At 39.7% G+C, this 144,179-nt stretch overlaps 1 long non-coding RNA gene across 1 annotated transcript; it reads right to left on the bottom strand.

Annotated features, from left to right (window-relative positions):
- Positions 1-52,660: 52,660 nt before the first annotated feature.
- Positions 52,661-131,434, bottom strand: LOC138924679 (uncharacterized). The gene is made up of 3 exons (XR_011439738.1): positions 131,235-131,434; positions 105,850-105,955; positions 52,661-52,843 (listed from the first exon to the last, which is right to left on the bottom strand). It is a non-coding gene; the product is annotated as an uncharacterized lncRNA (long non-coding RNA).
- Positions 131,435-144,179: the final 12,745 nt, after the last annotated feature.

The following is a 144,179-nucleotide window of genomic DNA, read 5'->3' as shown; positions in this document are numbered from 1 at the left end:
GAAGGTTTGGCATCTTATATTTTCCTCATTCATGTAGTGGGAAGAAATGTGCAATCACAAAATAAAGTCCACAAGAAATTTCGTATTTCTTCATTTGAAAAAAGTCAACACAAAACTTGGAAGAAACCAAAGTGTTCTTCAGTATGTGAATGAATAAATAAACTATGGGACATCCAGACAATGGAATATTACTCAGTGCTAAAAAGAAATGAATTATCAAATCACGAAAACACATGGAGGAACCGGAAATACATGTTACTAAGTGAAAGAAGCCAATCTGAAAAGTCTGCATACTGTGTGATTCCAACTGTATGACATTTTAGAAAAGGCAAAACCACGGAGACAGTAAAAAGATCAGTGGTTCCCAGGGATTGAGGGTAGGGGGAGGGATGAGTAGGTGGATCACAGAGAATTTTTAGGGCAATGAAAAGTCTCCGTATGATACTATAATGGTGAATACATATTATTATACATTTGTCCAAACACATAGAATGTACAACACCAAGAGTGAACCCTAATGTAAACAACCACATCTCTCCTACCTCTCCCTTTCTCAGGGATGGTGACAAGATTGGGTGAAGTGGGGTCTGTGAAAGCACCATCTTGACTATACAACGCTGGACAGCAGAGGAGCCACAGCTCTGGGGAAGGTGCCATGTGGGGGCCTGACATTGTCCCTAACTAGGGTTTTTCCTCAACATCTAATATACGGGTGTTTCCTTGGGTTGAACACCAGATGAATTAGTTGTGTTCATCTGTGTTTAGGGATTGTGTTGTCCAAAAATACAAACGTTTACATCTTAGAATCACTTTCAGTGAGATGAGATGCTCTCCCGATGAAAGCATCTGAGAACTGAGTCAAACAATGAATGGTGTGGTCCTGCTTCAAATCTTTTGCTCTCCATGGCATGTCTGCGTGAAAGGGATGAGTCAGAGATGTTGCCTGTGCTGCTTAAATGATTCCTTCCCGACCTTTCCTTCTCTCTGTATTTTTCTCTTTTCTTTTTTTCTGTATAATCAAATTCAAGTTTAATCTGGTTATGATGTGACTGGCTACATCAGAGAGAATCACAAGATTTGAAATCAAAAGTCTTGGATTTAGGTTCCAGGTCTGCCCCTTACATGCTGTGCGATCTCAGCAAATCACTTAACTTTTCTCAGTGTCCTTTTTCTCAGTTGTAAACTTTGGGCTAACAGTTGCTGATCTCATGGTGCTCTTGAAAGACGGAAGTGATGTCACGTGTCTGGAAGCACGTTGTGAATGTGAGTTGTAATGACAAGAATTAGCCATTGTGGCTGATTGTGATTTTTATGATTTTTTTGACGTGTCTTTGGTACGTTGTGGCCACTGTTCAACCAAGTTTGTTAGACAGTCTTGTGTCCCTTACCCAGGAATGTTATGGCCGTCGAAAACAAGTTAGCTTTTCAGTTCCTGGAAAGGCCTTTTCTAAAGTAATTAAAGTTCATGTTTTGAGTTTCTTGTACTGATTGGGGACCCTGTTAGGAGCAGGGTTTAGTGGCCTCTTTAAAACTCTCCTGGGAAAATAGGCCTCTGCTGGGCTCCCTGACCTGAGGAAGAGGGGCTTTGATGGGGACCCGGGCCAAAGGGGTTTCCGGGACACCTGGGCTGCGAGGCTCCAGAGCAGGGCTTCAGAATGGAGACAGGGCCAGCAGCTTCCATCTGTGGAGGCCCTTCTCCTCTTTGATTTCTTCTCTTCCCCGTTAGCCCATGAGGCTGCTGTCATAGGACAGGCTCGAGCTGCTTCCAACTGGGTCCCGGTGAATTGGAGGGACCCTTCCCTCCAATGGCTGGGGTTGGATAGACACAGAATTTATCATCCACACCTGGGCGTGCACGAGCAGGGGCTCATTAATAATTACGCCAGGATTGCCTTAGGCAAGCCAAGGCAGAGAGTCACCCTCCCTAGGAGTACAGTTTGGGGAATGTCTTTCTCTTGGTGCTCTCTTCTTCAACATCCTTTTTCTGTTCATCTTTCCACAGAGTGGTGAAGCTTCAAGAGCCAGCATCAGAGGGTGGACCTAGTGGAAGAGGCCACAGAAGTCTCCCAGCCTGGGTTTTTGGTCCAGGCGCATCAAGGTTAGGTGTTTCACGTAAGGCCTGTGGCTGGTACCCAGAGCATCAGCAGTGAACAATTGACTGAGCTTGTTTTCTGTCTTCCTCAGGGGCCCACCTGGAGGTAGAGGCTGGCTGTGCTAGGATGGGTGTCAGAGGTCCTCATGTCCTTCCCATCTATCACGAGTTCTGCTGGGGACCCAAAACGAATGATAATTTATATGAGCTAACGTTTATCGAACACTTGTGATGCAAGTTTGCTAAGCATTTTACATGGATTATCTTGTTTAATTCATGCAACTGTTCCTCGAGGGAAGTTATTATTGTGTCCATTTTGCAGATGAGGAAGCTGAGGTTAGAGAAGTTGCAAAGCCCACACAGCTAGCAAGCGGCAGATCTGGATTTGAATTTGGCCCCTGGCTCTAGAACAAGCTCTAGAACACTGTCAGTCATAGGCCCCACCCTGAAGGAGCTCACTGCCCCGTAGAGACAGCGACCCATTAAGCAACTCTGCTGTGAAAAGCACTGTAATATAGACGTATTCATGCTGGAATAGGAGACAGAACAGGGAGCAGGTCCCCTTGCTGAGGAGCTGAGAAACCTACATACACGTGACATTTTTAGCCCCCTCCCCATCTCTGTATTTTTGGCTTCCACCTAGCTCCCTAAGAAGCTTGCATTCTCTCACTGTCTTCTTTAACCTGACAGTGTAATTAGGCTTCTGTGACTCCTCTCACCTCTCCATCAAGGTGGGGACTGCTGGGGACTTGGGTGTGTTTTCTTCTGCTGCTGGGTGCCTGGAAATACGCTGAGGCTGAGGTAACCCCAAAAAGCCAAGTGAAAGGAGATATTTATGAAGACTTTTGGGTATTCTGTGTGAAAATATTTTCACACATTTCACTAGGGGTGCCTTCCCAACTAATTTCCACTGAAACTCAGGGCTGGAAATATATTTTAAATGCTTGACCATTCTCCTAGGCTTAAATAAATGAGACATCAAACAACAGCAAAAATAGACACTTGCTACCAAAATGAGTCAACTAACAAAAGATTTACATAGTTTTTTTTTTTTTTTCCTGAGGAAGATTGACCCTGAGTGAACATCTGCTGCCAATTGACCTCTTTTTATATGTGAGCTACCACCACAGCATGGCCACTGACAGACAAATGGTGTAGGTCCACGCCTAGGAACCTGGCCCAGGCCACCGAAATGTAGTGCACCAAACTTAACCATTAGGCCACTGGGGCTGGCCCTTGTTTTGCTTTTTAAAGTAAGAGATGGGTTAGATCAGTGGAAGACAACTGATACTTTAAATCAAAGCCTGTTACCTAAGTACTTGTTAAAAATTCAGATATCTACACCCAATTTAGGACCTATTAAATAAGAATTTTGGGGGAGTGGAATGCCGGAATCCATATTTTTAAAAAATTTCAGGTGATTTCTTTTTAATGACAACTAAAGTTTGAGAGCCACTACTTTAAATTAATTAATTAACTAACTCCAGCCATTCAATATTTAATAAACCCTTTAATCTGCCATTCACTGCATGAGTTATAAAGACATGGCCCCTCCACCTCAAGGACTTACATTTCAGCTAGTGATATGTTGGGAAGGTTTATGGAGAAGTCAATTTGTTTAACCACCCTGGGAATCCTGGAATCTCATGGCTGACTCTGGAGTATGAGGATCTATAATGAGGACCTAGTATATAAACTCCCTGGAAGAAATGCTGGAGAGGAGCTGTTCTGACTGTCACTTTGTGAAACACTGGGAGTATCCTCTCATAACAGGGTCAGAAGTAAATCCTGAATTCTAGAAGGAATGGGCAGGACAGCCAGGGAACTCATCCAGGGAACTCATCCAGGAAGCCCAGCCTGCTCTACTGGGCCCTGGGCTGGGGTTGGCCGGGAGAGGTATTTGGTGCTGCCTAGCAAGTGTCTCATAGTTTGGTGCCAGGTGCCAGGGGAATTTATAAATACATGAAAGAGTGGCCTGGTCTTTTGTGGAGATTCTGGCTGGGTGAGAACCTTACCCAACCGTGGTGAGAGCAGCAGCTGCCATAGGAGCCATGGGAAGCCACGGAGGCCTTTGATTTGCATGTGTCCACAGGCGTTGGTTCAGTTCAATGAGCTGATAAAATTGATTTTCTCACAGCATTGACTGGGTGTCCTACTGAATCGCTGAGGTGATTGACTGGTTCAGCTTGCAGATACAGCCACAAACTTCAAAGACTCCATCACATTCTAAAAAATGAATTTTAGAAATGCGTTCTTTTTTTTCCCTTTATCAGGTTTCGACTCATCTAAGAAAGTTGCAAGTTTGCTAAGAAATAGGTAAAAATCTCTTATGCAGTGGCGTGGCAAACACCTGGCATAGGTAACAGGTAACTCAGTTGAACTTGACCCTGCTTCAACTTTGAGAAGAGTGTGAGCGATCACGAAAGAAGTGAGAAGTAATCTACTTTGTGTTCAGTAGATTAGCAGGTTTTTTCTCTTCTATCTGCTGTAACTACCCTCACATTTTGTGAGTCATCGTGCTATTCACTGAAGGTTGGGACCACATTGTGAAGCCCCCTCTATGCTAATCAAGAGGACAGCTTTTCCATAAAACACCACTTTTGCCTGAATTGCCAGAAACCATTTGCAATTTTCTGTGGAAAACAAATATACTCTGCTTTCAAGTAGGCTACGCATGGTGAGAACTCTCAAATGATATTAGTACCACTCATAAAGCATTAGTGAAATCCCTGTCATTAGGAAATGTTATTTTATATAAAAAAGTTGATAATAGGACACAAAGATGCTAATATGATTAGGTGATGAGCTGATAATGGGAATTTTTTTTCATATCAGTGATTTTCATTCGTCGCCAGCAAAGCTGATCTCCCTAATATGATATGATATTACACTAAAACCCAGGCAGAGAGTCAGCAGTGAAATTTATGATGCAAAAGAAAAGTCAATAGCATTATAAATCTTAGAAACTGATTATATTTCAGCTGTCAATGTTCTTGGCTGGAAAATCTTCTTTAATTCCCGTGTCTTAGTTCTATTTACTTTAGTGATACTGAGCAAGGAAATGAAATAGATTTAAATCTTTATCTTAAGGATAACTTTAATGAGTGACAGTCAATTCCACATGGCCTGGTGGACACAGATCTGCCACCTTTGCCTGGCTAAACTCCCATCCAATTAAGTGTACATTTAAATGCAAGTAGTTGTCAGGGTGTAGTGAGTGGAATTTAATTCTATGAGATATAAACCTAGTTTTCTCTGATATAATGGTTTTAAGTAATAAATGGTTGCCTGAAGGTGTAGGACAATCATTTGAGTATCATCAAAGGTTTAATGGCAGGTTTATATCACCTACTGGAGAAGGTAGGTTCATCTTTTCAATGAAAATAGAGCCTGGCCAATGAGAATTTTTGAAAACGGATCTCCCTGGGTGAAGAGAGGTGGCAAAAAGCAATGAGATTCAGTTGAATCACTCAATCATCCAACCACAATCTCTTGAGTTTAAATAAAAAATATATATATATTCCCATCAAAGTTGCGACTAGATGGCTGCTGTGAATATCAGTGTTTTGGAGAAATTCTGAAAGGAACCTGGCAGTCCTAGCAAGCTGTTTCTTTTTTGGTGGCACCAACTGAATGTGAAATGCATCACCAGGAATGTTAAATGATGGCTCTTCCTTCTGGCTTGTAAATTAAGAAAGGGTGAGCATATAAAAGTTGCTTTCAACAGGATACCAAATACTGTAATAAAATGCGAGAGTCTTAGTGTGAGTCCAATTTCAGTGGCTAATGAATGCATTGTCTATAAATCTGTTGTTCAACGTTATTAATACATAGCACCAAATGTGGGAATGATGAATGAATGTGGGTAGCTTGGTGAATTTGCAGGTATAGTCCAAGACCTGGGAGAAATACCATTACTGAAAAAGCCTTACGCATTGAAGTTCTAATACATGATAAGATCTACCACAGTGTGGAATGAAGAGGTAGGCAGATCCTTCTAGCAGCCTTTAAAAAAAGCTTTATACTGGGGACACCAGGAGAGCTTTGTCAGAACCTTACTTCACCCATGACATGCCAGAGCCATGTCACCCAGAGAGAAGCCCTGTCCATTGAACCTTCATAAATATTTTCACCCTTCGAGTTCCCTAAAGACTTTATAAAGCAGATTCCATGACTCCTCTCATGTGCATAACTCCTGTCGGCTTCAGAATGTGAGGGAAAAACCTCGTGCATTAAGTTTTCTGGACCATTTAGTGTAGCATGAGACAGTCACTTGCATAGTTTAGGGTTAGAGAGCTCACTTCTTTCTTTTCAATAAAATATTTGAATTTAGCAAAATTTCCGCTTTAAAATGTGCACCGAGCTCTTGGTTTACCATGAACTTGGCTGGGCTAAACTTGGACTTGATTGACCTAGGCTTGGGTCAGAAGCCACAAAGTGCAGTCTTCTGCTCCAGGTAGGGAAGGGTTGCTTGGAACAGGCAGTAAGGGGAACATCTTACAGGATGCCAGTAGAATTCTTTCTTTGAACTTCCAATATTTCTGCAATTGACCTTTGGCTTCCACCCAGTTTGGCTCCTGCCTCTCAGTTACTTAATGTACCCTGTTACCCTAACCATACAGACTGGGTTCAGAAGTTCTTTTGGTTCCTGGTCATCTGCTCTGTGTTGGCCTGCAGCCTCTCATGCTCCTGCTTTCCTCGGCTTGGGGCCTAATCTGCCCGCTAGACACTCAGATACTGCTTTAATTCATTATGCACAAGAGCCCACTTCAGCCTCTTGGTCAGTCTTGTCCCAAGACATGTGGCAAGTGGGCCAGAACTAACTCACCACGAGGCTAGCCCTGTGAGTTGTTTGACTGATAGGATGAGGTAGAAATGGCTCTGGGTGGTTTCCCAGGTCATCAGAAGCCTTGCTGCTTCCATCTGGCTCTTTGTAATGATCCCTCTTTTGGGTGCTACCTTTTGCAGCCCAGCCACCAAACTGTAAGAAGCCTAATCTATGTGGAGATTCCACATGTAGGTGTTTTGGTTGACAACTTCAGCAGAGCTCCCAGCCAAGAGCCAATGACAGGCAGCCATGTAAGAAAGCCATCTTAGACACTCCAGCTCAGTCAAGTCTCCAGAAGACTGCAGCCATCCCGCGCTCCAGCTCCCACCACGCAGAGCAGGGGAACCACCAGCCAACCCACAGAATGATGAGAGAGAATAAATTGTGTTTTAAGCCTCTATGTATTGGGGTGATTTGTTAGATAATAATAGATAATTGGAACACACATCCTTTGTGATAATATGCTTTATGTATTCTGCACACGGTGAATGATTGTTCTCATGTTGATTCAAGGATCCATGGCAACAGATCCGAGGCCCTCTATTTGGGACCAGAGAAGAGGTTCATGGGAAGTTTCTTATAGTGACATCCCATGCGTATTGGCTATCTCTAAATTTGTCCTGGCCCCAGACAGTATTCTTTTTTTAAAAAAATTATTTTATTGAGATCTGTTGGTTTATAGCATTGTGTAATTTCAGGCATATGTTGTTATATATCAGTTTGTGTATAGACTGCATCGTGCTTGCTGCCAGTAGTTTAGTTTTTATTCATCACCATACATATGTGCCCCTTTACCCCTTTCACCTGCCTCTCTACCCCCTTCCCCTCTGGTAACCACCAGTCTGTTCTCTTTATCCCTGTGTTTGTTTGTTTTCCATATATGAGTGAAATCTGGTGTCCTAGATGGTATTCTTAACTATCTCATGGGGAAGGAAAATTCCTGTGAGGTATTGTGGAAATTTGAATTAACATACACACACATGCACATGCGCACACACACACAGTGTTTAGATGTTCTCAAATGAACACTGTGTATCTGGGGGACATTTGAAAGAAGCAGCCATTTGGTTTTCTCTCTTCCAAAGATGAGAAACAGGCTAAATGATGCATCAGTAAGTGCCTTCTGCAGGCAGTCTTAATAGCCCCAGTTTATGCGCCTATAATTTTAACATGAGTTTTTCAGAAGGCAACAAACAAAGAACAGAATGCAACCATTTTATGATATTATTAAAATAGTGCATATAATTGTTGTCTAGTAATCAGAATATTTTAAAAGATACTTGATTATAATGAGTGCTATGTTTTAAATGTTTCTCTTCTCTCAACGTTGGTTCACTTATATAGAAAGTTGAATAATTATTCTTTTAAAAACATGGTCAAAACCTTTAAGCTTTGGTCATATCTTTTGGTCATAATGACAGCTCCTACCTTTTGAACATCCATGTGCCCTACATCATGGGGAATAGTTACACAACTTTGCGAGGTATTATTACCATCCCCTTTATAGATGGGGAGACTGAGGCTTAGAGAATCTTAAACACTTGCCCAGCTCAGTTAATAAATGTAGATCTGGGACTTGAACAGTCTCTGATTCCAAAGTCATATACCTATGCTGTCTTATGAAGATTACATCTCCTATTGCTTTTCTAAAAAAGCTTATGATTCAAAAGGCAATTTGTGGTAAAGAGCCAGACTGGAATTGAGGTTTTAAAAGCACTGCCTGCCCTTTCAGGTATAAAACATTTTGTTAGAAGCAATAACAGCATAATTACAGCAAATGGCTCCACCTTCACTGTCGCCACTGCACACGGGTCTAGGTTACAAGTTCGAAATTTCACTGATTATTGGTGCGTAATTGACTTCATGTAGATGATAAATGTATTACTGATTGATTATCATGACTTGGTCATATTTGAAATGTCAAAGTAGAAAATTGAATTGTCATATTATCGCATGTTCTCATTCAAGCACCAGATAAATATTACAAATGATGATTTTCCACTGAGTACTATATAAAGAATTTATGGAATATTAATAATACTGTTATCCACAACCTTCATGCTTGGTGGATGACCCCAAACTGAAATCATGTTTGACTTTTGAGGAATAAACCTTAGGAGTGATCTGCTTTAACCTACTTCTCTGCTGCCTGCGGTTTGATAGCGTAACTGTTCCTGAGGACAACGCTTGCCTCCCTTGGGAAGAAGTGGACCTTTATGATCTGCTCGACAATGCTTTTCTGTCTCATCATTTTGCTACCCACCAGCTTTATGCTGGTCAAGGTATCCTCTGGGGTGAAATCAGATCTTTGCAGAGAATCAAGTAGTTGCTATGAGTCAGTCTAGGCTCAGTCCCCAATTCTAAACATGGTGAAGATCCTGACGCCTTTAGAAAATGCTGCCGCAAACCATCTGTAGAAGCCGAGTGTTCGCTGTGAGCCTTCCCACTTCTTAACAGGTCTGGCCTCCCCGCTTTCACTGGGGCACTAAGGCCCCCCTTTCCACAGGTCACTTAAGGAGAAGAGTCTGGGAGAAATCCCTCAAGATAATAGGCTTTGGCAACAGATCTCAGCCTGTGGGACTCAAATCTCTGCTTCCGGCCCTTGAAATTATTAAAGGGATCTTCAAATTCCCCGGGACACCAAGTATTGTCTGTAGACTGAATAAACCACATGATTTAACTACTCTTTAGATATTTGTAGAATGCAGATACCACTGTACTTAATAAAATGCAAGTTATTTTAAGATAATACTGAATTTATGTTACCTTTCAACAATATGCATTTTCTTAACAGATTCTAAAATAATAATGTAATAGAGGATGCATGGATTTTTTTCTCTCAAAGTTTCTGGAGTCATTGACTGAGCTAAGGAACCATTTGTTCAATCATCGTTGCTCTGGAGAGATAGAAGGGCGGCTAGAAGACACTTCCTGCTCACTGAACCCTTTTAGTTGATGAGGCAGTTGAGGAAAACATATGTTCCAGTGTTTTTATGATTTCTTTGGTCAAACTGAATGTAGATGCTCCCTAATGGCTCCAGATCTGCTCCAGGACTCAGTTGAATCGTTCTTTCAGATACTGTCATCTTTAGGTCTCAAAGGTGTCAAGCCTAAATATTTTTCAAATCGCTATTTCATTTTACGTGCTATACATCATAAGTGTTCAATAAATGTTTATTAATATTGATGAAGAAGCCGCTTTACTCTACATGCACCTGTTATCAAATCATCATTACTAACCACATTCATATTTAGGGTGGGATCTCAAGTGAATGGAGTATCCTTGGGTTATAAAGAAAGGGAAATCAATGCTTCATAAATGTTATTGGAAATGTGTCTATTCTGCTTCTCCTTGTTATTCAGAAAAGAAACAAAATATATTCTAATTTGAATTAGCCACCTGGCTTTTAGAAGTGGCTTCTTACAGAGCTTGACTTAAATTCTGGTATCCATTTTTCTTTCTTATAGATCTGTGTGTGAATTGAAAATGCCAAAAGGGTATGAATACCCTTTTGCTTGTAAATATGCAGTAAATGTGAACCCCAGGAAATATGTGATTTGCGAGCCACCATGTTCTCTCTTTCTCTGTGTTCTGTAGCTCCTGTTTCTTCAGTTATTAGCACCAAAGTTTAACTAGTTCCATAGTCAAGCCACATTATGGATAACCCAGCTTTGATTGGCTAACCTAAGAGCCCAATAGACATTTATAATCTTGTTTTTATGAAGAGCGTCAAACTGCTGTCTTGGTTACTAAACTTGCTTGAAGCTTGTGTAACTCTTGCCAGACTCCAAGTGCCCCCTGGGTCAGCCGGTAATCAGTACGTAAGTTTCATGCAGGGTAGTGCAGACCAGTGCCCTCAAATGTTAGTGAGCATCAGAATCCCCAGTGACCCTGTTAAAATGGAGAGCTGAGCCCCACTCTCCTAGATCATAATTTGTTGGATTAGGGGTGTGGCATAGGAAGCTATGTTTTAACTGGCTACCCTGGGTGATGTCAGTGCCCGTATTGTGGTGTAAAGGGCTGCAGGTGTGACAGGGAAGATGGGAACTGGTGCTTTGGATCATGATTAGAATTCAGAGAGAAGGGAAAGCATTCAAGAGTGGGGGCTAGTGTGGGTGGAAGTAGGGAGGAGAACGTGAGTTGGCGGTCATAAAAGCACAGTTAGGAGTGTGGGTGCTGAAGTCTGACAGATCTGGTTCTGAGACCCCCTGCTCCACCACTGGCAACCTTTTAGACTTGGACGAGTTACTTCACCTCTCTGATACTTGGTTTTCTCATCTCTAAAATGGGTTAATAATGGCATCTATCTACAAGGGTTGATGTGAAGATTAAATAAGAAAATGCACTTAATGTGCTCGGCATATATGAGGGCCTTAATAAACGTTAGCTTTTATTATGCATACATAAGAAAAGTTGTATTTAATTTTCCTTTTTCTCCCTGTAGTCGTAGAATTGATATTTTAAGAATTTCCTTTTTTTGTTGTTCTGATAGTCGCTAAGTCACATGGAGAAGTAGGAAGTATCCAGAGTTTGGTGAAACTCAACAGAATTCTTTGGGAAGGTCATAGAGTACATATTCTCCTGGAAACATAAGATATTACCTGAAAGTGTCCAGTTTTAGGTATTTCGTAAAGAAAGCCAAGGCATAGCTGAGGGAAGGCATGGGACCATCAGCAGGACTCCGAGTTCTGGCTTTGCCACTTGCCTGCTGTAGAATTTTGGGTCACTTAGTCAGGACCCCTCCCTGTGCCTCAGTTTCCTCATTAGTAAGTTGAGAGGATTCTAAGAGCTTGTCTGTGTGGAGCTGTACGTGCTTTTGGGTTGAGTGGGGTACAGATGTGTGTGTAGTGGAGTGGCTCTGGGGCAGAATTGCCTGCGCCTGCATCACTTCTCCGTTACTAACTGTGCAACTATGGGCCACTTACGCCACCTTTTTCTCCCGCAGTTTCTTCATCTATAAAATGGGGATAATTTTTATTGTCAGACCTACTTCAATGGATTATTATGAGTATATAAGCAATGAATACATGTCAATTATTAATTCTTTATTAAAATGGAGCATCTACATTTTCAAGCCTTGTTCTAAACACCACAGATACAGCAGTGAAGAAAAGAGACGAGGTCCTGGCTGCCATGCTGTTCACACACCAGAGGACTGTTGTTTCCTTTTGTCATCTCATTTAATTCTCACAACACACAGATGCAGTGACCATTCTTATCCTCACTTTCCAGATGGGGACACTGAGCCTTGTTAAGTTAAGAAACTTGTCCAAAGTCATACAACTGTGAAGTGATAGAGCTAGGACTCACACCCAGGTCTGGAGAATCAAAAGATTTCATTATTGGGGCTGGCCTGGTGGCGCAGCATTTAAATTTGCATACTCCACTTTGGTGGCCCTAGGTTCACCGGTTTGGATCCCACTTGTGGACCTACACACTCCTTATCGAGCCGTGCTGTGGCAGGCGTCCCACATAGAAAGTGGAGGAAGAAAGGCATGGATGTTAGCTCAGGGCCACTCTTCCTCAGAAAGAGAGGTGGATTGGCAGCAGATGTTAGCTGAGGGCTAATCTTCCCCCTCCCAAAAGAAAAAACATTTCATTATTCTTCAGCCTGAATCTTTTTTTTCTGAGTGAGGCTCTCCTCATTGTCTCCCCACACATCTATTACACTGTTAAGAGCTTAATGCATGCCAGTGAATTGCTCCTAGAGCGCTGTCTCAGTTCATCTCCACCACAACCCCACAAGGCGTGTGTCACCATCTTCACCTGAAGGTAATTTGCTGAAGGTCACATGTCTAGTAAGTGGCAATGACTCTTCTGAAGCACATACTCTTCACCTCTATGTTTTACTGTCTCATTAACCTTCACACTCTCTACTATTGTTCATTCAACCCCCCACCCCACCTAACCTTAATGCCTCCCATTCTTTTCAAACGCTATTTTTTCTGTGATCTGTGCTGATCTGTCTTGGCTGTGATCCCCTCACGGTGGCACTTATTTCCTCTACTGGACCTCCTATTATTCTCTAATTGTCTCATCCATATGTATGTCTTTCTAAGAGACTAAGTTCCTTGAAGAAAGGGTCTATGACATCCCCCAACGGTATAGTTTTATGTCAGACATAGAGTGGTAATTATTTGTTAAATTTAATGTAATATGTATGTGTATTAGTTTGCTGTGGCTGCCATGGAATACTACAGATGGCATGGCTTAAACAACAGAAATTTATTTTCTCATGGTTCTGGAGGCTAAAAGTCAAAGATCAAGGTGTCAACAGGTTTGATTTCTTCTGCGGTCTCACTCCTTGGCATGTAGATGGCCGCCTTCTCACTGTCCTCACAGTCTTTCCTCTGTGTTAGCGCATCCCTGCTGTCTCTCTGTGTGTCCAGATTTCCTCTTCTTATAAGGACACCAGTCACAGTGAATTAGGGCCCACCTTAATGGTCTGATTTTAACTCAAACACTTCTTTAAAGGCCCTGTCTCCAAATCCCATCACATTCTGAGGTACTAGGCGTTAGGGCCTGAACATTTGAATTTGAGGGGACACAATTCAGCCCATAATGGCATATATCTTTAACGTAACTCACAAGGGTACCAAATGTGAAATACGGATAGAAAATTTAGAATTTCTATAAATGAATGATCTCTTATCATGTATGAGATCTCATATCATATGAGATAAATATCTCAATGCGTGAGAGATACATTAAGGATATCTCATATGATCCATTGATATCCTCAATGTATCTCTCAGGGAAATTTAATGAAAATTAATTTCAGAATTTACTGGGCTGATTGCAATAATTTCCATGTGTCCAACAGGTAAGCTAACATAGCTATGTGGCCTGCCTAATCAGTCCATTTGAGATTTTGAAATAACACTTATTTTAAATAATTAGCACATATATCATCGATCAACAAGGCCTAACCACCCACCCCCATCTACTCCCTTTCTCCAGGTGTCACATCAGCAGGTGGGAATCAAGTTAGTAATTTGTGATGGAAACTGAATGTAGTCAATTACACAATTTTGAGCTGTTCAAATTTAATTCCATTAAATTATATCATGAAACGTGTCCATCATGAAGTATTGAGAAGAAGATGGAAAGAAGTGTGAATAAAGGTCTTTCACTGGGAAATGCTATTATGAGAGAGGTTATAAGAATATGGTCTTTTGATTCTCCAGACATGGGTGTGAGTCCTAGCTCTATCACTTAGTAGTTGTATGACTTTGGACAAGTTTCTTAACTTAACAAAGGCTCAGTGTCCTCACCTGGAAAGTGAGGACAAGAATGGTCACTGCATCCATGTGTTGTGAGAATTGAATGAGATGACGAAAGGAAACAACAGTCCTCTGGTGTGTGAACAGCATGGGAGCCAGGACCTCGTCTCTTTTCATCATTGCTTTATCCCTGGTGTTTAGAACAAGGCTAGAAAATGGAGATGTTACATTTTAATAAATATTTATTTTCATAAGGAAATAAATATTTATTGAATGAATTAATGACTAGATGAATTAGTAAGACAAAAGAAAGAATTCCCACAGAGCAATAGTCATAATTTCAATGGATGAAGGCAGTGGTTCTCAAGTCTGGCTGCATATTAGAATCACTTGGGGAGCTTTAGAAAAATACTGATGCCTGAGCCCCACACCCAGACAACCTGATTTCCTGGTTTGCATTTGGCCTTTAGCATTGGGATTCTTTTTCCATAATAAGTATCATCTTCTAATATACTATTTAATCAGTACATATACTATATAATCTTATGGTGTGTACAATATACTAAACATAATAATGTAATAAGTTGTGCATTTATTGTTTATAGTCTGTCTTCTCCCTGTAGTATGAAAGCTTCATGAGTGTAGAGATTTTTTATCTTTTGTTTCTTGATGTATTCTAAGTGCCTAGGACATATTTGACATAATAGTAGGTGTTCAGTAATAAACAAACAAATGAATGACCAACGGACATTATCCAAATAATTTGGAGGTAGCTGAAGCTTATTTTTTTTTAAGTTAACAGATTTTGTTGCTCAAAAGGAGATACAAGTTTGATCAGTTGGTGGTAGGTGGTGGATTGGAGGGGCTATAATCAGAACTGTGGGTTCTGGAGAAGGGATCCCACAAATTCTGGACTGAGTCTTTGGCAGGAGTCAGACAATGGAATGCCCAGAGAAGTCTGGAAGAAATTCCAGAGCAGGAGTACTTGTGCTTTGCTTCCTGGGTGAAGCCTAAGAAAACAGAAGGCCTTTTGGATCCAGTACACCCTGCGCCAACTGGGTCCTCAGTAGATTAAAACTGGCTGAGTGGTTTACTTAAGCAGAAAAGAGTTGAGAGCCCACAACCATCAAGTTTCCTTATCCTACAGTAGTGTGTAAGAGTAGAGAGAGTTTTCTGTGTCCTTAAGAGGGGTGCAGAAGTGGCTCAGAGTGGTCGGGAGACCTGAGAGGCCTTGACATCCACACAAGAAGGATGCAGGTGACTAGTATGGCCCTGGTGCCCAAAGAGCAGAGTGGAGTCTGCAGGGTCCAGGGGCAGCTGCATTGTGGTTAATGCTTGAAGAGTAAAAAAAAAAAGCCAGATATATTAGTAGTGGACATAGCATATGACCAAGGAAGATGGAGATGGGGAAAAGATGCTATCTACCAAAGAAACACAGAGGCTACTGGAGGCCCCATGATTGAAATAATCTCTGGGCCAAAAAAAGAGTTAAAAGGAGAGAGCGAGAACTCTGAATTGATTGAATTTTCCAGAAAGTGACTAGACAAAGTTTTTCTGCTTCAGTTGAAATGGAGATTTGAGAGCTAAGGTAGGTTGAGTTATGGGAAAACAATTTTTTAAACGTTCTATTTTTGTACATCTGAGTTTATGACTGCAAAATTTCTACCCATACAGTAACTATCTTATTGCTTTCTATCATTTTCATGCACTTGACTCATGTTTGAGTTTGGTTGATGGCTGGACATCAAGTGGTCTCCATAGCCCCATCATTACCAAGAGAATGCCCACGAGGCTGACGTGCATGGATGGCTGATATGGCCCAACTCTGAAAATTCCTGCCAATATCTGGCCATGTGAGCTTCTTGGGTCTTGGGCAGATCTCACCCTTGCATGCAGTAGCCTCCAGATAGCAGCTTGTTGGGGATTCTCCAGGTTGTGTCTCAATTTCCCAATTTACTGAGTCTGTTTGATTTATGTGGCCAGCTCTTCCTCAAACTCCAGGATGGCTTTGGAGGCTGCAGACAGATTCAGGGAACTGGACCGGAGTCCAAAGATGATTCAGGAAGGAGAGTGAGTCGATCTCTCATGCAAACACAGATCTGACCTGAAAATCTTTTAGTTGTTACAAGGTTCAACTCCTCAGACTGGCATTTAAGAACCTATACACACTATTCTCCAAACATTCCCTCAAGTGCACATGAAAAAAAATTATTTTATTTTCTGTGAGGACCAGGCTCTTTCAGCTGTTCCAGCTGTCTTTTCCATCTGCTCCTTTGATTGCCTGATGGTCCCTGCTTCACCTGTCCACTCCTATCTGCCCTTCAAGTCTCAGGCGCAGTGTCACCTCCTTTTCGAAAACTTTCCTAACTTCCCTGGACAGTTAATCACTCACTCCTTCGAGCTCCCACAGAATTTGGTACGTACTTTCTCTAAAGCATTTTTCACATTGTTTTCTATTTATTTTTGAACCTTTTCTTCCACTAGTCTGTGAGTTATTCAAGGGGAAGGATCGATTGTGTATCTAATTTATTTTGGATTATTCTCAGTGTACCATGCATTTTCCTACACAAGTTTGTGTGTGTGTGTGTGTGTGTGTGTGTGTGTGTGTAGAATCCCCTAGGAATCACATAACCTTGGAGTCTTTCTATGGAATATGATATGATCAGATCTGGTACATTTTGAATTGTTCTGAGCACATCCCATTCCCACCTAAGTCCCATCAAGAAAGTCTTGGTCCTTGAGAACTTAGATGTGTTGCTCATAAAGTGTGGTTCCCAGGCCAGCAGCATCAGCATCACCTGGGAACTTGTTAGAAATGCAGATTCTAACAAATTTGGTACTGAAGGAATGTACCTTAACATGTAGGACGTATAGGACAAGCCCATAGCTAACAGCATACTCAATGGTGAAAGATTGAAAGCTTTTCCTCTAAGATTAGGAATAAGCAAAGGATGCCTGCTTCCCCCGCTTCTAATCAGCATAGTACTGGAAGTCCTAACCAGAGCATTTAGGCAAGAAAAAGAAGTAAAAAGCATCCAAATTGGAAAGTAAGAAGTAAAATTGTCTCTGTTTGCAGATGACATGATATTATATGTAGAAAACCCTAAAGAATCCACTGAAAACTGTTAGAACTAATAAATGAATTCAGCAAATTTGCAGGACACAAAATCAATATACAAAATTAGATGTGCTTCTATACACTAACAATGAACTATCTGAAGAAGAAATAAAGAAAACAAACCCATTGACAATAGCGTCAACACAATAAAATACTTAGGAATGAATTTAACAGGAATGTGAAAGATCTGTACCCTGAAAACTGTAAGACATTGATGAAATTGAAGAAGATGCAAATAAATGAAAAGATATCTTATGTTCACGGATTGAAAGAATTAAAATTGTTAAAATATCCATAAGACCTAAAACCATCTATAGATTCAATGCAATCCCTGTCAAATTACAATGATATTTTTTACAGAAATAGAAAAAAATTCCATAATTTGTATGGAATCACCAAAGACCCCAAACAGCCAAAGCAATCTTGAGAAAGAAGAACAAAGCTGGAGGCATTACATTTTCTGATTTAAACTATACTACAAGGTAATTGTAATAAAAACAGTAAGGTGCTGGCATAAAAATAGACATAGACCAAAGGAACAGAATCTAGAGCCTACAAATAAACCCATGCATATACAGTCAACTAATATTTGACAAACGAGCCAAGAACACTCAATGGGGGAAATATCTCTTCAATAAGTGGTGCTGGGAAAACTGGATGTTCACACACAAAAGGATTAAACTGGATCCCTATTTTACATCATTCACAAAAATTAACTTGAAATGGGCTAAAGACTTAAATGTCACACCTGAAACAATAAAATTCCTAGAAGAAAATACAGGAATAAATCTCCTGGATATTGGTGGCAATGATTTTCTGAATAAGACACCAAAAGCAGAAACAGCAAAAGCAAAAATAGACAAGTGGGATTCCATCAAATGAAAGAGCTGCTGCACACCAAAAGAAAGGATCAACAAAATGCAAAGGCAACCTACAGGATGGAAGGAAATATTTGCAAATCATATATCTGATAAGGGGTTAATACGCAAAATACATAAGGAACTCATACACCTCAATAGCAAAAAACCAAATAATCTTATTTAAAAATGGGCAAAAGATCTAAATAAACATATTTCCAAAGAAGATATACAAATGACCAACAGGTACATGAAAAGGTGTTCAACTTCACTAATTATCAGGGAAGCGCAAATCAAAACCACAATGAGATATCAGTTCATATCTGTTAGAATGGCTATAATTGAAAAGACAAGAGATAACAAACGTTGTTGAGGATGTGGAGAAAAGAGAACCCTTGCGCAGTGTTGGTGAGAATGTAAATTGGTGCAGCCACCATGGAAAACAATATGGATGTTCCTCAAAAAATTAAAAATAGAACTACTATATTATCCAGCAATCCTACATCTGGATATATATCTGAAGGAAATGAAATCACTATCTTGAAGTGATTATATATATATCTCTCTGAAGGAAATGAATCACTATCTTGCACATCCATGTTCATTGCAGCATTATTCATAATAGCTAAGTCATGGAAACAACCTGAGTGTCTGTCAATGGATGAATGGATATAGAAAATGAATAGATTTAGAAAACGTGTGTATATATATACACAGGAATATTATTCAGCTGTATAAAGGAATGAAATCCTACTATTTGCGATGATATGGGTAGACCTTGAGGGGATTGTGCTAGGTGAAATACGTCAGACAGAGAAAGATAAATACTATGATCTCATTTATGTGTGGAATCTAAAAAACCCCCTGAATTTCTAGAAACAGAGAGTAGATTGGTGGTGGCTGGGTTTGGGGGGAGGAGTTGGGGGAAATGGGTGATGTTGGTAAAAGGGTACAAACTGCCAGTTAATAGGTGAATAAGTTCTGGGGACATAGTGTACAGCATGGTGACTATAGTTAACAATACTATATTGTATATTTGAAAGTTGCTAAGAGAGTAGATCTTAAAAGTTCTCATCACACACACATACACACACAGACACACAAAGGCAACTATGTGAGGTGATAGATGTGTTAACTAACCTTATCGTGGTAATCATTTTGCAATATAATGTGTGTATCAACAACTATGTGAGGTGATAGATGTGTTAACTAACCTTATCGTGGTAATCATTTTGCAACATAATGTGTGTATCAAATCATCATGTTGTATACCTTAAACTTACACAATGTTATATGTCAATTATATCTTAATAAAGCTGGGGAGGGGGGAAGAAATGCAGATTCTCATGCCCCCCCACAGACTTACTGAATCAGGAACTTTAGGGTGGGGCCCAGGGACCTGTGTTTTCATGTGCTCTCCAGGGGATTCTGTGCATGTCAACCACTGCCTAAGACCCACTCTAGGTGTCTCTGTAGTTACCAAGGCAGGGAATTGGGAATTGGCAGGGAGTGGGGAAGGCAGAGGCGGGTGGAGGAGGGGCCATAACGCCACAGTACCTTTTGCTAAGACTGGGGCTGTAGTCAAATCCCCAGGGGATAAGATGAGTCACTCCTCTGTCCCCTACCTGTTGCTATCCTGACAGATGTTTACATCTGAGTGCTTTTGCTAAAATTAGAGCCCTTTTAGGAGGAAATAGAGAGCTGTACCTTCTCACCATGGACAAAATCATCCTGCTGCTTTGATGGATAAAGTGAGATCGACATTCCATGAGAACTGGCAGGCTTCGGGGTGTTCTCTGTTGTCAAGGCAGCGCCTGCGGAAGAGTCTGCAGGGGACAGTGGAGCAGCTCCGCCACCCCAAGGATATACGCTATGGCACTCTTGACAGGCAGAAAGACAGGGGAGTGAACCTTTTAGTATTTTATAATCATTTGGAGGAAATTATGTTTTATTTATGTTCATTTTTGAATGTATTTGAATTTTTATTACAGATATTTTTTAAAGATGCAAGCATCGGAGGCAATCCTGGGGGAACATGCACCTCAAAAGAATGAGGTGGGGGCCAAGCTGATTGGCTGAGGGGGTTAAAATTATTCATATTTTAAAGAGCAGTCTGAAGCTGGCTTTCAAAGGGACCAAATCTGAATGAAACCAGTGACAGTGAAGTACCTGGTTTTAAAGGGAAGATTTAGTATAAGTGAATCATCGTGCCACCTAAGTGAAATGGAGAGGAGTTCAGAGTGAGAAAACAGAAGGAAGAATTAGGGATGAATCTCAATTTAATGGGCTGAGTAATTGTGTGGACCACATCACTGGCTACTTTTTCAGTTCCCCTTCTCCAGTATAATTGAGCCTGCAGTTGTGTCCATTTATCGTCCCCGGAACTCAGCTCAGTGGGACTAACTTTTTCAGCTGCCTTCATTTCCGATGTTGATCGTCAGAGCTACCTCCCCAGCAGATTGGCACCAATCAATGAAGTGGGCCAGAATGACCGTACTGCGTGTGTTACAAGGAGACGCATTTCATGTGGAGATATGACTGGTGTTCCACTCCTACTTGAATAGCAAAGGACTTTGATGCTGTTGGAACTAAAGAGAAAATGGACCTTCTAATTTAAAAGTTCTTATTTTGTGATTTTGCCTCTCTGAACAGAGGTGTTCGCTCAGTTTTTGCAAGAATGTTGAATTTAAGGACATAGTTTTCTTTTTCTATGATGGTAGGAAGTTAGTCACGGGGAAAATATATTCTCGATAAATGAGGAAGGGAAAATGGAGAGAAGGAGCATTTCTTCTCCAATGTACCACTAAAACAGGACATAGGAAAATATTTTAGGGTAAAAAGATGCAGGCCAATGCTGGATGATGGGACTGTCTTTATATATCTGATTTCATAGTTCTCACTATTATGTGATAATGCAACAAAACATTGGTCCTGGAACGGAACAGCGCCTTTGGAATGGGAAAGCAAGAGTCAAATAAGAACATTTTTGTTAATTAAAACTATAAATTAAAAGGTTTTAAAAAGGCATTTTGATTAACAATATTCATTGTCATTTATTGATGATTACCATGTAGTACCATGACCAGGACTTGGTGTTTATTCATGGGTTAATTCAACTGATATTTATTGAGTCACTAATATGTACTAGGCACTAGTGTGAGCTATGATGGCTAACAATCCAGACCTGTGTGTATAATTCACACAACTTGTCAAAGCAAGTGTCTGCTGACTATAGTTCACAGCTGAGGAAACTAAAGCTCAGGGACTTAGAGGTTTTCAACTCTGCTACGCTGGAGTCATCTGGATGGCTCTGCATTTGAAAAATCCTGATATCTGGGCTCTATCCTGGATCAATTAAACCAGAATTGCTAAATAGGGGCTGGGGACCAGTATTTTCTTTTAAAGTTCCCTTGGGGTTCTGATGTGCACCTGGGGCTTAGAAACACTGCTGCAAGGTCACACTGGACTGGCTTGGGACAGCAGTCTAAGCCACAAAGTCAGGTGAATGTAGAACATTAACAATGGCTAAAACTCAGCATCTGTGCCATGGTGTCAAATTTTAGAAAGCCAGTTGTTATCAGCAGCCGTATTCTCCAAGGGGCTCATCATTTCTCAACACAATCTCTGCTTTAGGCCTCTCGGTTTCTTGAAAAGTCCTGTCAAGGTTCCCAGTTTGAAGACAAATATGTGATGCTCTAAAGGCTTTCTACTTAATAGACTACTACCCACCATGTAGCACGTGTGCTTTGTAATTTCACTTAAGAGGTTTGTTATATATATTCTAGAAATAGGAGTGGCAGAGATAGTGGAGAGAGAGAGAGAAGGCACCGCTGAAGCCTCCGCCAGTCCTCTCAGAGGATAGCAAGTTATCGCTTTGTTTTCAAATAATGCAGTTGGTAATAAGTTTTTGGATGTGTGTGAGCTGTAAATCGTTCTGAAAATTGAACTGAAGATACAATATCGTAAATCTCTTCCTTGGTGGTGGAATATTTATGGGGAGAGCAATATAATCAGTTATGTGGGTATGCTATGTCTGACATCTGACTGAACAGCACCCTGTACCGAGGACCTATCGCCCATTAGAAGACTCCTCCTGGTGAGCTCTCATGTGTAAATTGGAGGGCTATCTTAAATGGGAATATTTGGATGATCCCTTAATAAAATCAATCTGGAATGCATTACTGCAGCAGGTGGGGATGTTCAGGGCAGCACGGTGCCCGGAAGGGCAAGGAGATGCAGGCTGCACTTTGCCTTCCTGAGGCAGCCTCCTCTCCTGGTTGCTGTGTAATTTGGTTCCCTAAATCAATGCTTGTTTATTCTAGAAACTCACAATCCTACGAAAATGCACATTTCATTAGATTTGTTTTGAAACTCATTATCATCACTATAAATACCTCTATGTGGAAAGTAATGAAATAAAACCAAAAGAAGTAGTGAAATCATGGCACGCTGTGAGAAGTGAAGAATCAAGCCATCAGTATACAACATTGCCACGATTTTTCTTTTGAGTAATTATGATAATTATTTGAAAGAAAAAACCCTATAATCACTATTTAATGGTTGTCAGACTTTGTTTTTTTTGGTTTGTAGTGAAACCCTTTTTTCAAACAAAATCTGGTCTGCAGCGCCATTGTATAAAACAGGGCAAGGCTGAAGTCGAGGAAGTGACTCAGATCTTTGCCTACTTGGCCTCTAGTATCCTCTCCTTCCAGGACCGCTGCTGTACCTCCACCACCCTACACTTGTACCAATCACAGTTCTAGCATTCTGGACCTAGTCCAACTCTCTCCATTCACAGATGAGGAAACCAAGGCCAGGAAAAACCATCTGGCAGAGAAAGGACAGGGCCAAGGATTCTTGTATCCATTCTTGTGCTGCTTCCATTAAGCCATGTTGTCTGTTGACACACAAGAATGTGGCCACTTTGGGTGAAATAACTCATTATCAAGAGAATGTGATTGATTTCACCCCCTTCAAGTCATTTGTTAAATTTCACCTTCACTTTCTTAACAAACTTTACCCTGATCACTCCATTAAAAATTACAATTCTCTCTCTGGCTCTCTCTACTCCGTACAATGTTCTATCTTTTTTTCAAGGCACTTAGCACCTGCTTATATGTGATATCACTTATTTGTTTTTATTTACTCTCTGACCCTGATGCCCGCCTCACCCTCTGTATGCCTTCCACTGGAATGTAAGCCTCCCGAGAGCAGGGGATTCTTTGGGAGGGGGAGGGGGTCTATTTTATTCACTGACGTATCCCCAGTATCTAGAACAGTGTCTGGCATGTAGAGGATGCTCAATACACACTTGCTGAATGAATAAATCTTATGAAGACTGATTATAGATTAATGAGATTTTCTCCATAAATTACCCATGACCATCTCACTAGTGACTATGTAGGATCAGTTTTTATTGGGGAATAGAAAAGGCTCAGCAAATCTAATCAGCTCAACCATGTTCTCCCTCCAAGGGAAAGGCAATGGCCCCATTACCTAGACAATCAACATCCTCTAGGGAAGCCGTGTAAGTTTTGCTCTCAGTAGCATCCACCTATTGGGAAGATGAAAACGTATGATAGGACTAGGCCAGGGGTGCTTAATTCAGGGTGTCCATGAACTTGGATTCGGAAAAGATGACATCTTTATTTTCATTAGCCTCTAGCTAAAACTTAGCATTTTCCTCAACTCTAAATGTAGGCAACAAACCCCAAGAGATTTCGTCAGCAATAGAAATTACAGATTTTTTTCATTTCACATTATTGTTGCAGATATATCAAAATAATATTTTCATTTATTGCCACTTCAAAATTATGATAGTTAGTACACTTGTCTTTAGATTTTATTATTTAATGCATTAATAAAGAATCAGGGGCCAGCCTGGGGGTGTAGTGGTTAAGTTCGCGTGCTCTGCTTTCATGGCCTGGGGTTCACAGGTTCGGATCCTGGGCATGGACCTACACACCGCTCATCAAGCCATGCTGTGGCAGGGGCCCACACACAAAATAGAGGAACATGGGCATGGATGTTAGCTCAGGGCCAATCTTCCTCAACAACAACAACAACAACAAAGAATCATATTATTATTTCACTAATTTGTTAAAAATATTTGATAGCTATATTTCAAAGTATTTTGCCTCCTTTGTAATATCATGTTTTATTTTATGCTTTCAAAACCATTATTCTAAAAAGGAGTTCAGGCTTCTCCAAATTGCCAAGGAAGTCCATGGCATCGTCTGTGCTGGGAAAGAGTGCAGTGGGAAGTCTCTGCTGCTGAGTGGATCCAAAGAACCAGCCAAGACCAGACTCACAACAAAGAGGGCCAGAATCCTGCTCCTCTGTAGGGAGTGCTCTGTAGGAACCAAGTCTGGTCTCTGTAAGCTCAGTCCCACCAACCCAATACAATTCTACAGTAATTAGGATGTCCACCCCTCAAGAGGTGGATCTTAAATTTATCAGTTAAGTGAAGCCTTCCCTGGCCACCGTGAAATTTCAACAACCCTCCTCCCATACATACTTCCCAATCCTCTGTTCTGCTTAGTTCTTACTGATACTTATCATACTATATATTTGAATTGTTTCGATTATTCTCTCTCTCTACACTAGAATATAGGCTCTGCTCCATGAGAGCAGGGAATTTTATTTTATTCACACTTTGTCTTCTGTGCCTAAAATAATCCTGGGCACACAGACACTCAATAAACATTGATTGAATCAACGAGTGCATCTTGTTGCGCTTATCTTGGAATATGTGTGTGTTTGTTGGGGATTCTAGGTACCTCTTGGCTTTCTAACTGGCCAGTCTTCCTAATATTACCCTGCTGTGTTTAACAGATTGCGTGATCAGGTGAGTGCTTTTGTTTTTGCAGTGACATCAAGTTCCCTCACTGGACTGGATACCTGGCCTGAATCATAGACCCCTGGGCTGGAGCCTTAATTCTTATTAACCCTAGTCAAAACTGACAAATATGGCGCATCTGAGCCACCACTCCTGCACTCATGGCAGACATAACTAATTGATTGCAACACATTTTTTGCTGGGCTCAGGGTAGTTTCACAGTCCTAACATACTGGTCAGGCAACTACTATTCTTTTGGAGTTGCACACAGGTTTCACCCTTTGGTCTACTCTTGAACTGAATCCTACTTCTTGTGCCCTCCAGCTACTCTCTGTGATGCTGTTTAAACTCACTCCTAGAATGATGTACCACTTGCCACAGTCCCTGTCTCCCTCATCAGGTCCAATTCATTCATTCAACAGACTCTGCCGTAGGAAATTCGGTCTATCAGTGAACAATATAGATACAATTACCTGCCCTTGTATTCTTGTGTGGGGAGAGGAGTGTTGAGTAATAAATATAACAAAATTAAATTATGTAGTATTTTAGAATAGGAAAAATTTTATGGAAGAAACCTAGAGCAAAATTTAGGGTGAGAGTTAGACTTTTTGTTCACCCTGAAGGGGGTCAGCCGGATGGTTTTGTTTGGCCCTATCGCTGGTTGGTCCTGCCTTCCTCTCCTTGTTTTATTTGCCTAGTGCTTAATCCCATTCTGGTGTGGGGACAAGTTGGTGGGGCTATGACACACATTGTAGATGTTCCAAGGAGAGGCAGGGCAAAGCAGGTCAGGGCTCAGCACTGCTGCGGGGAGCTCAGAAAGTAGCTTCTGACATGATATATATGTTTGGGAAAAGGAAGTAGAAGGAAAGCTGAAAACATGCTAAAGACAAACTTTATTCTTGCTGCCATTTCTCCTAGGGCTAGTTCCAGCAAAATCTGTTTAAAAATTTAAAGTCTAACAAACCTTTATTCTTTTCCATCTTCCCCACTAAAAAATGGGCTTCCTACCTGAGGCTATCCAAATTAAAATTGATTAAAATTAAATAAAATTAGAAGTTCATTTTCTCAGTCTCACTAGCCACCTGTCAAGTACTCAGTACCTACCTGTGCTGGCCGTGTACCATATTGGACAGTGCAGTTACAGAACACGTCCATCACACAGAACGTTCTGCTGGACAGCATTACTCTGGATTGTGAGTGTGGCTGGGTCCCTCGCTGAGTAACTGAACACAAGCAGTGCAAAGGCCTGAGGTTAATAGGAAGTGGGCTTAGAACCAGGATTGAGCTTCAGGAGGATAAGGAGGCAGGAGCCTGGAAATGAAGTTACCAAAGATTAAAGAGCCAAGAAACAAAATCAGGTCAACTGGGTGGGCTGTCAGAGTAATAAGCATGAGCACGTCTAGCAATGAGCAGGGATAGAATCCAGCTGGCTGGCCAGGGGTGTCTGTGCAAGATCTGCCGGGAACACACGAGTGGGTAGACATTTAATGACTTCCTGGTTACTATTCTTCTGCTCCTAAAGAGCTGAAGCTTCTTGCACTTCTTCTATGCTCATCTTCCTCCTTCTAGGCATCCAGCCTTCCAAGTCAGACATTTTGGAATGATCTTTGACTCTTTCTGAACTCTTGACCCCTCACACCCACATAATCAATGTTTCCTTAGTCTCACTCCTGTTGCTTCCACCTGAGTGCTTTACTTTTCTCTTCTTTGGACTATTATAAAAACCTCTTAAAATCGTCTTACTAGCACTAACCTTTTCACTTTCCAGTCTTTCTGATGCACTACTATAAAATCAGACTTCTTAAACCATAGCTTTGATCCTTATATGCTGGACGCCAAACTTCAGTGGCCTCTCCTGCCTCCAAAATCAAGTCCCCAGTCTTTGCCCTGTCATTTAAGACATTCTGTGAAATGCTCCAATCTATCTTTTCAACATTTTCTCTTCTTACCCACAAACTTGTGCCCTATTCTATAGCCAAATGGAACTAATGGTGACTCCTAAACCTGCCTTGCCGTTTCCTATCTTGATTTCCTCACACTGTTCTTTCCACTTGGGACACCTTTCCCCACCCTTTCAATTTCACCTTCAATCACCCAGCTTTGCTTAAAGGCTCATCTTAAATTCCTCCCCTACTGAATCATTTCCTAATTTCCCCCCATGTTAAATGTTCTCCATTTTCTCCTTCAGATTCACTCTCCACCCTTCTCCACTCTGCTCTGTGCCTAGGAGGCTGACCTGTATGGATTGTGTTATTTGCTCTCTGGCTTCCAATTGGGTTTGGCCAACAGGACAAAATGAGAGGGCAAGAGAGAGAGGTCAGGGTATTTATTTCCCTGGCTCCCTTCTTGTGCGCTGCAGGTGGCAGAGACTGCACTCCTTACTGAAGGTGGCAGCTCCTGTCAGTGGCCCCTCTCTACAGCTTCCGCCCTTTCAGGTCCTTTCAGGTCTAGGGGTGGTAACAGTGCTCTGATATCGCTAACCCCGCAGTGCTTGACCATTTTTGTTTGTTTCTTTTAACTTATCCCATACCTTTGTAAGTAGTTATTTCATGAAATGCTTCTCAATTATTCCTTTTGGATATTCCATCCGTTTCCTACCAATGTCCTGACTGGCATACCCCAAACTAGAATTACTACAATTGTAGAAAAACTACAATTACTCTCTCTTTTAAATCTCTTCTCTTTTAGGGCACTTCCTGTAGTCTTCCCCATTAGACTAAAAGTACCTATTGAGCACTTATCATCTATCAGCCACTATTCTGGATGCTGGAAATACAGTGATCGGCAACAGACAAAGTCCTGGCCACCTTGAACTAGAATAATAGAACTAGAATTTAATAACTGTTTATCATGTGGCAGGCACTTTTTAAAGTCCTTTACATGTAGTAAGTCATTTAATCTACACAACAACCTTCTGATATATTTTACAAATGAGGAAATAGAACCTCAGAGAGATTAAGTAATTTGCCTGAGGTCACACAGCCAGGAAATGGCAGAGCTGGGATTCTAACCCAGGTGGTCTGACTCCACAGCTCATGCTCTCAACTACCTCACTATATTGTCTCTTCCTAGTTTAGTGTCCTTTACAATAACTAGCACTTAGTCAACACTCAGCACATATTTATTGAACTGATTTGAGTAGACAGCCCCTTTAGGAAAGGGAGACACCAACGGGATTATACTTCCGATAGGTTCAACAAAATTTTGATATAGCTTTCAAGAATAATTTTATTTATATTATTTTCAAGTGTTTATCTACACTAGCAGGTGGTAAGAAACAGATTCTTTTCCCCATTACACCGAGCTAAATAGTTGGTCACATGGCTGCATCTTCATTGCGAACAAAATTGTGTGCTCTAACCCTGGGGAGGAGACAGCCTCTCTGGTGACACAGCAATGCTCAATGGATACTATTTACAGCAAATGTTTAGTTACAACAGAATAGCACCCAACTTGTAATCATTAATAGGAACCCGTGTAAGAGTTCACCGCGGCTGTGACTTCTACTGGTGAATCATTCTGTTTGAAATATAATGTACTCAAAAAGCAGCAAAAACTGTAGTTAGAAATCACTGTAATGGCTTTCATGAAAGCTATCGCTAATTTAGGGCCCAATTAAACTAGAAATCCAATTATTGCTGAATAACATAATTGCAAGAAAGTAACTTGAATTGCACGTATGTCAGTAATTAAGGAGGAAGTTTTAATAACAAAATCTGTCTGAACCATTACAAGGAGGGACCAAAGAGCATGAGGATTTGCTTTCTTTCTCCTCCAGGGTGAGTCAGAGCAAGGAATGCCCCAGCCGTCGGGTGCCGGCAGTCAGCTCTGAATCTTGCAAACATGGTGTGCTTTTTATAGCCTAGCTCACGAGGTCCTGGTAAGGTAAATGCAGGGTTTATGAGCAGGGTAAGGCTGATATCTTAATTCATGTCCTATGAACATCAAATACATTGTTAGCCCTGAAAAATTAAATATCAGGCGGTGCTATTTGTTAAATACTTGAGATGCTATAGAAAGCAGTTGGCAAGTATAAATGTCAAATGCTGTAGCTTTACAGTTCAAACTCAGATTTTGACCTTGTGGTTAATTTCACTGCACTGATTCTGTTGCTTGCAACGGAGTGGCCAGGCTGCTGGGGTATGTGCTTGGAGAGCCACAGACTGGGCACACCCAGTGTGTCTGCTATTAAGAGTACTGCCCTGGGTGAGGCAGGGTTTGGCTTGTTGCCCAGCAAAGGTCTGGTGCATTTCTCTTTATATCCATGGTCTGCAGAGGGCGCTAGCAGCATCTCTGACAGAGCCCCAGGTAAGTGATTTCATTTCACTGCAGAGAATATCACGCGGTGTGAACTTCTGAAATACAGCAGGGCTGCAATTCTCGAATTGTGTGCACCAGATCACCTGAGGGCTTTTAAATCGCAGATGCTGGGCCCCACTCTAGAGTTTCTGAGTCAGTAGGTCTGGGGTGGGACCTGAGAATCTGCATTTCTACAAGGTTCCCAGGTGATGCTGAGGTTGCTGGTCTGGGGACCACATTGAGACCCACTGTGGTAGGGTACATGTGTCAGTCGGGTTCTATAGGGAGGAGATGGAGTTAGGAGTGTGGAAGGTTTATTGGGGAGTGAGACCTGTAAAAGGAAAGAGTAGAATGAGAAGTAGGCACAGGGTGCAGTCAGACTTGATACACATCTCAGTGTTTCAGCCCACTGAGCCAAGGTTGCCTAGAGGCGCCCCCTGTTGGGCAGAAATGGCACGGCCTTGTACCACACAGTCATGCTGAGTCATTGGCTGCAGCCATCCCCAGAAGAGCCTGACGTTCACAGGAAAGCTGAGACCTGATGGAGTAAACAGCTGGAGTCTGTCAGCTGACCATGCTTTTGACATCTGGGCAATGAGTCCTTTCTTGAAGGCGTGTCTGAGCAGTGCATCTCTGAGTCTACCACAGATACATGCATTCTCTGTGTACAGAGAAAGTGAGGTGACCTTGGTCATGAGGCTTGCAGGGAATTCAGCAGCAGTGGCCAGTAGGGAAGAGAGGGTGCTAGGAGCTGGCAGGACCAGCGTGAGGCAGATTGAGCAAAAAAGGAAAAGCCTTGATCCCCCATGATAGGTTTTCATCCCTGGCTGCACAGTAGAATCAAGTGGGGAGCTTTGAAAAATACTGGTGCCCAGGCCCCCAAGATTCTGCCTTAATTCAAAGGGGTCATGAACTTGCATCACCGTAATCTTCTTGCAGGTCAAGTCTACTGGGTAGGGCTGGCAAAAGCAGTGCAGCAGTGGGTAATAAAGTCATGGAGGACAGCCCATTCGGGAAAGGCAGAGTGGCTGGCAAGGACTAGGAAGTGGTGAGAGGCCTCACTTATCAGATTGGGGTTCAGGGTATGGCACCAGCTCCAGTGGGTGTCAGGAGTGGAAACTAGACAAACAAGGTAAAGCATAAGAGGAGTAGTAATAACAGGCACCGTTTCTTGACGTCCTATGTACCAGTGGCTTTATTTAATTCCTTTTTTTTTTTTTTTTGGCCCAAAGTAGGCTATTCTTACCGATTTTGGCTCATGCTGGGACCATTACAGAGGGCAAGGTGCACCCAGTGAATGAAATGCTGGAATCTCAGAAGCAGGCAAGAAATCCTACTCCCTTAGCACTGGGATCTGTGAAGGATCATTTCATCTAGCAGGAAACAAAGGGCAACAGAGGAAAAATCAGGTTGGCTCAGGAGGAATACAATAAAGTCCTGATCAAGTAGAAAGACAGTCTCACAACTGCCTAGACTGTACTCCTTGGACTCCTGCCTTGCTGTCCGTGTCTCCCCATGTAGGATCTGTGCCTGCTGCTCGCTCAGCCTTGTACTGTGCTTGTGCCCCCATCCCCACCACAGTGAGCACAGCCTGGGGCAGGCTGGGCCCCTCTTGTCCCAAATTTCTATAGAGTTTTGTTTTAGTTTGTGACCACAAGGAAAAACGGGACTAAGTCTGAACGTGCCTGAGCCTTCCTCCACTATCAGAAATTGGAGAATAGTCCCTAGAAGGCAGGGGCTAATGTCCATGGTCTGGTTCAGCCTCTTCTCAGGGCAGGTAAGAAGCTGGGAAAGGAAAGACCTAAGACAACCCTAAGAGGAGGTGGGGGTAGGGGACCAGGAAGGGAGAAACGTTACCATGGGAACCAGTGGATGGGGGGGGGGGGTCCTTCAAAAAGCCTCCCCACACATCCCCCTTCCATGAAGAGCCCAGACTCAGTTTTAGGGAGTGGGGTCTCTCACAGTTAAGCTCTGGCCTAAAAACACCTGAGGCAGGCAGTATGGCTCTATTAGAGTAGACTGGGCCTACGTACAGGCCTAGGGAGAGGCTGAGACTTAGATGGGTAATAAACTTTACCGACTATGCTGCTTGGAGTTGCATGCAATGCTCCAGAAGCTCCACACAACCTGACCCCCTTCCATCCCCCCTGCCTGAAGCCTTCTGGAACTTTCTATCTACCTCCAGGTTCTGAGGCCCCAGGGCATGTTCTTGGCTGTGATTATCACCAAGAGAAAACAAACTTGAGAGGTTCACGTCAAGGAGCCCATGCGAAAGGTCCCAGCTATTACAGACCACTAGTGCTTTTACAAACAAAAACCAAAAGAATCCCAACCTCTTGTGATAGAAATTTTGACAGAGTCTTGCCCCAGGGACACTCCGTTATGCCCCAACTCCTTGGTTTTGAATCACTACCTTCTGTACATTTTATAAGCCTCACTTCCAGTAGTTTGTATTTCAAAAAGAACAGACTTTCCCTCGTTTTCCAAATATGAAACATAATAACATCAATTTTTTTTTTTCCTGAGGAATATTGGCCTGAGCTAACATCTGTGCCCGTCTTCCTTCACGTTCTATATGGGTCACTGCCACAGCATGGCTGATGAGTGGTACAGGTCCATGCCTGGGATCCAAACCTGTGAACCTGGGCTGCTGAAGTGGAATATGCTGAACTTAACCGCAAAACCATGGGCCAGCCCCAAATATATTTTTTTAAAGTCCATGTGCCCCTCCCCCTAGATCATGGCTCACTGAGCCCAACAAGTCTGAACAATGGTCAGCTCAAATCTTGACTATTGAATTGTATGGTTGCTGCAAAGTCATTACTAAGTGCTTGTCCCTGACCTCCAAGGCTAGAGAACTGAATGGTTTCCCAGAGACTACATTGAACTAGCTGTAGGTTTATCCCAATTTATAAAAGGATTTCACACAAAGGTTGAGTGCAGGAATTGGTATTAATATACCAAAGCACCTCTGGCTTTGATTAGACCCTAGACTTAGCCCCTCACCCTTGTGGTAGACCTCTTGCAAAGGGTTTCCTATCCCACAGCTTTACACTCGCCCCAGTGCATAAATGCTCAAGTACCTACAATCTCACAACAAAGCCACTCCCCATGTGCAGTGACTCAGGGTTGAGAGAGCTGACTACTACAGCTCTAGCAAGCGATGACCAACTGCCTACCACAAAAATAAAGAAAAGAAAAGCCTCAGCGAGCTCTGAATAAGCTACGGAGTTTCCACTATGTGCCTCCTGTCCTTCAGTAGTCCCATCTACTCCAAACTCCCCAAACTCCCCACAGCCTCAAGCAGCGGTGTTTCAAAGGCTTGGCTTCTGGATCCTACAAAAGCACTGCAACCTAAATAGGAGGATGGGCCACACTCAAATGACTCAAACTCCCAGTCTGTTGCTCTATTTCTGAGAGGGGATGGTCTACACAGTTAGCAATGGGGCTGGCTGGTAAAGGGATGATCGGATGGTAGGCACACTGTGCTAAGGATGAATCTGGCCCTACTAGCATAATGTTTTAATCACTCAGCCCATTAGCACTATGGATAATAAAGTGTGACAGACCTCAAGAGTGCAAATGATTTGCTCCTCTGCTGTCATGCCCACAGAGTACCTTCTCCAAGGTCATACATTAGATAAGTATGGGCACAGGAACATTCATTCCTTACTCAATGACCATGCTCTCTCACTCCCACATGCCACCAACAGAAGTGGGAATGGGGTCTGACTCTGACCAAGGAAGAATTGTTACCAGACCAAACATGAGTCCCCTTCTTGGGAGTTAAACTACACCAGAAGTAGTTGTCACACAAAGCAGACATTTTATTTGTGGCATGCAGCAAAGAAAATGGAGACCATAGAGAATAATTTCACAAAGCAATGGCTCCCCCAGCACTGGGACGTGGGTACCTTTATTTGGGAGAGGGAATGACTATTCAAAGGGGAAGTTTCATCATCACATGTAGAAGTGGGCATAAGCTTGGACACGTGGTTTGAAATCATGCTTTTACACACATCACAGGATCTAAAAGTGGCTGCTTTGCCCCTCCCAGAGGAGGAGAATTCCAAACATTAAGGAGGGCAGGTTATTTTAGTACAACTCTGCCTGTCTGTGCAGGTGTCAGTCTTGTGGCTGTGGTCTGGGACAGTGTGGTCCTGTTCAGAGTGGTTGGATCCAGGTCAGTTGTTGCTTAGAGCTTCTTCCTGGAACATAGCTGAAACCACATAAGCTCAAGACTCCAAAAGTCGTTAGAGAAAGAAACATCTGCACCCTTCAGGAAGACAAAAGAATTATGTTGAACACAAAAGGTTACAGTTTAAGCAAGACAAGAGAAGCAGGTTAGAGTCCATGGCTGGTGACAGAATGGCAAGGCTTCCACATATCACATTCTTATGCTACATCACATGTCATCTGTGGCTTAGGTGTCACAGAAAGACGAGGCTCGTATAAACCCAGAATTTTTCCTTTGGCAGCCAACAATTGGTCACATTGCATGTTTCAAGGTTACAGAGGATCCCCTCAGTACAAATGTGGGGCCGTAGCAGACAATTCTCGCTCAGAGCTTTAAAGCCAGAGCCAAGTGTTCCATAAGTCGATAAAACCAGGAAGGCAACCTCTGGAAGCGGGCACCCAAAGGACTCCAGAAAAACCTTTCATTCTCTGGCTTTCTGGACTTTTCATCCTGGGGCCTCTTTCTTGGGCAGCGAAAAGCCTCCCCTTCTGGACTGCAGGAGAGGGATGTGCAGGTCCATGGCTAAGATGGGCGGGTGGGAAGACGAGGGGGAGAACAGTTCCTTTACCCCCCAGCAGAGGTAGGCTATGGAATGCAGAGGATTCAAGAACACAGGAAATGCTATTTTCTTGGGGCTGGCTAAGGGCTGCTTCCCTTCCCTCCTCCCTCCAATTAAAAACGAAAGCCCATGATGATGGAGATCGGGAGAAAGAAGACTTAAGTTGTGTCTCCGGGCTTGTCCTAGCAGAAGCCCTTCCTGGCCCGGTCCTCCCGCTGCTCGTGAAGGGCCTCACCCTGGGCTCTCCGGCACCATCCTTGCTCTGGCTGCTTCTGTAGCGCGCCTGGCAGAAGGCATCAAAGTCGAACACTGTGTAGTTGGCGTCGGGCGTGGCCTCACCACGGCCAGGGTCAGACGTGCGCTGCAGGGTGGCCCTGCCCATCATCACCAACGCCTGAGATCGCACGTGAAGGGCCTGGCAGCCTCGGGGCTCCAGGAGTTGCGGTGCGGACGGCCGAGGAAACTCTGCCAACGTAGACCACCTGGGTTTGCGCCTGCGTGAGTGAGACGGGCAGCTGAGCAGCTCAGAGGGCGCCTGCGTGAATGAGAGACGACGCTGAGCGGCTCACAGGGCGCCTGCGTGGGAGAGAGGAGACTCAGAGACGCTTACAGCGCGCCTGCGTGGGCGAGAGGGGCCACGGAACCTCTCACAGGGTGCCTGCGTGGATGAGAGGAGCCTGCCAGCCGCTCACCTGGCACCTGTGTGGGCGAGAGGGGCAGTCCAGCTTCTCACAGGGCGCCTGTGCGAAGTACTGCCTTGCCGAGGAGTAAGTCCTGGCTCGTAGCCCCAGGCGCCCTCCGCGATTTTGAGGAGCATCCCAGCCTGCCACAACTTCCGCAGTAATAGCCCGGGCCCCTATTTAGTTCTTTAAATAGCTCTACGAGGAAGGTAATATCTTCAGATTTTACCGAGAACGAAACTGCAGCTCTGAGAATTTATGTAAGTTACCGAAGGTCATAGGTCGTGGCGCTGCAACTTCAGCTCCGTGATCCGAAGCCTGGGCCCATCCTGTGGATGCGGGAAATGGGCGAAGGGAGGGGCTGTGGCTCTGGGAACTTTGAGTAGCAAGACTGTTTCTAGAAGGATCTGGTGAAACAGAGGCTTCTGGCGTTCTACGTGTTTCTGTCAGGAGTGGCTGAAGACGTGGACAAGGCTGAGTTTTCAGGTAAGGGGCCTTCCTCCGTGTCTCTGCTGAGTGGGTGGGGACAGCAGGAGCCAAGAGTCACAGCCATTGCCCTAAAAACCACCATCCTAAAATGGGAGTGAAACGTTTAGTCTTAAGTATAAAGAGGGACGATCCTTGTATTTAGTTTCCTGTGGCTGCTGTAAAAAATTACTGAAAACGGGGTGGCTTAAAATGAAAAATTTATTCTCTCAGGTTCTAGAGGGCAGAAGCCTGAAATGAATGCGTGTGTAGGGCCATACTGCCTCTGGAGGCTGGGGGAGCATCCTTTGCCGCTTCCGCTGCTGCTGGCTGTGGACGTTCCTGGCTTCCTTGGCTTGTGACCACGCCACTCTGATCTCTGTCTCTGTCTTCACGTCTCCTCCTCTGCTGTGTGTTTTCTCCTCTTGTGTCTCTTCCAAGAACACTTGTCGTTGGATTTAGGGCCCACCTGGGACATCCAGAATGAGCTTGTCTCAAAATTGTTAATTTAATGACATCTGCAAAGACTTTTTCCAAATAAGGTCGTTCACAGGTTCTGGGGATTTGGACATCTTTTTGAAGGCCACACCCACCCTGCTACGATCCTCAAATATATGCTTCCTGGGAAATCAAGGGTAAAAGACATTTAGAAAAAACAAGTTTAGTTTATCAATGGATGAGATACTTTCTAAAAAGTTGTAACAAAATAGTTTACTATTGCCTCTGAAGCCCAGATTTTACAAATAATGTTTCTTTCTTTTTTATTTTTGAGGAAGAGTGGCCCTGAGCTAACATCTGCCGCCAATCCTCCTCTTTTTGCTGAGGGAGAGTGGCCCTGAGATAACATCTGTGCCCATCTTCGTCTACTTTATATGTGGGATGCCTGCCACAGAATGACTTGATGAGCAGGGCATAGGTCTGCACCTGTGATTGGAACCAGTGAACCAGGGCCACAAAAGCAGAGCACATGAACTTAACCACTATGCTGCTGGGCTGGCCCCAACAAATAATGGTTTTGGTAAATGCTTTCAAAGATGGCCACCAACACTTCCTCCTGACAATTCCTCCCTTTCCTGGTGGGAGTGTGTGTATGTCAAGAGGTGGAGTCTGTTTCCCTCCCCTTGCACCTGGCCTGGCCTTGGGATTTGCTTTGACCAATGTAATGCTGTGGAGGTGACCTTCTGGACTTTGAGCCCTGGCCTGAAGCTCTCCGAAAACTTCTGCTTCACCCCTTGGGACCCAGCTGCTTTGTAAAGAAGCTTGGGCCAGACAGCCAAGAATGTGAAGAGAGAGAGAGACCCAGCCAGCCCCTGGCTATTCCGGCAGCAGCTGTATGAGTGAAGGCATTTTGGGCTTTCCACTTTCTGATTGAGCTCTCAGATGAATGTAGCCGCAAAAGTGACCCAGCCAGTACCACGTGGAGCAGGAGAACCCTCCATCTGAGCCCAGACAAGGTACAGAACTGATGGAAATAACAAATTGTCCCTTTGAGCCAGTAAATTCTGGGGCCCTTTTGTAACAATAGATGACAAAAACAATGCAGTAAATTGTGTCATTCAGAATTTCAAAAAAAGTTGTTACGTGGGCTAAGGAAAATGATAAAAGACGCTGTATCAACAGAAAAGTGTTTTCATATTGGGAATGAAAGTCGTCTTTAGTGTTTTGCCTTGTTTGTTGACCAGGATCTGAAAACAAAGTATGCTAAGGACACGGAGAACGTGAAGCTGTGCAGGAGAAAGCGGCGCATGTTCTTGCTTTTTGGGAAATAGAGCTTACAGGGAAGATAATTCAGACAAACTGACACTGAGTTCTGGTTTTGTTACTAATATGCTGCATCACCTTGGGAAAGTCATGCATTCTTTCTGAGCCCCGCATAGGAACATTTGTGTGGCTGATGAGAACTCTTACTAATTGTTCAGCCCCTGATATATGCCAGGCCTGCAGTAGGTGCCATCTTGCATGCGACTGTTTATTTTCCTAACAGCGCTACAGGGCATATTGTCTTCATTTTCAGATCAGGAAGCTTTGGCTTCAGTAGGGTTAGTAGCCTGCCCTGGGCTGCTTGAGGCTTGTGGGGAGAAGGGAGGGTAAGCAGGTACTCAAACCCAGGCAACTAACTCCAAATGTGTGCTTTTTCGTATGTTGGTATGCCAGTGGGCTCACTTCTCCCCTTTTGGTTTGAGGCAGGTATCAGCCCCGCCTTTTGAGCAGGTCCTAGTGGGTGTTCACCCTTCGCTGGGGCACCTGGGCAGGGTTCATGAGCATCTGTAACACCATCACAGAATTTATTCTTGCTCTGCAACTTTTCCATGCATGTCTTTCTCCTCCAGGCTTCATTTCTCTGCCTCGCTCTCTCTCACCTTGATCAGTAGCTAACTGCTAGTGATTTTTATTCTTTGCCATATTTCTTTTATCTCTCACCTCCTCCCCTTTCTGTGTTTATCCTAGTTTGGCTTGGCACCATCTTTTGTAAGAAGCTCCTTATCTGCCTCACCTTCAGTGTCTCCATCAGCCCGTTCATCCTTCACACAGCCACCAGAGTTATCTTCCTGCGCACAAGTTGGAGAATGTCATTTGCTTTATCAGAAACTTGAACGGCTTTTTATTCCCTATAGAATAAAGAAAAAAATTAAAAAAAATTTTTAATATGTGAATAACATGTACTTATGGCTAATGGTAGTTATATTTACTAACTGAAACAAAACAAAACAAAACACAGCATACAGACTCTTCTACTCTGTTTGGCCCAGAAGTGTCTGAACCTCTCTACCTGGGATGAAAGAGAGCAGTTGTTTACCTCCCACACAGTGTAGCCAAGGCCAGCTACAAGAGTTTGCTCATGTTATTGTCCATCCGTGAGAGGTGAACTCCAGCTCGTGGAGATTTCTATGAAGCATTTCAATTTTTTTGAAAGAAAATATTAATGGAACACTTGCTTTATGCATTATTATTATTGTTGTTGTTATTATTGCCGCCACTCTTGACAATGAGAGTGCGCAAGAAACGGTTGCTCCCTTATCTTCACTATAGAGGGAATGGCCCATCCCTGCCTTGTTCTTGCCCCTTTTGTCTTTGATGTACACATTTAAACTTACTTTTCAATAAGACTAGGTTTCAGCTAGAATTCACTTCTAACAAATGATGAAAGTCATTTGGAAAAGATCCAGTAGAGGAAGTTTCATCAACCTGGTCCTTTCTAGAACTTCCCAATAGAGAAGCACCAAGTTAATCAGAGCTATCCTTGCTCAAACCTTCCCTGGAGCAGGGGTGCCCGTTTGGATTTCAGTGGACTTTCATGTTGGACAAGAGCCCCTCCTGTGAGCAAAAAGAAAACAGTTGCTGTTAATATCCAAAAAATGAAATCTAAGTGGGTGTTGCCAAGAAAATGTATCAACAATGCAAGTGATTTTGATTGTTCAGCTTACAAAGAGAACCTGCTTGGAAGCCTTACCCTTCCACTTGTAGTCACTTGTAGGTCACTTGTAGGTCACAGGTGAGAGTGATTGGGAGGGGAAGAAAGACCTGTGAACAGGGATGGGAAAGCAGGAACGTGAATTCTCGAGTAGCTTTGTGTTCAGAAGCAGTAGCTGCTAAAGGAACAGAATTTTCTCATGTTTTATAATCTATTCCAGATTTTCCCCAGACTTTTCAATACCAAGGACCCTTTTAGTAATTGACACCTCCCTCGTGTACCCAGTTTTTAAAATATTTTGTCTACAAAATGATTTTACTATGTAATGACTAATACAGATGTGTATATATATATATATTTTTTTTTAATTAGTCAAACAACCACAACACATGGTTGTCAGGCAGAATGTCTAATGAAGTGGAGAACTGATATGATTCCAGCCAAACACAAACTTTTTGTTGTTGTTGGCTTGTGTGGATGTATTGTTTGATTTTCATTGGACCTTCAGAAATGTAAAAATACTTAAGGGGCTCCCTTTGCACCTTCCCAGGTTGCTAGGAGGCTAGGAAATCCTAGAATTTATAGGAGGTTATTTTATAATCTTTCTAGATAGGAAGTAATCATCCTGAGATATTAAAAAGTGTTAAGTGTACAGTTTTGGGCATTACAAAGTTATGTGATGGACTTCTGCTGAATGTTGGTCTAAGACACACCAAAGATAACTGAATTATGAGCACTTCAAATTAATCTGTGCCGACCTGTCAGGAGGAATTTATGATTTCATTTTTAGAAATAGGATAAAGAAATGAAATAAAGTCTAATTCTAGTGTGTAAATTAGGGAAATCAACCTTTTCCAGTATGGTCCTGAATAAACTGCTTTCTCTTTGACATGCTCAAGAGCATGGTCTTCCCTTTAATTCACATCATGAAATAATTGCCCTGGTGGAAGTCAGAAACATGCAATGTAATATATTAGTTTTACTCAATGATTCTTGAGAGGTGATACCTCAATTAACAAATCCTCAGGGAAAGAGGCAGTGTTGAAAAAAATATGCTCCAATCTCATCTTCATAAATCAAGCCAGGCAGAACTGCCTCTAGGCATTGGCAAGACAAAAACAACCCCTGAGAAGAGTGGCTCTCAGCTCGGCCCAGATAGAGGCAAAGAGGGCCATTCTTTGGTGAATTTATACATTATTTCCACGTTCTCTGTTTCTCCACCTTCCATTTTTCTGCTCCCTCTTAGCAGACAGCCCCTTCTCTGACTTAAGTAATCCCACACCCACTTTTTCCTTCTCCTCCATCAGAAACTGGTTTTGTAACAATTATGTTTGTCGATTAACCCACAGAATGTTAATTTAATGTGAATGAATTTTAATGGATGTGGTAAATCAACCAGGCCTTTGAATTCAAACCTTTTACGAGCTTTGAGAATACTGGCACTTGGAACGGCTCGCCATGGTGCCCCCAGCCCCTGACTCAGTACCTGGCAGGCAAATAGCAAACTGCTGTTGAATGAATAATGAAATCCTGGTTCCCTCTCACTTGAAGGAATTCAAGCTGAAGGGCTGAGAGAGGGGGAGGCTTAGAGGAGTGGGTGAACGGCAGTCCCAGGGGCCGTCTGAGGATGAACCCGGCACTTCCTCCAAGGTGTCTGATGGGGATGTCAGAAGCAGGTGGGTTTCTTCTCCTTCCTCCCACACCCCAGCCTTTTTTGTCTCTGGTGGAAACAAGGAGGGGCCGTGGCTCCTAGGTGCTGGCACTTCCTTTGGTGGTTACTTTGCTTCAGTTGGTACCACTCCATCATTTGCTGGGCCCAGGGTGAAATGAAAACAAGGGGCCCCTGTTCAAAATGTATTGAGAATCTCATGTGAATGAAAATGGCAATGAAATACCATTTCACGCTAGGATTGCTATAATAAAAAAGATGGACAGTAACAAATATTGGCGAGGCTGTGGGGAGATTGGAACCCTTGAACACTGCTGGTGGGAATGTAAAATGATGCTAAAACTTTGCAGAACAGTCTGGCAGTTCCTCAAAAGGTTAAACATAGGATTACCGTATGATCCAGCAATTCCACTCCTGGGTGTATACCCGAGAGAATTGAAAGCACACGTGCACATAAAAACTTGTACACGAGTGTTCATGGCAGCATTATTCATAATAGCCAAACAGTATCAACAACCTAAATGTGCATCAACTGATGAGTGGATAAAGAAAATGTTATATATCCATACAATGCAATATTATTCAGCAATAAAAAGAAATGAAGTCCTGATACATGTTACAATATGGATGGATCTTGAAAACATGCTAAGTGAAAGAAGCGAGACACAGAGGCCACGTATTGTATGATTCCATTTTTATGAAATGTCCAAAATATGCAAATCCATAGAGACGGAAAGTAGATTAGTGATGGTTAGGGTGGAAGGGAAGGGAGAATGGGGAGGGACTGCTAATGGGTGCGGGTGTTTATTTGGGGTGATGAAAAAGTTCTGGAACTTCATAGTGGTGATGGTCCCCAACCTTGTGAAGATACTAAAAATACTGAATTGTACACTTTAAAAAGGTAATTTTATGCTATGTGAATTAAATCTCAATGAAAAAACTATTAAGAATTTCAAGACAGCAAGAGCAGAACATGAAACCGAGTGAAGAGTCCTTCTGAGTGCAGGGCCTGGGCAACTGCACAGGTGCACACCCAGGAAGCTGACCCCACCTTCAGTCTCTTAAGCCCTCTCACCCTTTGCCTCCTCTCTTCCTAACTCATGTGTATTTTCTCCCATATTTAATGCTATTAGATGTGGTATATAAACCAGTTGAGGGTAGAGTGACCAACCATCTTGGTTTGCCGGGGACTGAGGGGTTTCGCAGGTTGTGGAACCTTTAGTGCTAAAACTGGAAAAGTCCTGGACAAATTCAGATGAGCAGGTCAGCTTAGTGGTCAGTGAACAAACAGTATTTACACTGTCATTCCTCCTAATTGAAATCCTGAAGCACATCTTCAGGCCTCTTATTTATCTTTTCTTTCCTTTTTTTTTTTTGCTGAAGAAGATTTGCCCTGAGCTAACATCTGTTGCCAATTTTCCTCTTTTTTTGTTTTGCTTGAGGAAGATTAGCCCTGAGCTAACAGCTGTGCTAATGTCTCTTCTATTTTGTGTATGGGTCACTGCCACAGCATGGCATGATGAGTAGTGTAGGTCCCTGCCTGGGATCCGAACCTGTGAACCCAGGCCGCTGAAGCAGAGCATGCCAAACTTAGCTACTACACCACGGGGCCGGCCCCCAGGCCTCTTATTTCTATCAGTGATGATGGCAGTGCAGTGTTGAGCATTGGTTTCAATAATCCAATAATCACTTAGGTGGTTGGTAGAAGTGCAGAATCTCAGGTCCCTCCCAGGCCTACTGAATCAGAACCTGCATTGTAACAAGATCCCCAGCTAACTTACATGTACATCAAAGATGTGGAAGACAGAAAATGACTGAGCAGACAGGAGCTCTGGGCTCTGGTTCTGGATTTGCCACTAGCTGGCTGTGCAACCTTGGGCAAGTTGCTTAAGCTCTCTGGGCCTCAGTGTCTTCACTCATGAAATATGGGAGTTGGATTCTTAAAGCTAGTGGTTAACAGACATAGAAATATTTGTTAAATCTGTAGCATCTGGATTTGAACAACCCACATCTAACTGACTCTAAAATCAGACAGCTCTGCTTTGGTCATTTACTACCTGGTTAACTTTGGTTAAGTGTGTTTCAGTTTCCTTATGTGGAGTTGTGTGGAGAATAAGTGACATAAATAGCATTAACAAAGGACCTGCTTCAGGGTACACCCTTATTAAATGATAGCTATTATTTTTTGTATTATTAGAGTCTGAGGTTCTGATGAGAGCATGCCATTAGAATACATCCTCATTAGTAGAGTTGGAGCTGGATGTCTTTTAGTAACTGCAAGAGTCTTTGTGTCTGATAGTGAAGAACATGTGTAATCTTAGTGTTGGGTGGGAGAATGTATTTAACTCCAGATTTCTTATTTAGATTGTTTCGGCTTGAAGGTTGCCTAAAAATCCAGTGTACATCCACCTAACACATCGCTCTTGTATCTTAGGATAGAGTTGTCACTTACAAAGATGAAAAAATCGGGAAAAATGTCTGCAAACAGTGTGCATCAATATGGTTTCCATGGTTAAGCAAGCTAAGCTTTGATCTTTGAGAAATAATGGTGACAGAAATTCAGAGCTTGAGGTTTGCTCTGCAGGCTGGATTTTACCAGTTGACAGGGGCACGTGGCAGGTTTGAGTTTCCAAAGTCTTTGTTGGATATTTTCTGTTGTTCTTTCGTCCCGGCATTCCATCAGATTTACATATTGGAGGTATAATTAGCCATAGACTGATTGCAAAGAATCAGCCATAATTTAAAAATATGAATTAACATAAAATGGCAAGCATTAAAAGTTAATGTTAACTTGATGCTCATTTATTTTTGCATCCAAATGAGCCTTATTAAGTTACTCAGTCCATCTAAACATCAGGATTTTTCTCATATGCTAAATTGTGATAGCAATTTCTTATATGCTAAACTCTGATAAAACGATTTTGAATGACGCAGGCCCAGTCTGCTGTTGATACTATATTTTCGGTTTCTTCTGTCATGTGGTTAACCAGCACCACTATTCAATTTGGCGTATTAAAGCTTAGAATCTAAATATGGACTTTATGTTTCTACAGGGCTTTCTAATGGAAGTTCTATTTTGGCTGTCAGTACCCTGTGGTTTCCTTCACTGTCGGCACAGTCAGTGTCTGTGGGCAGGTGGATGGAGTGCAGATGGGGATGGAGTGTATGGAAATGTAGCAGGCCTGTGAGACGTGGGCTTAAATAAGCAAATCAAGCCAATTGGCTTAGAATTATGATGGTTGGCTTTCTAATGCATATTCAGAGAGGGCTGAAAAAAATGTATGAAATTTAATTGTACCATAAAGCTGTCACAAGTAAATATATACTGAATATCAAGTAGGGTAACACTTCTTCTGGAGAGTTAATCTGTGAAAGTTAAAAAAAAAAATTAAAGAATATTATAGTTGAATATATAACAGGAAGAAATAGATGGTGCTAGGGAACAGTTTGTGGAACAAGAAAAGAACTCAAATTTAATAGGTGAAACATTTGATATTTCATAGGTATTAGCAATTTCTCCATTGAATGTGTAGAACAAATTTGGGAAAAAGAGTTTAAAAATGTGAGATTATTTTAACATTTCCTAATCCAAAGTTTTAAGAAAATGTATCAACATTATTTAGATAACCATTAATATTGTGATGTTATATGCATTAGCATTAATGAATATTTTGCTCCTTTGTATTGAAAACCAATGTTTCTATAAACCAGACTGAAAATGAGTGAAAATACCTGATACTTGGTCTAGCAGACATTGCTCCTCAAACTTGAATGTGGATATGAATCATCTGGGGGGAGGGATCTTCTTAAAATGCAGATTTTTTTTTCATTTTTTATTGAGGTAAAATTCACATAACATAAAATTAATCTCTGACCATTTTAAAGTGTACAGTTCAGTGGCATTTAGTACATTCACAATGTTGTGCAACCATCACATCCATCTAGTTCCAAGACATTTTCATCATCAAGGAATCCCCACGCCCATCAAGTAGTCACTCCCCATTCCTCTGTCTCCCTCAGACCCTGGCACTCTAGGTAACCTGCTTTCTGCCTCCATGGATTTACCTAGTCTTCATGTTTCAAATAATTGGAGTCGTACAACATGTGACTTTTGTGTGTGGCTTCTTTCACCAAAGAGCAGATTTTGATGCAGAAGGTTTGGGGGCAGAGCCTGAGCTTCTGCATTTCTAATAGGCTCCCAGATGATGTTGATGCTGCTGGTGTAAGGATGGCTCTTGGATGGGGCTGGGCTCCTAGGTGGAGGGGCTGCAACCTCGTGAGAAACAGGGCAGGCCAGAGCCTTGATGGGCTGACTTCAACAGGATAACCAGACTACTGAACCACCAATGGAATCAAATGAACTTGCTGGCTTATTTATGCTCAGAGATATTGAGGATCTCCAACAGATCTTTCCACAGAGTGTGTAAGACTTCAGAACATGTGCACTGCCATTTATGCTTTATTTTGTTAAATTATTTTTGCCATCTACATCAGGGGTTGGCAAACTGTGGCTTGGGGACCAAATGTAGCCCACTGTCTGTTTTTGTGTAGCCTGCAAGCTAAGAATGGCTTTTATTGTAAAAGATGGCTGAAGAATAATATTTTGTGGCATGTGGATGTTATATGAAATTCAGATTTCAGTCTCTATAAATAAAGTTTTATTGGAACACAGCCATGCTCATTTGTTTATGTATTGTCCATGGCTGCTTTCATGCTGTAATAGCAGAGATGACAGAGACCATATGGCCCACAAAGCCAAACATATTTATTGTCTGGTCCTTTATAGACAAATTTTGCCAGCCCCTGATTTATAGGATTACTTCAGGCTGCAGTTACAGAATACAGACATCAAGATAACCTATAAAGTCCTTGTGAAGGGAAAGGCATGTGATATTAGACATACAAAGCAGAAATTAAACATTGACAGGAACAGTCAGCTCCCAGAGATGAGTTTTACAAAGCAGTTTTTAAGAAAGTTCTAATTTTCTGGTGAAAACAGCTAAAAATCAGACTTCTCCTGAGCAAGCATTAGAACCTTTTCTATTTCTTTCTTTTTTTTTTTTAAAGCCATTCTTGGCCATCTTTTTTGAGCCTCCTCACATTTCCATGGCTGTAAAGCTGTATGTGAAAATGTCAAGTGCTTTTTAAGAATGGATTTTACACTTGCCATTTTCAAGTGCAGTGGATTTACACTTCAAAAAGTCAGACACGACTTCATAATTGAATTGCACCTGATCTTTTCAAGTGCTGGGCATTGGAACTTGGAGTCAAGGACAAGCTCAGAACTGGACTGAGTTTTTAGAGGTTTAATCTATCCTGAATTCAAGTCCTCAAAACGGATAACAAATGACATATGGAGGTGAAATGCAGGCAAGAAGGAGATACTTTTGAGTTCTAGCCCAAGTTGTTGATGGAGGTTCACAATGTTAATTTTCCTGGATTATTTTTTGACGTTTAAAAAATAATGGGCCGGATGAGCTAGGATTTATGGTATACCTACATTTGACTGGTAGAGCCACTAGGGCAGTCTCTAAGGAAATGAGGGATTTAGGGCTTTTCTCAAGTTTTCATGCCTTGAAGATAAATGGACTAGAGGCTACCATTACTAAAAGCCCAAGGCTGCCCCAAGAAAGGTTCAGTTGACTACCCAGGATCAACCACTCAGAGATAGATATAGGCACATCTAAACTTTCTCAAAGACGTAATCTTTGCGGCTCTTTTGAAAAAATGGAGTGTATCTAAACCCTAGTGTTCTAAGAACCAGTTTTCTTTTAATGGAATAAATCAGAAAACTAAATGAAACATGTTTTTCTCTGAATCTGTAAAAAGCAGTTGGGCAAATATTTTGGCAAAATTTCTGCTCTTTGCATCAAGGAAGTGCACTGATTTGTCTTTGAGTGCTTATTTGCTTTTCATATAGTAAAGGAGAAAAAGATTGTGTTTGAATCTTTCTAAGACAAAGTTACAGGTAAAGTATGAAAATAATATATATAAATGGACCCTGAAGACATACATCAGGACGGCTGTGCATCTTTGTAAAATCTGAATGTACCATGCATTTATTCCTTCTGTTGGGCCTGGTGAATGGTGTTTGAGATTCGAAAGAAACAGAGAAAGACGCCCAGAGCATGTAGTGTCACCACAAATGGAAAATTAAAGTTCCGCCAGCATGTTCTCCTCTCTTCTTCTTTCTCTGAATGTTCCTTGTGTAGACTTAGCCGAACTGCAAGGTCTGAGGGCACCGTCCTCCACAGGACCGTCCTCCCTCCTGACACCAACTGCAAGTCCAAGGGGTTCTCAAAATCACCCTCTAGTTCCGTAAGTCACGGAAAGACCCACAAGAATTCACTGAAACCAACTGTGTGCATAGTTATGGTTATTACAGGGAAAGGATACAGGTTAAAGTCAGCTAGAGGAAGAGACACATAGGGCAGAGTCTGGGAGTGATCCAGACCTGAAGCTTCTGTTGTCTTCAGGACACATTGCCCCCCCGGTATCAATGCATGACAGTGCGCACAGAGTACTGTCAACCAGAGAAGCTCACCTGAGCTTTGGTGTCCAAAGGTTTTACTGGGGCTTCGTTCATAGGCATGATTTATCAACTGCCCATGTAGTAGAACTCAGTCACCAGGTCAACTGATGTCATGAGACCCAAAGCTCCCACGCTAAATAACATGGTTGGTCTTTCTGGTGTGGCCGGCCCCAAACTTAAGACTGTCAGGTGTGGCCAGCCTCTGCCCTAAACAAAGATACTCCTATCAGGTATGACAGTAATGACCTCCTAAAAACCAGGGGCAAAGGCTGATTTCTCTTTGAGTAAAGCACATTTTTTACTACACACTTCTAAAAGGAATTTTTTTTTTGAGCCAGTCATGTCAAACGATTGCCAGTCTTTGGGTTCTTGCTCTCCTGTACTTCCTTAAGCACTTTGTTTTGCACTTGAGATTAGTGAGTGAATGGAGAAGAATTAAGGACCTTATGTCATTTGCTAAGTCCCTCATCCATATCCCAAAGACAAGAATTTTTATTTATTTATAGACTAGTAAGACCTTGTATTCTAGGTAGACAGTTTCAAAGACAAAACAAATCTCTAAAAAATGTAGAGATTGTTGTTCTAAATACATTAGGATTATGTGTTCAATAGAAAATATGAATTAAACTTTTATCCTTTTTATTGCTTAAAACTTTTTGAGACTAGCTTTATTGTTTCTGAAACAGTAAAACATGCTTATTGTAAAAGCTTCCAACCATATAGGAAAATGAAAAAGAATAAAAGAAAACTCATTAAACATTTTATTACTCAGAGATAATCAATATTAATCATTTTGTTTGCTGCTTAGAAATTTTTGTTATTTTTACTTGCTTTCTTGTCTGTCTTCTCCACTAGACCATGAGCTTTATGAGGGCAGGGACCAAATCTTTTTTTGTTTACCATTCAATCACTAGCTAATTATAGCATGGCATCTGGCACAGTCCTCAAAGATTTGCTTAATGAATGATTGGTGAAGATGCATCTAACCACGTTGGTCTCATATATATATATGGACAAACAGAATGTAAGATCCGTGGAGTCAGAGCCTTTTGTTTGTTTTGCTTCACTTGTGTATCCGAGTTGTCCACAACAGAGGTCAGCAAACTAACAGCCAGGAGCCAAATCCATTCAGCAGCCTAGTTTTTGTAAATAAAGTTTTGTTGGAACACAGCCGCACCCTTTTATTTCCATATTGCCTATGGCTGCTTTCGTGCTACAGTGGCACAGTCAAGCATCTGGGGCGGGGAACAAATGACCTGCAAAGCCTGAAATATTTACAATGTGGACCTTTATGGAAAGAGTTCACCGACCTCTGCTATAGAACGATGCCTGTTACTTAGTATGTGTTTGATAGGTATTTGTTATATGAATAAATTTCATGTGAATTCTATGTACTGCACAAAATTTTTCTTATTAAACAATATTTCAAGTATCCTATTATTTTAAGTAGTTGTGTTAAATTTCATTTGCATACCATAATATATTTGACTAATGAAATTTTATTGGACATTCAGGATATTTCCTCTTTTATTTTTTATTTTTTGCTGTTGTAAACTGAAACACAGTGAACTTGTATCTTCTTCTATGTGTGCGACTATATCAGGGTAAATTTATAGAAGGGAGATTTCTAGGTCAAAGGATAGTCATATTTTTACATTTCTGATATATTTTGGCAGAGTGTCTCCAGAAAGGTAGTATCGATTTACTCTCTTAATAACAGTACTTTTTCCAATATCTGTACTGACACCTGACATTAAGACTAGGATTTTTACCGAGGCGAGACATAAACATGAAAAAAAAAAAAAGTCAGATGGCAATCAGGTTACTTCCAAGCTGCTTTTGGTAATAAAACTGACTTGTCCTGCCACAATGATGGGAGATATGAATGGTTTTTACTTGCCAAATTAGAAGCATGGTGGTGCCGTTGATTACATTTACATTTACCACTAATTCCCTGAGCTCCTGAACACAGGGGAAAAATCATTATGATAATGAAGGCAGCTATTTTTAAACAAATGTATGCATGTACATTTTGGAAATAGAAATGTTATATTCTTCTTTGGAGAGTGAAAAATGCTTACATATCATTCATTTGTTCAAGGCAAAACTTAATATCCACAGTATAATGTAATTTTTTTTAAAGGCTCATTTCACCTTTGGAAAAGAAGAATGAGGTGGCAGTCCAATTTCTGGGTTCTTTGATGGCAGGCTAAAGGTGTGCACTGACAGTGATGTATTTGGAAATTACTGATTCAAGAGTTCACAAAGACGGGGGCTGGGATGCCTGCTGCCATCCTGCCTTTCACCACCAAGAGCTTGCTCGTTAGTCTTGTTTGGAGGTATATAAAATGCCTAGCTACAGGGGGGTGGAGTGAGAGGGGAAGGGTGGTGGGGCCGTTCTGTCCTCATCAGCTTTTTTGAAAAGCCAGCTGGAAACTGAACTCGAGCTCCATTAGCAGTGCTCCATGAGGGCACGGCAGGTTAAGTTCCTAGACCTGAATGCTAAGCTTCTTATGTTTTAAACCTTCTGTCAAGAAGATTACTGACCTTCCCTTTGATGCAATGCAAAAGTTAGCAGGTTGAGTAGTAAAATTTCAGACCTCTTAGCACAGATGAAACTAGTTATTCAGAAGGAAGAAAAGCTTGCCTGTGTGCCGAACTGAGAAAATGGATAGCTTCATTGTGCAGCAAAGGGTGCTCTTTCACTCCTGTTTAATGACTAAAGCTGCAGATGCAAATAGCAAAATGGCATGTAATAGAATTTAGGTAGCTGTGAAACAGGTAGAGTGCTGTGAAGAAGTCAAAGGGAAGGGAAGCATAATGCCTTGCTGCGTGGCCTCGGTACATGGCTTTACGCACTCAGCCTTTCTGTCCGCCACTGGATGGACTCAGCACAAGATGAAATGGAGGACTGGAAATTAACTGGTGAATAAGTTGATGAAGAAATACTAATGAAGAAGTACAAACAAGACTCATCGGAACCAGAAATCTTTTTGTGCCATTGCCACAGCTCAAAAGCCCCTGATAGATGCCAGTGCTCCAGCTTTTGTGAGGTGAATGCCTGAGATGCTTTGTAAGAGAGTTGCTATCTCCCTGGGAAACTACGAATAATGTACAGGAAAGACCATCTTCCTTGTTTAGACTTTGAAGCTGACTTTTCTTAGTTTTGCTGTGCAGATATTTCAATCAGCTCACCTATTAAAGGAGGAGAAAATAATGGTTTAAAAAAATAAAACTGACTATACCTCTATTGATAACCTCCTGAATTCAGGAGACAATTGTCACTACGTCTGCTTTGTAGATGGGACATCACTGTGGTTTTACTTATGGTTGTCTGTGCAATAGAACATGAGAATGTATTTTAGCAATCATCTGGAAATTTTGTTAATGGAAATAGAAAGTATTCTCAAACATATCTCACGTGTGCAACCAAATACAAACCCCAAATTAAGCTGGATAATTGCCATCTTTGTTTCCAGCTTCCTCCCAGTTTCTCTTACAAATTACAATCGACAACTAGAAGTTAACCAGAAGAGAAAATCCATATGATTGCTGATTAGGTCACTCAGGAAAAGGGAATATTTATTTGTTAAACGACTTCCAAAGATTATTTGCTGAGAGACAGCTGCTAAACTGGAACTCCTAAATCAGGACTATTGATTGTAACTCTTAGGTTCAGTCCATTAGAAACAAGTCCGCATTATAAACTAGTGGAGTATTATTTTAGTTACAGAACAGATGGTGGATATATGAGAATATCTCATTTTAATGAGATGCAGGTCCTAGGCAATTATTCAGTTTGTTGTTAATTCCTCAAATAATTGATCATGGCCAATATACCTGAAAGTGGCAAAAAGTCAAGTTAATTATTCTATAGGTCTTTTATTGTGATTGATTTTTTTTTGTAACATCTGCCTTTTTCAGTTTCTGGTTCTTCCAGATTAAAATTGTGGTGACCCAATTCTTTGACTAGAATACTTTTACCTCGGTGCATGCATTTATGTAGCAGAGAATATTCAAAATTACTTTCAAAGGAAAATTTTGTTCCTGTCCCCAGATGCTCCCTTAGCTCACCACCAAGTGGAGGTGAAATCACCTCTCTGTGCTTGTCAGGCTTTTCAATTTTCACCTAAGAATGTTAACTCTATTCCTAGTTCAACTGTCTGCTCAAGTGCTCAAGTATGAGGATCTGTGCTGAATTGACTGTAAAATAGCCATACTTTAGTTATTTTTTGAAGAGTGCGACTTTAAACTCACTGCTTTATGCATCGTCTCTCAAACGCTCAGCTGAGATCAGTGATATTTGCTGAGGGTTGTGTGAAGGCTATGTAGTTTAGACATACCTCTAGCTAACCTAAACATACTCCTGGATTAAGCCAGGCCAGCATAAACCTGTGTACTTGGACTGATTAATGTTGGCCCCTTGCATATTTGCTTTTTACTGACTTGATATGAGAACTGTAGTATCACCAGGATGGCCAACTGTCCCAATTTATCCTAGACAATCCTGATTTTAGAATTGAAAGTACCGTGTCCCAGGATACTTCCTAGTCCTGGACAAACGTGGACACTTGGTCACTCTACCAACCAGTCAAACACATCCCCATGAAACTCATCTGTGCATCTAATGTAAGGCTGTGAAGATTTTTATATAAACTCTCAGGAGGTATTTCTAAAGTTTTCCTGAGCAACTGTGTATTTAACCAAACATGTTAAGGTTACTGTGAATTGCAGAATAGATGAGTTTACTTTCTTTTGCATTGGTAAAAAAGAGCCAAATTTATGGCCTGGCTGAGGGGTTCATTTTTGTATTAGCCACATGCCTGGCTCCATTTTATGTCCTTGGTGTCTTTATTTTTTATTTCCTTATCCTTTCTCTGCCACCTCTAATATGTTAACGTGTATTTACATATTCATGAAAACTGCCTTTGATGCTTTTTGTTAAAGAGGAGGCATAAATAAAAATTGCTCTGTTTCACCACAAAACTAATGTTGTAGGTCAAATTTTCCAAGAAGCAGACTCTGATAAGGAAATTTATTATGGGAGTGCTCTCAGGATCCATACAGTGGAGAGAAGGGAAGGAAGCAAGACCAAAGACAGAGAAGTTGGACTACATCACAGTCATAACAACGGTCCAGCCAGCCCCAGGGGAGCTCCTGAGCTTGGATGGCCCTGCAGGGTTGATGTGGGTTTTGGCAAGAAGTCTGGCCCTTAGCCTCCCTCCACCTTTGATGAGTTATGGAATGTGGTCTGCCTCTGGGAAGAGGTATGACCTTGGGTGAGGGGTTCTCTTCAGCTGAGGGCAAATCTCAGAGAGGTCTGACAGTGAGGGCTGTCAGGCAGTCGCAGTTCCAGCAGCTCAGACCATGAGTCCTCCAACATTGTACCCTGTACAACTAGCATTTCCAGTCCTCCGCAGCGACCCCTTTGACTGAATGGCTGTGTGGAGTCGTAGAAGGAACAGGGAAGTCTTGGCTTTTTTCCGTAAAATAAGGATACCTTCATTGCAGAGTTTTTGTGGAGATTAATCAGATCATATATATATATATATATATATATATAAAACACTTACACAGACTGTGCCATGTAGTAGATAATTAATAAATGGTAACCATTATCCTTTCTCTCTCGCTGTCTTTCCACAGGAGTCTATTGAATCAATGTATGCCAAATGGATCATTTTACTCAATGATTTGACTGTGCATGAAGGTAGTTATAGCAAAATTTCAGGTTAAGAAGAACAAAATAAAACAAAAGTAATTTGGAGCATGCACATCCTAATACTAGTTACAGCGTAACAGACTTTAACAAATTAATAGTAAAATAAAAATGACAAAAAATATTCTAGGTAGATTATTTGAAAGTCTCTATTATGAGATTTCCTGCGAGCCTCTTGAGTCTTTAGGATGAGGAATGAGGAGAAGCTTGAGGAGCAGGTGTCCAAAACTGGCTGGGCAGCTTTCATACCTTCCGGGTTGTAACTGGATTCCTTCCATTTTGAGCATTCCTATGACCCACTTTTTTGTCAGGCACTGTGAAAGCAAGAGACCAAAAATAGATGAGCAGAAGATGAGACTGGGAATGATTAAACAAAAGGAAAGAACTTAAGTTGAGATAGTCTTAAAGCTAAAAAATTTAAAATAAAGATAAGGTAATTATCACTAGTGATACATTTTAGAATAAAATATTTTTAAAGGGCCAAGTGTAAAAAGTTTAAAGGGAAACTAAACCCATGAGGTTAATAACCAATAAAATAATGCTGAGTTAAAAATAAGTAAAAAACGAAATTAAAAAAAGGAGAAATTAAAAATAGAGCACAAAAGTTTGGAAATTCTTTTTAACAGCAACTACAGATATAATATGGCATAAATGTATGACCAGAAGTGTTACTTTATAAATCTCAAGTCAAAGATGTATAAATTAAGACCCAAAATAAGCTAATTTTAAGACCATAAAGAAGTTATTTCTTATATATATATAAATATATTCATATATATAAATATGTTCAATTTATTAAAAAATTTCAAACTGAATGTATTAAATAATTTCAAATTGAATGTCTGGTTCTTTAAGGAGTCATTTGGTACCATTTATCTAGAATGTGAATGTACCTAGAAAATGGGAAGGAAGAGTAGCTGAATCGTGGCAGAATAACGTTATGTTCAGTTCCCTTAAAAGATGTTTAGGAGCTGAAAAGGCAGTCAGAAAATATAAAACTTCTCTATCACTGTTACCCTCCCCCTCCGCCCAATCCCCATGTGCACAGAGATTCAGAAAAGCAGAAATTTGTGATCCTAAAGAAGTGTTTAAATATTTTGTGCAGATTATTCGTTAGTCATTTGGGTTGCTTGTTAAAGGCACTTATTCTTGGATTTGTCTCCAATCTACCAAATTAGAATTGCTGAAGTTTGGGCCTGGGAATATGCATTTCAACAAATGTGACAGGTAATGCTGATGTCCGCTCAAGTTTGAGAGCCACTAGTTCAAATGACAGGACTAATCGCCCTAGACTGGGGAGGTGAGAACTCCTGGTGACACAGTGTGTCACACAGAGCCGCTGAGAGGTAGGGAAAAGGTCTTTAACGCTTTATTTGACAAATCAGCTGTCTCCTAGCTGAAATTGACATAGAAAAGAGAAAATCATATAAGGGATGCTTATTAAATTTGTAGACAACTCAGTAGAAAGAAGGGTTAACATGATAGATGATAGCATTAAAACTCAAAAGGGTCTTGACAGGCTGTGAAATAGGATTGAAATTAAGACGTTGAAATGTAACAGGGATAAATGTAAAATCCCCTATTTGGGTTGACAAAAAAAACCTTATTGCACAAGGTCAAGATGGAAGAAAGCAACTTAGTAAGAATTCCTAAGTGAGGACCCGGGAGATTTTGTTGACTCTCACCATGATAGGAGTGACCAGAGTGAAGAGGCTGTATCAAAGCTAAGACAAAATGAGGCTGGAGTACTAGAGAGGGGCCGAGTGGGGAGAAGCAGTCTGGAGTTTCTCCATGCTGGTCAGCTTGTGCTTCTTCCTGAATGACACATTGCAAGAAGAACATTGATGAACCAGAGCTCAACTAGAGGAAGCAGTAAGGATGAGAGCGTCTCATAATTATGCTAAATGAAGGACGACTGAGGTTTAACTTAGAAAAGGCACGTTTTTCAAATATTGGAAGTTAACTATCATTTGCAATAGGGAATAAAGAATAGATGAGACAGTGAGATCTTCAGGAAACTAAAGGCTGGGGTGTAGAAGGATCGAGTAGAACCAAATAGGGCAGCGAGTTCTAGGAGAACGAGGACTGAAAAAACGAGATTTGGTTTAGTTCATAGAAAGTCAGTTCAGTTGAATGGTAGATGCAGAAGATTGATTGGAGATTAGAGAGGGGCTGGATGGTGAATACATTGTAGGCCATCTTTGTAGACAACGAATTCTGGAATTTTGGAAGAGAAAAAAGGGGAAGAAATTGGATGAGTTTCTAGAAAAGGCACTAGAATGAATTGTAATTTTGTTAAGGATAGGGAAGTCCTGTGAGTATTTGATGGGGTGACTGGATCTAGGTTTGCAGATTTAGGTCTGTTGTCCGAGTGTATCTCCCTTTCACTCTCAGAAGTATTCTGGTTGGATGATAAATATCATGGTATTGTGGTATTTGAAGGCTGAGGGAAGTGAGCCACTGGAGAGAGCATGAGATTGAAGATTTGGTAGTGAACATACATAATGAGGGAGCAAGTCCTGCCAGGTCCTGGCTGGCCAGCAACAGGCCTGGGCTGGCCAGGGGGCCGGGCTGGGAATGCAGTTGGATAGGGGAGCTCTGGCAGGTGCCGTGAATCCAATGGCTGGAGGCCAAGTCCAGAACTCAGCTGGAACCAGCAGGGCTCTGGCACGCTCTGGCAGTGATGAAGACTTCTGCATTTTAATAGAGGATTCTCAAGAAGAGAAAGCGTCAGGGCTCCAGTGGATGGGCGTGAGCTTCTCTTTGCAGACCTTTCAAAGGCTGGCTTCTCAAAATCCATTTGTTTTCAAAGACATGCTACCAGAAGCTCTATTCTGGGGTTTCTCTCTCCTGAGTGGAATGGGAAAGATCTTGCTTCATTAGCAATAGGCAAAAAGTAGAAACCTCTTAAACCAGAGTGAGCTGTGTAAGTCTAAACCTGAAAACTGTGATAAATATACCATCAATGAGAGCTGCAGACGTTGGTAGTTTTCTGTGAGCGCACATTTAATAGGACCTGTGGATTTGCATGTCCTATAGAATCCCCGCTTACAACAGGCAGACTTAATGCCCTGGGCTTTTCAAGTGCAGGGGAACCCTGGACTGCCAGCCATTCTTTTAACTGTTCCTTTCTTAGCCTCTTTGGGGCTATATTTCTTTCTCCAGCGTGAAGGATAGATGCAATGTTACAGCCTCGTCTGTGGTTAAGAGCTTAGGCATTGCAGTCAGAGAAACTCGGCTGGAAGCTCATTTCCACTACTTGCCATTTGTTGTTTGCTTTGGGCAAAATGACTTCATGTATCTGAGCCTCATCTGTTCCCAATCTTCCTCTTTTTGCTTGAGGAAGATTGTTGCTGAGCTAACATCTGTGCCAATCTTCCTTTATTTTATGTGGGATGCCACCACAGCATGGCTTGACGAGCAGTGCTAGGTCCGCACCTGGGATGCTCACCTTCGAACCCTGGGCTGCCAAAGGGGAGCATGTGAACTTAACCACTATGCTCCAGGACTGGCCCATCATTTTTTTTTGAGAGAGAGTTATGAGTTCAAATTTGGTGGCAAATTTAATCTATGCTGCATGTCAGGATTGCAGATAAGCTAAAAATGATTAAGCTCTTCAATGTTGGAATTAGCAAATTTTCACTGTTTTGTTCTACTCTTCTTAGGGTTGAAGGGATGCATTAGCTGTTAATCAGCATTGACAGCTTTAGAAAAGACTGCCTTTTTTTTTTTTTTAAAGATTTTATTTTTTCCTTTTTCTCCCCAAAGGCCCCTGGTACATAGTTGTATATTCTTTGTTGTGGGTCCTTCTAGTTGTGGCATGTGGGACGCCGCCTCAGAATGGTTTGATGAGCAGTGCCATGTCCGCACCCAGGATTCGAACCAATGAAACACTGGGCCGCCTGCAGCGGAGTGCGTGAACTTAACCACTCGGCCACGGGGCCAGCCCCCCCTTTTCTTTTTTTTTGAGGAGGATAAGCCCTGAGCTAACATCTGCTGCCAATCCTCCTCTTTTTGCTGAGGAAGACTGGCCCTGAGCTAACATCTATGCCCATCTTCCTCTACTTTACACATGGGACACCTACCACAGCATGGCTTGCCAAGCGGTGCCATGTCCACACCCAGGATCTGAACTGGCGAACCCCAGGCTGCCGAAGCAGAACGTGCACACCTAACTGCTGTGCCACCAGGCTGGCCCCAAGACTGCCTTTTCTTCTCTTGTTCTGTCCCTTTCTCCCTCCCTCCTTTCTTTCCTTCTTTCCTTCCTTTCTCCCTCAAACATTTATTTGGCTTCTATTGTGTGCAGCTAAGGGTTGGAATGTACAGATCAATGTGCTTTTATATTTCTGTGTATAGCCATGTACCTTTCCAACTAGCCTGATTTCTTTTTCTCCATGGGCTTAGTTTGTAGAATAATTTATATAACTGATTAAAACAAGCCTAGATAGTTTGTGACCCATTTTTGCTAGAAGTTTTTCTCTCCCTCATCTAGTACTATGATGATTAAGATAGTTTACAGTAGCCTGGCTAATGATTTTCAGATTTGATTCTCAGGGAATTATAAGCATGAGGTTCTCAGACACGCTTAGAATCACTGAGTCTAAGTTCTCTCATCTTCAAAATGATGGTATTAACATTTTACTGAAATATGTGCATTGAAATGTACTTTGTAATTCTTGGTTGATGGCTTTTTAAGGCCAAAACTTTAGCCTATGTAATTCTTTTTTTTTTTTTTTTTTTTTTTTTTTTAAATTTTATTTTTTCCTTTTTCTCCCCAAAGCCCCCCGGCACATAGTTGTGTATTCTTCGTTGTGGGTTCTTCTAGTTGTGGCATGTGGGACGCTGCCTCAGCGTGGTCCGACGAGCAGTGCCATGTCTGCGCCCAGGATTCGAACTAACGAAACACTGGGCCACCTGCAGCGGAGCGCGCAAACTTAACCACTCGGCCACGGGGCCAGCCCCAGCCTATGTAATTCTTAAAAGCAAAGTATGACTAACTTGATAATAAAGATTTCTAGGCCATCATTGACATTCCCTTATTAATGGCAATGCTGGTAGTAATACCAGAAGAAATAAATGAAAAAAGACTGATATCTATAACGGCATAGTAATTAACATGTCACTAGTGGTCCTTTGGCATTATGGTTTGAGGTAGTAATGAAAATGTCATCTCAAGTTATTCTATCATTTATTAAGAAGTAGTAAATGAAGTCCTCAAAACACGTTAAGATCAATAGGTGTTCTTTGGGCCATTGGCTGCAGGGTCATTTTAGCTTCAGTTTGGTGCAGAAGCCAGCTTGTCAGTATCTTTCCTATTCCTGCCACACACTGTTACATGTGCATATTGTGCATTTTGAATGATAGCATGGTTGATTCTAGGGTGCTTTACTCATAAATTGTGCGATGTACTTAACTGTTGAGTCTGCGTTCTAAAACGTAAAAATGAAAGTGATGATACCCTTCTCTGTGTGGTTTTGAGGATTAAATGTGATAAAGCACAGAAATACTTGACACAAAACATTGGTAACATTTATTAAGTACCGGCTGCATGCTTTTTACATATGCTATTTTTATTCCTCATTTAACTCTGCTTGATGGATACTCTCTTTCCATTTTATAGATGAGAAATCAGAAAGGTTAAGTGACTTGTTAATGTTACGTGGTTAGTAAACTGCTGAGGTGGGCTTCAAATCTGGGTCTACGGTCTCCACAGCGTGGGCTTTTATCATGTTGCCTCCCACATGGTAGGTTTTCAACAAACCGTAGCTCTTCTGCTTCTTCCATGAAGGTTTTTGACAGAGGGTCTGAAAGAAATAATTTCTTCTTCTTAAGTTTGTATGGGTATGACTTTCAGTCAATGTTGTTTAAGCCACCCCGTCTGTAATGTTTTGTTATAGTAGCCCAAGTAGACTAAGACAGATATCACCTTCCTTCTGCTTCAAGAACTTCATTAAACACTTTTACAGAGTAGGTATGCAGGCAGTGGTTTCTCTCAGGTTTTATTTATTTGAGAAAGTCTTTGTTTCTCCTTCATTTTGAAAGGTACTCTTGCTGGGAATAGAATTCTGGTTGGCAGTTTTTGTCTTCCAGCATTTTAAAGATGTCACTCCCTTGTCTTCTGGTTCACATGGGTTCTGATGAGAAGTCTACTGTAATTTTGTCCTTGTTCCTTTATATATAATGTGTCTTCTTTCTCTACCTTCAGGATCTTCACTTTTCTTTTCAGCAGTTTGAAATATAATATGCTTCTGAGTAGTACATAATGGAAATAGAAGCCTTATCTTCCTTATATATGGCAAGAGTGTTCCACCAAGAAGTTCCCCTTTTGTTTGACACATGTTGGTCCTTTGCTTCTAGTGCTCTTCCTAACCTCTAGTCCTCATCAAATCCTGTTCAGATATTAGGAACTAGCTCACATCCTGTCTTCATGAGGGCTTCATGGCAGATAGGTATCATCCTGTACTTTCTTGACCTCCAAGCTCTCTCTTCTTTGGCCTAGACACATTTTAGACTAAACCCAGTCTCTCTCCTGTGAAACGATTTCAGAATGCTTCACCATCACAACTTCCCTTTGAACATGCTCTGTTTACTTCTGAATATCAGCCCATTATTTAAGCAGGCTGGGTTTTTTTTTTGTGCATTGTCAAGTAAATCCCTTCAAGTCTTTCTTCAATTAATATGACTGATTTCTTTAACTCATATGATTATTTTAATTAGATTGCTTTCCTTTTTAAATGGATAACTCTAAAGGTGAAGGAAGGAAGGCAGGTATTGGCCTACCGAGAAGGACCTCATGCTTGGTTTTATGCTCTACTGTTGCCATCTTGAAATTCTTGGTAACAGTGAACAAAGGGCCCCCCACTTTCATTTTGCATTGTATGGCCCTGAAAATTATGTAGTTGGGTCCTGGCTTTGGGATTAACATCTCAGTTGGGAATTTGGATAGCCAGAAGGTGTTATGAGGACACTAAGTGCCTTGAGCAGAGAGGAAACAGAGTACAGGGAGGCAAAGCCATCCCTGAGGCAGCAATTCCAAAGTGTTCTTCACGGCGTTTCATTTATGTGTAACGTGTGAAAAGGCATTAGTGGTCAAATTTCAGAAATGTGTTAAGGAAAGTTAAACAGGTTACCTTAGGATAGAACTTCTCAGTCCTTAATTTGGGAAGCAGAATTGTGACTAATCCAAATAGGATTCCATCTGCAGCATTTCTGAAACTCATTTAACTGTGGCTGCTGGCCTATAGGAACAAGTGTTCTTGGGGCCGTAGTTTTGGAACACAGCTTGACAGATGGGGATAATAGTTACAGGCTTCCGGCGCAAGGATGCCTACTCCTACCAGTAGCTTTGGGAACTAGGCTGTGAATTGTTTAGTAGAAGGAATAGAATGAGCCATTGCTCTCTAGTGATGGACCAAAGGCATTGAAAATATGGGAGAGCCTGGGGTTGGCTTTATCCCCATTCATATCCCCAAATACCTCCTGGGTCATGTCTTTCCTTTCTTTCCTCTTTACAAAGCCCTTCAACTTGCTTTTTAGTCAGTTTTTACCTTGATGAAAGATGACTGTTAAATCGTATATATAAATCTGCTATGTGCATGTCTCCACTGGAAACTTTGGAGGGATAGTCTCTAAGGGACATAAAAAAAGGAGGAGACTTGGCCCCTGTACTGTAGATGCACAAAAACATTTATTACTAAATGAATAAAAGCAGTAATCAGAGTCTGGATCCTTTCCTCTTTGGGGATCCCTGTGCGCAGCATACTCTGCATATCCTGTTATAGCAGCCCTGGCTGGGAACCATAGAAATGGCATCGTAAGTGATCCCATATTAGCCTCTAATGTAACCATCAGCCTTACTCTATAAATCAGCTGGAAAATGAGCCTGCACTTAAGAAGCTTGTGCCTAGCACACAGGAGACCACTAAGAAGTGTGTAGTGAAAGGGGGAGGAGTGGCTGGGGAACACACAATGGGAGCTGTTAGAAGTTGGCACGAGTTAGTGAGTGATTGCCCGTGAGTCGTTATTATGTGCCCATTGCTTGCAGAGTATATTTAGTATCTAATAATGGCATGGTTTTGAGCCATGGTTCTCAATTCTGCCTCAATCATATATGAAAATGAAAAAAATAATAAGATAAAATTCCCCCACCTTTCTGAGATTCTGATTCAGTTGGTATGAGTTGGGCCCAAGAATCTGAGTTTTCAGCAGATTTTTCTGGTGATTCTGCTGCAGAAGGTCAAGAATTACTAAATGTTGAAAAACACTGATATAGGATTAGGGTGTAAACTTTAAACAAAAAGCATTAAAAATGTACTTCAAAGTCACAGTGTCTAGCCTAAGAAATAGCAGACGTTAATGTAATCTGAATAAAATCTTTGCAGTCCAGTTTTTCTTCTCCTTCTTAAAGAATATTTTTAGTGATAAAAGAACCTCTCACACTCCTTCTGGCGGTGAGCTCTTGTGCTAATATTCTTTGAATTATAATTTTATTTCATGATCATTGTAATTTTTGAAAACTTTTTATTGTATTTTTGGATGAAAAGTTATAAAATAGAGAATACTATTAATGCTCTGTAAGGCTCCAATTGTAATGAAAAAGACTAAGTATGCATGTCTATCATTAAAAAGTTGTGCCCTTCATGGAATGTCTCAGCAATTACAATGAAATTTTTCTAACCAGTGAGTTTTCACAATTCAGTTTTGTGTCATCCCAAAGAAATTTTCTAGTATTTTATTATAAAAACAACTGATTTTACAAAGAACAACCATTTACCCGTTGCCTAGATTCTACCATTAACATTTTGCTCTGTTTTTTTTTTAACACATGTCTATTTAGTTATTTGTCCTCTTCTCATCCCTTAATCAATCTTAAATTTTGACACATTCCCAAGAAAACTGCAGATATCAGTACATGGTCTGCAATATTTGCTTATAGTTATTTTTTTTGCTATAGAACTTACATACAAAGAAATGCACACATCTTAAGTATGTATTTATTGAGTTTTGACAAATGCAGACCCCTGTCAAGATATAGAACATTGCCACCATCTCAGGCTGTTCCCTCTTGCCCTTTCCTGGGCAATCCCCCCTTTTGCTTATTCCAGGATTTCCTATAAGTGGAATCATATAGTATGCAGTGTTCTCCTTCCAGTTAGTATAATGTTTCAGACTCATCCATACTGTTGCATGTATTAGTAATTGGTTCCTTTATATTGCTGAGTTATGTTCCATTTTACGAAAATACTACAGTTTATCCATTTTCCTATTGATGCATATCTGGGCCATTTCCGGTTTTTGGCTATTATGAATAAAACTGCTCTGTAAATTCTTGTTCAAGTCTTTCTGTAAACATAGGCTTTATTCCTTTTGCGTGAAAACCTTGGAGTAAAATTGCTGGCTCATAGGGTATGAGAGTTCTTTTTACTCTATATCCTTGACAACATTTGGTGTTGACAGGTTTAAAAATTTTGACAATTCAGGTTGGTGTGTAGAATGCTTCTTTATGATTTTAATTTGCATTTCTCTGAAGACTGATGATGCACTCTTTTCCATGCACTAGTTGATAATTCATATATTTTCTCTTTTGAATGTTCAAATCTATTGCCCATTTTTTTATTGAGTCCTCTTTTTATTATTGAGTTTTAGGAGTTATTTACATATCCTGCATATCAGTACTTTGTCAAATATTTTGAAAACATGTCCTACCAGTCTGTGGCTTACCTATTCCATACAATTTAAAAAATTTACGTATTAAATAAGAAAGTTAAAAAAAAGACAAAGTTCAGATTCTATAAGAAGGCAAAAACATGCTGATTGGTGGCTGGTGGAGCATGAGGTTGACATCTGTAGGGAGAGGTAGGCACTGAAGCGGGGAGCAGGGAAGATTGTAACTGGGAAATGGAGCTGAAATTTTAGAGGGCTCCCTATGTATCAGTTGACATACATATCTGAAGTAAATTTCTCAATGTTTCTGTGAAGTCGGTCATATTCCTAAAATCAAAGTTCTAAGAGTTTAGTAAGTGGTCCAGTCTATTTCGTTGCAGGTTGAGTTCCGTGGCTCTCAAGAGGGTCTGTCTGAATCTTCTCTTAGTCCATCAGCTTTTCTTCAAATGAAGAAAACATTTTTTAATATAATTTAAAAGTTGCTTATGATCTGTGGTAGGGTTTATTTTGATTAAAAAGTTGTGCTAATATTTTACCACCAGGTGAAAAAGGATGAGTGTAATGAAAAAATCAATGTGTTTAAAGTACAGAGAAAAATATGTATATAATATATGTTTTAAGATTCCATTTATTTTAAATTGAATCTTTCCTCCAAATACTTAATATAAAAATCATGTATTATAACTTTTAAATCCATACATATGAGTTCTAAACTGCGGACTTAAAGTAAACTTTTAAAATAGATATTTATGGGGCTGGCCCCGTGGAAAAGTGGTTAAGTTCCCGCACTCAGCTGCGGCGGCCCAGGGTTTCACCGGTTTGGATCCTGGGCACGGACATGGCACTGCTCATCAGGCCACGCTGAGGTGGCATCCCACCTGCCACAACTAGAAGGACCCACAACTAAAAATATGCAACTATGTACCGGGGGGCTTTGGAGAAAAAAAGGGGGAAAAAAAAGATATTTAAATCAGTATTATTAGGAAAATAATATATGTCCACCACATAAAGCATTTCTTATGAATTTAATACAAAGATAATTAAAAAGTTACTTATGAGTTAAATTTCTTTTTCCTCCCCCCAAATCTTCCAGTAAAGTGGACACTCCAGGAAGAAACTCCGTATTCATTTACACTATGGCTGTGTGCCCTGGAGGTACATGTGCCCTTATCGGAAAAGCACAAGATGGAAAAGGATTCAGGATTGTGTTCATTTTATTGGGTTTTTTATTCAGCAAAATTCATTGTACTTTTACTATCAAATCATTACATTGTACACTAATGATGTAATCATGAACGTTTTATTATGTGTCTACTACATTTCATTCCCTGTGCTAAACTTTTACATGCGTTATTTCATTTTATCCTTCTGCAAACAATATGCATTATTTCGTTTTACTCCCCCTTTACATATGAGGACGCTGAGGTCTGACGAAGTGAAGTAGCTTGTTCATAGTCACACAGTTTTGCAAGTGGAGGAATGAGGATTCCAACCCAGGCAGCCTGACTTTAAGCCCACACTCTGGATTGTTAGTGGACAGAGAACCAATCATCTCATTTCATTATTCCAAACATTATAGTGATATTTGTTAACTTAGGAGGAGTGAAAGCAAGTAACGTGTTAGACAGAGGAAACACTTGATTTTGTAATTTCCAGTGATTCTTTTTTTCTTTTTTAAGATTGGCACCTGAGCTAACAACTTGCCAACCTTTTTTTTTTTTTTTTTCTCCCCAAATTCCCTCAGTCGATAGTGGTATATTTTTAGTTGTGGGTCCTAGTTGTGGCATGTGGGATGCCGCCTCAACATGTCCTGGTGTCTGGTGCCGTGTCTGCGCCCAGGATCCAAACTGGTGAAACCCTGGGCGGCCGAAGCAGAGTGCGTGAACCCAACCACTTGGACACGGGGCCGGCCCCTCCAGTGGTTCTTTTAAACAGGCTTCTTTTCTCAAACCCCAAGTTTTCCCTCCATTCCACACCATAAGACCCATTGGAGACTCAGACTGGCCTGTGTCTGGCTGGCTGTTCTGTGAGTTGGAAGGCTGTGCGATCCAATGCTTAGAGGGTAACTAATTACCAGTGTCCTGTCTCACAACTCACTACTGAGAAGAGTGACCAAGAGTACAGGTTCTGGGATTTATGACTTGGGGATGGTGGTAAAGCCTTCCTAAAAAGAGTTGCCCTTTTTATTGCAAGGTTTTTCTTCCATTTAGATCTGACTGAAGATGCTCCTGTGAGAAATATTTGTAACTTAATAGTCAATATTTATTTGTTTTAATCATTTATAGCCATGTTTTAAAAGGCATTGTCAAGTAAAGATGGATATCTACTTTGGTTAACATCAAGATTTATTCTTCTAGGAAGCTTCAGATATATTGATTAGAATGAGACTGTGATACTTGATTCATCTTAATACTTTAAAAACTTGTGCTTAAAAACTTACGAAAGTTCCCTGTTGAATACTGCATTAGATCGATGTGTCTCCATTTGACTTTCTAGACTTCTGGTGCTACTATCCAGACTTTCCCCCATCACACACCCAAATAAACTTTATTATACTTGGACCATCTCCTCACTTTCCAATAAGACACTCATTCTTTCCTGCCTCCTTGCTCATGTTGGTCCCCTCAACTCATTCTCTAGACTCCTTCAGGATAAGCCATTTCAACTCTAGTCCCAACTCCTCTTTGAACCCTTCCCTGGTACTATAATGGTTAAGAAGGCAAACCCTGGATTTAGAGACACTTGTGTTCAAAACCTAGCTTAACTGTTGACTGGCGATTTATTTTACTTTCCTTAGTTTATTTTTCACCTATAAAGTGAGAATAATAGTAATGTAGTGGATAGACTTAAAAGGTGGCTCTCATGATCCCTGCTGCTGGTGTCCACACCCATGTGTAATTCCCTCCCTCTGAGCATGAGCAGGATCTGTTAACTAACCAATGGAATACAAAGATTACAGAATATACGATTACATACACGTGTTGCACATGACTGGAACATCTGTCTTGCTAGGAAATGCTCTTACTTGCTGGCTTTGAAGAAGCAAGCTGCCATGTTGTGAGTTGCCATATGGAGAGGGCCATGTGGCAAGGAACTGAGAGTGGCTGACAGCCAATGAGAAACTGAGGCCTTTAGTCCAACAGCCTGCAAGGAACTGAGTGTTGCCAATAGTCATGTCATCTTGGAGGCTGATTCTTCCCTTGTCAAGCCTCAGGTGAAAACCCGGTCCTGGGCCACACTTGGATTGCAGAGGACCTTGCTAAGCCATGCTGGGACTCCTGAACGAAAACTGTGAGATAGTATATGTGTGTTGTTTTAGGCTGCTAAGTTTGTGGTAATATTGTTATACAGCAATAGATAACTAATACAGGTGATATCTTAAGTCTCTGCCCCTATTTCCTGGCACACAGCTGTTAAAACTCTTGGAGTCTCCTAAGTTGTGTATGCTAATGAGGTGACTGGTGGCTCAGGGCTCCTGGGTAGCTTCAGGATGGGGGCTGATTGTCACAGGAACCAATGGTGTGATTAGAGAGTTGGAACCTTTAGCCTCACTCCCTGACCGCTGAGGAGGGGAGAAAGGGAGGTGGTTGAGTTAATCACCAATGGCCAATATTTATTCAGTCATGCCTAAGTGTGAAGCCTCCATAAAATTCCTAAACAGTGGGGTTCAGTGAGCTTCTAAGTTGGTGAAAACATCCATGTACTGGGAGGGTGGTGCATCTCAACTCCACGGAGAAGACAGAAGCTTCTGCACTCAGGACCCTTCTGGACCTCACCCTATGTATTTCTTCATCTGTCTGTTCATCTGTATCCTTTATTATATCCTTTATAGTAAACTAGTGAACATAAGTAAGTATTTCCCTCCACTCTGTGAGCTATTTAGGAAATTATAGAACCCAAGGAGGGGGTTGTGGGAAGCCCAATTGATAGCTGGTTGGTTAGATGCCACTGGCATCATGGTGGCAGTCTTATGGGACTGAGCCTTTAACTTGTGGGATCTGATGCTCACTCCAGGTAGACAGTGTCAGAACTGTATTGGATTATAGGTTACTCCGCTGGTGTCTAGGAATTGGTCATTGTGGGAAAACTCTAAACATTTGGTGACCAGAAGTATGAGTGTTGTATGTAGAGAGAAGGAAAACATAGAGATTTTCCTTACACTATCTCATATGATTATTGTGGGAACTAAATGAATTAGTGCTTGTCAAGGCTTAGTATAGTCCTTGGTGCACAATAGATACTCAAAATTTAAAAGCTTCCTCTGCCTTCCACCCTCTGCCTTCCAGTTCTCAATGATCTACCAATAGTTAAATCCCTGTAGAACTTACTAGTTTTGGAAGAAACATTTAAGTTTATTTAGTCTCACATTCCAGCTGGTATTTACATTCCTCTATACATTTCCTTTTTGTCTGGTCTCTGCTTAAATAACTCCAGTGACAGGCAGCTCACTCTTGAGCTTTCCCTTTTATAAAACTCATGGCCCTGGCATCATTTGCTAATCAGAACACAGACAGACACTCTAAATCCTGCAAGATAAGCAGACGTATGTCCCGATCATTTGAAACATCAGCCCTTCTCGAACCTATCTGTTGGAGCTTTATTACGAAAGAGGTTATTCAAATAGCCAGTGAGCATATAAAAAGGTATTCAACATCACTGGTCATTAGGAAATTGCAAATTAAACTTACAGTACCTTACCAGTATAGCTACAATTAAAAGACTAACAATACCCAATGTTGGCAAGTGTGTAGGGCTCTGGTGGGTGTGTAATTTGGCACTACCACTTGAAAAATGTAGTATCTGCCAAAGCTAAACAGATACCTACTCAGCAATTCCACTCTTTGGTATATGCCTAACAGAAATGTGTGCTCATGTCCACCAAAAGACATGTATAAGAATGTTTATAGCAGCTTTATTCATATTAGTCCAAACTGGAAAAAAATTCCAAATGTCCATCAAAGGAGAATAGATAAATAAACTATGATATATTCACACAATGGAATACTATACTGCGTTGAAAAATGACAAACTACTGTTACATACAACATGGATGAATCTCACAGATGTAATGTTAAGTGAAAGAAGCCAGACATCAAAGAGTAGACTAATCTATGACTTCATTTATATGAAGTTAAAAAACAGGCAAAACGGGCTGGCTCAGTGGTGTAGCTGTTAAATTTGCATATTCTGCTTTGGTGGCCCAGGGCCTGCCGGTTCAGATCCCAGGTGCAGACCTACACACTGCTTATCAAGCCATGCCGGGTCAGGCATCCCACATATAAAGTAGAGGAAGATGGGCACGGATGTTAGCTCAGGGTCAGTCTTCCTCAGCAAAAAGAGAAGGATTGGCAGCAGATGTTAGCTCAGCATTAATCTTCCTTAAAAAAATAAATAAATAAGTAAATAAAATAAAATGGTCTTGATGGGATAAAAAATAAAAAAACCCCAGGCAAAACAAATCTGTTGTAGGAATCAGAATGATGATTACCTTTGGGGAAGAATTGATTGGGGGAGCATTCTGGGGTGCTGGAAATTTCTATATCTTGTTCTGTGTGAGTAGTTACTTGGGTGTATACTATCTAAGTGAAAAATTCACTGAGCTGTATGCCGTTAAAATTTGTGTGCTTTACAGTAAGTTATACTTCAGTAAAAATGTTTATAAAAAGTGTTCGGTGCTAAGCATCTGGATTTTTCCACCCACCAATCTAGGGAATAGCAGATTATCATTAAAGGAAGGCTAGATAACTCTGCAAAATAAGTGAGCTAATTTTCAGTAGACGGATCTTTAACTTTTATATTATGGTCTCTTGTATGTCTCTGATTGGCTTGGGCATATTATCTTTTCTACACTGTTGACAAGTTAGAGACCATGGGCAAAATATTTGTATAGCCCAAAGCACCTAGCAAAGAGCAGGACACGTATATGTGCTCGATAAAGGTTTCTTGAGAGACACTAAGGAAAGGCAAATGTGGCTTGTCTTTCCAACATTCTGTTGCTCAACAGTTATCTCATGGTATACAGGAGTCTTTCTCTCTGAAAGCACTTGTCTTTTTTGGCATGATTTTTCCTTAAAATTAATTTAATATGAATTGAGATTCTATTTATTTAGTCTCCAAACATCCCTGCCTGACCATCATACTGTTCATTTAAATGTCACCTGAGACGTTGGCGATAATAGATAAACTCAGATTCCTTTCAAGGCAGCTTGGAATATTTTTCTTGGCACCTTCTCAGAAACAAATGAAGGTAGAACAAAAACAAATCAAGACACAAGAGAGAACTGGAGTCAGTTGTCAGGTTAAGATCCCATATCGGTTTATTCCTATACACTGTGGGCTCTTTGTTTTGATTCTTCAGACACGGCCTTAATCCTGGAGGCATAACTGTCACACAAGGAGCACAAGGATGAGGGTGACTGATAGAAGCTGCTAGTCCCACTCTGCTCCCTTAGCTAACATCCCAACTGGGATTTGAACCTCTATCCTCACTGAGAATCTTTTTCTTTAACAGGGAAAAGAAAACAGTATCATTCTTGTAGATAGGTTAAAATCCCCCAGGGACTCCTTCAGGATACTGTGAGCCTCTGAGTATCTATTTCTGTGCAATCTTCCGGTACAACAGGAGTATCTGATGGATCAAGGGACTTTCTTTTCAACTGGGCAGTAAGTGGGGACGAGGGCAGAAACCCTTCCTGGGCTCCTAAGGGATGGAATTCCTTTTCTTGCTCTTCCTGTTGGCTTTCTAATTCTCTGATTTACTGCCAGTGTCGATACAGATGCCTCTAGTGCCTGATGTCACTGTTCCATTAGCATGTTTTGCACATTTTATTGCTAAGCAACAATTAGCAGTGTGAATCCTGCCTTCTGTGATTTCAATTTGGGCTTCACACATGAAATTTTGCTTTCATCTTTGCAACACGGCAACAGTGTTCACTGTTCAGCTAAAGCTGTTTTAGGAGAATCTGAGAGAAAAAATTGAGGAGCTAACAGCAGCTATTTGGCCATTCAGTAGTACAGTTGTAAAATGTTGTTGATGAAAAAAACCCCTTCTTTAATTAGCTACCCGATAATTTGTAAGTAATACTAAAGGTTGGAGATAAACTCAAAGCAATTCACTTTGGCCTTAAGGGGGCCCTGATAAGGGTGGAATAATTATGAAAATCCTGAAAGAGAGCAAACCAAAGGTCCACAGGAAAGGGAAAGAATCTTTGGCCAAAAAAATTTCTCAGGTAGTAATGAGAGGGGGTGCTTTCCTTCCAACCTCAATACCATGCAGAATAATTTTCATTGAATTAATGAGATATTATGAAAATTTAATGGGAACAATATCTCTAGGAGATGAAGTAAGTAAAAGAGTGGAGCAAACAGGGAGAAAAAAGCCCACTAAATGAAATATAAACTGGTTCTCCATCTGTAAGAGGAGAAAATGACCGTGTTTCAGCCTAAGAATCACTTTTATGAAAATACAGTTCCTTATGAAATACTCTTGTTAGAAACATAAAATTATCAACATTTAAGAATTTAGTAAGGAGAAAGAAGCATGCTTATTTTTCTACATATATAAGAATAATGTTTCAGAAATTCTACTGAGTAACCATATTCACTCTCTCCCACTGGAAGAAGAGAGGAGGCTGTGATTAAATCATTTAGGGAAAATAGGATCTAGACATGTTACTCTTTTCATAATGACGGGTCTAATTTCTAGTCTCTTCTTAGGAAGAAGAGAGAATATTGTCTTTTCGTTCTCTCTTACAGCTCTCTGGAAAACACAAAAAATGTTTTAAGTGGAACAAGAATTTATAGGGGATTAAAATTCTGGAGTTAAGAAGTATTGGTCATGGAGAGCCAGATTCCCTCACAATGTAAAACTCTTTGGCTAAAAACTCTTTGACTTTAAAGATGATTAATTCACAAATTCACGTTTGGTTCCACTTTGAACAGTGGTTGCTTAAATGTTTAACTTTGGCTTTATTGAACAAAATCTGCCTTTCTTTAGCTTCACTTGCATTCAGTTTGACAAACGTTTATCTTGTAGTCTCCATGCATTTATCCAGATAAATGAAAGCTTTCGTGTCCTCAAAGAAAACAGTTTAATGGGCAAGACAGATACGTAAATAGATAAAGTCATGCGTCACGTCAAGGATAGAGAATGGCACTGGTGCTATGATGGTACAAGAGGAGCTTCCTTAGCTCATTTTGAGGGCAGAAGGTCAAGGAAGGATTCCTGGCGGTCATGGTATTTGAACTCCCTCGTTTTTATATGAAACTGAAACTAATGAATCTATGGATGGCTCCTGGAACTGTTAGCATGGATTACTCTGGAGGAGAGGCATTGAAGGGAGGGAAGAAGGATGAACAGGGACTACCATGATTTATTCTAGGTCCTTCTATATTTTTAGAATATGTTACAGTGAGAATATATTTGTGCATAATAAGAAGCACACAGAGAAATTTTCAAAAGAGAGAATTTTCTCTTCCTTAGAATGGCCCTTCGAATATTTGAAGATGGTATCTCCTGCTCCAGGCTCAAACATAGCTCCCGGGATTGAATGGCATAAATAAGTGAAATGCCTCGCAAAGTGCTTGTTATAGGACTTAAACAAATGTTTGCTTCAACTCTCTTTTCTCTGTCCCCTTCTGCCACCAGAAGGGGACCATCCTCATCTTTCTCTTTGGGTCATCCTTTTGATTTTTATGGCTCCTTTTAAAATGTGACATCCAGGATTGAACCTATTTCTTCAAGGTGTTGATGGAACAGATTTGATCATTGAAAACTTATAGTGATATAATCAGCTGAATAGAACTAAATGTAAGAGTTCTAATGATGACAATTGTATTTATTTGGGTAAGCTAAAGTTGTGGAAACAGAAAGATCCTGAAAATTAATAAGTTAAAGAACAAAGAAACTTATTTCTCTTTCATGTAATAATCAGAGGTGAACATTCTAGGTTGGTAATCATCTTTTTGGTTGAAGCTGAGTAGCAGCCATATATGAGTTCTAGATAGGGAGAAAGGAAAGGACAGCAAGGAGAAGGCAGACCCATCGTGGGCTCAGAAGTTGCACACATCACTTCCAGTTAGGTTCCTTTGGCAAGAAAGTCGTATGACTGCACCCACTACAAGAAAGGCTGGGAAATGTAGTCTGTTAGACAGCCATGTGACTTGCTACAATTCAATTACACTGGAGGAAGGGAAGAATGGATTTTATTAGACAGCTAACACTTTCTGCCATACATCTCAAAACTGCATTAGCCTTCCTTAAAAAAACTCACATTTATTAGTTCACATTGAGTTTATAATAATTAAATTTTCACTAAGAAGATTTTTTTTTGGTCTTGCGTTTCTCTGGTATGGTTTTTATTCCCTCAAAAGTTATTATGTGCTTAATTTTACATAAAAATGTTACATCAATTTTTATCATTTCAAATTAGCTCCTGATTCTTATAAAAATATGTATTTCTGCATTGAATTCATTCTTATGTATCCTTCTTTCTCACTTAACATTATTTCATGTAGACGTTTTCTTCTAATTTTACAGCTTATATAGTTGCTGTTAATGACACATAATAGTACTCTGTTATCTTTATGGTTGCATATTTCTAGCTATTAGTTTGTTTTTATATTTTCCCAGGTTCTTTCCTCCAATTCAAGCAAATAACCTGATCTCCTCTTGTTACCCCAGGGGAGGTATATGTCAAGACTGAAAGTAGAAGCAATGTATGTAGACTTCTGGACTTAGTTTCCAAAAGCGTAAGCCCATAGTGGAACTTAGAATGTTTATTGAGGTGGTTTTAGGGCCAAGGAGATTTGCTAAGGAGAAAAAGAAAGTGCCCCTGAGAGTAGCATTACTGAGACCAAAAAGGCCAGAGGATGAGAGAGAGCAGGAGAAAGAAGTCTATGGGTCCCTGAGTAGTGGGGATCCAGTCCTGCTTCCTGGCTGCGAGCCAGGGAGGTGGAAAGCAGGGAGAGCTTAGGCATAGGGTTCCCAGTCTTCGCAAAGACCCTGATGGCCCAAGAATGCCAGGGAGCAGCAGGGCCCCTGGGTCCATGCAGCCTGTGCTGATGAATGACTGGGGGTGGGTGGGGCCCCTCTATGCCCCATGCCTTGCCATTGTATAAGATTCCTGGACCTTTCTGGGGTAGTTAAGAATCTTCAGGAATGACTGAGATTAAAATTTCTTCCTACTGGGCAGATTTAGGTCTCAAAGTCAGAAGTTAAACTGAGTTATAGAAAATAAATAGACATTTCCTACCAAACATGTAGGTTTGGTGACTGACATTCATATCTGCTACAAAAGTGTGGTTTGTGTAATCATTCCTCAGCTGTGTCCAGGCTTTTTTTTCATAAGCTAACAAGAAAATGAGACCACCACTCTAAACTTATATTATTGAGTTTCAGAACTTAAGTTCAGACTTTATATTAAATCCTGCTAAATTTATAATCTTATTGGTTTTGTGTCATTATTTCCATTTATTAGAATAGTTTTTTTTTAGGAGGGTATAATAGTTTACAACATTGTGAAATTTCAATTGTACATTATTTATCTGTCACCATATAAAGTGCTCCCCTTTACCCTTTGTGCCCATCTCCCAGCCCCCTTCTCCCTGGTAACCACCAAACTGTTCTCTTTGCCTGTGTGTTTGTTTATTTTTCACATGTGAGTGAAATCATAGGGTGTTTGTTTTTCTCTGTCTGGCTTATTTCACTTAACATAATACCCTCAAGGTCCACCCATGTTGGTGCAAATGGGATGATTTTGTCTTTTTTATGGCTGAATAGTATTCTGTTGTATATGTATACACCACATCTTTATCCAATCATCAGTTGATGGGCACTTGGGTTGCTTCCACATCTCGGCTATTGTGAATAATGCTGCAGTGAACATAGGGGTGCATTAAATCTCTTTGAATTTTTCATTTCAAGTTCTTTGGATAAATACCCAGTAGTGGGATAGCTGGGTCTTATGGTATTTCTATTTTTAGTTTTTTGAGAAATCTCCATACTGTTTTCCATAGTGGCTGCACCAGTTTGCGTTCCCACCAGCAGTGGATGAAGGTTCACTTTTCTCCACAACCTCTCCAACATTTGTTGTTTTTTGTCTTGGTGATATAGCCATTCTAACGGGTGTAAGGTGATATCTTAGTGTAGTTTTGGTTTGCATTTCCCTGATAATAATTAGTGATGTTGAATATCTTTTAATGTGTCTATTGGCCATCTGTATATCTTCTTTGGAGAAATGTCTGTTCATATCCTCTGCCCATTTTTTGATTGGGTTGTTTTTTTGTTGTCCAGTTGTGTGAGTTCCTTATATATTATGGAGATTAAACCCTTCTCGGATATATGATTTGCAAATGTTTTCTCCCACTTGGTGGGTTTTTTTTGTTTTGATCCTGGTTTCCTTTGCTTTTCAGAAGCTCTTTAGTGTGATGAAGTCCCACTTGTTTATTTTTTCTTTTGTTTCCCTTGTCCAAGAAGACATCATATTTTAAAAGATCCTTTTGAGATCAGTATCAAAGAGTGTACTACCTAGATTTTCTTCCAGAAGTTTTATGATTTCAGATTTTGGCTTCAAGTCTTTGATCCATTTTGAGTTTATTTTTGTGTATGGCATAAGATAATGCTCTACCTTCATTATTTTGCATGTGGCTGTCCAGTTTTCCCAATACCATTTATTAAAGAGACTATCTTTTCTCCATTTTATGTTCTTAGCACCTTTGTTGAAGATTAGCTGTCCGTAGATGTGTGGTTTTATTTCTGGGCTTTCAGTTATGTTCTGTTGATCTGTATGTGTGTTTTTGTACCAGTACCATGCTGTTTTGATTATTATAGCTTTGTGTAGTACACTTTGAAGTCAGGGATTATCATGCCTTCAGCTTTGTTCTTTTTTCTCAGGATTGCTTTAGCTATTCGGAGTCTTTGGTTGCCCCATATGAATCTTAGGATTCTTTGTTCTATTTCTGTGAAGAATGTCATTGGAATTCTGATTGGGATTGCATTGAATCTGTAGATTGCTTTGGGTAGTATGGACATTTTAACTATGTTTATTCTTCCAATCTGTGTGCATGGAATATCTTCCCATTTCTTTATGTCATCATCAATTTCTTTGAATAATGTCATATAGTTTTCATTGTATAGGTCTTTCACCTCCTTGGTTAAATTTGTTCCTAGATATTTCATTCTTTTTCTTGTGATTGTAAATAGGATTGTGTTGTTGAGTTCTCTCTTAGTTTGTGATTAGAATATAGAAGTGCAACTGATTTTTATAAGTTGATTTTGTACCCTGCTATTTTCCTGTAGTTGTTGGTTGTTCCCAATAGTTTTCTGATGGATTCTTTAGGGTTCTCTGTATATAAGATCATGTCATCTGCAAACAGCGAGAATTTTACTTCTTCATTTCCTATTTGGATTCCTTTTATTCCTTTTTCTCGCCTAATTGCTCTGGCCCAAACCTCCAGTACAATGTTGAATAAGAGTGGTGAGAGTGGGCACCCTTGTCTTGTTCCTGTTCTCAGATGAATGGCGTTCAGTTTTTCCCCATTGAGTATGCTGTTGGCCGTGGGTTTGTCATATATGGCCTTTATTATGTGGAGGTAATTTCCTTGTATCCCTGTTTTAAGAGTTTTTTTTTTTTTTTTTTTTTTATCATAAATGGCTGTTGGATCTTGTCAGATGCTTTCTCTGTGTCTATTGAGATGATCATGTGGTATTTATTCCTCATTTTGTTAATGTGGTGTATCACATTGATTGATCTGAGGATGTTGAACCATCCCTGTGTCCCTGGTATAAATCCCACTTGATCACGGTGTATGATCTTTTTGATGTATTGCTGTATTCGGGTTGCCAATATTTTGTTGAGGATTTTTGCATCTATGTTTATCAGCAATATTGGCCTGTAGTTTTCCTATTTTGTGTTGTCCTTGTCAGGCTTTGGTATCAGGGTGATGTTGGCCTTATAGAATGTTTTAGGAAGTGTTCCATCTTCCCTAAGTTTTTGGAATAGCTTGAGAAAGATAGGTATTGAATCCTCTTTGAATGTTTGGTACAATTCATCAGGGAAGCCATCTGGTCCTGGACTTTTATTTTTTGGGATGTTTTTGATTACTATTTTGATCTCTTTACTTGTGATTGGTCTATTCAGGTTATCTATTTCTTCTTGATCCAGCTTTGGGAGGTTGTAAGAGTCTAAGAATTTATCTGTTTCTTTTAGATTGTCCAATTTGTTGTCATATAGCATTTCATAGCATTCTCTTATAATCATTTGTATTTCTGTGGTATCCAATGTAACTTCTCCTCTTTCATTTCTAATTTTATTTATCTGAGCTTTCTCTCTTTTTTCTTTGTAAGTTAGGCTGTGGTTTGTCAGTTTTGTTTATCTTCTTGAAGAATCAGCTCTTTGTTTCATTGATCCCCTCTAGTGCCTTTTTTGTTTCAATTGCATTTATTTCTGCTCTGATTTTTATTATTTCCTTCATTCTGCTGACTTTGGGCTTTGTTTGTTCTTCTTTTTCTAATTCAGTTAGGTGTAGTTTGAGTTTACTTATTTGGGATTTTTCTCATTTGTTAAGATGAGCCTGTATTGTGATTGATTTCCCTCTTAGGACCTATTTTGCTGTCTCCCATATGAGTTGGTATGGTATATTTTCATTTTCATTTGTCTCCAGATATTTTTTGATTTCTCCTTTAATTTCCTCAATGATCCATTGGTTGTACAGTAGCATGTTGTTCAGTCTCCACATCTTTGTCCCTTTCTCAGCTTTTTTATTGTAGTTAATTTCTAGTTTCATAGCATTATGGTCATAAAAGATGCTTGTTATTTCAGTTTTCTTAAATTTATTGAGGCTTGCCTTGTTTCCCTACATAATGTCTATCATTGAGAATGGTCCATGAATGCTTGAGAAGAGTGTGCATTCTGCTGTTTTTAGATGGAGTGTTCTATATATATATCTATTAAGTACATCTGGTATAGTTTTTCATTTAATTCCACTGTTTCCTTGTTGACTTTCTGTCTGGATGATCTATCCATTGGTGTGAATGGAGTTTGAGGTATTGTGTGGTTGTTGATGTCTCCTTTTAGGTTTGTTAATAGTTGCTTTATGTACTTTGGTGCTCCTGTGTTGAGTGCATAGATATTTATAAGTGTTATGTCTTGGTGGAGTGTCCCTTGTATCATTATATACTGCCCCTCTTTGTCTCTCTTTACCTGTTTTTCCTTGAAGTCTGCTTTGTCTGATGTAAGTATGGCAACACCTGCTTTCTTTTGTTTGCCCTTAGCTTGGAGTATCATCTTCCATCCCCTCACTCTGAGCCTGTGTTTATTTTTGGAGCTGAGATGTGTTTCCTGGAGGCAGGATAATGTTGGATCTTGTTTTTTAATACTTTGTCATTGGCTTTTGCCAGCTTCACTACTATATGCCTTGCAGTAGGTCTTTTTACATTGATATAGTTAAGAGATCTTTGGCTGTTTTCCCTTGTATTTCCATGTCCTTCCCCAGGTTTGGAAAGTTCTCCACTAACATTTCTTTGAACAAGCTTTCTGCTCCATTCTTCTTCTCTTCTCCCTCTGGAATACCTATAATCCTTATGTTGTAGTTCCTAATTGAGTGGGATATTTCTTGGAGAATTTCTTCATTTCTTTTTAGTCTTAGTTCTCTCTCCCCCTGCATCTGAAGCAATTCTATATTCCTGTTCTCAATATTGCTGATTTGTGTCTCCATAATATCAGTTCTATTGTTCAGGGAATCTGTATTCTTCTGTATCTCATCCGTTGTGTTTTTCATCTCCAATATTTCTTATTGGTTCTTCTTTGTAGTTTCAATCTCTTTCATGATGTAGGTCCTGAAATCATTGAACTATCTGCATTTTCTTTTAACTCATTGAACTTTTTTGTGATAGCTGTTTTGAATTCTCTGTCATTTAGATTATAGATTTTTTCTGTGCCTTCGGGATCAATTTCTGGTTACTTGTCGTTTTCCCCTCTGGTCTGGAGATTTAATATATTTTTTCATACTGTTAGATGGTGTTCCTTTGTGCTTCCACATTGTGGTAGTATTTGATCACTGCTTCCCCCTGCTGCCCCTGGGTGGGGGTCAAAAGCTGTGTATTCTGAGCCTGCCATCATCTGTGGCACAGCTCCAGGTGCTGAACTGAGGCACTGGTTGGGGAGAGGGGTACTTTGTTTCTCCTGCATGATCTTGGAGGCTTCTCGCTCTGCCTTTGCTATCTGCTCTCCTGGGGTGTTAGCTTCATGAAGACACCCCCATGATAGCTAGTCACCTCTGTGTAGGGCTTTCCCCCTGGGCTGTGAGGAACCTCAGAGATTGATGGTGTTCCTATAGAGGCTTGCTGCCGCCTCCCCCCTTTCCTCTCAGAGATGCTTGTGATCCCTGGGTTGCTTCCCTTTGAGGAAGAAGAGAAACTTTCTCTTACCATGTTCCCCTTCCTCGGGGGCAGGCCTCCAGCACTTCCACCTTCCGATCTATGGCTGTTTGGGTCTCTCAGACATCTTTTGTGTTGTGTGGGTGTCCTCTGTTAGAATATGAATGTCCTTTTTGTTGTATCTTAGAAGGGAGAGTTTACAGGGAGAACTCACTCTGCCATGATGCTGATGTCACTCTCTCTACTGGAATAATTTTAAAGACTGATTTTGTCATCTGAAATGTTATCTGTCTCTCCTCGTTTAGTGTTATCTTCAGAAATGATCAACATGTTTTCTGTTTTCATTGAAATGGATACCAAAAATATTGAATAGGCCAAAAACAGAGAAAGACCTATGTGGCATGCTGCTATGGTCCTCTCTCCAGTTTTAACATTAATTATTCCTTTCTGGACTTTATTGCTTATTCGGTTTTGATTCTACGTATCTGTGCTCTTATCCAACGTATAGTTCTTTTTCTTGATCATAGATATTATGAATGATACTGTTTATTGCTTTGGTGATAAACATCTGCTTATCCATCATCTGTTAATATTGAACAAAACGTGAGTGTGTGTAGTGGTGGTAGAAAGGTAATGTGAGTAGACAATGTAACAATGTAATGGCGATGTCCTGAAGGGAAAAATTCTTATTTTCATAAAGTTTCAAAAATTATTTAATCAGCCATGTACCTAATGTACTTCATGACATTGCCCAATGAAATTTCCCTTTGTAAGGAACAGTTAGAAACTTGCCGAAAACTGTTTTCTCTGGGAGGGGTGGTAGTAGGATAATGGACAACTTTTGTTTTATATAGTGTATATTTCTGGGTGAGTTCATTTCCATTGGGATCCTCACTGTGAAGAGATGCAGAGGCTGCAGCTTGATGCTCTCAAGGGCCCTCCGTGTCCTGATTCCAACATCAGGATATTAGATAGAAGCACAGGAGCTACTAATAATCCCTAGGCCATAAACGTTATTGAGGAGGAAACTTGTAAATGTAACTTTTGCCAAAGTGTACTCCAAGATCACTAATTTATTGGATTTAACAGGATTATTTTTTTTAAAAAGTTGTCATAAAACATAGTCACATTTAAGCAATTTCTTTATTCTAGGCATTTTCAAAACTTTTAATATGTGAATGGACATTATGAATCTTCTAAAGGGGGTTTCTCAAATTTTAAGTCATCAGTCCCCTTGGTCATGGAATGTCATGGATGTCTTTCAGGGCTAGTTATGAGAAGCATGCATTGGGAAATATCCTAATATGTTGTTGGGGCTGGTTCTCAGGGGTCTCTGGTCAAATAGGGCTTTGGAAGGAAATGACAGGAGGAGTGGGTAGCGCAGACTAACACTGTAGAGATCAGAAAAGACCAGTAGAAGGAGATTGTAGAATGCTGAGGATAGGGAGGAGTTCTGGGAGAAAAGTTGGTTCCAGAGAAAAACAGTGAACTTATGCCCCAACTCCCAGATGCCACCAATTATAAGCAGACTGTGCTGGGACCCACAGACCACAGTGCTTGAGTCCATGGGTGCCCTGCATCTTGTTTCTACTAGTTTTGGTAATAGTCATGAGTAAGATGAAGCTCACATCTAGAGGAGTGGTGGGCAACATAAAGCTAAGTGTGTTCCTTTTCTATTACTTTTTCCAGGTTTTTCAAAGCTATCAAGTCAAGACTTCCTGAGATGTTGTGCCCAAGGGTTTATGATTCCCATAATTTTGAAAACCAGAGCTTTCTGGCCTCTCACTTAATGTTTATGGGTCCTCAGGTCTTACTGATACTGATTCCCTCGTTGCAACTCCTGGGTCTGGAATCTTGGCCTCATCTGATGCTGGCTTGAAGCTGCTTTATAATAGCTTCAAGTGTCCTGGGCTTTTATTTTTGTGTTTGTTTTTACTTTTCTGCTTCTATTTTCTGATTATAAAAGTAACAAATGTTCATTGTTTGAAGGTTCATAAGAATATAACAGAGAAAAAAATATCCATAATCTTATGAATCAGAGTTAACCAGTGCTATTTTGGCATATAGTCATCTGGTATTTTTTTCTCTGATTTTACTTTTTCATAAATCAATATTATTGGCAATTCAGTTTTGTATCCTGCTTCCCTCCCCACTTAATCTTATGCCGTTTTTTCCATGCCATTAAGAACTCTTCATAAACATAATTTTTAGTGGCTGCCTAATATGCTAAAGATAGAAGTATTACAATTTACTTAGCTGTTCAATTTCCTCTTAACCATATTTGTTCTTTTTCCAATCTGAATGTCTTTCTTTCTGGTGAAGACAGAGGGTGTCAAGGACTTGTGTTCTCTTCTTTCTCAGTATATATTACTATTACACAGTCTCTCTAAAGAAGTGGGCTTATCCCTTCCATTTTCATTGATTTATCGAACAGGGTTAACCTCTGTGTTGTCTTAGCATTTTCTCCTAAGCTTTAACTTACTGTGCTATTTAACTTTCCTGTCCTAATCTTATAGCTGCTACTCACTTGCCCTTTTTCTATCTTTGGTACATGCCCTTCAAAACATCAATCAATCAGAACTTTCCCTGTATAGACACTTTGCATGGTTCCAGTTGGCAGTGAGAAACACACTGCCTTGAACAGTCCTGCCTAAGAAACTTTCAGCCATTTGCCATGTGGCTTACTCAGTCCTCCATGAAAAACATGGACCCCATGACAAATTATTGTGAGGAAAGCTTGAATTTGCAGGAATTGGGTGGTTTTGTTCCCTCAAGAAAATGTACATCCATTTCAACAGAGAGAGAGTATTAGTCTGGTTGGGCTTCCTTAACAAAATATCACTGACCAAGTGGCTTAAACAATAGAAATTTATTTTCTCACAGTTCAGCAGCTAGAAGTCCAAGATCAAGGTACCAGTAAATTCGGTTTCTTGTGAGACTTCTCTTGTTAGCTTGTAGAGAGCCACTTTCTCACTGTGTCCTCACATGGCCTTTTTTTGGTGCATGTGCAGAGAGAGAGCAAGGTCTGGTGTCTCTTCCTCTTCTTATAAGGACACCAGTCCTATCAGATTAGGGCCCCACCCTTATGACCTCACTTCACCTTAATTACCTCCTTAAAGGTCCTATCGCTCTCTCTTTTTTTTTTTTCCCTCTTCTCCCCAGAATGCCCCAGTACATGGTTGTATATTCTGTTTGTAGGTCATTCTGGCTCTGCTATGTGGGATGCCGCCCCAGCGTGGCCTGACGAGCTGTGCTAGGTCTGCGCCTGGGATCTGAACGGGCGAAACCCCAGGCCGCTGAAGCAGAGCACACAAACTTAACCACTTGGCCATGGGCCGGCTCAGGTTCTATCTCAAAATATAGTCATATTTGGGGTTAGGGCTTCAACATATGAATTTGTGGAGGGGGAGCCCTATTCAGTCCATAATAAGAGGTAACACAATATTGTGATGTTCTGCAGTTTTTGTATTTGCTCTGTGTCATGAGAAGTTTTGTTTGCTTGCTCCTTGGAAAAGATGTATATTTTATCTCCCATTGCCCCCAAATAGAAGATGACATTGTCATTGGATGTTAGCACTGCCAATCATCTGAAAAATAAAAGATCCGCCCTTAAAACTATAATCCTAAAAAGCTGAGAGAGTTTGACCATGGGCAAACCTCTTTTTCTTCACGGTTTTTAACTGAGAATAAGGGTAGAGATTTTAAATGCTTGGATATATGAAATATTTCAAGGAAAAACATCACTAGTAGAGGACTGAGACTATTGTGGGTTATCTTGAGTATTTAATCAGCACATATTCTTGAAGTCCTACTTTGTGACAGAGAGGCACTGTTCCAGGCACTCAGGATACAGAGGTGAACAAACAAAATCCCTGGCCTCAGTGGGCCAACATTCTAGTGAGGAAACAGACAATAAACAAATAAATATATAATATGTAGACCCTGGCCTCAGTGGGCCAACATTCTAGTGAGGAAACAGACAATAAACAAATAAATATATAATATGTAGATGGTTAGTGCTATAAAAAATAAAGCAAGGTGAGTGGCTTGAGAGCTCCTGGGTTGCCGTATTAGACAAGGAATGTCCTCTCCAAGGAGATGTCATTTGAGAAGGGCCCTGAGTGAACTAAGGGAATGAACCATAAAGATGACTGGGGAAAAGTGTTCTGGAGAGATGAACTTGTTGATAAAATGTTTCTTATGTTTGTCTCTTAAAAGTCTTTATGTTGCACTCATCGCATAAAGTAGAATCTATTATTGAATCTAGGATGTTCTTAGATCTTTGACCAAGAACTTCCCCCAAACAGGATCCTCTTCCAGTTTTCTGATAAGGACATGTGCTTAGTATTTCTTGTTCTAGGAGGCCCTCTGACCTAGGTGTTTGTGAAACACAAGCATCTTCAGGTACTTATAACAATTTAATTATTATTATTTTTTATTCAGAGTGAGCCCTGAAAAAAGTGTATTTTTTTCCTCTCACTCGAAACAAGTATTTCACCACAGTTAGATTGTGAAACCCCTGTCTATTGAGATGCTCCCCCCCTAAAAAGTGTCCTGTGATAAAATAGATTGGACTATAACCTCCTCTTGGTCATCACAGTGCACATTAGCATAGTAAAGGCTCTGAGAAGTCTTTTAGTAAAATGTTTAATTTTGCTTGATGTTTTTCAAGCTTATTGACTATGGGGACCCCCCCCCCCCATATTTAGAGTTGATTCTTTAATTTAGAACTTCTGCACTAAAGCAATGTAAAACCTAATACTGTTCAGATGAAATACAAATGTAATGTCACTTATAATGCTTTATTTCTAATTGGCAGCAAACTAGTCATCAGTAGCTTTTTCTAAACTGCTCCTCCAAGGTAACACACCAGTTAGCGTCATAAATACAGCTCTTGTGAGAAGGACCCATTCATCTGGGAGGTTAAATATGGGTAAGCCTTTACCAATATTCTCCTCACAGCCCCTTCTGACATTCTTTTCTCACATAAGACTCCTCATATGGCTTCTTTGTTAGGCTTTATTTCATGCTTTCCTAGCACTAATCCTGTTCCTTTTCGCCTTTTCCTATCATTGGCTGGAGTCTCTTCAGCTAGATCTGTAGATACTCTAAGAGCAAGATCCATGCATTCATTCTCTACCCGGTTCTTGGGAGATGCTAATACCAATAGTAGCTGCAGGGGCATAGTAGCAAAATTGGGTCTGTTTGATGCCTGGGCTTGATTCCCAGCCTTCCACATACTTCGCACACAGTGAAGTACTGGGTGACTTCACATCGGGGCAGCAAATCCCTGTGGGAATGTTGTGTGTGTGTGTGTGTGTGTGTGTGTGTGTGTGTACAAACCTCAAAATTATTCTGCTACTGCCGTTTTGTAGAGTAGGTATGAGGATTAAATGAGTCCCTTAGGCCCTCAAATAGTACTTTTAACATTTCCTCCTCTAAATCAGATTACAAGATTTCCTATTGTTGAAGTTGAAAATCCTTTTAACTGGTAAAACCCTTTCTTTTTGTAGTTTCTTTACAATGTGTCCTTTTCTTTCTGCATTCAGTGCTCTTTTCTGTTACTTCATGCCTATCCTTTATTGTACCATGAGATCTTGAGTAAATAATTTGATACTGTTTATCACAGAAGGTGTTGTGGGATTTAGTGGAAAAGAGAGCCTTGGGCAAAATTGTAAAGATGGTTAAGTATTTGTCTTTTCCTTGCTTTATCTTCTTTCTTTTTTAAAGCTTACAGCTCTCTTCCCCAGCACCAAGGCCCTTCACGCTGTACACTCCCAGCCTCACCTCAGTGGCTGAGATGTCTCAACCAGTCTGGGTCTTTCCCTACCTCATCTGCCCCTCAGTCAATGCTCTTTTTCCTTATGACTCCATTGATTTCAAGTGTAGTATAGATTAATACTAGATAACCTAACGGTGACTGATTACTGCTCTGCGTAGCCTCTCTGAGTTTTTACTGAGTAGATACCCATTTATTTGAGCCCAGGCTTACCTTCAGATTATATCCTGTTTTCTTTAAACTCAGCCTTACTTTCAAATATCACCTCTTTTCTATTATCATTTTATTTGCAGTTCTTCAACATAAATGTTAAGAAATTCATATTGTAAACAGCATTGATGCTTTTTGGTAACTTTCCAAAATGGATTCTTTTATATGAGTTAGGGATACATTCAGCTGTGAACAGTGAAGATCTGAAAATAATGGCTTAAGTCAAGATGCATGTTATTTCTCTTCTATGTAAAAGAATCCTAGAAGTGGGTGGTCCAGGACTTGGCAGGTGGTTCCACATTGTCAGAGACCTAGCCTCCTTCTCTCCTGTCTGCTGTACATTGCTTCCATTCTTAGAAAAGTGTGCTCCTTTCTAGAAATACTATATAGTAGTCCCCCCTTATAATTTGTTTTCCATAGTTTCAGTTACCTGCGGTCAACTGCAGTCCAAAAATATTAAATAGAAAATTCCAGAAATAAACAACTCTTAAGTTTTAAATTCCCTGCTATTCTGAGTAGCATGATCAAATCTCACCATCCCACCCCGTCTCTCTCAGGACGTGATTCATACCTTTGTCCAGTGTATCCACACTGCACACCCTAACCACCCGTTAGTCACTTAGTAGCCGTCTCTGTTATCAGATCAACTGTCCCAGTATTGCAGTACTTGTGTTCAAGTAACCTTTGTTTTACTTAATGATGGCCCCAAAGCTAACTTTATTATTTGTTATTGTTGTTAGTCTCTTACTGTGCCTGATTTGTAAATTAAACTTTATCATATGTATGTATGTATAGGAAAAAATATAGTATTTATAGGGTTTGGTACTATCTGTAGTTTAAGATATCTACAGGAGGTCTTGGAACATCTTTCCCATGGATAAGGGGGGACTACAGTACAACATTTTTGCTTGTGTCTCTGTCAGAACTTGATCACAAGGGCACAGTGAAGTGAATGGGAGGCTAATTAAGGCCTCTGCTGGTTGGCCCGTAATGAGCCCACCTAAAACATTGGGGCTTTTTTATCAAGGAAGAAGAGGTGACTGGATATGGAAAGCAACTGGCAATTTCTGCCACAATTTCATTTTCCTAATTATGAAGGTAATATACACATAGGATATAAACATACAGAAAACATAGAAAAGTACAAAGAGTAAGGAACTTCCAGAGATAAGCACGCTTAACAGTTTGGTTTAGTATTTCAGTCTCTCTTCACCCCACTTCCATAACTTTAATTATTATGTTCTCGTGAGAAAACTTGGATCATATATATAATTTTAAAAACATACATAACCACAGTGCGCTACTACTATATAGAGTTGTTTCCTCACAATTAAAATTTTGTTATATTTGCTCCAATATATATCTTTATATCTGTCCATCTTTCTGCCCCATCCATCAGTCCATCTTACTTTTTTGAAGCATTTTAAAGTTGCAAATATTAGTAACTTAAGCCATAAAAACTTTAACATGCATGTCATAAACTGGAGTTCAATATTTTTTTGTTATTCTTTCTTTTTCTGAGGTAAAATTAGATACAGTGAAGTGCCCATGCTCTAGATTCAATTAGTTTACCTGATAGTTTTAAACTTACTTTTTTCCTGTGAAGATACTCTTATTGTGATTAGTGAGGTCTTTGCATATTAATAATGTAGATCAAAATAATTATTTTAATGATTTGCATATATGTTTAACCAATTCCTTATTTTGGACATTTTAGTTGTCTCTAAGTTTTCACTATGTTAAACAACATGTGTTAAACATTATATATATATGATATATATAAAAATGACATTTAATACATTATGACATATATATAAAAAATATATATATATGATATTATTTCCTTAGGCTAAATTCCTAAATGTGGACTTTCTGGTGCAAAAGTATATGAAGAGGGGCCTGGCCCTGTGGCCCAGTGGTTGGGTTCGTGTGCTCTGCTTCGGCGGCCCAGGGTTTTGCCCGTTTGGATCCTGGGCACGGACATGGCACTGCTCATCAGGCCATGCTGGGGCAGCGTCCCACATGCCACAACTGGGAGGACCCACAACTTAAAAAGCATACAGCTATGTACCAAGGGGCTTTAGGGAGAAAAAGGAAAAAATTAAATCTTAAAAAAAAGAAGTGTATGAAGATACCTAGGGCAGTTGATCTATATTGTCAAGCTGCTTTCAGAGTCGTTGTCCTATTTTACTCTGCCACCAGCAGAGTACGTGATTGACTACTGCCTCTAATTCTTTTTATCTAGAGCTTTGAGATCATACTGAGAATTTCATATAAGAGGCAATCTTATTATTTTTAACAGCCTTCCTGTTAGTGGTTTCTAAAAATCTCTCTTTACTATATATTTTCATGGCTAATTTTTATTTATTTACTTGGCTAGATAGTTTATATTCTTTCTTCCCTGTTCATATTTTTATGCATAAACACTTAAGCCACTGACAGATTTGTCTTCGCTTATCCTTATCCAAATTGGAAGCCTGACTGTGTACTTGATTGTTTTGTTAAATCAAATCGTCAATGAATAGTTCAAAGGTTACCATATTTACCTTTCTGTTTGCAAAAGAGAATTTTATTTTTAGGTAGTTTACTACAACAAGGCTAAATGTTCTAAGAACTTTGTATCAAATTTATTTCCAAACATAATAGTGACTGTGACAATTCCTTTTTTTATTGTTGTTATATAACTGGAAATGAAATGGTGATTTTTGCTTTAATCTTAAAGCATTTGTTCTGGTGGATCAAAAACCTAAATTGTTTTCACATTTAAAAAGATTTCTTTTCTTTCAAAGTAGGCTATTTCTAGAATTCATCCTATGTTTTCTTTAGTATACGCTCACTGTTGTGCTCTGACACACGAGTAGGGACTAAGATCCTGTACTCCAACAGCTCATTTCAGAGATGAGAAAACTAAAATCCCGAGAGGTGAAGGGTCTAGTTCGCATCTAGTTAGGACAGCTCTGTCGGGATGTTAAATATGCTCAGGAAGTGCTCAGAAAGACTAATCTGATGGGGTCATAATCCTTACAAAGAAAGCACTAAAATTATGTTCATTTGATTTAATTTCTCAATCTTCCAGAAAAAGGTATGGTCCCCACTATGTCCAACATAGGGGAAAAATTAATCAAAAACTAGGTAATTTTATTTTTTGCTTTAGAAAATAGGAGAGAAAAAGAATTTTTGTTTAATAAATGTTAAAAAAACAAAAAATTTTCTTAGCTTTACTTTAAGACACTTATGGATGGATTATAATGGTGAACACTCCACAGCCCCTGCTCTTATGCAGCTTATTTACCAATGGGGAGATAAATATTATTCAAATAATCACAATAATAAAAGCATAATCACAAACTAAGATATGTGCTCAGAGAGAAAGAAACCAAATTTTATGAGTTTATCACACATGAACCAGATCCAATGTTGGATGAGAACGTTGGAAGAATTCTACCCAAGTGAGTGATGGGTGACCTGAGAGAATACCAAACACTTACATAGTATCAGAACTAGTGATAGAATCTGTGGGCTCAATGCAGAATGAGAATACTGGGCCCTTATTAAAAACTATTAAGAATTTCAACATGTGATGGCAGAGCAATAAACCAAGTTCAGGGTCTTTCTAAGTGTGGAGCCCTGTACAACTGCACAGGTTCCCCCCCCCCCCCGCCCCCATGAAGCTGGCCCTGTCTAGCATTTTCCTTGTGCCAAGCACTGTTCTAGGTGCTATCACAATAATCCAGTGAGAAGTTAAAGAAAAAATTATTCTGACACTTGTTAAAGATGGTAAGGAGGACTTTATTCAGGAAGACTACTACAATGGGGTTTTGCAGCAGAAGAGAGAAAGTGAGCTCAACTCTGAATACAGCATCGACAAATAGAGATTTATAGCCAGGGCGTAGGGTGCGGGTCAGTGGATAGAAAATTACTACAAGGAAACTGCAGGGGTCAGGGTGGATTCTGGCTAAAATCAACTAGACGGGATTTTGCTGAAGGCAGGCCAGGGTGATGAGATACTGAGGGTGGGGGACAAGGACTTTAATCAGATATTAGGGGTGGGGCAATTTCACTAAACTGACCCAGAAGGATTCTTGCTAAAATGACTAAATGGGCCAAGGACAAAGCCAAAGGGTGAGGCCTACTCAGAGAGTTCTCAGAGGAAACTGGCTACAGTTTGGTTAAAGGAGACAGTCTTTGTCCCACAGAAGTACTAATAGCCCCACATTTTTTTTTTTTTTATTTTGGATCACATTTTCCTGATTGTCTCATTTAAAAAAAATTTTTTTTAAATGATTAGCCCCTACTCCGTCCCCTTCCTCTAAGAATTCTTTTCTTCTTCTTCTTCTTCTCCCCAAAGCCCCCCAGTACATAGTACATAGATGTATATTTTAGTTGTACGTCCTTCTGGTTGTGCTATGTGGGACGCTGCCTAAGCATGGCTTGATGAGCAGTGCCACGTCTGTGCCCAGGATCTGAATGGGAGAAACCCTGAGCTCTGAAGTAGAGCGCACAAACTTAACCACTTGGCCCCAAATTTAAATTTAAATTTAATTAAAAAATTTATATGCTGGACATTGGCTATAAATAGGAGAGACTGAAGTAGATAACATTTTCCCAGAAGAGCTCTGGTCCCTCTGTCCCACTAGGATGGGGGGGGGGGGTGATCTCTTTGGTGGACTCCAGAGCTGAGATGAGTAGGGCTGGACTGCACACTTTAGTCAGTTTCAGTTCACCAGTGGTTTCCAGAGTTTTGTGGGTGCTCCTAAGGCAGGCTTGGCGAGCCGAGGAGTTGAAAGAAAGCTTTCTTGGACTCTCAAGGTCTGGTAGTAGTGCTCCTTTATTCAGAGAATAGCAGGGGGGCAGGATCCATGTGCAGCAAAGATCTGCAGTGGGTTGAGGGTAGGGCTAAATTTTTAAGGCATAGGTATGTGAGTTATTTCTTTACAAAACGAAGGAAAGATCATGTAGAAAAAGTTGTTAAAATGGTATCAGAGCAGGTGGGGTCTGCTTATTCTGTGGTCGTATTAACTTTCGATACAAATCAGGTCAGGACATCCTATACTTCCCAGAGGATGAGAAAGATCATATAGATCGGCATGTAGGCCAGAACGTCTTGGGTTTCTCTCCCTGGGGCAACCTTGATCCTCATCACTCCTACCTTCAGGAGGCTTGAGACCTAAGCACCTAGGAGTGTGTGCAGCTTTCCCTCGCCATCCAGCTCTGCCCCCACCTTTCCGTGCCTCTGGAGCTCTGTCTTTGCCTGGCTGCAGCCCTCAGTGTTCCACAGCCTTGTATCCTGTGAGAGCCCCGTGAAGAGGGACTGCTGGGGCATGCGTCTTTTGGGTTCTTCCTTGTTCCAGTCAACATGCCAGCTCAGGCATGGCTGTTAACAGTCCAGCCGGTTCCTCATTACCCTCACCAAGTCCTCTGCCTACAGCAGGTAGTGCCTTTGCCTGCTCTGCTCCCAGAGATGAAAGCAGCACCCTCTTCTCACCTGGAAAGGGCTCATCCCTCTGTCTTGTGACCTTCTACAGCCTAACAGGAAGCAGAACTCTTTCTTTACTACTTCATCATCATTTTTCACCACGCTGGCCTTACATCATGCTCTACTAATGGAGCTACCTTAGTTTATGGTCTCCCCCTCCTTTCCTTTCCCCTCCCTGCCCCAGTCCAGACCCTTCCTTCTGTGTTCTGATAGCATCCAGGCTACTTAATCTAGTACACTAATACTATTACCTGTCTATGTCCCCCAATGAATTGTAAGCTCCTCAATGGTAATTACTGCTCCCGGCACAGTGCCTGACATATACTACATAGTAGGTGCTTAATGAATATAATGGAATGAGTTGGATATTCTTTAATCTTCCATTATTCACTCATTCTTTTATCATTAAAAATCAGTTCATACATTACTCAAGCATTATAGAGCATCTACTGTCCCAGAAATTGGAGAGAAGAATGCCAAGAAAAATGGTTCCTACCCCAAAGACAGGGTTTCTGTTTTTAAGGGACTTGCCCTGTGTGTGTGTGTGTGTGTGTGTGTGTGCGTGTGTGTGTGTGTGTATTTCTTTTCCACTGACAAGGCTTAGCAAAAACTCTGCTAATGGAATCTCTCCACTCCAGGCCTTACCTGCTGCAGTTATGGGCACTGTTGGATGTGAGAGTGTGGGTGGACGGCCCCATGGGACAGGCGGGAGGCAGCAAGGTGGGGAAGTGCTCAGGGCACTCCTGGGAGGCCAGGGAAAAGCTTCCTAGGAAGGCTTCTGGTAGGTCCCCATCTCAGCTGCCCATACTTTGATTCTCTTCCTCCAGAAAAAAAGCATTTTTAGTTTTTAAACCAATTAGTTACAGATAACATTTGTAATTACCAAACCAAATTAAATAATTAATTAAACAATAAAGATGTGAAAAGCATCCCCTTCCAAAACTTCTGCATGTGAATTTAAAAATCAGTTCCAAATTCTTTCTGCATATTAGAATTTTGCTTTCTAGGCATGCAGGGACATACCATCCACTCCCTGTCATGCAATGTTGAAAACATTCAGGAGCCTAGGCAAGAAATAAAGTCGTGCCAGACGAATAACAATAAGGTTTTGCTTGCAGGAACTTGCCCCTCAAAGCACAAAGGAGCTACGCAAGAAAAAGAGGGACAAACGTAAACAGACTCCATGGAGTCATGGAGTCGCTGGATGTTCAGGAGCATTTTAAATAGATGGATTCTCGAGGAACTGAACCGGGTGGGCCTAATCTGGGCAGAGGTGTAGCGCGGGGGCTATCAGGCGGGCATGCTGTCGGCAGGGAGCCCGTAATGGTTGTAGTCAAATTGAGGAAGTGATGAAGGCTAATTAAAAAGCACTTAGCTTAGGAAACAGGAAGCAGAACGCCGCGGCTGGTAGGCGAACGCGCGCGGCTGGGCGCGGCGCCAGCACGGAGGAGGCGGCTGGGCCGGCGAGGGTCTCAGCTAGCGGTGCACACCCTCCCTTCCTCCCGCCGCCTCGCCTCGGCCGGTGGGAGCCCCGCGGGCCCGGGCTGACAAGAACGCATCTTCTAAAGCCTGCGGAGCGCCTCATTCTCATTGATTCCCTCTTCATTGCAGATGTCGTTGAACTGCAGCGTTAATTTCACTGATAAACAGAACGCCGCGATGTTGGGGCAGCGGCATTTGAATGTTCAACAAAGCTTTCTCCATTCACTTTTAAAATGGAACAAAAGATTTTTGATAAAGTAAGATTAGAAATGATGAGGTACTAGTGGTGGCGGCTGTGGGGCGGGGGACTCCCCACATTCCGGCACCTCAAGTCTGAGAGTTTGGTTAGTATGCTGACTTCTCTTTTAGAGCTTTGAGTGTGTAGCTACTAATTTCCAGATGCTGACGTCCTGTTTCCGGTTGCCCTTAGGGATCTAGGGTGCTGAGTTATGAGTTACTAGACTAGTGCGATGCTGTCTTCCTTGGGCACCTTGGCAAATCCTCTCTGTATGTTTGCGACACAATCGGGAGACCTCCTTGACACAATCTTTCCTACTAGGCTCAGTCGAACTGATCATTATCCTTACTTTTATGAATGCATCAGTGAATTTTAAAAGTTGATCTTGTCAAACCAAAAAAAAATCGTTTTTTTTTGAATATCAACTGTTTCTTTACTAAAAGCTCTGAAGTTAAATATAAACAACTCGACTTTCCACTGGAAAAGCAGTTTGGATATTTATCATCTGCATGCATATAGCACTGTGTTGAACAAGGAAGTATAAATCCTGATCTGCCCCCAGAAAAGCTATAATACTAAAAATACTGTAAAGAGGACGCAGAGATGTTCATTATAATCATTAAATACCCAAATTCAGAAAGTAATAGTTTAACCGTTAATTATGTGACAAGTTATCAATCAGCATATATTCAAATAAGCTACATGAGGGGAGAGTTTCTTGTCACTTGTCTTCCTTGCTGTATCCTTAGAGGGTCTGGAACAATGCCTGGTGCACAGAAGGACTTCAGCAAACATTGGTTGAATGAGTAGAGTATGTGCTTGTCTCCAAAGTGGTTACTTAAGATATGAAACACTTATTTCAATAACGCTGTCATGGCTCGGACTATTTTTCGTAAGGAACTTTTCTTTGGGAATTTCCTTTAAGATCAGTTCCATTCCTTTACAGCCATACTTTAATTCTTGGAGCGAATCAATACACTCTGAATGAGTGAGTTTACTTGTGTTGGTTATCAGGTATGGATCCAAGTAACTTTCTCAGTTCATTCTCAAAGGATGAATTTACCATCCTTGAGGTTATTAGAAGAATGCCATAGGCTCTGAAAGCAGTTCTCCAAAAGGCATGCCAAAATGTTTGCATTAATAAAAGCTTCATTGAAAAAAGTGTCTAACTTCCTGAGACGAATACCTTGAAGGGAATAGAACTCATCTGATTTACTCTTGTATGTTTGATAAAAAATCAATTCCATTATTCATATTTACATTATACTCCTGGAAAGAGCTTAAGTGCTTTTGACTGAATAAAGAAGGAGGCATAAGAATTGTTTGTTCTATACCACCATTCTTCGAAAGGTTTAAGCTGGCTGAGAATAGGAGCTGTTTCTTCCTTATTGATTCAACTCCCATACTCTATTGTTTTCTCCACATTTATTCACTTCCGGAAATCCCAGAATGTTTCTTTTCCCCATGTTTCATAAATTATTGTTTTTAATCACAAAATAATGTGATTATTTTTTTTAAAACTCATATATTATAGAATTATATATAGTAAAATGTTATCTATTTGGAATAAAGAGAACAGATTCAACACATAGCCACAACTCAAATTCCACTACAATGAAAGCAAAGGGATTCTCCCCGACCCCAAGCATTTCTGTTTTGAAATATGCCTTACTTAAGAAAATGTACTTAAAACAGAATGTAAAAACTTAATGAATTATAAAATGAATGCCATGTAACCATTACCTAATTCAAGAAAGTGAGCATTGCCACTACCTTAGAAGTTGCTCTGGGTGTCCATTCCTTCCCTTTCCTTTCCTCCCCGACTCAAGATAACCAATATCCTCTTGTCTTTGTGGTAATCGCTTTCTTGTTTCTCTCTATACTTTCCTATCTAAGTAGGCATCTGTAAACACCATGGATTAGTTTTTCTTATTTTTGAACTTTACGGAATTGTGCATAAGGTATGTTTGATCTCTTTCAGTCAACATTATGTTTAAGATTTATCCATGTCATTTCTCTTTGTTGCTTAGGATTTCATTGTATGAATCTACCATAATTTATCTGTTCTACTGCAGATAAACCTTTGGGTTGTTTCCACTTTTTGGTTATTACGACTTGTGCTGCTTTGAACATGTTTGTACATACCTCCTGGTACACATGTGCACGTGTTCCTGTTGGTATAGAGCTAGGAATGAAATTTTGGGTCAGAGGGTGTGCAATGTACACTCCCAAAAATACCATAAGAGTTTCTGTTCCTTTGTATCCTTGTCGATAGTGGATGTTTTCAGTCTTTAAAATTTTTATATTCTGGTGAGTGTATAGTCCTCCAATTTTGTTCTTCCTTTTCAAAGTTATTTTGGCTCTTCTAGGTCCTTTGCATTTCATATCAATTTTAGAATCTGCTTGTCACTTTCTACAAAAATATCTTACCGTTATTTTGAATGAGAATGCATTGAATCTATAGATCAATTTGGGGGAGAGTTAGCATTTATTATTGTCATGTATTTTTCTTTTACATGCATTATAAGTCCTACTGTACCTTATTGTTTTTGTTTAATCAATCAGTTATTAAAAATGTTTATTAATTGTATTGAGATATAATTCACATACCATAAAATTCATCATTTTAAGGTGTACATTTTAGTGTTTTTTCTATATTTGTAAGAGTGTACAACCCTCATCACTATCTAATTTCAGAACAATGTCATCACCCCAAAAAGAAACCCTATATAGTTATGTGTCATCTAACAACAGGGATGCATTCTGAGAAATGCATTGTTAGGCCATTTCATCATTCTGGGAACATCATTGAGTGTACTTATACAAACCTACATGATATAGCCTGCTGCACACCTAGGCTACAGTGTACTAATCTCATGGGACCACCATCATATATGTAGATATATGTAGTTTGTTGTTGATGGAAACATTGTTATATGGCACATGACGGTACCTGTTAGGAGTCACCAATTATCTTTTTTTTTTTTGAGGAAGATTAGCCCTGAGTTAACATCTGCTGCCAATCCTCCTCTTTTTGCTGAGGAAGACTGGTCCTGAGCTAACATCCATTCCCATCTTCCTTTACTTTTTATGTGGGACGCCTGTCACAGCATGGCTTGACAAGCTGTGCATAGGTCCACACCCAGGATCTGAGCCGGTGAACCCCGGGCCGCTGAAGTGGAAAGTGCAAACTTAACCACTGCACCACCACGCCAGCCCCACCAATTATCTTTTAAAGAGATATAAATAATAAAAAATGTTACATATTTACTAATATAGGCATCTCTTTCAGTATTTTTATTTGTGTAGACCCATATTTCCATCTGGTATCATTTACCTTCTGCCTAAAGCACATCCTTTCACATTTCTTGTAATGTGGTTCTGCTCATGATAAATTTGTTCAGCTATTTTTATATCTCTAAAAGCCTATTTTGCCTTAATTTTTGAAAGCTATTTTCATTGCTTATAGAATTTTAGATTAATAGTTTTCTTTTCTTTTAGTCCTTCAAAGATGTTGCTCCACTGTTTTCTTGCTTGCACTGTTTCCAGTGAGAAATCTGCAGTCATCTTTATCTTTGTTCCCTGTGTGTAAAATGTCTTTTTAAATCTGGCTGCTTTTTTTTTTTTTTTTTTAAAGATTGGCACCTGAGCTAACAACTGTTGCCAAGCTTTTTTTTTTTTTTTTTTTTTCTGCTTTATCTCTCCAAATCCCCCTGGTACATAGTTGTATATCTTAGTTGCAGGTCCTTCTAGTTGTGGCATGTGGGACACCACCTCAACGTGGCCTGACGAGCGGTGCCATATCTGTGCCCAGGATCCGAACCGGTGAAACCCTGGGCCAGCACAGCAGAGTGGTGAACTTAACCACTCAGCCACGGGGCCGGCCCCTAGATCTGGCTGCTTTTAAGAATTTCTCTTTATTACTGGTTTTAAGCAATTTGATGGTAGTGTGCTTTGGCATAGTTTCTGTTATGTTCCTTGTGCTTGTGTTTCTTTGAGCTTCTTAGATCTATGGGTTTAGAACTTTTATCAAATTTAGAAAATGTTTGACCATTATTTCTTCAAATATTTTTTGTCTCCCTTTCCTCTCTGTGATTTTCTTCTGTCTCTCCAGTTACATATTTATTAGGCTGCTTAAAGTTGGCCCAGAGCACGTGGATGCTCCTTCCTTCTCTCTCTTTCTTTCTCTCTTCTTTTTCTTTCTCTCTTTCTCCCTCTATTTGCTTTGTCCCTCTCTTCTTCTCTCTCTTTTCTGGAATTCTTTTTTCTCTGTGTTTCATTTTGGAATGTGTCTATTAGGATGTATTCAAGTTAACTAATCTTTTATCCTACCTTATTCTAATCTGCTGTTGATCCTATCCAGTGTATGTTCCTCTAAAACATTGTAGTTTTCATCTCAAAAATTCAATTTGAGGGCCGACCCGGTGGCTCAGTGGTTAAGTTCGCACATTCCATTTCAGTTCGCCGGTTCGGATCCTGGGTGTGGACCTATGCACTGCTTGTCAAGCCATGCTGTGGCAGGCATCCCACATATAAAGTAGAGGAAGTTGGGCATGGTGTTAGCTCAGGGCCAGTCTTCCTCAGCCAAAAAAAAAAAAGAGGAGGGTTGGCAGCAGATGTTAGCTCAGGACTAATCTTCCTCAAAAAAGAAAAACTCAGTTTGAGTCTCAAGTATGTTCCATGTCTGTATTTAATTTTTTTAACATATGGAACAGTTATAATAACTGTTTTAATGGCCTTGTCTGTTATTGTTGTCATGTAGTAATGCTACATATATTTTTAACTGTAGAAGACATTATTATTCTTTTACAATAATTGTTTTTACAGTAAGTATTCACTTAGATTTATATGTTTACATATGATTCACATGTTTACTATTATTCCTAATTTGCTTTTTTTAAAACATTTTTTGTAGTACTTTTTTGAAATCTTTAATTTTGTTATACACTGAATCTATCAGTCATTTTCTTTAAGCCTCTGGATCTTGCTTAGGAAGATTTTGCCAAACCAAGATTATAAAAATATTGTTGGATAATTTTACCTATATTTTTATAAATTTTATTTTTTAATATTGAGGCTCTTCATCCATCCAGATTTGAGGTTCTGTATTGTGTGAAGGTAAGAATCTGACTTAATTTTTTCTAGATGGTTATCAGATTGACTCACTGCTATTTCTTGGATAGCTATTCTCTTTCTCTGATTTGAAATATAATCTTATTATATAATTTTTTCCTTATAAACACGAGTCTTCTATTTTCTGCCACCAAAGCCTTGATTTTTTTAAGTACTATAAAGTACAATAATTAATATGGGACTACAGTGTGACAAAAATATTGCCTTGTATTCTATCCTGATAGGCCTCTGCAATTGGAGAGGAATCTAATGCTTGTAGCTCTATTAATGACAAACATATAGCCTGATAGAAAAAGGCAGCAGGGCTCTCTAGGAAAAAAACGTGATGTAGGCGAAACCGGGGGTCCTTTCTCCTTTCTTCTGAACAGCCTTATGTAGTCTCTGGGGTTCCAGGATCTTCACACAATCCCGGTCTACACAGAGCTCTCCCCCAGACCTGCTCTCTTGGGGGCGATATCTGTTTTTCTGAACCTCCTTTTTAACCATCTCCTCCAAATTCTACTCTCATCTTGTCTATATTAGAAAGACTGAGAAAATAATTTATACTAAGGTATTGATGACTGACTGGCAAAGCTTTAATGTAGTCATGGCCAGTGTGATATAAATGTGTATCAACGTATATCCTTGCGCCTAAAGTAAGCAATCGTGATGTACTTTTTTGCTGATACTGGGCTTGACCTGCGACCTTTTCTCAACATAGCACTTTAGGAGTCCCTAATACTTCATCAGAATTGGCATGTGGGTTGCAATTAGTTTTCTATACTTAGAATAATGTTTTCTTTTCCTAGGAGAAATAGGCGTTGAAGAAATGGGGCCGTGATGGTGGCTGTATTAGTTTCCTAGGGCTGCCACAACAAAACACCAATGCCTGAGTGTCTTAAAACGACGGAACTTCATTGTCTCCCAGGTATGGAGGCTAGAAGTCTGAAATTAAGGTGTCAGTAGGACCATGCTCTCTCCAACAGTTCTGGGAGAGAATTCTTACTTGCTTTTTCTAGCTTCGGGTGTTTGTCAGCAGTGCTAGGCATTCTTGACTTATAGATGCATCACTCTAATCACATGGCCATCTTTTCCATGTGTCTCTTCACATTGTCTTCCCTCTGTATGTGTCTGTGTCTGTCTATGTCTAAATTGCCCCTTTTTACAAGGACGCCAGTCATATCGAGGTCACCTTAATGACCTAATTTTAACTTGATTACCTCCGTAAAGACTCTATTTCCAAATAAGGTCACATTCTGAGGGAGCAGGGGTTAGGACTTCAGCATATAAATTTTGGAGGGACACAAATCAACTTATAACAGTGGCACTCACATAAAGTTATGGGTGGAAAACTTTTCATCTGTGTATGACAGCAGCCCTGTGAGGGTCAACCAGTCCTGTGCTAAAAACATAACATTGCCTGATAGTGGAAGAACATTGAAGATAGTCATTATTAGTTATGTGGTTAAAGAGATTCTGGGCTGAGAGTCACAATCCAAAATGAAACCCTTCACAATTTCCAGAGGATTTAACAGGATCATTTCATCTGTGTTCTTATTTAGCTCTATTTTAAAGGGATTTTGAGGCAGTGTGTATTGCTCACTGAATTTCTCCCAGGCCTTTTCACTGTAGACACAGCAATGCAAACAGAATCTAGATCTGAACACACTGGCACGTTTCTAGAACAGATGTTTGTTCCTTTGTTTGTTTTTAATGAACCTGGAACATTTTTGAGCTTATGAAGGAAGAATCTAGTTCTGTTGTATTGACTTTCTGGTATCACAAATTATAGGTCAACTGAAGTTTATGAGCACAGGCTCAGCACGCTTCATGTGTGATTTGAGTTCATCTATGGGAAGTGAACAGAGGCAGGAAGTAAATTACGAAGTAAGGAATAGTATTCACTAGGCATTTATGCGATTTCTTGGTCAGCACATTAGTTGATTCATTGTTAAAAAAAGAACTTACTAGAGTGTGCTTTATGAGGGATTAGCTTTTTATTGCTTATATAAAATAGGCATAATCTAATTTTATTATTAGTGCAGAACAAATGTGCTAAGTCTTGAAAGGTGTACTCATCCAGGAATAGACGAAAACTGTTCTTGAGGTTGAATTCATTTGGTGCTATTTGGGAAAATATTTTAGGTAATTATACACATGGGTGATGCCACCCAGCTACTTGCTGTTTCTTTATTAGTTAGAAATAAATTCAATATTGTTTCTTTATTAAGGAAATCGTGGCAGAAGGGCATAGCCCGTTAACCACAATAGTATACTGATGTCTTTTATTCTGCAGGTGGTTTGCTATGAGCAATTAACCTAAAAACTTGTTTGGTGTGTAGCAGGCGGAGAGACTATATGGCTTAGTGGGCGCGCATGCCCTTTGGAATTATACAGTCCTAACTCCAAATTTCAGTGCTGTTTCTGTGCTCTCTCAAGTGAAGTTCCTTATCTAGCTGAACCTCAGATTTCTCACTTTTAAAATGAGGGCAATGATACCTCTCTCGAAGTATTATGAGGATTAAATCAGATTGTCATTGTAAGGTGCCTGGCCCCAAATTAATTTTGCAGCAAAATTAGTTTCCTATCTTTTCTCTCAAATCCCATTTTTTGTTACATGATCATGTGACTTGATTTCCATCATTTTAAACCAAATCCCAGCTCTAATAGAAGAGGGAGCTGTCAAAATTGTCTAGGTTCAGCATTTTAAATAAAACCACTTTTTTGTAGGAGCAATGTTAGTGTAAGATATATTAGGAGAGAGAACCTAAATATCAAAAAAGCGCGTACTCAGGTGCTAAGCTCTTGCTCTGGGGAGCTCCATTAGGCTTCTTAAGTAATTTGGAAAGGGAGGAGCTCTAATATTATTTCCTTCTCTTTTTCATTGTAGTCTACGCATAAATTCAGAAGGGTCATTCATTGGCCTTTTGGGCCATTCTTTCACTATTAAAGAGATATTAACTTTGGCTCTGTTTGCCAAGCTTGAGACAGCCAGGATGACTGGAAAAAGGAGCCCGCAGGTCCTTGCTTTAATTTTGTAAAACTTTGTAGTCTTGTTTGGACAATTAAATTGATGATAGAAAAGTGTTTTTTTTTTTTTTTTTTTTTAAAACAAAACCCTTAAATTTCCTAGCGTTTATTGAAAAGTCTTTATTCAAGCCATCAGTTTTGAAGAAATTATCTTCTTGTAATTCCGGGGAACTAAGCTTGGGTACAGCTTTTAAAAACAAACGTTGCATGGACTGCAGTTTTTGTTTGAATGGCATCAATATTAACAGATTGCCTTTGTCAGCCTACAAAAACAGAAATCACTTCAAGAGGCAAAGCGTTTATTTGGGATCAAAGAATTGTAATTCGGGGAGCAGAGATTCAGCAGAAACCCAAATAGTGTTCCAATTACAGAGTGAAAGAGTAGGGTTTTTATGGGGAAAAGAGAGGGGTAATTATGAAAAGAAGAGGAAGAGAAAAAGTCTTCTATAGGTGTTAATAAGCTGGGTTACTCTTTAGCTATACGTGACTGGTTACTGATTCTGTCTCCAGAAAGACAGTCCATAATCATCAGTTTTTGTGGCCAGGATGTCTGCTTTCCTGTTAGTTTCACAAACAGTTGTTTGGATGATGGTGTTGGTTTGGCCCAGTCCAAAGGTCTGGCCCAGTTCAACTAGACCAAAGGTTCAAGGAGTAAGAAATGCGGGCAGTTCTTTTGAAATGGCTGCTCAAGCTCTATTTCAAAATGGCTGCACTTATGTCGACTTTTCACGCCTTACATATGGCTATTGTATAGTATTCTGTGATTTTTTTCCCCTGCTGAGTTGTTATGTATGCATGCTCACTGGTTGTACTGTTTGACTCACGAATATCTATCTTTGCTTTAAAAATGTGTGTGTAAGCATTGTTGGGTGGTGCTAACCATCTGTAATTTTCTTCATTTCTCAATAAAGAAATGGTGTTAAATGGTCAACAATTAATTGGTTAGCCACATAGGATTTTTAAGCAAGCTGCTGCTTTTTAGAATCAGGGAAAAGAGAATCTATCCATGTGCTTGGTCTATGATTTGGACAGAACTTTGCTACCCATAGCTCTTCTTAACAGCAATGGGTGCCAGCAGGGTTATGACTCCAACTCTAGAGTTATTGCCCCAAGAAATAATATTTCAATTGTAGCTATCTCTATGAGATATCTCTATAAAGATTCTCTTTTACTTTGTGCTTTGAAACATAGACTGTCAATGGGCCGACTCTTGTTATGACTAACGCTATCAATGACATAGGTAGCAGAGGTATATATATCAGTAAAGATTTTCCTAATTGAAATATTGAATGAAATCAGTGAGGTCTGCTGGAAACCACACCAATAGGTAATACTCAAGCATTTTCCAAAATCTATACATTGCCAGAAAATAATTATTTGAGATAATCTAGAGTCTTTTTTGGTTTAATAGAGTGATTTTCCACCCCAAAATAGTAATACAATGCCAAACCTTCTCTAAGTTGCTCTGAAGATCTATGAGAGTCTTACTTAGACATGTTGTACAAACAAGCACTATCTTCTCAGACACATATTGCTTAAGTGTGTTTTAAGAAAAAGTGTGATGTAAGCTGACACACTGGTATAAATGTGTGAAAATGATAAATATAGCACAGAGCCAAAGCTTTACTCTGCTCAACACTTGATATATAATTTCCAGTGAAGTTATCTTTAGTAATTAACCTCTGATGTTTCTTAAAAAGGTCTGCTAATCTGATTCTTATTTTGGGTGCCTTGGAGTTTTAGATGATTGTTTTAAGACACTTAGAATTACTGCTGTTTTTCTGACGCTTGTCAGAAGAGGGGTGGTTTTCCTAATTCCTAATGCAGCAGCAATAAGAACAATATTTAGCACTTATGAGGCTCCACTTCTCGGTTTCAAAGCACTTTACAAATATCAATTAATTGCTCTGAATGAGGAGTTCTGCAGCTGCTGGAGAAAAAAAAAAGGAGCACACAGTGATTGGCTCATTATCATTTACAGCTGTTGAAAAATGTTCTTCAAAGAAATAATTACAGATTTTCATATATGTATTTAAGGAAAAGAGAAGCAGGGAGGAAGCTACTAAGGGTCTTTTTTAACAAACGACTCTTGTCTTTCCATTCTGTTTTGAGAGCAGCCGCTTTATTGCAACAATGATCCTTCCTTGGACAAAAAGAAGAGAAGGGCTATAACAGCCCTCTCCAAGAAAACGCAAAACAGTAAATCTTCTTTTTGAAAATAATCTCAATCTCACCACTTTTCAATTTCAGGCTGTTTAGAATTTTTGTTTATCAGTAGTCGGACTGCTGGTGGACTTTGCTTGATGCAGCCTTATTTAATGTCTGATCCAGTGTTGGCTTTGTCCAGCTTTAATTATGCATGAAAACAGAACAAGTAGACAATAATTGATAGTGCTTCTTGCCTTGTTTTCAGCAGAGCTTTATCACCACAGGGGGCCAAAAGAAACTATCCAAACTGTCTCTCTGTCACCAGGAAGAAAAACAAGCAGCCCTGGCCATGGAAACAGATTTCTTTCTTTCTGTTTTCTTTTTGATTCTTTTTTCTTTCTTTCTCTTCTTTTTCATAATGTGAATCTCCTGGTCGGGCAGATAAGCTGCTAATTCTATTAATTTTCTTATCAAAATCAGCAAGGTAACTGAAGCTTCCAATTTAGTAATTTATTATCCTGAGCAAGCTGTGTGGAGTGCGCCTTTCATATTCTGTAATTGGCACTAGAGGGGAAGAGACTTTCAAGGGAGATGCACTCAGCTATCCGTTTCCATTTCAGTTGACTATTAAGCAAACAAATGGAGTGTCCTTTCATTGGCTTAAATCATTAAAAATGATAAAGCTAGCAATTCTACATTTGAATATATGCCAGTGGATATCTATGCATGAGGTGCTGACCCCTAAGACATTAAAATATGAGCACAATAACATCCCTCTATAGGATTTTGTCATCAATAAAACATCCAAGTGCGATATGTTAATTGACATGCAAAAGGCCAAAATTTATCACACATGTAATCTGACCCTTATTATTACACCATCCCCCAAGCCTCTGGAAATAAACATCTTTCCTTTGCATACTGAGTGCTGGATTCTTTTGTATATGAAAGCTGGCTGCTTACACAGTGGGCTCAAGTAGTTAGGCATTGAAATAGAAACCAGTATCAAAGGCAGGAACATCATCAGTTGGAAAGGAAAGAAAGTGGTGAGGAGGTGGATGCCAGGAGGGTGTGGGACTAATTCAGATACGGATAGAGAAGGGAGACTAGATTTTGGGTGGGAAAAGCAGCTACTTCTTGTTTGATGTCATTTGAAAAGCTCGGGAAGTCTCCTCTGCCCAAATATTACTCTCAGTAAAATAGAAACTCAAATTGTAGGTGTATATATATATATATATAAAATGAAATACTACTCAGCCATAAAAAAGAATGAAATCTTGCCATTTGCAACAACATGAATGGACCTTGAGGGCGTTGTGCTAAGTGAAATAAGTCAGACAGAAAAAGAGGAATACTGCATGATTTCACTTATATGTGGAATCTAAAAAACAAAACAAGCAAACAAAACAAAATAAAACTCAGACTCACAGATACAGAGACCAGATTGGTGGTTGCCAGGGGAGGGGATGGCAGGGGCTGCAAAATGGGTGAAGGGGGTGAAGAAGTACAAACTTCCAGTTATAAGTCGCAAGAATGTAATGTACAGCATGGGGAATACAGTCAATAATCTTGCATTAACTTTGTATGGTGATAGATCATAGCTAGACTTTTTGCAGTGATCATTTCATTAGGCATACAAACGTCAGATCATTATGTTTTACACCTGAAACTAATAGGATATCGTGTACAAATTATACTTAAATTAAAAAAGAGAAAGTGCTTAAGCTGGAATTTGAATTCAGAACCATAAGATTTGAAACTCTGTTCTCTAATCACTGTGCTATTCTTTCTCCATACTTGGGTTTCTGGAAGAAATAACACCCCAAGCCCTTAAATCTTCAATATAAATTGCACTTTGAATTACACCATACCCAAACCCTTGAATTAGTTTTTGGTGCTTAAAACTTCAAAGAAAACTCATATTAAAAATTGAATCACTGTTTCTTATGAAATATAGTTTTGACAATTTGGAGCTTCCTGGGAGGAACAGGCCAGGGACTATTTTCACTCTGCAGAGTGCTGTCCATGGTGCCTATGGCTGGGAAATGTACTGCGGTGGTGTGCACAATGATTTAGACATTTGTTTGGGCTTTTAATCTTTTCTCATCTACACGCACCACCAAAATAAAAACCAGTGAAGTATGTACCCTATAAATCTGCTTGTTCTCTCACTCCTCAGAAATATTTCAGAAAGAACTTGACACTTGTAATCAGACCTGGGCTTAGATGCTGCCTCCTCTTGATTCAGCAGTCCTGCACCCTTTCCTTTTCCATTTTAAACAGCCTGAATGTAGTGCAGGCCAGAAGGGCATGAGCTGGGGCAGTACTCCTGTTGGAAGGTGTAAAATGTACTTTTGTGAGATGAATTTCCACCTGACTCCAAAGTATGTAGATTGTTGAGTTAGGAGAAGAACAAGTAGAAAGGGCAATTACTAAGTGTTACAGATTAAACACTTGGGGAGAAGCCACTGGGTTTCACAGAGGATGCAGCAAAAAGGCAGGTGTATGACAAACAGTGACACAGAGCAAGTGTTCTTTAAGAAGAGAGTCACAAAAGACCTTTGGAGATTATTTACAAACAGAAGAGACTTGACAATAATTAGTAAGATTTAGGTCTAAAGAAAGATTATGTGGTGCCTTGTTAAAAAGAGAAGAGACAAGAGGAAAATAGATAATAATTATCAGGGGATAATAATTCTCTGGCTTTCTGGGAGGTGTGCAACATGTAAGAATAAGACAGAATGACTTGACCTGGTGAGGGGAAATATGGAAAAGTAGACCAAAGGAAGGGGGAAAAAAGGCAAAACTATATTTCTGTTAATTATTACTATTTACAAAACACTATGTGTCATGCACTGTGCTATGTGCTTTCCCTATATTATCTCATAATATTGCTATTTCCATTTTATAGATGAAGAAATTGTCTAGTTCTCATTCTATGCTCTAAATTATTTTGGAAGGACATAACAAATATGTTGAACTTTAGAATTTTTGTATGTCTGCTATTAGTGGAATACTAGTTATAAAGGCATGGATATTGTGGATTAAAAAGAAAAAGTATGTATGGAACAAAGAAGTTAGAGAACAGCTGATTCAGTGGTTTGAATAATGAACTAAGATTATGTAAACCCTGGTTAATAATAGTATTGAAGCCTGATACCTGAAGGTTACGGTAGATATTCAGTAAGAACATGATTGCCTTTTGACCTTGTTAGGAATCTTGTCAATTTGCTGTTTTCTGGTTTAACTTCAGGGGTGACTTCAGTCTCCAGGATTTGTAAATTTGTTTTGCAGAAGAAAGAGAATGCCTTCAGGGAGGTTGCAATCACCAGATGGCCAGCCCCCAGTAGCTGTTGCAGATTGCCCAGGGCTTATCTGGAGTGACCCTTTTGTTTCTCCAAAGCTCCTCTTCCCATGACCCTTTTGTTTCTCCAAAGCTCCTCTTCCCAAGCCCTTTAGCTATATAAAACACCCTGCCTTTTGCTCTGGATAAGGTGGGTTTGAGCGAATCCATGCTCCCACCTTCTTGTCTTGGCCAACTCGAATGGGATCTTTCTCCATCTCCAAGCACTGATGTCTCAGTGTTTGTTTTGCTGTGCATAGGGCACAAGAATTTGAGATTAAGAGATTCAAATGTGTGAGTATAATGGCAGTCAAGTCCCAGAAATTCTCTGATCTTCAGTGTAAGATAGAACAAAGTTTCTGCTGTTGTCTACTCTACAAAAATATTTTGAAAGTGATCAAAACAGGCATGATAAGGAAAAGCCTGATTGTAAAGAAAGGCATTTATAAGACAAATTATTTATAATTTTAAAATGACCATAGATATGCTTTTCAGGGATGCATGATGCTTTGTAAAGCTAGCTAAGATAAAACTAGAACTCTGTTCTCCGTTTGCTTCCAAGTTTCCATGTGTATCTTCTGTGTACAGAGGTGACTTTGACTTCAAAGGGCAATGGGAATTGGATCTGGTATGAAAATGGGACCAGGAAATATATGGTCTTTCAAGAAAAGGTCATTACATACTGTACAGAAGCTCAACTTTTATTTTGATTAAATACGTTTTTTTTAGTGAGATTTACTAGCTAATTACTTCCCCTGCTTTGTGGCTTGGCAAGACTTACCTGATCTATAATATCTACTGAAGAACTTTGAAGCCTCAAGGTTTGTGTGCTTTTATGTAAAATTATTAATATTAATAATAATTAAGCATAAGTGGTAACTAGGGTGGCCCAGATGGCCTTTCCATCTTTCAAAAACTTTTTTATGTTCTTAGTTTCAAAAGGTAAAGGTGATAATGCAAAGATACAAGTGACATTTCAAATTAAATTATTGATCTTGGAGTGAAGTTTAAATAATTTACTCAAGAAGAGGATTGCTTTTCACTTTTATCAAATTGGAAGCTCTAAATACCATCTGCTTATGTTGGAGGAAAACTTTTTGTCTGTTTGTTGTCATGCTGAGTTTGGGGATCCTGTTGACCTCATTTTTAAGACCCTCATCCATTAATCTTACTAGGTATTAGTTGGTATCACTGGTAATTAGTCTTTTAAGTTGCATCCAGATGGAATGTATAAATTATTAGAAATTTCCTGCCAGGCACATGTGTAGATGATTCATGGACCTGTAGCAACTTGCTCTGTCTCTGATGAGAAGCTATGAAGATTATGCAGTTGGAAAGACTAACCTTCACCCTTTGTCTTTATTTCAACAAGTGCTGGCCATTACTTCTGGTATATCTGGAAACACAACAAGCTGAGTTCTTTCAAATTATTTTAGACTTACTTTACATTCTCTGTCACCTACCTCTTTTGGTTTTCTTTTCTGTTCTTCCTTCTTTGCTATCAGTAGCATGTCTCTCCAGAAGCAGACTTGTCTGTAGTGAATGCAGTATTGCCCGAAATCTCCTTGTCTTGGCCAATGGTAGTGGAGTTGGAGGTAAGAGGAGTGACCAGATTAGATTTTGCTCAGTGGGAACTTAACCTTGAATATATGTGTTATCCAGCTGCAATCCTAGCTTTAGGCACATGAGATCTGGCATATAGATTAAAGGAAGGAAAGTTGGCCATGGGGCTTATGGCTGACTTTCTTGTATGGTTTTCTTATTGTTGCACTTTCCCCTAGATAAACCCTGGTAGCCACCTACATTTTAACAAGCCTCCATTCAGGTAGTGAGGCATTTCTAGAGAAAGCAAGATGAGAAATTGGTAGGACTATACATTTGTGATTACTGTATAATTAATGTATAAGTTAGAAATTCAACGTAAGCTAGCTTAAGCAAAAATGGAAATTTATTGGCTTATTTAAGTGGAAAGCTAAAGTTGTAGTCAAGCTTTAGATGTGGCTGGACCTAGATATTCAAACAGTATCATCAGGACTCTGCTTTTCTCTTCAGCTTGATGGCAAGATGACATCTAGCAGCCTTAACTAAGCTTACATATCTTTGTACTTGTAATAGCAGTGAGAGGAAAAGAACAGCCTTCCTGATAATTGTAGTGAAATTTTTAGGCTCTCCTCTGATTGGCTTAGCTTGGGTCACATGCTCATCCTTAGAACAATAACCTCAAGTGTCAGTCCTAAGTCTACCCCTAGGGTCAAGGGCCAGGCTGGGTCTACTTAAATCTTTTGGGCTTTGCATGCTTACAGTAGATGGGGGAGTGGAACATGTGTGTCAATAATCAAGCTCAAAAGTGTTCTCAAAACTGCTCAGCACTCCTGCTACAATCTTCTGGTCGAGGTGCCCTTCAATCCTTAACAAATATTTTAAACTGTCTCTACAGTTATCAAACCTCTGATCTCCCCCTACCTCGCCTCGAAGTTTTCTCTGACTCTCAGTGATGAATGACCTTTCCTTCTATTTTACAAAGAAAGTTCACATCGGGGCCGGCCCTGTGGCTGAGTGGTTAGGTTCATGCTCTGCTGTGGTGGCCCAGGATTTTGCCGGTTCGGATCCTGGGCACAGGCTTGTTGGGCCACGTTGTGATGGCATCCCCCATGCCACAGCTGGAAGGACCCACAACTAGAAAAATATACAACTATGTACCAGGGGGATTTGGGGAGAAAAAGGAAAAATAAAATCTTAAAAAAAAAAGTTCACATCAAAAGATGAAAAGCCTCGCCATCGATTTCCTGTTACCTAACACTTATGCAAATACAAGGGCTTATATTTACATCCACCATCTTCCCTTCTGTTTCTTTGGAACACGGGCTCCTCTTTCTCTTTATGGCCAGTGCATTATCTGTGCTTTTTCTTGCCCTCTAACACCTGTTTACTAACCATCCCTCATCTCTTTCATGCACATTCTACTGCATTCTGCTACCTGGAACATTCCCATTTTTTTTTACTTTTTAATAAAACTGCCCGTTAATCCTACATCCTTTCTCTAGCTACTACCCCAAAGCTTTCCTTCCACCAAAGCCAAACTTCTTGTGAACAATGACAATCCTTGTATCTCCATTTCTTCACCTCCCACCTGTTTCTTAATCCACTCTATTCTAGCTTTGACCAAAACAGCAAACCCTATTATGTCCCTTTTGGTTAAAATTCTTTAATGCTTGTCCACTGCTCTTAGGATAAAAATCCAAATTCTCAAAATCGCTTAGAAGGCCTTAGACATTCTTGCTTCTATGGAGATCTCCAGCCATATCTTCCACCGTCTCCTCATTTTGTACTACGACCATCGTCTTTCAGTTTCTCATACATATTATATCACATTCTCAGCAGGAACTAGGTGGTACATTCAAATTGTATAATTGATGAGCATTTATGAGGGGTTGTTTATAAAGGTATAGTCAGGGTTAAGAGAAACCAACAAGAGATGATAAAGCATCTGAGAGCTGTTACCAAGAATGTAGGTCATTTAAGTACCAGAGGAAGGAATGATTACAGGTTCCTGAGATGACCTCAGCTGTAGCTATGGGATAGGCTGTCTAACAGGAGCTGTACTCTTAGAGAGATGATCACAGTAATTGCCAACCCAAGGCCCAGCAGAGATGGAACCAGGAGAATAAATGCCGCAAACAATTGGCTAAAAGTTAGGAGGATCCAGAGGGCAAAGGACCAGACTGACGCATAGAGGTTAACCTTTTGGGGTGCAGAGCAGGACAGAGAAGGGTAGAGAGTGGATTAGGAAGGCAATGGATAATCTCCAGCTCCTTCTCACCACGGCAGTTTTGCACAGTCTGTTCCTCTGATTTGATACCCCTCTTTGATGCTGATCCTCTTCAACTAGTTAATTCTTTTTCATCCTTCAAACCTCAGCTTAGTGTCTGTTTTTTTGGAAAGCTATCTTTAATCAACTCATAGGTCAAGGCCGTTCATTTTGCTCTCATGGAATCTGGTTCCTTTCCTTCTCAATATTTATCTCAGTTTGTAATTTTCTTGCTATTAATGTGGTAGTTCAATTAACATCTGTCTCCTCCATAAGGCTCTATACTTCATGTGACTGGTGACTATGTCTGATCTGACTCACATTGCAATCCCTAGACCCTACCATACAATGCCTGGCATATAGTGGGAACTCCCTAAATACCTGCTAAATGAATAAATAGGCTGGAAATGTAATTAAAGCACATGAAAACATTTACCAAATCTCATTTACAACTGGTTTGTGACTCTTTTCTTCAGTCTCTTATCTTTAGTCTGGGCACTTGGTGTTTTGCTAGGCTGACCAACTCTTCAGAACTTTGGCCAGATGGGCATCATACTGCCTATTGGTAATGCAGCTTGAGATTCATGATTCTCCTATGACATTTTAGGTAAATGCATTGTTTTTCCATCGTTAAACTTGTGCTTGGTCAATCACCTTTCACTAAATGCAAAATGTCCAATTGACACCAACATGCTTTTCTTTCTATGGCGGAAAGGGGTTTAATGCATTAACAATGACATAGACAGATACTCTTGAATGTGGTGCCTTCTTTGCCATCTCAGTTCAGCTCAGGTAATACACATTTATCTAGTTCCTACTATATGCCATGCATTGTTAAATACTGGAGATGCCAAGATGAATAGGACATAGTCCTACTTTTAAGAAGTTTAGAGTCTGGAGGGGGGAACAGACATGTAATTAACTGATGAATATACAGTGTGGTAAGTGCAGTGATTAGAAATGGATTTTCTATGGAGTTAATGAAGCCTCGGCTTCAGAGCTCCCACTTAATGGGCCTCTTCCAAAGCCCTAGCAGTGTGTTCACATGGTCATATGTTTTTGTGAAATTTGCAGATGTTAGCTATTTTAACCGCACTCAGGTAGGAGAGCATTCTCTCTCTTCTCTGACTTCTCCTGCATCTCATTTTCCCTTGTGTTAAGTAACATAAGCCTAGCAGTTGGCATTTTGGGAATTTGAATAAGGGGAAGTTGAGTCAAGGATACATTTTGGTTGGGTTTGATGGGATATATTTAAGTGTTTTTCAGTCACTTCCATTTATAGTTATGCTGTTGCTAATCATCTTGGTATAGAAATGGCTTCTAGAAATGTTTGTATTGCCTGTCATGTCAACTCACCTGACATTGTGACATGAAGGTACAGGGCCAGAGTTTGTAGGATGATATGAATGTGTCCCACAGTCCTGGCACAAAAGGATGCGGGTGGAGAAAAACAAGACTTGAAATAAATGGAGCCAACAGCTAGTCTGTGGAAAATTCTTGTCATCCAATGTGTAAAACTATAAGTGACGGTTTTGACTGTCATTGATGTCTAGTTAAAATGGAATATCTTTCATATACAATTATAAACACACTCTATATTGTTTTTTGGATGGGAATTATGTGAAATAGAATTGATCAGAAATTCTCTGTTTGTAGCAATACAGGGAGTTTGTCTGTGTATAATGTAGCATGTTTTATGAAACCCAACTATCAATAATAAAAAACAAATGTTGATCAACTGTGACAAAGGACTGAATTGTATTTCTCCTCTCTCTGTGGAAAATATTAAAAAATCATTGTCTTATGAAGAAATGATAAAGAGTATGCAATCAACAAGTAGGAAAACACGTAGAAAAGGTATTCTAAAGTTTTCAGGCAGTTAATTAACTAAATATGATGTTATTTTTTGTTTTTTTTTTGTTTGATAGATGGTTTATTTTTCAACTTTTTACAATTTGTAATTTGATGTGATTTTTCTCATTATAAATAATATTAATTTTTGCATCTAATTTTTCACATAATCTTGTATTCTTTTGCTTAGAGAGGGTCGCAGAAGTTGTCTTAGCTTTAGGCCCCACAAACCTGGAGCTGCCCTGGCGGTGATAGAGGAAGAAACTAACTGGTGAGAGAGTTTGCAGTTTTGAATGGGGGCAGTAAGGGAAAGGCAGTGACTGAATGCTTCCCTTAAGAGGGAACATGAAAGCCGAGGTCTAGAAGGTGGGTAGGAGTTTTCCAGATAAACTCTCCACATTGCAGAGGGGCTTGCCCAAGTCATGGAATGTCTTTTCAATCTTGTACTCACAATAGGGCACTTTCCCTTACCTGCTTCCTTGAGGATGGTTGCTCTCCTTTTTATGCGTGGGTTGTAGAGAGAGGAAGTTTGGGATGGAGTCTACAGGGGCCTGTGGATTGATTTTGAGTTCCCTATAGAAAAAGGGGGCCAGGAACTGGTGGAACCTCAAGAGTGTTTAGGACTCCAGGCGCAGACAGAACTGTTGTAGAGCCTAGGTGACCATTTTCCTGTGTCTGCATGGAACCTAGCTTCATTCTGGGTTCAACATTTTGGCATAGACAATGGGGTAACTTTGATGGTGTGTGATAGCTGGAAAGTTTCTCTGAGTGGCTCTGCAGGCTGCCGAGGTGAGTGGAAATCAGAGGCAAAGAGAAAGAACAGGTAGCCATCTAGCCTTGTGGTGAGTTCAGCTGGCAGACTGGTTTGTGGGCTTATTTGTATATTCAATAAATATTTATTGAGTGCCCACTATGTTCTAGATCTTATTCTAGGCTCTGGGACCACAGTAGTGAGCAAAACATAAAACTCCTGGCTTCTATGGAATATGTGGGAGATATCCCTTGAAAATGACAAGAAATAACAAATGGAACTTTGTAGCGAAAGGGCGTTATGTTACCACGCAGGTATGGGCAGCTGTGACAGTGGACTTTTGGTTTCCAAATGTTATAATCAAGCTTAATGCAAATTTTACATTACACTCTATTATACTACAGTGCATGTTTTCATACAAAAAATGAAGTTTTCCCTGACAACTCTTTGAGAAAAACTGATAGTCCAGGAAGACGTACTGTGTGTATCCTGGTACATAAACCCCCAGTGGAAGCTTTACAGTTCATCGAAGAGAAACCATGTGAAGGTTTTCAAACAAGAGAATAATAGAGCTAGGTTTGTGTTGATATAGGTTAGTCTTCTCTGTGGGCTTGAAGTCAGGAGACAGGGAGACTAGTTATGAGGCTAATGCAACACTGCAGACTGGAGATGAAGGGGGCCTGAGGCAGAGCTCGGGAAATTGGAAGGGAAGAGAAGGGTCAGATTCAAATAATACTTGGGAAGTAAAAGCAGCAGAACTTGGAAACTGATTGCATGGAGTGGGGGCAGGATTTAGAGAAGTTGAGGAATATTCTCAGGACTTTTAGAGGGGATGGTGAGGCCACCAACTGAGAAGGAATATAAGGTGGAAGAACACGTTAGGGATAAAATAATGAATTCAGTCTTGTATGAGTGAAGTTTGAGGTGTCCATGAATGTTTGATGGCAATGACCGTTAGAAAGTTTGATTTTCAAGTCTGTTGAGAGAAGTGGTGTGGACTAGAATTAAAAATTGGCAATTACTGGAATACAGGTGATGCTTAGAGCAGAAGTAAAGAATGAGATTGCTGAAGGAGAGTTGGGACATTAAGAAGTGGAAAGCCCAAGGATGGGACACTGGGAAATAGCTAGCTCTTATAGTGTGGGCAGAGGTGTGGGGGACTTCAGGACATCTGCACGGGGCCCAGAGAAGTATAAGAACCTTCTCTATTATTCTCTTGTGGAGTGAACATACATGGAGTTGCTGAGCCTCATTTCTTCATTCAAGAAATATTTATTAAATATCCTTGGATGTGTTGCAACATTTCCCACTAATTACTTGGTGACTGGCTCAGATGCCCAGATGGTTGTATTGTTGAAAACACATATGATTAACTCCTTGGTGGGAAGAAATGGCTCTAAATAAGGTCCCATGGCCCATAGCAGGAAGGCCCAAGACATTGAGCATGAAGTCAGCAAAGTTGTTGTGAAGACTGGCCAGATGGAAACTGGGAATGCGGGGCATGTGTAGCGAACGGGCTGGCCTGAGGGACGCCACGTGTTGGACACTGGAGGCATGCTGTGTAGCTTCTGTCCCTGAACCATGAGAGCATATCTGGTGTGTTGCTGGCAAGCACTGCCTCCAGCACAAGTGCCTGAATCCCTCCTTAAGCCATGAGGCTGTGACTTGCGGGTTTCCTCCCCCAAAGCAGACTTCACAATCTGTTCAGCGCTGTCTCTGCACCCGGGGGGTGGTGGAGGAGCTATGATTCACCGTCTGTGAGCCTATGGCAAGGAAAGAAGGACTAATGTCCTACTTTTGGAAAATGATGAAGAAAGAAAAAACTCCTCATCATTTTGGAAGTAGAGTTTAATTCTTATACTAGGTAAGAGGACACCTAACTGCTAGCAATAATCATCAATTTAATCCATCAAATATGTTCACAGAGATTTCAAGGTTGATAAAATTCTCAAATGGAAAATGTTAGGGGATCTAGGAAAAATTAGAATGGCCTTAGAAAAAAGACCTAAATAATTTAAAATAGTCTCAAAGGAATATAGAACATCAGAGAAAAGTTTTGGACATTTTTGTCTTTTAAAAAGGAAAATCTTAAGACACAGATGGCTTTTTTTTTTTTTTTTTTTTAAGCAAGTGAACAGTTGTTAATTCCAATTGTAAACACCTTTCCATTTTTGTTTCCTGCACTGGACCCCTTTTAAAAATTTTACAGAGCAGGTGGCTGTGTGTTAGCTGCTTTAAAATACACTCATTTGATCCTCAAATACTTGTGATATTGGCATGATTATTTCTACAAAGGAGAAAACAGCTCAGAGAGGTCGTGTACAGTGCTCTTTTCTCAAAGCTGTTAAGTGACAGAACTGGAATCTGAACCCAGAGAGCAGGGCTGGGTCTCGGTCTCCATATTCTTCTACCGTAGCTCCTCTTCTTGGTTCTCCCCACTTCCCACATTAGGTACTACTATATATATTTTTGGATTTTGGGGTCACGTCTCCTAATCAATTTTACATCTGAATCAAGAACTGGGTTACGGGAATGTCATGAGACAGGGTAGCCTGAATGCCCTGGTGGTCTTGCATGCTGTCTCTGCCAGGTATAAAGTGCGAGGGAGGGAGAAGTTACGGTTTATTGCTCATCTCCCTTCTTGTTTCTCCTACCATTAAAAGATCCACCATGGGAAACTGTGAGTGGGGGGTGAGGTGGAGGGGAGCAGGCCTCCCCCGTCAGGCTCTGAGTCACTCCCATGGGGCAGGATCAGGAAGATGCGCACAGGATCCTGTTGTGCTTGGCTCCTTAGGGTAAACTAGGTCAAAGCTTGTTTTTAGCCTTCAAGTTGAATCAGGGAAGGCAAAATCAGAATATGTAAGAAGGCATGTAAATTCATGTCAGCATTCAGTTTAAGTAGAGCTTGTTCCCGTTGGAAAATAGAATTTTACTGACAGCTTACATTGTGTTGCTAATTAGCTTCTATCACCTGCTTCCCCTATTAGTGACAGCATTAGGTGGTGGGATGATGGCATTGAGAGATTTCTCTGAGTTGATTGATCTTTGATTTTCATGTTGTCTTGTCTCTTTGTTTTTGCAGCATTGTTGCAGGAAGACAAATTATGAGTGGAGTCTAGGCCTGCCCTCCGTTTCTGATAAAGGTGGATCAGGAAACCTCAAATAAAATTATGAGCTAAGTATGTGGGGTTGTTTGTTTACTTCATTACAAACGCCAAAGTGTGAATTCTGCTGATTGTCAAACATCCAGTTTAGAAAGTCATTATCCCATGAGCACTTTCAAGATCCACAGTCATTGTTTTCAGTGTTAAGCTTGTTGCAGAGGTTCCCTATTGGCATATGGAAGTTACCTTACTAAAGGTTGCTTGACTTGAGTCATAATGCATTCTGGGTGAATAAATAAGTCTTCATTTCACTCTTTTTATTGCCATTGTAACAAGAGGGTCTTAAAAAATCTGGTCTGCTAACATTTCTTCTTTTGTTTCTATTTGCAAGATTGAATATATAACGTGGTTTTGCAGATCTGATGGCAAGGGATTGGCTAGCTTCCACGCTCATTTAAAAATCACTATTGGTGCCTCTGCTGGAGGAGTTTTCAATTCACCATCTCTAATCTACCCTTCTGAAAGATTTAGTGACCAGATGTCCAGGATCAGTGAGGAAGAGCTTGCCTGCCAGAGTCAATATTTTTTCCCTATCATCCTGCTGGCCAAGGGATTTGAAAATCCCCTTCAAGATTAACTAACTGTGGATGTCTCAGGATGTAGGGGTATTGCTAACCAGATTCTAGGTTACTAGACTAACCCAGTTCTAATATATTTAAATTCCTTTGAGGTTTTCATCTTTATAAATTCTTTTTATCAACTTTCTTTACTGCCTTTTCTCTTCTTCCATTTCAAGTCTGTTCTTACTACTTCTTATCTTTGACTTTATTTCTTTCCACCCACAGAGATATTTCTACCATGATTCCATTTTGCTATTGCCTGATGTAACCTTGCCAAGCAAGTGGCCTTGCCACTCTAAGTGTGGTCTTCAGACCATCAGCATCAGCATCATCTTTGAGCCTGTTAGAAATGCAGGGAGATAAGGAGGTGTTGGTCAAAGGGTACAAAATTTCATTTATGCAAGATGAATAATTTCTGGAGATCGACTGTATATCATTGTGACTATAGTTAATAGTATTGCATAGTATACTTGTAATTTGATAAGTGGGGGGATCTTAACTGTTCTCACCACACACAAGAAAATGGTAACTGTTTGAGGTGATGGATATGTTAATTAGCTTGATTGTGGCAATTACTTCACAATGTATACATACATCAAAACATCACGTTGTATGCCTTAAATATATACAATTTTTCTTTATACCTCAATAAAGCTATTAAAAAAAAAGAAAAAGAAGAGAAGCAGGATCTCAGCCCTCACTTTAGATCTATTGATTCAGAATGTGTGTTTGCACAAGATTTCCAGGTGATATGTATAATGTTGAAGTTTGAGAAGCTCTGCTCCTGTGAGGTCTTGCAAACTCGGTTTCTCCTAGCAACCTGGACACAGAGGGAACAGTCGCCAAATAGTTTCACTTTGTTGATATCCTGGGATAATCATTAACACTTGCAGTTGGGGAATGGAGTGCCAGAGGGAAAAATTACTCAGCTGGGTTGGAACCATATTCCCAAGGCAAGTGGTCCTGCCGTGGCTCTAGATAAGTGGATTATCTGCTGATTTTCATTATCTGCACCAATCTGGTACTCCCCTCTCATTCTTGCGCAGCAAGGCAATGCAGCCAATGCAGTATGAAGCTATATTTCAAATGAGAAAAAAAAGTGTCACTTTAGAGCAAGAGTCCCCAGAATGGTGGGGAGACAAACAGATGTCTCAATTTCAACTACATGTACTAAGTGACACATTTCACAAGGCAACCAGATGCTCCATTTCATCTGTGTAACAGTTATTCCCCATGAGACGGGTAAGTGGGTGAGCAAGCCCTACAACTCTGGGACTGGCGAGTGCCTCAATATGACAGCCTTGTCATAGGAAGCACAGGGTTCATAACTGGTTTTTTTTTCACGTTGACATAACCGTTTCAGCAGTTATATATCTATTTTCACAAACTACAGAAATTCAACAGAAATTTACCATGGCAGTGCATCTCAAACTTTAATATGAAGTTTTAAGACATATAAATCTCCTGGGGATCTTGGTAAAAGCTCAGATTCTGATTCTGCAGTTGTGGGATGGGGCCTGAGGTTCTGCATTTCTAACAGGCTCCCAGTTGATGCTGATGCTGCACTTTGAGTGACAAGGAACCCTGGTAAGCTCTTGCCTATTCTTCCCCAAACAGAGATTTCAAACTGAAGAACAATTAGCCTTTTTAAATGCAATGCCACTTGGGCTACTTTTCCATTTCAAGATGAGCTTAGGAAGTTTATTAAGATTTAGGAGAGTAATTGTAGTGGTGCATTTTCTTTTTATAAATTAAACTTCATATCTCTTGCTACCATAGATTCATCCAGAATGGAAAGACAAAGTGCATCAGCCTACAGTCTCTTTTGCCTCCAATCCATCCAATATACTGTCACCAACATAATCTTCCTGAAACACTGCTTTCACCATGTCACTTTTCTGCTCAAGAATTTACAGTCGTTTCCTATTTCCTATTGGATCAAGTGGAAATTCATCTGCCAGGCTTTCAAGGACTCTCATAACTTGGCCTCACTCTATTTATTCAGTCTTATTTTCTTCCGCTCCTCAGCCAGAACTCTCCCTGTCAGTCAGGCCTGCCTCCGTGTCCCTCCCCTTCCATTGCCAGATCATGCTGTGCTGAGGCTTGCCTCAATCATGCTCAGTTTCGACAGCAGAACTCATGTCTCGAACTTTTTCATCTCACAGTGATCACATATTTCTTTGAATTCCTATGGCCAAACAATTCAGCGTTTAATTTAAATTTAAAATTGCCCTGAGTAATGGGTTGAGTAGTGTCCCTCCCCCAAATTCATGTTCACCTGGAACCTCAGATGTGACCTTATTTGTACTTTACAAATAATAACGTCTTTGCAGATGTAATTAGTTAAGAGAGGTCTGGATTAGGATGGGCCCTAAATCTAGTGACTGGTGTCCTTTAAAAAAGAGATGGCATGCAGAGACACATACAGGGAAGAAGGCCATGTGAAGATGGAGGCGGGCTTAGGAGTGATGTTGCCACAAGCCAAGGAAGACCAGGAACTACCCTGGAAGAGGCAAGGAAGGATATGCCCCTAGAAACTTTGGAGGGAGAAGGGCCCTGTGAACACATTGATTTCAGTCTTCTGCCCTCCAGAATTGTGGGAGAATAAATTTCTGTTGTTTAAGGCCATCAGATTTGTAGTAATTTATTATAGCAGCCATAGGAAACTAATACACCTTGTATTAATGTTTATTTAATGTATATATGTTAGCTTTGGCTGTTATACCCTAAGTCTCTAGAGAATAGGACCCCTGTGCTATTCTAATATTCCCTATAGTGCTTTATTACATGGGGCTAAAGAAGGAAAGTAAAAATATCAATTTTTTTTTTCATTTTTTGTTGTCATTGAAATATACATATTCTAAAGTGCAAAAATCTTAAGTGTTCAGCTTGACAATTTCTGAAAGAGTAAATACACTCATGGAATCACTACCCAGGTCCAGGTAGAGGACATTCACAGCACCCAGAAGCCTCCCAGTCAGAACCACTATTCTAACTTGAATCACCACACATTAGTTTTGTCTGTTTTCGAATTTTATATAAATAGAATCATACAGAGGCTTCTTTCTATCAACACTATGCTGTGAGATTCATTTATATTGCTGCATATAACAGTTTATACTTTTTCATTAAATGAATATGTCACCATTTATTCATTCTATTCTTGAAGTTCATTTGGGTTGATTCCATTTTTTGGCTATTATGATCGTGTTGGTATAAACATTCCTGTATTTTGGTGCACATATAAACACTGAGGTTGGGTCTATACCTAAGAGTGGATTGCTGAGTCATCGAGTTCTTCTAGGTTCTTGTGGGGGCCAGTAGTTTATTCCTTTTTATTGCTGAATGGTATGCCATTGTTATGAATATACTACAGTTGGTTGATTTGTTCACTCGTTGATGGACGTTTGAGTCGTTTCCAGTTTGAGACTATTGCAAATAAAACTGTATGAATATTTATCATTTTGTGAACATATATTTTCATTTCTCTTGGGTGTGGAATATCTAGGAGTGGAATTGCTGAATCATACAGTAAGCATGTATTTAACTTTATAAGAAACTGTCCAAATGTTTTTCAAGGTAGTTGCACCATTTTATACTCCCACCAGCAAAGTATGAGGATTTTAGTGGCTATATATCCTCACCAATGCTTGGTATTGTCCATTTTCCTGGTTTTAAATATTTGAGTGAGTGTGAAATCGTATGTCATTGTGGTTTCAATTTGAATTTTCCTAAATGACCAGTTATGTTGAGCACCTTTTTATGTGCTTATCAGCCATTTATATAGATTCTTTTGTGAAATGTCAACTCAAGTCTTTTGTCCATACATTTTATTGGATTGTTTGTCCTTTTATTGTTGATTTATAGGAGTTCTTTTATATATTCAGGATCCAGTCTTTCTCAAGTATCTATACTGCAAACTTGTGGCCTGACCTTTCATTTTCTTAGTATCTTTCAAAGAGAAAAAGTTTTTAATTTTGTTGAAGTCCAATTTAACATTTTTTTCTCTTATGATTTATGTTTTTTTTTTGTTCTATCTTAGAAATCATTACCTATTTCAAGGTTATGAAGATTTTTCTCCTATGTTTTCTTTTAGAAGATCTATAGTTGTATCTTTTACATTTATATCTGTGGTCCGTTTTGAGTTTATCTATGTGTATGGCAGAAGATAAGAGTGGATGTTCATTTTTGTATGTATGATGTGTGTATAAACACACACACAGACACATATATATATGATGTATATATATAATATATATATCTCCAGTTGTTCCAGCCACATTTGTTGAAAAAACTATCCTTTCTCTATTAAATTACTTTGGCAGCTTTGTTGAAAATCAACTGACTCTGCATGTGTGGGTCTGTTTCTAGAGTCTCTGTTCTCTTCCACTGATCTGTTTGTCTATTCTCACATGGTACCACATTCTCTTTATTACTATAGTTTTATAGGAAGTCTTGAAATCAGGTAGTGTAAGTCCTTCTTTTTCAAGATAATTTTAGTTGTCTTATCCTGTGTTTCCACATGAATTTTAGAATCAGCTTGTTAATTTCTATAAAAAAGCTTGTTGGGATTTTGGTTGGGATTGCATTGAATTATATAGATAAATTTGCATAAAATTGACATCTTAACAGTATGTCTTCCATTCTACAGAACATGATAAACTCACTTAGATTTTTAAAAAATTAAAAAAAATTTCACTTTGCAATGTTTTGACGTTTACAGTGTAAAGATATTGCATATTTAAATTTATTCCTAAGCATTTTATGTTTTTGGATGTTACCACTAAGCAATATTGTTTGTTAAATTTCATCTTTTAATTATCTGTTGCTCATATAGAAATACAATTGATTTTTGTATATTGATATTGTGTCTTGAGACCTTCCTAAGTTCACTTGTTAGTTCTAAGGGTATATAGATTTCTTAAGATTTTCTTTATTTTATTTTATTTTTTAAAGATTGACACCTGAGCTAACAACTGTTGCCAATATTTTTTTTTTCTGCTTTTTCTTCCGCCAATCCCCCCCAGTACATAGTTGTATATTTTAGTTGTGGATTGCTCTAGTTGTGGCATGTGGGACACCACCTCAGTGTGGCCTGACAAGCAGTGCCATGTCTGCGCCCAGGATCCGAACCAGTGAAACGCCGGGCTGCCTAAGTGGAGTGTGCGAACTTAACCACTCGGCCACGGGGCCGGCCCCAAGATTTTCTGTGTATGTTAGAAACTTGTCTGATGATACACACAGCTTTCTTTTCTTTCTTTGCAAACTTTATGTTTTTTATTTCCTTTGCTTGCTTTATTTCTCAATCTAGAACCTCCTAATTTAGGAATAGAAGTGGTGAGAGCAGGTATCATTGCTTTTGTTTTTTTATTTTAGAGGGAAAGCATTCATTTTTTTTTTACCATTAAATGTGAACGGGTGTTAATTTTTGTCAAATGATTTTTTTCTGCATCTATTGAGGTGATCATATAACTTTTATTTTTTTGTTTTTTTTTTATTTTCAAAGATTGGCACCTGAGCTAACAACTGTTGCCAATCTTCTTCTTTTTTTTATTCTTCTCCCCAAAGCCCCCCAGTACACAATTGTAGACTCTAGTTGTGAGCGCCTCTGGTTGTGCTACATGGGACGCTTCTCAGCATGGCCTGATGAGCAGTGCCATGTCTGATCCCCAGGATCCGAACCAGCGAAACCCAAGGCCGCTGAAGTGGAACGTGCGAACCTAACCACTCAGCTACAGGGCCGGCCCGTCTTATAACTTTTTAATTCTAGTATTGTAGCAAATTACATTGATTGATTAACTAACCTTGCATTATTGGGATCAACTTCATTGGTCAAGCTTTATTTTATTTTTTATATATTGCTGGATTTGATTTGCAACTGTGTTATTGAGGTATTTTGTACTTATGATCTTGAGATATATTGACTTTGTTGTAATGCTTTTGTCAGGTTTGGCATCAGTATACTGAGCTCATAAAATGTATTGAGAATGTTCGTTCCTCTTATATTTTCTAAAAGAGCTGGTCTAAGTTCAGTATTATTTCTTCCTCAAATGGTTGATAGAGTTCACCACTGAAGCCATATGGGCCTTGAGTTTTCTTTGTTGGAAAGTTTTAAAAGACAACTTTAGGGGCCAGCCCAGTGGCACAGCAGTTAAGTTCACACATTCCACTTCTTGGTGGCCTGAGGTTCACTGGTTCAGATCCCAGGTGTGGACATGGCACCGCTTGGCAAGCCATACTGTGGTAGATGTCCCACATATAAAGTAGAGGAAGATGGGCACGGATGTTAGCTCAGGGCCAGTCTTCCTCAGCAAAAAGAGGAGGACTGGTAGTAGTTAGCTCAGGGCTAATCTTCCTCAAAAAAAAAAAAAAAAACAAAACCCAAAACTTTAATTTTTTAAATAAACATTAGGCTATTCAGATTTTATATTTGTTCTTGGTTGATTTTAGAAACTTGTGTTTCTCAAAGAGTTTGTACATTTCATTTAGGTTGTCAAATTTATTAGCAGAGTATTATTCATAATATTATCCGTAGTGTTTGCAGGATGGTGTAGTAAAGTGCCTGATTTTATTCCTTATAATGATAATTTGTGTGTGTGTGTGTCTATGAGTCTTCCTAGAGGTTTATCATTTTCGTTAAATCTACAATGGGTAAAGTGGTAGGAAATTTCAAGTGAGATCTGGAAACTCTAAAAAGGAACCAAATGAAAATCCTATGACTCACAAATAAAATCTTGGAAGTAAAAAAATGCAAAAATCACTGCATGGGATTAACAGCAGGTTAGACCCACCAGAAGATGGTTCAATAGAAATTATTCAAACTAAAGCACACAGAGAAAAAGTATTGAAAACACAGAAAAGAATAAAGAGAACTTCAGTGACCTGGGGGATATTATCAAGCAATCTATTATGTGTATAATTAGAACTTAAAAAGAGAAAAAAGAGAGAATGGGTCAGAAAAAAATATTGGCCCACAGTTTTTCCCAATTTGATTAAAAAAACTCAACCCACATATCAAGAAAATTCAGTAATGAAAGTTACAGAAAAAAATCTGAAAACAGTGTGAGAGAAAAAGACATTCTACATGTAGGGAATGTTAATAAGAGTGATGGCTGACTTCTCTTCAGAAACAATAGAAACCAGACAGCAATGAAGTGGCATCTTTACAGTGCTGAAAGAAAACATCAACCTAGAATTCTATATCCAATGGAAATATATTTCAAAAATGAAGGAGAAATAAAGACATTTTCAGATAAATTAAAACTGAGAAAATTTGTCACCAGTAGATCCACACGTAAGAAGTGCCAAAGGAAGTGCCGAAAGGAAGTAGTGACATAGTAGAAATTTAAATCTACAAGAAGGAGGGAAGATTTCCAGAATCTTGGTGGTGAGGCTCTAGGAGCAGCAAAGTCCAGCCAAATAGCTGAAAGTGTCCCTGGTGGCTATGCCAAGAATAGAGTCCTCAGCAGATTTTTCCTGTGGCAGAATCCCAGTAGTGCTTTGTCTCAGTTGTTTCTTTCACGAGCCAGACTCTCCAGCATTCATATTCATTCTTTGAGTTTCCTGGTAAATCTCCAATGAATTCCTTTTCCGTTGACTATAACCAAGAACTGGGACTAGCATCCACTATGTGGTTAAAAAAGAGATAATGCGTTATGAGGATTTAAAGGGGTCATACATTTAAAGTGCTTAGCATCTGCCTGGCACATGTTCAACGCTCAATTTATATTAGTATGATCATCACTATCATTCATTTAACAAATGCTTTTTGAGTACCTACTATGTGCCAGGCACTGTTCTACGTGCCTTGCATTGACCAGTGAACTAAACAAGATCTCTGCCTTTATGGAGTTTACATTCTAATAGGCAGACATGAACAATAAAGTTTAAACATAATATGTGAGTAAATTAACTAATGTATTAAAAGGTGATAAGCTTTATAGGAAAGAGAGAAAGTAGAGTAGGGAAAGAAGGATCAGAAATACCATATTGCATTGCACTATGTTCTGAGAAATGTGTCGTTAGGTGATTTTTATCGTTGTGCGAACATCATAGAGCATACTTACACAAACCTGGATGGTATAGCCTACTACACATGTAGGCTATGTGGTACTAATCTTACGGGACCACCATCGTATATGTGACCTGTTGTTGACCGAAATGTTATTATGTGGTGCCTGACTGTATTACATAGCATGGTCAAGGTCTGCCTTATTGAGAAGGTATTCGAGCAAAGACTTGAAGTAAATGAGTGAGCTGATCATGCAGATATCCAGGGAAAAGAATTTATGGCAGAGGAAACAGTTGATGCAAATGCCCTAAGGCAGGAGGTGTGGAAGGCAGGAACAGTAAGGCAGGAGTATGGACAGAGTAGAGTAAGTGAGGGAGAGAGTAGTAGGAAATGAAGTTATTGTTACTCCACATCTCTCTAGCATGACCCTATGTACATATGTTGTCCTTTGGGTTGTTTTTTTCTGGGTCGATTGAACAAATATTTCTCTCCTCTACTATATTGGAAATCATAGGACAAGGACTGTATATTTTATTTCTTTTGTGCCATTAGTGTCCTTAAATACACACTAAGCATGAACCAAATAGTGCTTGTTCAATAAATAAATGAATATACAAATGCCGCTGCTTCAGTTCTCCCATTCATGTTTTGCATGTAGACAAGATTTACTTGCTCAGTCTGCCTAGACTATAAGCTGTGTGACATCAGATCCTATGGCAGTCTTGTTGGCTGATACTTTCCCAGAGTCTGTCATGGTGCCTAGCATATGGAGGTGCCCAATAAATGTATGTGGAATGAATGACTGAAGCCATAATTTCCTGATCAAAGGATTATATTTATAATATATAACATATGTATATGGAATTTTAAAAAGTCAATTTCAATTGTTAAGTGGACTTCACGTTCTATTAATCAAGAGTAGAGCATTAGCAGGAACATGACTCCATTCTCTTCAGGTCCCCAGACCCTTCACCACTTCCATTAATAGACTGCCACCACCTTAATAACCCCCACTTCAGTGTGATGATATGTGGATGAGCAGCTATGAAGACCTGCCCCCACCTGTACACTTGACAACGAGGGGATTAAAACACAGTGATTGTAGATGGTGTAGTCATTTTTTCATAATAATACAACTTTCTTTTTAGGACAGAGGTGTGTTTATTACCGCACAAGATAGACCTTCTCCCTGAGAAATAGTATTAGTGCCCAGAGTCTATTGATTTTCTTACTTTGTAAATTGCTTGTTCATATCTTCAGTTCTGACTGCCACTTTACTCATTCATAGCTCATTCACATCCTGGTGAAATGTTTCAAGAGCTTCCTTATTGCCCTTCTGTTAATTCCTTGATTCATTCATATAGTAAATCTACATTGAATGCCATTATGTACCAGGTACTGTTCTAGACACTCAGGAGATAGCTGTGAAGAAAACAGACAAAATGTCTCCCTCATTAAAAAGCTTATGCTACAGTGGTGCAGGGGAGGCAATAAAAAAAAAAACAAGGAAATTCATAATATGTTAGAAAGTAATGAGCAGTATGGGGAAAAATAAAGAAGGGCAAGGTGGAGAAGGAGTGTCAGAGGACAAGGGTTGCCTTTGATTTATGTCCAGTGAAATCTTCATTGATAGGATTGGTTTTGAGCAGAGCCCGGAAAAGATGTGAGGGAATGAGTTGTGTATGTATTTGGGGCAATAGCAGAGGTAGGGGCAGGCTTGGCATGTTCATTGTTCAGCTCTTCCTTCCAAAGTAAGCAGGCTAAGTTTACTGGAGTGGAGTGAATGAGAGGTGACAGAAGAGAGGACCTACACTTTTGTTCTGAGCAAGATGGGACACTGTTTATCAAATAATGGTATAATGTCAGGCTCTAGGTGCTATATAAATGTAAACTCATTTAATCCTGATAACAAACCTATGAGGCAGGTATTATTGTTGTCATCCCTATTTTACTCAGCAAATAATTAATGATTGGGTTTGAATTTGAGAATTTCTCAAAATTTATAGGTAATGGATTTCACATAGTCAACTTTAAGAGAAGTATGTCCGAGGAAAAGAAATGCAATTTAACAAAGCAGAATGGATTAAAATGATTATGATTTGGATCTAATGAAGTGTTTACTTTCAGTTATCAGATACCTCATCTAGAGCTGTGTTTATAACATATCTGTAGCAGGTGCTACAGAGAGGGAAATTCTCTTAACCATAAGATATATTTTTGGTGGATGGAGCTGACATGAATTTTTAAAAATAAATTTGTTTTGCAAATTTAGTCTTCAAGAATACTAATTTATTCCACTGATGGAGATGTACCTTTATAGAATATAAGTCATAATAAAATGAAGGAAAGAAGAAAGCTCAATTCAACAAATATTTTTGAGCATTTCCTATGAACAAGGACTGTACTAGGGGCTGGAAGTATAAAGAAGAATAAACATCGTCTCTGTCATAGGAAAGCTGGCGGGAAAGACACAGTATGAAGAGGTTATCTCTGCCTGACAGAAGTAGATGGCATAATTGGAGAACAGGGGAAGAGGTGAGAGAAGCCTACATGGGAGTTCAGGAAAGGATAGTAAGTAAGTAAGTAATTTTGACTGAGCTAAGTTCTAAAGGACGAGTAAGAGTCACTCAGGTAAGGAAGGAGGGCAGGATGTTGCAGGAAGAGGAAACAAAAAGAACCAAGCTATGCTCCAGAGTCATGTCTGTTTGGAATTATCTGTGTTCGGTTTTACTAAAAGCTGAAAGGCAAGGAGCTAGATGATGGATGAGGAGGATGGAGAAATAAATGAAGCTCACATCTTAGAGATTCTTATATCTCATGCTAAAGAGTTAGGTCTTGGGCATGTCCCATACACATTGCTAAGTAATGATAAAAACATATGGTAAAAGTATATGCTAAGGACGTGATCAAAACAATGTGGCAGACTGGAGTGGAAATCAGTGCAATAGAGAGACCAGAACAGATCCATGTATCATCTGTAGAAATTTAGGTTATAATAAAGATGGTATTTCAAATCCATAGGGGAGTGCAATAAATAGTGTTAAGAAAATTAGTTATTGATTCGGAAAAAAGGAGAAGTAGACTATTACCTTAACCATCCATAAAATAAACTTCAAATGAATTAAGCAGCTGAATATAAAAGAAATTTAAGTATTTGGAGACCCTGTGGGAGCACATTTAAAAATAATTAGAGGTGGAAAAGGCCTCCTTAACAAGACATAGATACCAGAAGCCATAGAAGAAAAAGTTCGATGGACATAACCTCATATAAGTTAAAAATTATCTCTGCACAATGACAGGCATGGTAAAATTAAAAGATGAGTTACATACAGAGAAAACTATTTGCAGCATATTTAATGGATGACTGATTATTGTGTAGAATGTTTTCAGAGCTTCTATAAATCATTCAAAAATAGAAATATGAGTGGAGGTTATAAATAGGCAATTTATAGGGGAAATATAAAAGGCCAATAAGCACATAAAAAGATGCTCATCAACACTGAATTAGGTAAATATGAATAAAATGTAAATAATAGAAAATTTTGATGGGGATATTGAGAAACAGCCACTTTCATACGTGGTCGGTGGTAGTGTAAATTTTTGGAAGGCAGTTTGGCATTGATCTGTCCAAATAAAGAATTCACTCTGGTGAGCATTCATCCCAGCAGCCGCCTGGCCTGTGATTTCTCTTTGGGAATCAAAGCACTTCCAGGTAAGTTGGCTCCACCTACAGCTTCAGAGGAGTGACATATGACGTAAGCCAGTCAGGACATTCTCTTTCTCTGGTCACAGTGATTGATGGTGCAGGAGTGGACATATGACCTAAGCTAATCAAGTCAGACCCAGCCCTGGTTGTCTAGTGGTGAAGATTTGGTGCTCTCATTGCCATGGCTTGGGTTTGTTTCCCGGTTAGGGAACCACACCACCCATCTGTCGGTTTTCATGCAGTGGTGGCTGCGTATTGCTGTGATGCTGAAAGCTATGCTACTGGTATTTCAAATACCAACAGGGTCACCCATGGTGGACAGGTTTCAGCAGAGCTTCCAGACTAAGATTGACTAGGAAGAAGGACCTGGCCACCCACTTTTGAAAAAATTGGCCATGAAAACCCTAGAAATAGCAGGAGAGAATTGTTCCATATAGTGCTGGAAGGTGAGAGGATGGTGCACAAAGACCAGGCAGGGTTCAGCTCTCCTGTGCACAGGGTCTCTAGAAGTCAGAATTGGCACTAACGACAAAAAACAAATCAGAGAGAAGCTCAGCACTTTTTCTCAGAATTCAGGGCCAAAGCACTCTTTTACTCATTTACTCTGGATGTAAATGGAGAAACATGTTGCCCCAGAAGCTGTTGACAGCTAACTGAGATCATGGGATGATTTATCCTTAGGAGGATGTGAATATTAGGGAAGGCAAGAGAGAAAGATGGGAAGAAATGGGATCCACTAGATTAAGCCTTTCCTAAGCAAATTCTTTCCCTGGAATTTGAGTTAAATCAGCAGATAATTTCCCTCTTCACATATTGGTCTGGATTGAATTTTCTATCACTTGCAGACTAAGGATTCCTAATTGATATATACACATATTGCTTTAACGGAGCAGTTTGATTTCTATGAACTGACTGTAAAGAAAAACTTGGACATACGCACAAGAGTGTTTATTGCCGCATTGTTTGTATTAAGTGAAAAATTGTAAACAACCTAAATATCAATTGAAAATTCATTAAATAAATTATCATAGATAATTTAACATAGATAATGCAACATCATAAACCATTAAAGAGAACAAAGTAGACCTCTACTTATTTTTAATATACACATGTTATATGTGTATATAAGCACACATATGTAGATTTAATAAACAGAAAGGGAACTGAATGTGTGCCCACCAAATATTGACGTTAGTCATCTCTAGGGAGAAGAATGAGAGTTGGGGGAGACTTTCATTGTTTACTCTGTATATTCTGTATTACATATTATCCAAGTAATATTAACTTATTACCCAGTATTAACTTATTACTCAGATAATTATATGTTTTTCCTTTAAAAATAGAATACTGTGTTTAAAAGATGTTATGCCTTTATCCTGTAGGCTAGTGATTCTTCAACTTTAGTCTGCATAAGGATCATCCATATTTCTTAAAAGTGAAGTTTCCTGAGCCCTATCCTCAGTAAATTTGAATTGGTGGAGCTTAGCTTGAATAACACGGCTTGAAGTTTTCAGAGCACAACTAAATGTTCATTTAGATGCCATGCTGTGTGGAGGAGGAATTTGAGTGGGACATAGATAAGTTGGGAGACAAATTAGGCGATTGTAGTGGTTTAGGTGAAAGATGAAGGTTTGAATAAGTATAATACTAGTGGAAAATGAGATTATCCAGCTAAAGAACTTATAACATTATCTGGTACATAGTAGGCACTCAATAAATGTTAGTCTTCACCTAACCACATGCATAAGAATGAAATTGGACCCCTATCTTACTTATACCACTCACAAAGTTAGCTCAAAATGAATTCGAGACTTAAACATAAGATCTGAAACTGTAAAACTCCCAGAAGAAAACATAGAGAAAAACCTAGTTGACATTGGTCTTGGCAGCGATTTCCTGGATCTGACACCAAAAGCACAAGTAACAAAAGCAAAAATAAATAAGTGGGATGCTGTCAAACTAAAAGGCTTCTGCACAGCAAAAAAAAAGGGAACCCTTGTGCACTGTAGATGGGAATGTAAATTGGTGCAGCCACTATGGGAAACAGTATGGAGTTTCCTCAAAAAACTAAAAATAAAACTACTGTATGATCCGGCAATCCCACTTGTGGGTATATATCCAAAGGGAATGGAAATAGGATATCAAAGAAATATCTGCACCCCCCATGTTCATTGCAGCATTATTCACAATAGCCAAGATACGGAAACAACCTAAGTATCTGTCAACAGATAAATGGATGAAGAAGATATAGTATATATATATATATATATATATATATACAATGACATATTATTCAACTAGAGAAAGAAGGAAAGCCTGCCATTTGCAACAACTTGGATAAAACTCGAGGGCATTATACTAAGTGAGATAAGTCAGACAGAGAAAGACAAATACTATATGATATCGCTTATATGTACAATCTAAAAAAGCTGAACGCAGAGAAACAGAGTAGAGTGGTGGTTAACAAGGGCTAGAAGTTGGGAGAAATGGGGAGATTTGGTCAAAGGGTATAAACTTCCAGTTATAAGATTAGCGAGTTCTGGAGTTCTAATGTACAGCATGGAGATTATAGCTAATAATACTGTATTAAATACTTAAAAGTTGCTAAGAGAATAGATCTTAAGTATTCTCACCACAAAAAAGATGGTAATTGTGTGATGAGATGGAGGTGTTAGCTAATGATACAGTGGTAATCGTTATATATGTGTATAAAAAGGTATAAAATCAAGTGTATGTAAGTGTATCAAATCAATATGTTATACACCTTAAACTTGTGCAGTGTTGTATGTCAATTATATCTCAATAAAGCTGGAAAAAAACAAAATTTGCATGTAAAATGTAAATGTTATAAGCAATAAATTTTGCTTTCAAATCCCTCTCTCCCCAAAATTAGCCTCCACTATTAGCACTGTTACTACGACTACTTCCATTTCTACTACCATGAAGGATTCCAAAAACATTGGAAAATAAAATTTAGCAAGTAAGTAAGAACATAGGAGATTTTAATAAGATAATTAAGTAGACATAATTAAAATGCCTATTAATATCAATGTTAATGTTCTTATGTTTTGTATCTGAACTTACATTTGTGTAAAATTTTATACCATGAAAATAAAGAACATTTTTTCAAATGCCCATGAATTGGTGTCAAAAAGTGACAAGGACAATCATAATAAACTAAAAAAATAAAAATTATACAAGCAACATTTTTTGATCACAATATAGAAAAACTAGAAATTAACAAACAACGCCAGAAAACAAAAGCCTTAACAGTTCAGATACTGTTTTATAAACAACTTGACTCAAAAACAAGATATAAATCAAAATTGCAGAACATCCAGAAAATGATAATGAAAACTTTGTGTATTAGAAGCTATGGGGTATAGCTCATCAGTACATAAAAGAGATACAGCCTTAAATACCGATATAGAAAACAGAGTGTACCAAAATTGAATTAAGCATTCAACTCAAGAAGTGTGAAAAGGACAGCAAAATAAATGAAAAGAAAGTGCACAGAAAAATTAATGAAGACACAAGAATAAATGAATGAGTTAGGAAATAGAAAAGTAGCAGAATTAATAAATAAAATCAAAAGCTTATTCTTTGAAATAACCGATAAATCACATAAACTAAAAGCTAGTTGAACCAAGAAAAAAGTGAAAATATGAATAATGATTAAAGGGCAAATAACCACAAAAGCAAAGGGAATTAAAAGGCAAGAGACTACTTTGCTCACATCTCTGAAAACAAACTGGAAATTGTGATAAAAAGGACAAATTTCTAGGAAAATTTAATTTATTTTTCATAACTCCCAGAAAACATTGAAACTCTAACAGATCAGTTTTCGTGGAAGAAGACAAAAAGTTTTCAAAGAGCGCTTGGAAAAACGTCCAGTAAAGTCTACTTCATCTTGAAAATGCTGAAAATTCCAAAACTATTTAAACTGCGTCAGCTCGTGGAAGAACAAGTATAACACTGTGTAACAAATTCTGGCAAAGAATGCACAAAACGAAAACTTTGGATCAAATCTATTGAGGCAAAATCCTAAATATCAGCAAGGAGTGTTTCACAGCACATTAAAGTAATGAGATAACATGATCAAGTGGAGTTTATTCCAGGAATGCAAAACGTGGTTCAATAGGAGGAGAAAATCACATGACCACCTTCACCTATGCTGAAAAGGCATTTGACAAAATTCAACATCCATTCTTGGTATGGAAATTCAACATCCTTTCTCAAAAATGGAAAATAAAAACAGAAAGTCCAGAAATAGATTCAAGTATACAATGATAATAGTGTGTGCTAAAGGTGGCATCTCAAATCAGAGAGGAATAACAAATGGAGTTGAATGCACTGGGACAGTGGTACATGAGTCTTTATAGATATTCTTTAAATTCTACGTATATGGTTTATACAAATGTCTCTGCATGATGTATTCACAATAAAATAATATACCATGGTGAGAATCCTGCTTTAGCAGGCTAATGGGCCTTTTGGCCGTTACACCGCTTCCTGCATCTATGACTATATGAGCTTGTCATCAAGGTCACAAGAATAAGTATGAAAAACACAGGAAATACAGTAGAAAAATAGACAAGACACACAAATAGGCAACTCATAAAAGAGAAAATATGAATGACTATTAAGTGTATAAAGAAATGTTTGGCCTTACCATTAATCAGAGAAATTAAAACTATAAAGGAATACAGGCTTATACCTATCTGCTTGGCCAACCTTAGGAAGTGGAAAAATACCAAGTGCTGATGGAGGATGCGAGGGCAGGGACACTGTCTGTCTGTTCATTTTTAATATCCAGTATAATAGATTTTTTGCAGTCATAGATGCCAGTTTGATCACACTTCCCTGTACCTGTGTGCTTGAGTGGTCCCCTTCCACACTAACTCTAGATGTGGCCGTATGACTTGCTTTGGCTGCTTTGAAAATAGTAAATGTGATTCAGTTAGAGAGTTGTAAAGTGTTTGTGCTTTGGGGCTTACCTTCTCTTGCTGTTCTTTGGACCCTGAGATGGCTGTGTGAAGAAGCCCAGGCTAGCCTCCTGGATAATGAGAGACCCCATGGAGCAGGGATGAACTGTCCCAGCCAAGGCTCCAGTGATGTGAGAGAGCCAGCCCCCAGCTTTCCTGGCAGAGCATGGGAGAGCCCAGCAGAGACACCTATGACTGGCAGAAAACTGCTCAGCTGAACCCAGCATAAAATGCTTGCATAATTGACTTGCATAATTATGAACTAAACAAATGGCCATTTTTAAGTCACTAAGTTTTGGAGTAGTTTGCTATGCAAAAAAGCTGACTGCTATACCAGCTTATAGTACTTGGAAAACAAAAGGGGTGATGAAATAATTTGTTGAATAAATGAATGAAAACATCTTTCAAGGATATATGCATGTCTAAAATTATGCTTAGCACATTAGAATGCGGCTTGGTGGGGCAAGAGAGCATGGAAATGGGGAGGGGGAGTTATGGTGAAGAAAGTGTCGAGAATTTGGAAGGCTGGAGGGTCCGTTCACCACAAGAGGGAAGACCGATAGATTTGGAGGGAAGATGATTAACGTCTTGTAGGTGTTGAACTTGAAGTTACTAGAAAATCTATATGGAATGGAAGGTAACAAAATGGCTGTAGTATTTATCAGAATTTGTGGTTTCTTAGTCTGTGATTTAAAGCAAATGGAACAGGAAAATAAGAACAGGGTAACTCTTACCTTTAGTTTCTTACCAATTGTGAAACTACATTGAACAGTATTGTGTTTAGTCTCAGGTTACCCAGCTACAAATGGATGTTCACTCTTGTGGACAAAGGTTTGCACCCACTGAAAAAATTCAAGTTATAGATTTGGAAGAGCCGCTGCTTACACATAAGCAATTTTGTTCATACAGCATGAATAGTTGTCACTGTCTAAGTATCAGTCTGTGACCACTGGGAAGAAGATTTAATAATCATTCAGATGTATAAATCCTGGTAGTTTTTAAAAATGCACTTTGGCTCATTACTTAGGGTCAGTGGAAAGGACCACGAACTTTGGGTTCCAAGTGTTAGTAGTTCTGCGATCTTGGGCTCACCTGTCTTTCAGTATCTCACTTAAAATGGAGATAATGACACCTGCTTTGACAACTCATAGCTTTGTTCTGAGAATTTTATGAGACAATAGAGTGAAAGTGATTTGTAAAATGAGGACGCCACACAGGGTCACGGGGAGGCCGACGTGCTGAAGGCTTTGTTTGATCCGTTTTCTGAGTCTTATATATAATGGCGTATCATACCTCCTTCTATAACACAGGGAAGGCGTGTTGGCTTTATTCTTCATTCAATTACCACTTAAGCCATGCCAAGCTCTTTGAGACATAGTAGGCCTTTGAAAAAACTTTTGTTTTTATTCATTATAACTGTCAGATGCAGCCATGTAGTAACTAACCCTGTTACAGAATGTCTCCTAATTTGGTAAGGAGTGTGAGTGATGTGAAGAGGGGATAATGAATAGAGCAACTGGTGAACACGGTGAAATTTCTTACTCAGGTCGCTGGCTGGTTCTAGTTAACATGCTCATAACTGAAGTGTTAGTTCTAAGAAAGTCTCTTGTGATTAAAGGACTACTGAAGAATACTTGTTTCATAAAAGAGATGACATTGTAATAAATGGTTTCCCAGCCTGCACTCCCTTCAGGTAGAGACGCTTTGTGAGGCAGAGCCCTTGGAGAGTGTTTGGTGATGATATATAAAAAGCCAGCTCTTTATTCACAGCTATAAAAAACTCCATATTGAGATTGTTTTATGTGTAAAATTAGTTTAACTCTTCAGGCACTTTTGCTAGGGTTTTTAGCACTGAAAGAGTAGATCTTGCTGTCTACCCTCTCACCTGCAGTAGGAGTCCCTTTAGCGATAATGCCTGCTGAGCTTTGTTTAGCCTCAGTTTACCAATCCCCGTAATGGGAGGCTCATCCTTTTTGGAGACAGTTCCTCTGACGCATTCTCCTTTGGTAATTGTTCAAATGAAATACCCATGCTTGGTCCCGTTTGTCCTAACTGTACCCTCTGGAGCATGATGGAGGATGTCAACTTTTCTCCCTGGCTTAAATGTAGGGTTTACAGAAGAGCAGCTATCCTTTGTAGATATTTCATTCCTCTCTCTGACCACTGCTCCTTCCTCCTTTTTCTGCTCCCCTCATGATAATCACAAATCAAAATAATTCAACCATATTTTTACTTTCCCTAAGTTGCATGCCCCCTGCCAGCTCTCTACTTAGGTATCTCCCATGGTTATACCTGAAGGTGGAAAAAGGTGGTGTCCTGAGCCTAACACTTCAAATAATATTTCACTTACCCTTCCTACAAGTTTTTCTAGGGTCTTCAACCTTTAGCCAGTGTATTTAGGATGTATATTGAGTAGCTTTTGAAGTTTTCTGAAGAAGTGAATGATAAATATTTACACATTTTTTTCATTATTAAGACTGACTATCCGTTGTATGATTCTAAGGGCACCAGCTGAAGGAGATCAATTCAGCCCTTATAAACCCTTAGTGAGTAGGGACTTTGTGTCCTATATGCTTCTTTTATCACACTGCCTGGTGCATATTAGGTGCTAAATTAATGTTGAAGGAATAAATGCAAAAATCAGGAAAAGGAAAATTATTTTATTTTTCTTTTTATTAGAAAATTTTTTTTAAATTGAATTCATAATAGTTTACATCATTGTGAAATTTCAGTTGTACTCTATTTCTTGTCTGTCACCACATAAGTGCTCCGCTTCACCCCTTGTGCCCATCACCCACCCCCCCTTCCCCTGATAACCACTGAACCACTGTTTTCTTTGTCCATGTGTTTGTTTATATTCCACATATGAGTGAAATCCTCTGGTGTTTGTCTTTCTCAATCTGGCTTATGTCACTTAGCGTAATACCCTCAAAGTCCTTCCATGTTGCTGCAAGTGGGATGATTTTGTCTTTTGTATGGCTGAATAGTATTCCATTGTGTATATATACCACATCTTCTTTATCCAATCATCAGTTGATGGGCACTTGGATTGTTTCCATGTCTTGGCTATTGTGAATAGTGCTGCAGTGAACATAGGGGTACATGTGGTACTTTGGATTGTTGATTTCAAGTTGTTTGGGTAGATACCCATTAGTGGGATAGCTGGGTCATATGATAGTTCTATTTTTGGTTTTTTGAGGAATCTCCATACTGTTTTCCATAGTGGCTGCACCAGTTTGCATTCCCGCCAACAGTGCATGAGGGTTCCCTTTTCTCCACACCCTCTCCAACATTTGTTATTTTTTGCCTTGGTGATTATAGCCATTTTAACAGGCATAAGGTGGTATCTTAGTGTAGTTTTGATTTGCATTTCCCTGATAATTAGTGATGTTGAACATCTTTTCATGTGTTTATTGGCCATCTGTGTATCTTCTTTGGAAAAATGTCTGTTCATATCCTCTGCCGATTTTTTAATTGGGCTGTTTTTTTGTTGTTCAGTTGTGTGGGTTCCTTAAATGTTATGGAGATTAACCCCTTATCGGGTATATGATTTGAAAATATTTTCTCCCAATAGGTCTGTTGTCTTTTGGTTTTGATCCTAGTTTCTTTTGCCTTGCAGAAGCTCTTTAGTCTGATGAAGTCCCACTTGTTTATTTTTTCTTTTGTTTCCCTAGTCTGAGAAGACATGGTGTTCGAAAAGATCCTTTTAAGTTCAATGTCAAAGAATGTACTACCTATATTATCTTCCAGGAGTTTTATGGTTTCAGGACTTTTCTTCAAGTCTTTGATCCATTTTCAGTTTATTTTTGTGTATGGCATGAGACAATGGTCTACTTTCATTCTTTTGCATGTGACTGTCCAGTTTTCCCAACACCATTTATTGAAGAGACTATCTTTTCTCCAGTGTGTGTTCTTGGCACCTTTGTTGAAGATTAGCTGTCCATAGATGTGTGGTTTTATTTCTGGGCTTTCAGTTGTGTTCCATTGATCTGTGTGCCTGTTTTTGTGCCAGTACCATGCTGTTTTGATCACTAGGGCTCTGTAGTACATTTTGAAGTCAGGGATTGTGATGCCTCCAGCTTTGTTCTTTTTTCTCGAGATTGCTTTAGGCAATTTGGGCTCTTTGGTTGCCCCATATGAATTTTAGGATTCTTTGTTCTATTTCCATGAAGAATATCATTGGGATTGCATTGAGTCTGTAGATTGCTTTGGGTAGTATGGACGTTTTAACTATGTTTGTTCTTCCAATCCATGGAATCTCTTTCCATCTGTTTATGTCATAATCTATTTCTTTCAATAATGTCTTATAGTTTTCATTGTATAGATATTTCACCTCCTTGGTTAAATTTGTTCCTAGATATTTTATTCTTTTTATTGTGATTGTAAATGGGATTGTGTTCTTGAGTTCTCTATTAGTTTGTGATTAGACTATAGAAATGCAACTGATTTTTATAAGTTGATTTTTATCCTGCAATTTTCCTGTAGTTGTTGATTGTTTCCAGTAGTTTTCCAATGGGTTCTTTAGGGTTTTCTATGTATAAAATCATGTCGTCTGCAAACAGCGAGAGTTTTAGTTCTTCATTTCCTATTTGGATTACTTTTATTCCTTTTTCTCGCCTAATTGCTCTGAGCAAAACATCCAGTACTGTGTTGAACAAGAGTGGTGAGAGTGGGCACCCTTGTCTTGTCCCTGTTCTCAGAGGGGTGGTGTTCAGTTTTGCCCTCTTGAGTATGATGTTGGCTGTGGGTTTGTCATGTATGGCCTTTATTATTTTGAGGTAATTTCCTTCTATCCCTATTATGTTAAGAGTTTTTATCATAAATGGCTGCTGGATCTTGTAAAATACTTTCTCTGCGTCTATTGAGATGATCATGTGGTTTTTATTCCTCATTTTGTTAATTTGGTGTATCACATTGATTGATTTGCAGATGTTGAACCATCCTTGTGTCCCTGGTATAAATCCCACTTGGTCATGATGTATGATCTGTTTGATGTATTGCTGTATTCAGGTTGTCAATATTTTGTTGAGGATTTTTGCATCTATGTTCATCAGCGATACTGGCCTGTAGTTTTCCTTTTTTTCTGTTGTCCTTGTCTGGCTTTGGTATCAGAGTGATGCTGGCCTCATGGAATGTTTTAGGAAGCATTCTATCTTCCCTAACTTTTTGAAATAGCTTGAGAAGGATAGGTATTAAGTCCTCTCTGAAAGTTTGGTAGGATTCCCCAGGAAAGCCATCTGGTCCTGGGCTTTTATTCTTTGGGATGCTTTTGATTACTGTTTCAATCTCTTTACTTGTGATTGGTTTATGCAGATTATCTGTTTTTTCTTCATTCAGTTTTGGGAGGTTGCAAGAGTCTAAGAATTTATCCATTCCCTCTAGATTATCCATTTTGTTAGCATATAGTTTTTCATAGTTTTCTCTTATAATTTGTTGTATTTCTGTAGTATCTTTGTTATTTCTCCTCTTTCATTTCTAATTTTATTTATCTGACCTTTCTCTCTTTTTTTCTTTGTAAGTCTGGCTAGGGGTTTGTCAGTTTTATTTATCTTCTCAAAGAACCAGCTCTTTGTTTCATTGATCTTTTCTACTGCCTTTTTTGTTTCAATAGCATTTATTTCTGCTCTGATTTTTATTGTTTATCTCCTTCTGCTGACTTTGGGCTTTGTTCTTTTTCTAATTCAGTTAGGTGTAGTTTGAGATTACTTATTTGAGTTTTTCTTGTTTGTTAAGGTGAGTCTGTGTTGTGATAAGTTTCCCTCTTAGGACCTGTTTTGCTGCCTCCCATGTGAGTTGGTATGGTATGTTTTCATTTTCATTTATCTCCAGATATTTTTTGATTTCTCCTTTAATTTCTTCAGTGATCCATTGCTTGTTCAATAGCATGTTTTTTAGTCTCCACATCTTCGTCCCTTTCTCAGCTTTTTTCTTGTAATTAATTTCTAGCTTTATAGCATTATGGTTGGAAAAGATGTTTGTTATTATTTCAATGTTCTTAAATTTATTGAGGCTTGCCTTGTTTCCCAACATATGGTCTATTGTTGAAAATGTTCCATGCTCACTTGCAAAGAATGTGTATTCTGCTGTTTTTGGATGGAGTGTTCTCTATATGTCTATTACGTCCAACTGGTCTAGGTTTTCATTTAATTCTACTGTTTCTTTGTTGATTTTCTGTCTGGATGATCTATCCATTGATGTGAGTGGAGTTTTGAGGGCCTCTACTATTATTGTGTTATTATTAATATCTTCTTTTAGGTATGTTAATAGTTGCTTTATGTACTTTGGTGCTCCTTTTTTGAGTGCTTAGACATTTGTAAGTGTTATTTCTTCTTGATGGAGTGTTCCTTTGATCATTATATACTGCCTCGCTTTGTCTCTCTTTACCTGTCATATCTTGAAGTCTACTTTGTCTGATATAAGTATTGCAACACCTGCTGTCTTTTGTTTGCCATTAACTTGGAGTATGATCTTCCATGCCTTCACTCTGAGCCTGTGTTTGTTTTTGGAGCTGAGATGTGTTTCCTGGAGGCAGCATATTGTTGGGTCTTGTTCTTTAATCCACCTTGCCACTCTGTGTCTTTTTATTGGAGAATTCAATCTATTTACGTTTAAGGGTGATTATTGGTACATGGGGGCTTAATCCTGCCATTTTGTCACTCATCTTCCAGTTCTCCTGCATTTCCTTCATTTTCATCATGTGTATTTTGGTCTACCAGTTGAATTATGTAGTTTTTTAAGATGTGTTTCTTTGTTTTCTCCTTATTTTTTATTTGTGTCTCTGTTCTGCTTCTTTGTTTAGTGGTTACCATGAGGTTTGTATCCAAAATCTTGTGGATAAGATAGTCCATTTTCTGATGGCCACTTATTTCCTTAGACTAAACTGACTTGTCCCTTTCCCCTTCCCCTCCTAAGTTGTTTTCTCACATCTTGTTCCATCTTGGGTTGTGAATTTGTGGTTAAAATGACAAGATTATCTTTGTTGTTGGTGTTTTCTTTCTCTTTGTCTTTATTGCTATACTTGAGTATTTGCTAACCTGTTATGATTTTGTCTACCTATTTATTGCCTTACTCTGTGCTTTGCAACCCCTTTCTCCCTTTTTTTTCAGGTATGAGGGCCTTCTTGAGGATTTCTTGTGGGAGGGGTCTCATGGCTACGAACTCCCTAGCTTATGTTTGTCTGAGAAAGTTTTTATTTCTCCATCATATCTGAAGGGTATTTTTGCTTAGATAAAGTATTCTTGGCTGAAAGTTTTTGTCCTTCAAAGATTTGAATACGTCATTGTAGTCTCTCCTAGTGTAAGGTTTCTGCAGAGAAATCTGTTGAAAGCCTGATAGGGGTTCCTTTGTAGGTTGTTTTCTTCTGCCTTGCTGTCCTTAGTATTCTTTCTTTGTCATTCACTTTTGCCAGTTTCACTCCTATGCGTTGCCATAGTCTTTATACTTTGACATATTTAGGAGATCTGTTAGTCTCTTCCACATGGATTTCCATCTTCTTCCCTAGGTTTGGGAAGTTCTCTGCTATTATTTCTTTGAACAAGATTTCTGCTCCATTCTCCTTCTAGAATACCTATAATTCTTATATTGCATTTCCTAATTGAGTCAGAAATTTCTCACAGATTTTCTTCGTTTCTTTTTAGTCTTAGTTCTCTCTCCTCCTCTATCTGGAGCTTTTTCAACATGTCTATCTTCGATTATGCTTATATGCTCCTCTATGATGTCCACTTGAGCATTCAGGGAATCCATATTTCATTTTATTCCTTCCATTGTGTCTTTTATCTCTAATATTTCTGATTGATTCTTCTTTATAGTTTCAATCTCTTTTGTGAAGTAGTTCCTGAACTCATTGACTTGTTTCTCTACATTCTCTTGTAACTCATTGAGTTTTTTGATGATAGCTATTTTGGATTCTTTGTACTTCAGTTACATATTTCTGTGTCCTCTGGACTGATTTCTGGGTACTTGTCATTTTCTCTCTGGTCTGGAGATTTAATATAATATTTGATATTGTTAGAGGGTGTGTCTCTGTTTTTGTGTATCCTCGTATTATTAGGTCACAGTTACCACCTATTGCCACTGAATGGGGGTCAAGAGCCACGTATTCTGAGCCCTCTGCCTTCCGCTGACATCCCAGGCACTGGAACTAGCACTGGGCAGGTGGGGGGGTTGGGCGCTTTCTCCTGCACGGTCTTGGGGTTTTTTCACTCTGCTCTTGCTATGTGCTCTCCTGGGGTGTTGCCTTGATGAGGTCACCCCCTGTGAACCTGGTAGAGGGCTTCCCTGTTGGTCACAAGGGCCCTCAGGGATCCTTGATGTTCTTCTGACTGAACATCCCCTCCCCTGTTCTTTCCCTCTTGGAAGCCTCCCACAGTCCTGGACCACAGTCTTTAGGGGAGGGAGCAGAGTTTTCTGTTACTCAATTCCATCTCCTCCAAGGGGGGGCTCCAGCCTCTCCACCATCCATTGTAGGGCGGCGTGGGTCTGTCAGATGTTTTTTGTGTTGTGTTTGGATGTCCTCTGTTGGAGTATGAATGTTTTTTTCGTTGTATGGTGGAAGGGAGAGATTATCTGGAAAGCTCACTCCACCATGATGTTGACGTCACTCTGGAAAATTTTTACACAAGTACTTGTGTTCATGAGAACAAAAACGAGGTCTTAAACATCTTGGAACATGGTAGACACCTGTTGGGATAATGGGAAAGCAGCTCTGGGCCTTTGTTTCCTTCTTCAAAAGATCATCTCTCCTGCAATGATGGTTGAGATGAAGCTGCAAGATTAAAGAGATTTAATAATAAAGACTAACCAAAAGTGATTGTAATCGAGAAAATTTACGTGGATATCAGACTTGGCTATTGTTTGAATGAAGCCTCGTCCATGGGCTACTATCTAAGACTCTGTCTTCAGCTCCAGCCTGCTACCCTGTTGCCAATGTCTCTTCATCTCCCTGCCCTTGAGCTTGTTTCTCAGCTGGTAAATGGAAGAATCTGGGATTTGAACCTAGGCAGTATGACTTCACAATCTTAGTGTAAAACCACTAAACTCTGCTGCTTCCTGTAAAGATACTAATCACAATGACCACCTTGAGCAGTTTAACAGCTCTGAGTCTGTCACCTCCATTTCAGAATAAGATATTTGCTTTATCTTTGCATAAATAAAAAGTTCATTAAAAGGACTTTTTCAAATCATAGGATCAGTTTGCGCCCCAAGAATTTGACTTCCTCTCTAGAAAAGTAGAAAAAACACTTGCAGACTTAAAAATAACAGCTTCTTTTACCTTCAGCCACAATGCTTCACCCATGATAAAATATCATGGGCTCCCGTTGGAGTCAAATCCCCCTGCTAAACAAAGTAGGCTTTTCTCCAAATGGTAAATGCAAAAACCTAAAGATGGACAGCAGCCATTAGGCAGTAAGAAGTCCAGATAGAAATAAGACATGGCCTATTTCACTAAAATTCTTTCATTTATTTGAAGGACAAAAATTTTTGTCCCTGACAATTCCCTTTTGTGTGTAAGACCGATTCCAGAAGTTTTATGCTAAAGCCCACTCATGCGCTTGCATTGAAACATCACCTTGCTTTAGTGACTTAATACATTCAGATACCAATGCATGCATAAGATTTATCAATTTGAAATCACCGTGCTGTGTTTTGAGTGTGACATGTAGCTCCATTGTCAAAGTACTGCTAGCAAAAATGGTCTTTGAACTGTGTGAATAAAACTAGAGAATCTGGATGGACAAATCGCTCTTTTAATCTTATTATCTTTATTCTTTGGTTAATAAACACCGAGTTGCATGTGAGGCTGTTTAAGATTCAACATTCTGTTTAAATTTTGAGAACAGGCTTTTACATTTGTTTTTAAAAGCCCTTCTCTCTTGGATGGGTTCCTTGGCTCCACTCTTGCTTCAGTGTGAATAGTGGTCGTGGCCTCTTTGAAATCCTTTGATCACATTAATGTTCAAGTGCACCCATAAATGAAAGGATTTCAGAGGGGACAGTGGCTTCTCATTAATCCCACACAGTATTCATTCAGTCTCAACCATCAGAGACAGTTCATGGAGGGAGCCTGGCATTAAGAAGGGAAATGAGCACACTTCTCACACTTGATAAAGATCTGTATTAACTGCATAAAAAATGTGCTAGGCACCATTGTGATGACTCTGACAACACAGTAGCAATAAAACAGATGATTAAAAATGAGGAAGACTGGCACTCTTTATTAATTGGGAGCAGAGCTCTTAACCTTTGTGGCCATATACATATTTTTCTCAAGATATTAAGTTGAAAGTCATTATTTGATGGTGTTTTGGTAGCTCTTGGGATTTGTTTTATGGGGAGGCACTGAATCTAATTCTCTGTTTGGAGTTGGGCTCAATGTGTCATTAAAGGTCAATAAATGTTTGCAATTATTGCAGTTATTTAGAGGTCTGTGAAGTTGGTGAAGGCTGGCAGGATACCCAACTAGTTCCCTGGTTCTATGTTGCTAAGTTCCACCCAAGTGGGAGCAGCAGTAGAAATGGCAGCTCTGAAATAGTTTATGGGTCCTGGTCCAATGCATCCTCAGGGCTCCTGGATCTCCTGCTTATTATCTCACTTTGTTAAAAGCTAACTCCTCTCCTTCCTTTGTAGCCCCTCTTGCTTATTTATTTATTATTTATGCATCTTGTTTTTGTTCATTCAACAAATATTTCGTGGGTCTATTTTCTAAACCAAGCACTGTGTGGTGAGTTGACCATTCAGTGATAGACAAAACAGACATACTTCCTGTTTTCATTGAGCTTACATTTTTTCCATGGATGAGTCAGAACCAAAGAGGATTGTTCAGCCACCCTATTCCTTGGAATTGGGTCATACTGAATAGCATTTGAGCCTGGATAGCTGTCTCATATTTAGATATATTTATAGAGATAATTTAGAACATTAACATAATTACTTATGGATCTTTAATTTTTAGATAGTTAGTAGACCATGTAAATTAAGAACCCACAGATATCAGATTTTAGGAGGTAAAAAGATCCCTTTTGGCTTGTCTTTGCCTCACATTCAAGTTCATCAAAGACATCCGCTTTCCTCACTAAAAGTGAGGCAGAGGATAATTCTAAGATGATTTCCCAGGCAGATGCATCTATATACCAATAATGCTGTCCCCAGCAGCCTTCCAGCCCTTGAGGATGAGGTGGAGAGTGAGAAAGAAACTCAAGCAAACTCAGAAGTGAAGACCTCTTTACTCACTAGAATTCTGCCAGTTTGAGAAAAGTAGTTTATAGCTTTATTGAGAACTCCCAGACACTTACAGTACCATATTAAGAAACCATACTTATTCTGGCCCACTTGCCAGCCAAAACCCAAGTGGGCTGAAAGAACTACTCTGCCTGCTTCCATCCCAAAGTTTCAATGTTGCCACTTCAGAGTGTGGAAGAACCAGCCAAAATATTCCCCAGCAGAGAAAAGAGGAGAGGGAAACTGGTGAGAGAGTTTTCCAAAGGCCTAAGAAGGAGGTGTCCCATTGCCTGTCTCAGACTTTGCCTGTCTCAGGGGAAGTTCCTCTACTGCTACATAACCCTGTATTCATCCACTTGATCTCTTAGGACACTCCACTCACTAGACTGAGTCCTAATTCCTTGTCCTGGATTTATGTCAATCCAGAGAAGGACCTCCTTCTTGGGAGAGGAGTGGGGTAAGAATGAGAGAATAGGAGTCTTGAGCTCTCCCAAGAGGCCAATCAACTAAGTTGTTTAACCCTGAGTAACGTTAATTACTGAATTTTAACATAGTTTCTGAAAACTTCTCACATGGTCTGGTCCAATGATTTCAAAAGTGGAGGATAATTCAGTGGTTACAAATTGTATTCAAAAATAAATGGAAAACATACTAGGTCAAGACATAAAATTTTTTTTAGTTTGTTGTAGTCAAGAAGTTTGAAAAGCACAGCTGTGATCTCTGTGGGCAATTGGTAAAAGTAGTAGACATCACACAAGAGTCGGAGGAGGTGAAACAACTCTGGTTGGTGCTTCCTTGTCTTCTTTTTCTTCTTAGTTATAAATGCTATTCAGTCAGCTATAGAGCTACTTAACTTGCTATTGACAAAAGAGAAATCGAACCTTTCTGTTGTTGTTTGAGTACGACCAGTATTTCCAGCTTGGGCATTATCTAGAATCATTTCCATTTGACTGTTTTTCATTATATTTGAGAGTTTGAAGAAAACTCCCACCAGTCATAGGCAAGTACCTTATTGAATCTCCCAAAATACTACTGACGTGACAACAGCAGAAGCTCACTGGCTTCATCAACTAAAAGCCCAAACAAAGCAAACACTTTCCCTGCACCCCCCACCACCCCCTGCCACTATCTTAGTACCAGCTGATTTAGGTATTAGGTTCATACAACCTGAATAACGAAACACACGGTCCCTGCCTTCAAGGCACTTACTCTCTACAAATGTCAAATTAGAGTTTAGAAATATTGGAAGAATTGTATGAATCAAATTTTATCAAAATAGTTGCTGGAATAGTTTATTTCTAGTTCTGTGTTATTTTCTTTATTATTCTTACTTTCTTCATTTTAGGAGTGAGGAAACTGGGATCCAGACAGAATGAACAGGGCAGGAGAGGAAGACCCCTAGATTAGCCTTGGCCGCTGAGGAATGACTCAGGACCTGTGGATCCCATAGGGAACTCTGAGAGAGCCTGGCTTTGGCTGTGGAGGAGATTGACAGAAAGCCTCACCCTGAAGTGTGGAGACATGGCAGTGGGGTCAGGGTAAGGGGCTGCCTGGGCAGAAAGCTCAGAAGGACAATAGGAACTGAACAGAGACATAACCAGAGTGTTCTTATGTCACTGAGGTTAACTTGTTTTCTAATAAAAGTAGTTTCCCAAATTTACAGAGTGCTTTGTAGCTGAAATGTTCCTCCACATTCCACGGGGGTTGACACAAGTTTAGGTGAACAATCAAATGCACAAG

This window comes from Equus caballus, chromosome 6 (assembly GCF_041296265.1).
Source record: "Equus caballus isolate H_3958 breed thoroughbred chromosome 6, TB-T2T, whole genome shotgun sequence".
Lineage (NCBI taxonomy): Eukaryota > Metazoa > Chordata > Mammalia > Perissodactyla > Equidae > Equus > Equus caballus.
Note: the sequence above shows the minus strand (reverse complement) of the source record. Positions and strands in the feature narration are given on the sequence as shown.